Consider the following 144,179-nt stretch of genomic DNA (forward strand, 5'->3'; position numbering starts at 1 on the left):
TCATGTAATTATTGGGCTGAAAAGTCCAAAATCTACGGGCAGGCTGGAGACCCAGGGAAGAGTTAAAGAGCTCAAATCCAAAAGCAGTCTGGAGACAGAATTTACTCTGCCTTGGGATACCTCAGTCTTTTTTTCTGTTAAAGACTTCCACTGATCTTATGAGACCTATCTACATTATGAAAAGTAAGCTGCTTTGCTCAAAGTCTACTGATTTCAAAATTAGTCTCATCTAAAAAATACCTTCACAGTGACATCTAGACTGGTGTTTGACCAAATATTGCCAGTGAAGTTGACACAAAATTAACCTTCACAACCACTTTGAAAAAACAATTTGACAGTTTCTTACAATGCTAAAAATACACCTACCATATATAATCCAGCCATTCCACTCCAGGTATTTATCCAAAATAAATGAAAGCATATGTCCATACAAAGACTAGTATGGAAATGTTCATGGTAGTTTTATTATCATAGTTAAAATCTGGAAATGACCCAAAGGTCCATCCACTGATGAATACATAAATTGGGTATATCCACACAATAAAATTCTACTGAGCAATAAAAAGAACTAAACCACTGAAAACATGGATGAACCACAAAATAATTGTGCTAAGTAAAATGTCAAACAAAAAAACAGTACATATGATTTCATTTATATAAAAAATTCTAGAAAATTCAAATCCATTGTCATCTGTAATTACTTAGGTATAGGGTCTGTTAGGTGGCAAGGAGTAGGAGGGAAGAATTACAGAGGGAATATAAGGAAACATTAAACTGTGATAAATATATTCATTATCTTGATTGTGGTGATGGTTTTAAGAGTTCATATATATTTCAAATATCAAATTGTACATTTGAAATATGTGAAGTTTATTATATGTCAACTAGTCCTAAATAAAGCTGTTTAAAAATTAATCTCCTACTATAAAATAGTTCAGCAATGTTCTTAGTTTTCTATCAACAACAACAAAAAAAATAGCATTTTTCTACACCAGGAATAACCAATTCGAAAATAAAATAGAAAATATGATAGCATTTACAGTATCAGCAAAATCCATACAGCATCAAGGAATTAACTTTATAAAACACATGATAACCTCTGTGGGGGAAATTCTGAATGCTTTTAAGGATGTGCACTTGATAAAATGACAATATTCTAAAAATGACACCTCTCTGGCTTGATGTAGACAGACAAACAGATGTAGAAAGGCTTTGATTTATCAGAAATGCACACAGCTGCAGTAAGAGAAAGCTCAACACCATGTGAACAAGATGAGTTTTGTTAGCAAAGAAGATGTTAGGAAACAACCACAAGTGTCGGTTGTATCAATCAGCAGTGTAGGGAAAGCCTAGGTGATTGAAGAGTCTAGGGTTCGAATACGAACGATCTCCACACAAGAGCACTGGAAGTTTGGGCTCATCTCTTAATATCTTTGCCCTCATCATCATCTATAAAAAAGCAAAGTCTGGACCATTTGATCTCTATAGTACACTTAGCTCCACATTTTACCACTGAAATAACAGGCTGGGGGAAGTTTCAAGTGAGTTGCCCCCTCCCCAGTCTCCTGTTCCTACACTTTCTACTTCTGCACAGCTCTCCAGGGAGTAAGGAGGTGCCTCCAGCCATGAGAACCATTACCCTTTGTCCTTTAGGAAGATATCTATATGGCTGATGTCCATTATTCCACTCAACAACTTCGAAGAACAGCCAGCATTGACTTCTGGGAGGATAGAAGCTTTGCAAACTCCTCAGGGACAACAGACACAACTTGTTAATATTAACAAGGGATGAGCAAAGTCCTGGCACAAGGTAATTGCTTTAATAAATATTTGTTGAATGAGTGAATAAATAAATTGCTTCTTATTCTACAAATGAGAAAATTGTGGTCAGGGAGGTTCACGAGATTGAGTAGCCAGGAATCCATGATATCTGACTACAAATCCTACACACTTTTCCACTGATGGCAGTGCCATTTTCTTGTGCCTATTGAAGAGATTGGGAGCAGAGATGGGAGTGAGAAACAGGGAACACTCCCCAAGAGTCACCGAAGATGATTGGCAGCAATAAACCGTAAACATGGCTGTTTGAGTCTGAATGGTTCAAGGTACAATGTGAGGCAGTCTTGCTGTGCTCACTTGAGTTCCAGAGGGGTCTTCTTTTTTTTTTTTTTTTTTTTTTTTTTTAAGATTTTATTGGGGAAGGGAAACAGAACTTTGTTGGGTAACAGTGTGCACTTCCAGGACTCCTCTCCAAGTCAAGTTGCCGTCCTTTCAATCTTAGTTGTGGAGGGTGCCCTGTTCAGCTTCAAGTTGTCCTTTCAGTCTTAGTTGTGGAGGGCGCAGCTCAGCTCCAGGTCCAGTTGCTGTTGCTAGTTGCAGGGGGCGCTGCCCACCACCCCTTGCGGGACTCGAGGAGTTGAATGGGGAAGCTTGTGGTTGAGAGCCCACTGGCCCATGTGGGAATCGAACCAGCAGCCTTCAGAGTTAGGAGCACGGAGCTCCAACCGCCTGAGCCACCGGGCCGGCCCCAGAGGGGTCTTCTTAAACCAGGGTACAGTGATCTCTGATGGAGATTTGAATGGAGAGGATGGTAGTCAACTTGCAGGGCAACTGGGTGCTTTCCAAAGGGGATGGAGAAGGTAGGAAAAGGAGCACCATGGAGAGGTCCCAGGATGCTCAGGGGGTTCTCCAGCAACTGCATTCAACCTCATCAGTAGAGCCTTCGCCAAGAGTGTCACGGGTCACACTTTACTAATGAAGTACAGAAGTTCATAGATAATTTCCTTGTCCTTTTTCTTTTTCCTCTTATAATATGGATTCCAGGTTATTTCTATGATTATATGACACCTGTCACTTCGTTCTGATATGCATTCCTGAGAGTGAGAGGAAGGGGTGGCATACAATTGAAAATGGCAGGGAGGGGTGTGTCACTTGTATATGGAAGCAGAAGGCAAGATTGAAAACCACTTGCCACCTTCGAGACTCGGTACTGCGCTAAGTGCCAGGCCCCTGCCTGCTCTCCAGCACTGAGAACACCGGCTGAATGAGCTGTTGTGGCTGAGAAGCGACCGTGACTGGGATGGACCTGGGCCTTGAGAGCAAAAGAGCCTGCTCCTCCCCAGACAGCTCCTGCCTCATCTTAGCCTGGGCCTGAAGAGAGCTAATAAGAAAAGCCAGGGGACACTGATGCTGCAGCATGGGGACTACTAAGAGTATCAAAACCTCATTCATTCATTCATTCATTCATTCATTCATTCAATAAATAGCTACTTCACACCTACAATGAAACAGATTTCTCTGGTTACTGGTCTAGTAGCCAAACTTGCTAGTGATGAACTAAAAGAGAAATTTCCAAATTCTGAGTATGTATACTTCATTAAAATATAAAGCGTGTTTTGCATTTAGAATGAAAATGTGAAGGGAGGCATCTCTGGCCTAGTGGAGACATAGGACTGCTCTCAGAATTCCTGTGTTCTCTACTGTTTCCTAACTGTTTGGTCTCCAACAAGATGCTTTCCCTCTCTGAGTCTCAGTTTTCTCTCTGGTGAACTGGGAGTTGTATGTACTGTCTGCCCAACAGGTGGTTGGGAATGAGTAGTCTTGGCAAGCTGTTCTGTGCAAAACAAGGTTTGACATTTTATTCTAGCCTTTGGGAATTTGGAGTCTCTTTGAATCAGTCTCTCCAATGAAAAACATCAACCAAAACCATGGTCAAGAGTTCGTGCCTCGGGCGTACTTGGAAAAGGAGTCAAGTAAATGGTTTAAGACACTTACCTGGTCCCATTTGGGCCCACACACTTTTGTAAATAAAGGTTTGAATCCCACGTATCACGGCTAACCCCACCCTTTCTCAAGCTACCAGGTGTCCCTGGAAAACTTTGCCCTGACCTAGGAAAAAAACTTCCATCAAAGATATTTTTAGCAAAGAAGGCTGACCGACTCCAGTGCCCTGAGTTACAAGGGAGTAATTTAGTCCAATAATGTTTAGTTGAAATTTAACCAAATTATCAAAAGCTTTGGTGAAATGAAAGGAAGAATTTGGGCCAGAGCTTGACATGTAGTTAAAAATGCCTTCTCCTCCCCACCCCCACACACACATGTCAGCAGATGAGGTGATCTGTCTTACTCTTACTCTCAACAGAGAATGTGCATTTTGTGAGCTCCGCCTGCATCATGGAGTCCTGAACTTCCCCAGGCTATTTTCCAAGGGCAGTGGGCTTCAGAGTTTCTACAAAATGCTGATAAGTATATTGCTAAGCAGACGACAGGCCCTTCCTCATAGATCTCTAATTACTCTCTCAGCTTCACTGTGTGGAAGGCACTTACTCCTTTGTATAATCAAAGATCCTGCCAAGACACAAATGCTAGAAGAAGGGTCACTTGCAGGCAGAATTTGTGGCATTTGTTTTTTTCTTACCTGTTCACTCAGCCATTCAACAAGCACGTCTTGCGTGAATGCCTTCTACTCTCAGGAACTTCACTAAGCTCCAAAGACACACATAAAAACACAGTCCCTGCCCTCAAGAAACTTACAAGTAATAAACAAAAGAAAACAGAAATGTCATTACAAACTTAAAACCTCTATGTCTGATTTTATCATTTAATACCCCTGACTTAATATTATGATTATTATTTTCTAAAAGTTGAAACACTCCCAATTCTAGATCAAGAGACTGAATGTAAGCAGTAAAATTTTGCTTTTTGTGTTTGGTGAGAAATGTACTTCTTCATCAAATTTCCACAGTATTTAAAAATTTAGTAATTCAACTAGAGTTTGAAACACAAGGGAAAAGGTAATAATCAAGGAACCCCAAGATTTTTCCTTTTGCCTCAGACCAGTGTAGACTTGGGTTTTTCTTTACCTTGTTGACGATGCCCCAGAATAGCTCAGGGTTACATTTTGGAACCTACCACTCTTTAAGATCTTAGCAGACTCAAAAACTCTACAAAGCATTTGGTGAGGTACCACTTATTGAAACGCAGTCCCAAACGTTTGGATAGTTTACACATTTGTGGGAAATATCATGACAACAACGTGCAGTGGTTTCCTCTAAATGGAGTCACTTCTAAGTCCAGGATTAATAAGGTTTCGACATTAATGGATCCATCTGCCCTGGTTTCTACACAAGTTTTCTATGAATTTGATGAGTGTAGATCCCCGTGGATCATGATGCACCTTGGAAATCTAATAGAGTCTGACTTCTCAACTTGTATTGATGTCATTAATAGAGATTGGTCCAGATTCATTAATGTCACTGGGAGGGATGGCTCCATGGGTTTGAATTTTGGCTCCACTGTTTTCTTACCCAAGAAAACATAAGTTTCTTTACTTCTCTGTGCCTCAGAGTGCTCATCTCTAAAATGGGTTTTAATGTGTTGTGTAAATGGGATCACTCATATAAATGTGTCTAGTAACAGTGATGTTTCAGTTTTAGCGATGTGTAGCGATGTTTAACAGCCAAGGACATACTGGACGGAGGCAGTGGTTCTGCAGCAGAACACTTGTGAGTCTTAGTGAGATGACTGATCATGGTCTAGACCTTGAAGAACACTGGGAAGTAGCTGTTCTCAACGCCACAGGCAGGAGCCAAGACCCATCCTGCTCTAGCAGAGGGAGAGATTGGGCTGAGTATTTCTCACATGGCAATGACTGCCTCATTTTAAAAAACTAATTAATTATTACCTTAATTAATTAAGCACACAAGAAGTACATTGTGAAAAAAGTCAAGTGAAAACAAGTAAAAAGTACCTTTCCACTACTCCTTCTCCTCCCACTGCTCTCTTCAGAGGTAACCATTGTTAACTGTCTGGTATGTATTTTCTCTACGTACCTATGGTGTATGCACATACGAGTGTACAATCATGGTTATTGGGTTTTTAAAATTAAAACGAAATCAGTCTGTATATTTTTCTATAACTATCTTTTATTACTTTAACAGTACATCTTTGGAAATATTTCCTGTCAATACAAACAAAACTCATTCTTGTTAATGGCTACACAGTAATTCAAGTGACAAATGGACCAAATCTATGTAATCAATCCTCTACTGGCAGATATTTTGGTTACCCCCACCACCACCCCTTTCTGAAGGGGCTATGTTAAACAATAATACAAAGAGAATATTAGTATGGAGACTATTCTTTCATGAACCCAAATAAATTCAAACTTCTGAGTTAAGGAAATTAACCAGGCCATAGACCCTTGAAATAAGAAGGTACTACATTTTAAAGCAGAACCAAATTCACTTTCGTTTAATAAGTATTTACTGAGACTACATATATGAGACCAGGGAATCCCATCAGGTGGTGGGGGTGGGGGGGGGGTGCCTGGCACAGGGGTCAAGTGACAGGGCAGCCTGAATGAATTCTGTTAAGCAACTTTCCTCTGGCTTTGGCTGTTACTGTTGAATTGTCAACATAGATTCGGGGTTTTATCCTAGGATTTTAAAGAGACCACAACAATGCACAAATAATCTACTAGGAACTGAAGAGGGGTGGGGGAAGAGAGGAGAGGGGTTAGCATGCAAGTACACAAACAGCCATCACTACATTATTACAGTCATTACTTCTTTTATGAAACATTTATTGAGTCTATCTCTGAGCCAGGGACCATAAAAGTCCAGGAGGGGAGACAAGGATGAACGTTTGTACCTTGCCACTGAGAACCTTGCCATCCAGAGGAAAAAGAAGACATGAAGACCTCTGAGGTTGTAGGATAGAGAGGTACAAACAGTAAGAGGGGCATAGAAGCTAGATCGGGAGGGTTCAGAGAGAGGAGGAAATACTTCCATCCAGGAGAAAGGGGAAAGGGAAAGGGTGAGGCTGATTACATCCTCCCTACATTGCACACCTGTGTGGGTGGCACTAACACCCCCAGGAGAAGCCAAGCTGGGGCTTCCAGGCGCATCTTCAACTTCTCCCACTCCCTCATGCGGCCTATGATGGATCCCAAATGCTCTCAGTTACAATTCCAGAACAGCAAGCACTCTGTTCATACCTTCCTGCCCCCTTCTAAATTCAGATCCTCATCCTCTCTTGTCAGAATCTTTGCAGGTGTCTCCTAACCCATTTCTCCACCTCCAGGTCATCTTTCAGCCTATCTTTCCTGCTGCCTCAAGAGTCATCATCAAAAATTGCAAATCTGGTATCACTCATCTGCTAAGGACTTTGCTGACTTTCCCTCACTTAACATAGCAACATCCAAAATTTTGTCACCAGTGTATCAGCCTCACTATTTTATTTTTGTCATATCTTCATACGTCCGTGGGCTAGTCTTCTGCCTGCTCATTACCCTCACTTCACCACTATGCTCTGTATTTCAGACGCTTGAAGTCTACAAACTACATTTCCCAGACCCTTTTGCCAGCTGCCTTTCTGTAAGGGCCTAAGGTATGCCAATCACCAACCAGCAGGAAATCAGAAGTCAGAGGTAAGAGACAATTCTTCCTTCTGCAGCAGCTGCTGCAAGTTCTAGTGGTTGCTATTGTGGCAGCAGGAGTGCAGTGGTTCTAGATTCCAGCAACCTAAAAGGAGGCAACTTTTCAATAGTTCAAGCCTGATCAAGGTGACACCACTTAATTGGATCCAGAACTGAAGGCACCAGCAACCACCAACACTGTAGAAGTGAGTGTAGACCTCTGGGTTCCATCTCGGGGGTATTAGCGGCTTCAAATCACCGTCTTCCTTTTGCTTGTCCAGCTCATCCTGAACCTTGGTAACCAATCCCCTTCATTCAATTTTCTCACTTGAAATTCCTAGGGTAATACCTATTTTCTAGCACTCTCTTTTTTTTTTTTTTTTTTGTCTTTTTAAAATTTTTTTTGTTTTTTTACTTTTTTAATTAAATTTATTGGGGTGACAGTGTTTAGTAAAATTACATATTTTTCAAGTGTACAATTCATAAACACAGACAATATCTATTTTCTATACTTGGCTCCTGTACTATTTTTCTCCATTACTCCTTTAAAAACATCTTGACCTTATCGTAAGCAATAATATCCATGAAGTTATAGTTGGTGTATGTTTTTCTAATACATATTAGATTAAATGCATAGCAGTTAATATGAAAAGTGTATTATCTCAAATCATCTCTTGTTCTGATATATACCCTATCCCTGGGAAACTGTTCTGGGGAATACAGTCCAGCCTGTCATTCATCAGGAGGCTTGCGGCCTCCTTCTCCAGCTTCCTTCTCCAGTTTTCCCCATACAGACTCTTCCCTTTTCCTCTCTATCTTTCCTCCCTGAACCGCATGTCTTTGTTCAGCAACAGCATGTTTTTTCCATGCCTTTTCATGCTTTGTTCTCTATTCATGAAAATAGCTTGACTCCTTCCCTGACCAGAAAATTTCTTCTTACTCTTAATTCAATCATCACCTACATTTTCAAGTTTTATTCAAGTTTCATCCTATTTAAAAGGCAGCTTCAACTCCCTTCACGCTCCCCACTGGACAGTAAGTTCATTTGTTGAGTCACATGAATTTCGCATAGTAGATCAGAGTGCGCTTGTTGAGTAAATAATTGAGAACTGACTGAATCTCTGATGCCTGTGGCTTCAGGGAGATTGAAGGCTGGGAAATGCAACCCTGGAGGAAGGAACAGAGCGACACACATGATCATTGTGGAGCACACAGTATGTGCTGCCAGCGTGGCCAAAATGGGATGGTCCAGTAAATCCAGCTGAGGAAGAACTGCAGACCCTAGCTTTAAAGGATTAGAATTCAGTAAAATATGCTTTGCACTGCACCTCTACTGGACACAAGGATCCAGCAGCCACCCCAGGATCTTTCATTTCTTTGAAATCTCTCTTCATGTACATGCACTGTCAGGTTATTTGGTCTAGAGCAGGGGTATCAAAACTGCAGCCCACAGGCCAACTGCGGTCCGCAATCCATTGTTAATTGGCCCGCAGCAAATTCCAAAAATATATTTAGTTTACTTAAATAAACCAGGTGAGGCAATACGTACTTCACCTCGAGTGAGTGGCCCGGCTGTTTGTGTGTTTTACCGCATATGGCCCTTGGTGAAAAACGTTGAAAAAAGTTTGGACACCCCTGGTCTAGAGTAATAGGACATTTCTGAACCAGCAGTAACCCAACCATTACTGACTCAAGAGGTTAACAGCACCTGGACTATCGTCCTGCTAACATTTTCCAGACACGTACTCCATAGAAAGTTCAATGCTAAGTTCTGGTTTAGAAGAGATTAACCAAAACACACCTTTAAAAATTATAATATGGGGATAATAAAAGTGAGAAACATAAGGTTCGGAGTTCAATACACTGGGTTCACGCTCCTTTTTGGCAGCTTGCTATTTAAGTAACTGGAAGCTGTTACTAACTTCCCCATTCCTTAGTATTCTCATCTGAAAAATGGGGATTACAATGCTTACCTCATAGTATTGTTTTGAGAATTCAGTGAGATGATATAGGCAAAGCACCTACTTAGTGTTCAATTAATGTAAGTTGTTATTTTATCACTATTAATATAATAGAATTAATGGAATGGAATAGAAATCGCTATTGGGGATATTGACCTAGAGGAGCTGGTATGAAGAGAGACTGTGGAGCTGAGCCTTGCATGGTGTCATTGGAGTGGCATCCCAGCTCTAAAAGGCTGGTGGCTCCCAGCTCTAAAACAAAGAGTATGCAGGATTGCGGATATGGGTGGCAAGCTGGCCAAGGATTGCTTGGAAGAGATTTCACTTTGAAGTGTCAGGCGGACTTTGAAGCCAACTGGACCAGCTCTCAACCCTCAGAGGGCAAAGGGACACGAGAGTACAGAGACACAAGATAAGCAAACATTATTGGTTTTTACAGCCAAAATAGGGGCCTTATGAACCAGCCCTGCAGATAAGTTTTGAGTTCTTCCTTGATTACATCAGCCCTCAAATGACCTCCACTGCCTGCCACGTAACCCACAGGATTTTCCATTCTACTGCATCACAATAAAGGAGATCTCACTGGGGGACCTAGGGGCCTAAACTAAATCATAGAGAAGACTCACTTTACACAATAAGGATACTCCTAAAAGTTATTGTGTAAAGGGCAATTTTGTGGAACACACTTTTCAGTGTAATATGATTTCTCTTACAGTGAAAACTACCACCCACAATTTTTGTTTGGCATATTTGTACTTTTGTCCCCCAGTGGGCTCTTCAAGCATGCAAATTTCTAAAATGCCATGGATTTAAATGGCTTTAAGGCAGATCCCATTCTAGGTACTGGGCAGTTGTTACAGGGGCACTCTTTAAGGAATTTACAATGAGAAGAGACAGAATAGGTATATGAAAAATAAGACTTCAGAATGTCTTTTAAAAGTTTTTCTTGAAGGATGTACATCCTGAAATCCTACCAAAAGGATTTAAAACGACACATAATAAAAACACAACACTTCCAGGATGACACGGCCAATGACACGGCCAACTGGCTGATGCAAACTCTTTACTCAGCACAGCTAGAAGGTGCAGGTTGAACCATCAAAGTTTTTTCAGATATTTAGCTGAGGTCACAAGAAAGAAGGCAATATCCCCAGGTGCCAGGAACACAGAAGGAACTGAAAATCAGAACGTGAAGCAGTGAACTGAGTCTGGGGCACCAAGGCTGGTTGCCTGGAAATAGTCCTGATGACCAGGAGCATGGGTTTTCATGCCCCTCAGGAGCAGGAGATGAGACCTGGGCCTGCAAAAGACACAAAGTGGAACTGAGATGCCTGGTAATACAGCTGCACCATAACAAACCAGGGACCAGAGACACTACCCAATGGCCAGGGAAATGGAAGAAGCTTGTCCTCAAGCCAGGAGATAAACATAAAAAGGGCCCTGGGCCAGTGACACCTGATACCGCTGGGCACATGGGAGAAGCAAATGCAAAGGGCTCTGGCCCCCTCTAATATGAGCTACGTATTCCTGAAGGACCTGACTGTTTACACAGTGCTTTCCCAGGCAGAGAATGTTATAACCATTCAATGGATAAGGAAGTAGAGGCTCCGTAAGGCGGTCATTGTCCAGGATCACACAGCAAGTAGAGAAAAGAGCTGAGCCCAAACGCAAGTCCTTCCCATTTGCAGCCCTGCCTTTAGAGCATGGCCTTTCAGGGCATCTCCTAGGACACCCGAGAAATGAGCAAGCTGCTGCTGCAGACACCCTGAGATCAGATACAAATGCAAAGGTGCCTCACCTAAAATGAATGCCAGTCATATCCTGGCCCCCAAGGGACATGTCACCCCTTCTATGTCTCCATGCTACTCATCTGAGTAGGGAACATGAGGAGAGGGGACGTCTGGTGGGGACTGGAGGAGCGCTGGAGTGTTCTAGGTTAACAAAATCAGAAGCTGTTCCCATGAATTGAGAGTTTGGGTTTTCTTCTTGGAAACAACTTGACCTTTGTCATTCCAATTAAACTTATCTCTTGTGTTTGCTTAGCTGTGGGCGGGAGATGTCATTACCCTCTCCTAATTTTATGGAAAACTACTTACAAGTGTCAAATTCTTAAATGGTCATTAACCTCCTTGACCTCAAAACTCACACACACAAGAAATCTGACTAAAAATTAAAGAAGATACAAATAGATGGAAACACATACCATGCTCATGGATAGGAAGAATTAATATAGTTAAAATGTCCATACTGCCTAAGGCAATGTACAGATTCAACGCAATTCCTATCAAACTACCAAGGACGTTTTTCACAGAAATAGAACATATAATCCTAAAATTTGTATGGAACCACAAAAGACCCTGAATAGTCTTGGCAATCTTGAGAAATAAGAACAAAGTGGGAGGTATAACGATACCTGACATCAAATTATACTACAAGGCTACAGTAATCAAAACAGCATGGTACTGGCATAAAAACATACACATAGATAAATGGAACAGAATAGAGAGCCCAGAAATAAATCCATGCCTATATTGCCATTTAATCTACAACAATGGAAGCAAGAATTTACGGTGGGGTAAAGACAGTCTATTCAATAAATGGTGCTGGGAAACCTGGACAGACACGTGCAAAAAAAATGAAGCTGGACCACCTCCTTACACCATATACAAGAATAAATTCAAAATGGATTAAAGACTTAAATGGAAGATCTGAAACCATAAAATTCCTAGAAGAAAATATAGAAAGAAACTTTTCAGACATTACCCGGAGTAAGATTTTTACTGACATATCCCCTTGGGCAAGGGAAGTAAGAGAAAAAATAAACATGTGAGATTACATCAAACTAAAAAGTTATTTCACATCAAAGGAAACCATCAATAAAACAAAAAGGGATCTTACTGAAAGGGAGAAGATATTTGCCAATGATATATCCGATAAGGCATTAATATCACAAATTTATAAAAAACTCACTCAACTCCAAAAAAACAAACAACCCCATTAAAAAATGGGCAGAGGTCATGCAGAGACATTTTTCTAAAAAGGACATATACAGATGGCAAACGGACATATGAAAAAAATGCTCAATCTCACTAACCATTAGAGAAATGCAAATAAAAACCACAATGAGATACCACCTCACCCCAGTCAAAATGGCTATCATCAATAAATCAACAAACAACAAGTGTTGGCAAGGATGTGCAGAAAAGGGAACTCTTGTGCACTGTTGGTGGGATTGCAGATTGGTGCAGCCACTATGGAAAACAGTATGGAGGTATCTCAAAAATCTGAAAATGGAACTACCTTATGATCCAGCAATTCCATTCCTAGGTATCTATCTGGAGAAATCCAAAACTCTAATTCAAAAAAATTTATGCACCCCTATGTTTGTTGCAGCACTATACATAATAGGCAAGATGTGGAAACAACCGAAATGCCCATTGGTAGACGACTGGATTAAGAAACTGTGGTACATTTGTACAATGGAGTATTACGCAGCCATAAAGAAGAAAGAAATCTTACCATTTACAACAACATGGATGGACCTAGAGAACATTATGTTAAGTAAAATAAGTCAGACAGAGAAAGACAAATACCGCATGATCTCACTTATATGTGGAATCTAAAGAAAAGAATAAATGAATGAACTAATCAGAAACAGTCTCAGAGACATAGAGGAAAAACTGAGGGTTGCTAGATGGGAGAGGTGGTGGGGATAAAGGGGAAGATGAGGGGATTAGAAAGCACAGTCAGTAACAACAAGATTGCCATGGTGTTATAAAAGTCAATTTGGGGAATGTAATCAATAATATTGTAAAGATTTTGTAGGGTATCTGATGGACACTTGTCTCGTTAGAGAGACCACCTCAGGGAGATATAGATGTCTGATCACTGCACTGTACACCTGAAGCTGAAGCTGAACAATAATGAATGTCAACTACAATTACATACATATATGTGTATATATATATATATATATATATATATATATATATATATATAGTTACAAGAAATGCAATACAGCATTAGGAATAGAGACAATGGAAATGTAATGGTTGTGTGCGATGTCAGAGGGATAGTGGATGGGAGGAGGGGAGTTGTCACTGTGTGAGGGATATAAATGATAAATGTCTATTGCATTGTTTTGTGCACCTGAAACTAATAAAAAAAAAGTTATAAAAAAAAAAAAAGAAATCCATTCTGAAGGAATGAGAGCTCCTTGGAAAAATGGCTGATTCTAGGGCTGGGGCAGGGATCATATAGGATGAGCTTAGAGTACCTTGTAGTGCCAGAAATTAAGGAAGTGCTTAAAAATCCAAAATGATAGGGTGACATCAAAGGGACACAAGAACCATCCTGAAAGACCTCCCAATAGCCAAAGCTGAAACAATTTGAGCAACAAAATAAGTAATGTAGTATTGGATGATATGCACAATGCATAAAATAAATATCCAAGAGTCCAGACATATATAAAAAATGATTAAAAAACTCAATGGGAAATGGAACATAACTTCTCACTCCTTAAGTGTGAGCTGCACATCGTGACTTCCTTTCAAATACAGTACAGAGAGAAAGAAAAAAAGATTAACCTTACAGTGGAGAAACCTAACAAATCCTACCTGAGCCAGGTGATCAGAGACAACATCAACAGTAGTGATTCAGGTTGATAGTATGTACCCTGATATGAGACAATAAGAATGTCAGTTTATTTCTGCGGTCTTCCTTCTAGAACCCCAGAAGCCCAGTATAATCATGAGAAAAACATCAGACATATTCCAGTTGATGGATATTCTACAAAATATCTGGTCAAAATCCCTGAAAACTGTCAAGGTCCCCTTTTTTAACGAGTTTATTTTTTAACAAGGAAAACGTAAGAAACTGTTACAGTCAAGAGGAGCCTAAGTGACATACAACTAAATGCAAGAAGGAATCCTGGGTAAGGCTCCAGAACAGAAAAAGGCCATTAAGGATGAACTAAGAAAATCTGAATAAAGTATGATTTTAGTAGTAGATAATAATGTATCGATATTATATCATTAATTGTGGCAAACGTATCATACTCGTGTAAGGTATTAATAATAGGGGAAACTGTGTGAGGTATATAAGAACTCAACTTTGTGTGAATCTAGATCTATTTTAAAATAAAATCTTATTAAAATTGAAAAAAATTAAAAAAGAAGTCTGACTAAAAGGAGGCCATTGGGAGTGGCCTGAAAATTGCCCTATCTAGGATCTGGGAAAGAGAGGAGGCCCTTGCCTCGTGTCTGTCATCTTGGGCTACCTGCCTCTCCTTCTGTCAGGCTGGCCGTCTGCTGTGGGAGCTGTCAGGTCTGCACGGCTGTGTCAGTCCCTTGACCAGCCTCTGAGCGAATCATGCCCAGGCACTGCCTGGACAGGTTAAGCAGAAAAAGCAGGCAGAAGGGTCCAACTGAATCCGCTCACAGGTCCTGCTTTTCCTCAGACACCAGAAAAGGAGTGCCCGATCCAGTCTTCCTAGCAGCCTCTGACATGGGTGCTGACTTGCCCTAAGGAGAAACTTTCATGACCCTCCTTCCCATTCTTCCCCTTCCAGCCCAGAGAGCAGCACTGTGGGGTGTGGCATCTGACAACTGTAGTCAAGGGGAGAGAGTCTGGGTGTGGAATTTATATGCCAGGTGTAAGCCAAAATTAATTTTAGGCTGTAATAAAGAATAATCATTTATTTCAGTAAAAAGAAGCTGCAGCTCGGGAGACACAGATTTAGGTAGCAGCTTAAATTGTGCTCCACCAAGACCAAGGAGAGGCCTCCTTTATAATGAAAGTTCCACCCAGGTTCTCAATTAGATCTAGTTTACGTAAATGACATATCCAAATTTGTGCACTTCCTATTGGTCCAAATCTCACAGTCCTGATTGTTCGACATTACGTGTCCTGGTTAGCCATCATGGAGCAGTGCTGGTTGTCGGGGTAAAGGAGCAGGACATAGTGTGGGAAGCCCAGAGTTCAGTCTGAGATTCTTGCCCATTTACAGAGTATGTGAGAAGCCCCGGTCAGTAAATGGACACTAGGCTCTTATGATTTATAAAATCTGAGCCCTCGGTTGACTATGGAGAGTCCATCTCAGTACATAAATTCCTTCTCAGGGTCCACATCAGAGAATCTTTCTCTTCAGGGTCCACATTTTACTGCAGCCTTTGAGGAGGGAATTAAAGAAAGCTGCATGGGGATTCACTTCGCAGCAAATAAGCAGCTTCAAATTCAATACTAGCCTTCCTGGAAATCCTTCCTGCCTCATGGCCACTGGGGTCTTAGTGACCCATCACTCTGGTCCCTCTCCTTTCTGTCTGCCGTACTTCTCTTGCTTCTCCCCTGACATCCAAGAGGGAAAAAGAAGACACAACCAGGCCTCTTCCAGTCTCCAGCAGAACAGCCCTTCTCCTTCAGCAACTTAGCCCTTGCTGAACATATATCTTGGGTCTCACTCACCCTCTCTCCCAAGCAGCTTATCCAGTCATTTACACGCACACACACACACACACACACACACACGCACATTGCTCCAAGAGGAATTCTGATGCCAGTTCTTAAAATAATGAAGTTTTCATTTCCTTACATATATGAAAATACAAAATGATTGTCCTACTTGGAAGGGATTAGTGTCTAATATGGCCCCCCTCAATACAATGAAACATGTTAAAAGGTACACAATCAAGGTTCAGAACGAAATGAGAGAAGTCCGTGGATGTGCCTGTCATCCTTTGAGACACTTTTCTCATCTGGCTACGAGGGACTTTGTGGAGACTATAAATAGCTGTGAGTTCTCCGCATACAACCTGCTCAACATTCTCCAGTCCCAACAACCTGTGGCCTATGAGGCACTTTGTATCCTGGGCACTGTCAGAGGAGGGCCGAGCAGCGAGGGCAGCACCACTCTGCACTAAAAAGAATGCTTTATTGGTTCCAGAATCCTCATGGCAGCACATTCAACCAGTGCCCTCTGCCCACACTGTTCAGGTAGTGATCTCTTCATGGCAGGATGTATGCTACCTGTCAGGGATGCTGGAGAAGGGCTCTGGTATTGAACACGTGAGCGGACAAGAGGACATCTAAAGTGCTGAATCAACATATCTAAATTCTGAAAGTTTTGAAGAGTATGCGTGAGATGGGTAGAGATAGCAAAGCACACCTTTATTGTGAGCTGACACGCTTGTAGTGTCCTCATGCTTGTCTTCCTGTGGCATCAATGTCCACTTGTATTAGCTCTCATCCACTCACGGATCCCCTGCCTCATGCATAACCAGAACAAGAACCTGGGCTGCCTGGCTTCCAGAGCAGATGCCCTAGCCGCCCAGAGAGTTCCGAGGTACAGAGCAGAGGACGGCCAGTTTGGCAGATGAGCATGTAAGTGTATAGTCATCTTGGTGATTATACTGCAGGTAGGAATGGCAGGGGAGAGAGCTGTCCAGGAAACAGCTCTGTCTAGAACCTGCCACCTACTCAGGCACAGGCTGGAATGGCAGAGCAGGATTATAGAAAAAGGAGAAAGAATGGATAGGGATGAAAGGAGAGTAGCTGGCTCTTGGGCCTGGGGTCACGCACCGCCAGCCTTATTCACATCCTCAAACATGGGACTCTCAGCCAAGACACAACCCTGTTAGATGTGCGTGCACACAAACACACATACCCCAATCTCATTTTTTTCCAGCCTCAACAATTCTGTGATTTGACAGGTTGTGCCAACCTGACTACTCCATTTATATCTCTTATTTTCTAATGAGAAGAGCCATGGCCTCATGACAATTTGACAGCTTTTATTGCTGACCCATCATTAATTGGACACTTACCAAGTATCAGGTATTTGGAATACCAAGGAAGAAGTACCATGAAAAAGAATACACAGAGAAATAATCCCAGTCAGAATTATAGTATAGGTGTTTCCCACGTGCTCCACAAGCCCAGAGGATTTGTAGAGGAGGTGAACAGGTAGAGAAGGGAAAGAAGGGCAGAGGCAGCAGTGTGAAAGCAAACATGGAGGGATGGGCGTCCCTGATGTATGCAGCTGGCCCCACAGCTACCACCTTCTTTCTTTCCCCTCCCTTGTCTCTGCCTAATAAAATGCATCTCAGTCTTCACACAGCTGGTTTAAATGATTTACACTCTCCTTTTGGAATGTATCGTTTCAACACTTCAGAAAGGAGACTGATTTGGACTGTGGAAGAATCTATAACCATCGAGGCGGAATTCCCAGAATACAAAATGGCTCTAGGGACTGATGACAACTTTGTAAAAATTAAATTTGCGGAATGATAATGTTATGTAAATAGGGTGAGATTTTTAGTTTAAAGGGATTCTTTGGTATTTTTCTGTTTGTCTAGCTCTAGATACACACACATGTATGCACACACATACATATCTGTGTATAGACACGTATACATACACATGTACATACACACATTTAATGGGAGAGTAGCACCTTAAAGGCTGCAGGACCAGAGGGCTTTGCACTTAAGTGACAGCCATTAATGTTTGATGAAGTAGAGCAAATCTCCGCTGTGCCCATCCTGCTTTTTTTTATCATTGACCATTGCTCTCAGAAGTTAATATTTGAACATGGCCATAAAGAGTTGACAGATGCTGACCTATGGCCAACATTCAAGGGGAAGAGCCTCCTATAAATCAGCCCACACTAGACAGTCCTGCCAGCAGAGCTACAGATCAACTGTGGAGACAACCTCATTGCCACCATGAACTTCTCCGGCAAGTACCAAGTGCAAAGCCAGGAAAACTTTGAGGCATTCATGAAGGCAATTGGTGAGTGCTGGGCTGGATGCCAAGGCTGGGGGTCAAGGCAGTGAGAGTCTGGCCCTACAGGAGGGGGCTAGTCACCAAAGTGGGCTCGATGTTGGGATGACGGAAGAGGGTCACGCTTTACACAGACCGGGGGCCAGGTTATGCATGTTGGTTTTGCAGTCACTTGCAGTTACCCCATAGGCAAGTGGAAAGAGCACTGAACTGAGTGCTCTTTGGGGTCTGATTTGGATTGAAACCATCTCTGCTGGTACCTCATTGTGTGACCCTGTTCATTCGTTCATTCATTCATTCATTCATTCATTCATTCTTCTAACAAACATTGACTCAAGTCAAACCTCATTCTGAGCGCTGTGCTGCACAGATAGCACAGTTTAGACAGAGAGAAAAAGAGAAGAAATAAATGGAGTAAGGGCTCTCCTACTCCATGTGTACTGTACTGAGTGCTAACTCAGCGCAAGGCACTGTGATAAGCCCTCAAAATGCAATCTCCCGTTGAATCCTCAGTAAAGAACTCTGAGTTAGGTACCATTAATTTTCCCATTCTACAGGAAAAGCAACGGAGGCTTAGAAAAGTCAAGTAATCTTGACCACCAAGGTCACTCATGTAGGAAGTGCCTCAGGATTTGAAACAGGTGCTGGTTCCTAGAGACCCCACTTTAACCCGCTGTGTCCCCCAGAGAATTGTACAGTAGGATGTGGTGCTCATCGGAGGGCATGGAGGGCAGCTTGATGGTGGTGAAGGTGAGCAGACAGATGTCCACGACGGGACTGGAAAAGGGGATTTTGCTCCAGGTCAAGGGAGCCTTGTGAGCAAAGGAGTGAGACAAGGAATAGAGCCAAGAAGGAGAAGGGTGGGGAAGACAGCAAAGGCAGAGAGAGGAGGACCTTCAGGGCCAGCAGAGAGCTTGGATCTTCTCCTGTCGGGCAAGTCATGTCACCTCTCTGTCACCTATCCCTCACCTGTGCAACAGGACCCTCCGCTCCCACTGTCAACAGACATGGTTTTGTGAACCTCAATTCATGTAACACCATAGACATGCTCTGAAATTTGTAAAGCTCCTACCCAAGGCAAGGCAATCCTGATACATCTTCCTCTAGCCTAGACAGAAGAGGTCAAGGTAGGGCTAGATGGACAGACATTTGCCAGGACAGTCCCAGTGTGTGCATGTTTGTCCTGGCATAATTATTAATAGCTCTTCCTGTCACTCCCAAGAGTGACCTGGCTTGGAAGATAAACTGTATTGGTCAACCTGGGTGTAGAGGATGAAATGCTTGTACTCAGAGAGCAAAGCCTCTGGGTGTTAGAGGAGGAGAAGTGAGGAAGGAGAGTGAGCAAGAACCAGGGTCCTCACCAGGGAAGAGGTTCTTCAGGTCAGAGGAGTGTCTTTTATGAACCAATGGGTAAGACAGTGGGCAGGGCAGGGCAGGCCAAGTCAGGCCACTGATCTTTCCTGTCTGAGGTCAAAGCCCACACTGCCCACAGGACTCCAGTACACGCCTGTGGCCTCCAGCGAGATGCTGCATCTCCCTCTCCCCCTCCATACCACCAAGTTTCTCTCGTGACCACTGCCTTGCAACTGCCATGTCTGCCCATCTCTAAACCTCAGATGCTTTCCATCAGGTCTGCCTGACGACCTCATCCAGAAGGGCAAGGACATCAAGGGAGTGTCGGAAATTGTGCAGAACGGGAAGCACTTCAAGCTCACCATCACCACTGGGTCCAAAGTTATCCAAAACGAGTTCACCATCGGGGAGGAATGTGAGCTGGAGATCATGACTGGGGAGAAGGTCAAGGTAGGAAATGCCCCTCCAACCACACTCTGCTTCCGGAACTTTCCCTGGAGCCTGGTCCCAGGGCTTCCTTCCTCAAGGCTCCCACCTCACAATTCCCACCATGGATACCCTATCCCTGAATTCACTCTGGGGTGAGAGGCAGAGAGACAAAGACAGCTCTTAGGGAAGAAGTGCTTAGACAAAACGCTGCCATTTTCCCAGGTCTGTCCAGGGGTGCTCTGGCCCAAGAATCTGAGCTCTCCTAAAATGGAGGATATGGAGGAACCAGGCACAGAGCAGGAGTCTAAGTCTCAGGTTTTCCCAGGCCCAACAGTGGGCAAGTGGGAGTCAGTGAAAAACCCTTACCAGGGTCCTGAGGTCATTCTTGAGGCCAAAGTAAACTGGCTTTTTCTGGGCCTAGAGCTGGTGGTCATGGGAAGTGGCTTCCTGGAGGAGGTGCTGGCAATACCAGAATACCAGGGCCCCCGGCAGACACTCTGCTCCCAGCTGGGTTTCTGTTACCTCTTCTGAATGCATGAAGCTTGAAAAGGATACATCAATAGGAAAGATAAACATACCAGAAGAAATAATGCATACCAAAGCAAAATATGTTTTCTCCCCACTGGTCAGTATTTTAAATTTTGCTCCCTCTGTTAACTTAGAGAATTGAAATTTTACCCAATTTTACTTTAGTGTTTGCATTTGAGCCACTTACATATCTTATACTGATTTCTAAATCACATACCATGTATTAGAAGTCTGACAAAAGAAGTCCTGACATTTTCTTTAGTTCTTAAATGCACCTCACTTCTATTTAGAGCCAGAGAGCTGGGGGTTTGGCCTTATACAAATGAGTGGTTTGATTGTTGTAAGCAGAGACCCATGCAGTGGAGCCATCCTCATTGGCAAGGGTTTTGCTCCCTGCCCAGACCCTTCTTGACTGGCCATCTCTTCTGTCCCCTGCAGGCAGTGGTTCAGATGGAAGGTGACAATAAACTGGTGACAAGTTTCAAAGGCATCAAGTCCATCACCGAACTCAACGGAGACACAATCACCAATGTAAGTTGGTGCTCTGAGCTTGCGGCTCCCAGTGCCTGAGGGGAGAAGAAAGGTGAAGAGGGAGGAGCAGCCTTCCCCACCACCTTTCCTGTTGTCAATCTCTGCTACCACTTACTGAGGACCCATTATGTACCTGACAGTTTACACACATTATCTCTAATCTTCCCAACAACCCTAAGTGTCCTTATGGGGAAACTGAGGCAACAGCCAGGGAATGGCAGAGGTAGGGTTCCTCTGAATGGAGTCTGTTTCATGGGGTTACCATCCACAGTTGTACTCTGCACAACCTTACAGAGAGCCACTCCCGTTATAGACAGTTTAGATTTGTGTACTTATTATAATTTTGCAATGCCTGCCAGTAAGGAGTATTGTTCTAACAAAACCAGGACAGTGCATCAGCGTGCCTTTCCAACAGATAGAAGAACTGTATCTTGAGGAAGGGGCGCCCTTTCCTAATTCACCTAAGACTCCACATGTGCTGGTAGCAGCCCCAGCTGAGGCTTCCCCAGCTCATCTAGGTTCCTTCGGGCTGTCCGTCCCTCCACCACCACTTTCCTCATCAGGGTTGACCACTGCAACCACCCCCATTTCCTTCTCTCCTTATTACCATCCCCTCCCTTCACCAAACCCAAATAGGATGGAGCAGGAAAGGGTCAGGCAGAGCTACCAGCACGGCCTACCTTTCTCAGTCTCTACTGAGACGTAGCCACAAGACACACTCACACCCTAGAGAGCACAAATCCATTTATTCCCTCCCGTGGGCCTCTGATTCATGGAATAACCCTTCCCACTGATGCAGAACCCACATGCAAGGAAGGCATTGTTTGGCCAAAAGGTGGGCTCTTTCATTGCTTTTTCTATTTTATGATGCTACAGTAATTATCAGCCATAAGCCTTCTCTCCTGCCTCAGCACTAACCAAGAAGCCATAAAGACCTCCATATGCCCTGCAAGCCCAGGGCACTCGATAAATGCCTTTGCCCTTTTGGTGTTTATAAGGGGAATCATATGTATGGCCATCGTATGGCAGCTTATAAATCCGGAACACTCCAGCTGTGTGTGCCATAGCATCCTTGGTGCCTGTCTGTCACCCATGTCCTGTCCCTGATTCAGTGCAGTGTTTCTCCATCAGTTATGTTCCCCTGGCTCTTTCTTGCCCCCAGGTTGTGTTTTTGGGAGTAACAGCAGGCAGAATGTTACCCAAGGGGTCTATCATCACCCACTTCCAGTGGAAAAAATCCCTCAACTAGGGAGAGTGTGGAAATCAACCATGACACATGTGGTCCCCAGGCCTGACCCCAGCACATTCGCAGCAGAGCAGGGAGGCACCAGCAGGGGAGCAAGAGATGATCTGTCCTTGTCCTGGCCAAAGTCCTTTAACGTTCTCCATCTTCTCTAATCCTCCTATCTCCTGCAAGGGAGGCAGGATGAGGTATTTAATAGTCAGGTTGACCTGTCCAAGGTCATCCAGCTAATGAGTTGTAGAATCAGAGTTCAAACCTAGATCTTTCCATTCCATTCCATTGCTGCTGAAACTAAGGAACGCCTTTCTAACTCTCATGACATTACCCCACGTCATTTCCACAATCTTGTTCAAGGAAATCAGTGGAAGGGAGGGGCAGGATGAGAAAGGGATATGCCTCAAGAACTCAAACACTGATGAACCTAATAAAGCCAATGTTTTTATATGCTTCACAGCTTTGGGAAGAAAATTATGCTCTACCTACTGTGTTCCAGGCTGAGCGCCTAAGTGTTTCCACATACCTGTGTCTTTGCTATTCAACATGTGTTTGGTGCAATTAGGCACTTAATGGAACTTTGAGAAATGGGATTGGACTAGACTGGCTTGGATGGTCTTCCTCTAACAGCCATTGATGTAGACAGGAACTCAGGAAGAGGCAGGACAACTCTCCACATAAGGAAGTAAACTGACGAAGACTTGGCATGGGATTTTTAGAAAAAATTACCAACTCTTTCTTTGGTCCTATAAAAAACAGAGGAATCTGTGGGTTGTTTCACATGTTAGTATATTTAGGGCTATTTTGATGACTTAATTACCTTTTACAATTCAATATCAGATTAACATTGCACGATTTCTTTTTTTACTTTCAGACCATGACATTGGGTAACATTGTCTTCAAGAGAGTCAGCAAGAGAATTTAGACAAGTCGGCATTGCATATACTTTTACTGTGTAAAATTAATGCAATAAAGTAAACTATGTTTTTCAAAAAACGTCTTTTCTTCTTCATGGGCTTTCACTGAGGGCTCTATTGGTATCAGGAAGCACTGATCACCTATATTTTCATCAACTTTGATAATCTGCATGTTCCATCCTAATTGGGTCAGGTCTGAAGCAGACCCCAGGCCTCCCCCTCAAGTGACCCTACAAGGAATAAGAAATATGGTTGGATCTGTAGAACAGCCTTGGAATGACCTTTCCTAGGAGCGGTTTGCTGGCCCTAAGGGTGGCTCTCCCTTAGGACAGAGAGCAGGACTGCTGGGCAGACAAAGGAGGCCTATGCCCATGAGTGTGGCCACAGTGGCCCCACCCACTAGTGTGCATGAACAAAAAGAGCAGGCACTGACCCACCAAATGAACAATTCTCCATCCTAGGAGACGACTGAGTGAGTTGCTTAGCCAGAAGTATCAGAAGTAGACAGAGGGAGCTTCATGCCATGAGCAGAGGCAGAATGTGAGAGAAGAATGATTTCTCTGAACAGTACTTTGCACCAGGCTCTGGCAGTTCCTACACGTTAAGTTGCATCTCCCCAAAATTCACATGTTGACGTCCTAACCCTCAGTTCCTCAGAATGTGCCCTTATTTCAAAATAGGGCCAATGCAGACGTAACTAGTTAAAATGAGGTCATACGGGAGTAGGGTGGTTCCCTAATCCAAAATGGCTGGTATCCTTATTAAAAGGAGAAATTTGGACACAGAGACGCCCACACGAGGAGTACACCATGTGAAGAATGGAGTTATGCTGCCAAGTATACAAGCCAAGTAACTACCAGAAGCTAGGAGAGGGGCCTGGAACAAATCCTTCCTTTCAGAGGAATCATGGCTCTGCCATCACCTTGCTCTCAGACCTCTACCCTCCAGACTGTAAGCTAATAAATTTCTCTTGCTTCAGCCACCCAGTCTGATATTTTGTTATGGCAGCCCTAGCAAACTAATACAGTGTTCATTCCCCATCTCCAAAGAGCTGCCAAGCTCTGACATTTCTACCTTCATCATACCTTTCAGCTCCCAGAATTGTGCCCAGCTCACAGAAAGCTCTCAACAAAGATGCTCTTTTAGAAAAACTCAGTTTTCCTCCTTTACTTTCATACAGAACAATTACTTCTGACACTTCTGATCATCAAATGTGTGGGGTTATTTCCCCACACCAAGCAATTTTAGGACACTGATAGTGACAGTTTAAGGGCTCGGGCCTGTGAGACTGCCACCCTCCCACATACTTCAGGTTCTGAACACAAGTAGTCGGTCCCCAGGTTCCCCACAACCTCTGTCCAACTTGGCTACAAATTGCAGGTTCCTTTGACTTCCTCCCCTTTGGATCTGACTATTGCTAGAACAGCTTACAGAACTCAGGGAAATGCACATGTTTATCAGTTTATTAAAGAATATAATAAAAGATACAGGTGAACAGCCAGATTAAGAAATATATGGGGTGAGGTCTGGGAGGGTCCCAAGCACAGGGGCTTCTTTCTGTCCCTATGGAGTTGGGGTACATCATCCCCCCAGTACATGAATGTGTTCACCAACCTAGAAGCTCGCTGAACCCTATACTATCGGGATTTTTATGGAGGGTGCCTCATGTAGGTGTGATCAATTATTAACACCATTTCCAGCCCCTTTTTCCTCTCTGAAGAAGTGGGGGGTGTGGCTGAAAAATCCCACCCTTATTTTAAAATAGAGTCATTGCAGATGTAACTAGCTAAAATGACGTCATACTGGAGTAGGGTGGTCCCCTAATCCAATATGGCTGGTTTTTCTTATGGCTTGGTCTTTCTGGTGACCAGCCCCCAACGAGGAACCACCCAAAGTCACCTCATTAGAACAAAAGATGCTCTTAGTGTTCTTATCACTTAGGAATTTACAAGGGTTTTAGGAGCCTTGGGTCAGGGACTAAGGACGAAGACCAAATATATATATTTATTATAAATCACAATATCACAAATGCCCTAATAAATGAATGAATCCATCACATTTCCCCCTCTTCTCTTTCAACTTCTGGAGTTGAAACCCAATTATTTGTTAGTCAGATTGTTTCACAGACCACCTAGGGCATCTCCCTGCCTCTCTCTCTCTCACCTGCACACCTCCACCCTATAAGTCTTCTCCCTTGTAAACAGTGCTGATCATGCTTACGAGTCAAATTCCTAAACCTGCATTCAAGTCTCTATATCATGGGTCAGTCAACGTTTTCTATAAAAAGCTAGACAGTAAATATTTTTAGCTTTGTGGGCCATCCAGTCTCTGTCACAACTCCTCAATTCTGCTGTTGTAGCACAGTTGCAGCCACAGACAATACACAAATAGGCATAGCTATATTCCAATCAAATTTTATTTATGGACACTGAAATTTGAATTTCATATCATTTTTGTGTTATAAAATAATAGTCTTCTTTTGGTTTCTTTAACCATTTACACATGTGAAAACCATTCTTAGCTCGCATATTATACAGAAACAGGTGGCAGCCAGATCTGACCGAAGGACGGTAGCTTGCCGATCCTTCTTTGATCATAGTCTGTTCCACTTTATCTAGCTCCATACCCTTTCCCATAATAAACCATTCGTAAAAATAAATTCCAGATGAACTTAAGAGCTAAATGAATAAATGTGAAATGTTAGAAATAGCTATGATGGTAGATAAATAACTCGAATTATTGAAGATCTTCTTAAACACAGCACAAAACCATGAAGAAAAAGATTAATCCATTTTACTACCTCAATATTTTTAAATTTTGAAATGAAAAAAGACACAATAAACACAGTTTCACATGGGAGAAAATATTTGTGGTTTACATAACAGAGGTTAATAGACAGAATATAGAAGCTTCCCCCAAATTAATAAGAAGACCAACAAATCAATGGAAAGGTGGGTTGAGGACATTAATAAGGAATTCACAGTATGAAATATACTTAGTCTCATAGCAATCAAGAAGGAGTGATGTAAGATGAGATATAATTTTACAAATGAAACTAGTAAAAGATCAATATCATCTAGTGTTTGCAAAAATGGTGGAGATGTAAACTGGTACAGCGCATATGGAGTACCATTTAACAGTATTCATTAATCTTTTCCCTAGCGCCTAGCCATTGCCACTCTTGTATATTTTTCGAAAGAAATGTTTAAACATGTGCACAAAGAAGCATATAAAGGATGCAACAGCCAAAAACTACAAAATTATTTATTCACGTAGATATACATATATGTATGTGACCATGGATGGTTGTAACACCAGGTAATAGCCATTATCGTACAGTGAGAACAGGAATTGGGTGGGAGATCAAGAGAGCTTTTTGCATTATTTGTATTGTTTGAATCTTTCACAAGGCAACAATTCTGTGAAACTATCTTTTTAAATGAACAAAAACTTATTTTAAATTTAAAGTAAATTTGGATTTAAAGTAAAAATATTGGGCTCGCAAATACGGTTCTAGTTAACCAATCCATGATTTTGGACGTCAGTTTTCTCATCTATGAATGGACTATACAATGCCTTCTCTCACGGCTTTTATAAGGAGCCCATGAAATGATGCAAGTGCCGTACAAAGGAAACATCATCACTTGGATTCTTCAGGGAACTGAAGTTGGGTTTGACATTCAGACCATTAGCAGGAGCTCTGTTATGCCCAGAGAAGCATCAGTGAGCAAATGAAGAGGCACAGAGAGAAAAAGGAGTTTGCTGAAGACCACCCCGCTGATAAATGGTGGAACTGAGATACTCTGACTCTCAAGCCACAGGAAGAGGAAAGTAATCGAAACAAGGTCTTCTCTTCAGCAAAGCCTCTAGAGAACTGACAAAATTCCCAAAGTCTCCCCCTAACTGGCTTTAGGAGGGGATTGTTTGTATGTTTTTGCCTGAAAAGGAGAATATATTTTAGATGCTGAATTTGGATTTTGTACAGGTGCCCAAAGAACTCTGGGCCTGAGTACTTTAAATAAATTGAATAAACAGCTGTTGATGGTATCAGCTATTTTTACTTTGACCCCTCTTCCTTCCTAATCCTTCCTCCTTCTCTCTGGCAGTGCTGTGTGCATCCCACCAACAGAGAGTACTCCTTCCCCTGAGATCCAATTGATTTGAAAAGAGCCAGTTTTGATGTCTATATCCACGCAAAAGTAGACATTTCTGTGTTTGTTTCTTTTGTTCTTTTTTTTTTTTTTTTGGAGGGCGCAGCGTACAGTGGCCCGTGCAGGGAATGAACCAGCAACCTTGGTGTTATCAGCACCACGCTCTAACCAACTGAGCTAACCGGCCACCCCCTTTTCTTATTTAACTGATAGCCATTAGGGTAAAGAAAATGATTATTTTTCATTTTTTTGCAGGAAGGGGGCATCTAACTTAGTCGATACTTAATCTTCAGAGCACTTGTTCTATACATATGAGAGGTATGTTGTCCATCCCATGATTTTCTCATATTTCTTACCAGAAAACCAAGGAGAGATGGAATTACATGTATCTTCTTTACAACCTGGCCGTATTCAGCCAAATCAGGGCTGGGCAGCGCTAAGCTCTGAGGAGACAATGATCCCTGGGAGACTTGCTATCTAGCAGGGAGACTAACCATAATCCCTATGGCGACAGTATGACCTGTGCCACGGTGTTGGTGTGGACAAGTTCCAGACCCTGCCTACCTAGAAAAATGTCTCAGAGGAGGGGACATTTCAGCTGACTCACAAAGAACCAAGGGTATTTGTTAGGCAGGGAGGTACAGCATAAATGGGGGGTTGGCAAGAGATGAGGCAGACAAGGAGAGAGTCTCTAACACGAATATCCTTTTACTCTGGTAAGGAGTTTGGACTTGATCCTGGAGACCATGGGGTATCATTGAAGGGTTTTCAGCTACAAGAATAGCATGATACCAAATGCATTGTAGAAAATTTATTCTAGCCGTGGTGTCGAGAATAATGAGAAGGGCCAAAGCTAAATACAGAGAGACCATTAAGAGACAGCGGCAATGGTCCAGGTAAGAGATTTTGAGGGCCTGAACAGAGGCAGGGCCTGGGAGGATGGAGCAAAGCACAAAGGTTCAAGAGCATTTAGGAATTAGACTCAGTGGGCTCTGGTGACTAGATGTGAGAAGTGCATTCGAAAGATACATGTCAAGGTGGCCAGATGGCTCAGTTGGTTAGAGCACAAGCTCTAACCACAAGGTTGCTGGTTTGATTCCCACATGGATGAGTGAGCTCTCCCCTCCACAATTAGACTGAAAAACAACGACTGGACTTGGAGATAAAATCAGGATTCAAGTCCCAAGTCTTCCACTCAGAGGCTTGCAGCTGTGCCTGCAAGACTGGTCTGAGGGCTTGGTAGCAAGACTGCTGGGTAGGCAGAATGATGGCCTCCAAAGATGTGCACGTGCAAACTCCCGGACCTGTGAATGTGTTACCTTACATGGCAAAAGGGATTTTGCAGATGTGATTAAGGTAAGGACCTTGAGAGGGAGAGATTATCCTGGATGATCCAAGCAGGCTCAATATAATCACAAGTGTTCTTCCAAGTGAAAGAAAGGCAAGAGGATCAGAGAAGGATGGATGTAATTGCTGACAGGGGGTCACAAACCAAGGAATGGGGCCTTCTATAATAGAAGCTTTCATAAGCTGAAAAAGGCAAGGAACAGATTCTTCCCTTAAAGCCTCCAGAAGGAACCCAGCTCTGCTGACACCTTGATTTTAGCCTTGTGAGACCCATGTTGCACTTCTGACCTCCAGAACCATAAGATAATACATCTGTATTGTTTAAGCCACTAAGTTTGTGGGAATTTGTTACAGCAGCAAGAGGGAACAAATACAACTCCTAAAGACATCTGGGAAACTGTAGCACTATATCTGGACCAGAATGTTCTCAGACCAAGCCGTGTGAAGTGGGGCGGCCAAGGTCGATAATGAGAACTGAGTTCATGCCAGGGTTACTGAAGCCACAGGTTGGACTGTGGTCGTGCTGCACGGTGCGTTTCTCTGAGACTGATGAGGTATCCTGCACAGTGTGAGATCAGGTAGTTTTTATGCAATGCTGGGACAGGGAGGGGCAAGGGAGCTTCCAGAGTGCTGTTTACCTGCACACACCGGATATCATCATCCACAACTATGCACAATGTGGTCTAGAAGCTTCCACCACTGATGCCCTCAGAAATGTTGCTGTTCTCTCTGCTGTGTGCCCCAATTATATGGATTCCCTTCTGCAGTCTTTAGAGAAGTAAACCCTGAGCGATTCACCAAAGCAGTGGCTCTATCTGGCTTTTAATATGTGTGTCTGTCAATACATTCGTTGTGTAGTGGGCAGGTCACTTAGTCTGAAAGACAGTAATCAGAGGTCTTACACTTGTTTCTTATGGCTCTGGGGGTAGAGATTTCAGAACATAGATCTCACCCCAGTTTAAGTAAAGATTTCTTTAGTGGTCTTTAACTACTCCTTCTGCTACTTCCATGTATCAAACCCCAATTTTAAAGATTGGCAGCACTACAAATTAATGTGTACTTCTAAATTTAAGCTGGTTATCATGGTGTAAATATTCGCACCATGGCCACTGTTAAGCTATCGAAGTGATGTTGATGAATTCAGAGTAGGGAAGAAATGTGCAGTTAGCTCATACAAACTGGTAAGAACTACTTCCAGCATCCCACTGCTTATCTTACCCTTTACCTTCACTTTCTGATTAGGAAAACAGACACCCCAACAGAAGCATGGTTGGAATGCCCATGGAGCGCGTATGATGGCACTGTTCTAAGGACTTTACATTTAAAAAATTTAATTCTCACAGCAACTCTATGTGGTAGGTGAAAATAAGGAAACTGAGTCAGGGGTGAAGTAACCAGTCCCAGCTAATAGCTTGAGATACGAACTTAATTAGTCTCAGTGTCCATAATCTTAAAAACTACACTAAAGTATTCTCTAAAACTACACTAATACACTAGCCACTAGCCACATTGGCTATTTAAATTTAAATTAAATAAAATTAAAAATTCACTCCCTCATTCACACTAGATATATTTCTTTTATTATTTTTTTATTAGTTTCAGGTATACAAAGCAACATAATAGTTAGACATTTACACCCCTCACAAAGTGATAACCCCGCTTCCCCAAAGCTACTATCCCTCTGACATCTTATATACCGGTTACAATACCATTGAGCAAACAAAACAGAAATAGACTCAGCAACATACTAGACATATTTCAACTGCTAGATAGTCATATGCCACTAGTGGCTACTGTATTGGACAATACAGATATACGCATGATACATTTCCATCACCACAGAAAGTTCTATTAGACAGTGCTGCTCTAAATACATTGTCAGAAAGAAAGAAGCCACACATATTTGTATGGAAACAGTGGATTTAATAGCCTTGTTGATTGCTGTAACATAAAAACTCAAAATACACAGTTGCATGTCTCTTCTGCTCTGAGATAAGCAAATTCATTCACTTATTCATTCATTCATTCAACACACATTAACTGAGCACCTACTATGTTTCAGGACCTGTGTTAGTTCCTGGGAATACAAAGATGAATAAGACACAGCTCCTGCTCCCCAGGCACTCACAATCTGATAGAGGAGGAAGATAAGTAAAAAGGCAATTATACTCCATGAGGAGAGAGTTATGATGTGAGGTTCAAGGGTAATATGAGAGACTCAGACAGGCAGCCAGCTGAACCCAAGGCATTCAGGGAGGCTTCACAGATGGAGTGATTTCCAAACTGGATGTTAAAACATGAATAGGAGTTGGCAGGTTTTAGGTATTTTAGATAGAAAATGCAAAGAGAGTCATGGAAGAAGATGGGTCCCTCAGGGACCCAGGAGAGAGAAGGTTTGACTGAAGCCTGGGATGCAACGGAAGTCGAAGTCAGTTGTTCTCAGGTAGTGTGCTGAGGACGGACAACTGTAGGCAGTGGGGGGAGAAAGAGAAAAAATTTCATTTCAGACATGCTGAGTTTAATGTGCCTGCAGAATGTTCAAGAGGGTGGGTGGGGCTGGAGCTCAAGAGCAAGGTTGGGAAATACAGATTTAAGAATATCAAACTCAAGGTGGTGAATGAAAAAAAAGGGCCTGCTGAGCTCATGCAGGGAGTTTGTACAGAGATAAGAATAAACCAAGAGTGACCAGAATGAACAAAACCAACTACAGGAAAGGCCAACATATCAGGGGCATGAGGAGAAACAGGGACAGAGAAGACTGAGAAACAGTCTTGGATCATCACAAGGAAGTGGTGTTCCAGAAACCAAGCGCTGGGAGTATCAACTGATACAGAGATGCCAAATAATGTAAGGACTGAAAAGTACCCACTACAGTTGACCTTGGTGAGAGCTATTTCAGTGGAGTTCAGGAAGCCAGCCTGCAGTGGTTTCAGGAAGAAATGGAAAATGAAGAGAAAATGATACCTATGAAACACAAATCCTTTAAAAAAAAAATACTCAGCTGTGAAGATTATGATTGAAGAGTCCCCAGCATGTTTACTGACTACATTGAAGAAGTCAGTGGACAAAGAAATATCAAGGATCGAGGGTGGAGAAGGAGTAAAGTGAAGCAAGGCCCCGGGGACACAGGAGGGCAAGGGGTACAGAGCCCTAGTGGGGAGTTTAGCTTTGGAAAAGGAGAGGGGCTGTTCCACCTCTTCCTGCATATGCACCATTCGAAAGAGGTTTCACTTCTCTGAGCAGAACCTAAATGGTCCAAACACAGACCCTTTTTCATAACTCCATACTTACCTGACGAAACTGGACATCCCCCATCCTAGTCAGCCAAATCCTGAATATTCCAGACCATGGGTGAGCCCAGCAGCCCCAGAGACACTTGCACAGATGGCTGAGCAGCCATCGAAGACTCTCCAGGCACCTTCCTCCCTCAGCTCAGATGTCATCCCCTCCATGAAACTCCCCACTGCATATACACACACACAGACACACACACACACACACACACTGCATCCTCTACTGCACCCCTTCTCTCCATATAGTTTACCATTGCATTTATTATTACACAGTGCTTTGTTTGTTTATGTTTTGCCTCCCCAGCTACTTTTGGAGCTCTTTATCTCTAGGTTTATTGGGTGTTTATTTACCATCCAATAAACATTTGTAGGATGAGCTGGGCTGTAGGATGAGTTAATTGAACTGAACTGAGTTGAAATGAACCAAAATGACACTAGGGAACACAGAACAGTACATTCCCATAGCAACAAGGTTGAGCGTGCCTCTGACTTCCTCATCAAGGGTCTCCCCAGAAACCCACTACTTCCAGAATATCTCCCCAGTTCCCCAGCCACGGTGCCCTCCATACAAGGCAGGTCCTCATTGCTTCTTATGGAACAGAGCTGGGGCTGGCTCGTTGCTGGGCTCGGCCATGACCTGCATGGGCTGGTTGTTCAGGGCAGCCTCGCGCATCTTGCGGTACATGAACTCGTTCTGGCGGAACAAGCGCAGCTCCATCTCCGTCTGCACCCGCATGGCCTGTGGGACGCAGACACACCATAAGCAGGGATGACAAGCCCCCGGGACATGTTGGTCTCTGACCTACCTTGGCCCTTTTGGAAAGGGCAGCCAATGGGGTAAATGACTCTCAGTCACCAAGATTCAACTGTACCCCTCAGAGGACACACACAAAGTGGGGGCCTAATGTCCTGGCAGTGGAATCCATTTGTCAGGGAAGAGGGAGTCAGACCCCTCAGAGAGCAGCTTGAGGGATTATTCTCAGCAGAGAATGTTTATTCTCAGGAAGTGTCAGGTGGGGACCTGGATTTGAACCCTGGCCCCTGCATTTGGGTCCCACTCAAGATTCTAGGACCTTGTGTAGGTGATTTAATCCCTTCAAGCCCTGTTTCCTCACACATGAAATGGGTAAGATTCCTTCATAGTTTACAATAAGCCAGGAAGATTAGAGTATGTGACACATACAAAAAGCCCTCACTTTCCCAAATGTCCATTCAAGAAATATTTACCAAGAGCCAGGCATCGCTGAGGGGCTCAGGATACAGCAGTGAACAAGTTTGACAGAAACTGCCTTTGACAAGCTTAATACACTAGACATAACATTTGTGTTCTCGTACATTTCATGACACAAAAGTCTGTCATCTTTCCCTACATGACACTGTCTGAGATCAGCTCTTTGAAGTCTGTCATTCTCAAATAAACCAGCCCTTCAAAGCACAAAGAAACCCAGCAGCTATTAAGAGCATGCCATTGGCCAGGCACTGTTTTCAGTGCTTTTCACACATTAACTCATCGAAGCCTCATTACAAACTTACCCTTTTCCTCCATGTTATTGATGAGGAGACCGAGGCCCACACATTCAATATTTGCAGTCACATAGCTAGAAAGTGGTGAAACTGGAACTAAGTCCCAGCAGTCTGATTCCAGAGCCTGTGTTCCGCAAGCCTACTCCATGTAGCACATTTCTAATGTACCTGGCTGCACACACACACACACACACACACACCATTTTTCAGGTTTTCTCAGTCCAAGCTTGGAGCATCTCAGGGTTCAAGTCTCAGCTTTTCCATCCACTAGCTATGTGGCAGTGGACAGATTATTCACCTTCCCTGGGCCTCAGTTTCCTCATATGTAAAACAAGTGGCCTAAAGCATTTCTGAGTTCCTTTCAGGTCTAGCAGGCAATAGAGACTTTCCAAAAGCAGAGTCCAAAACTTAGCTCTCATCCTCAGATATGTCAGGGAAGGCAGGGAGGCCCAGCCCTGAGATGCTACTTGCCTCTAAGTCCTTGGTGATTGGGTGGGTGGGTCCGTGTGTCACCAGGAGAATGGCATAGGCTTTGCAGATCATCCCATGCCCCACCTCTATGTTACCAGCATGCCAGTTGGTCAGCCCCGCCCGCATCACGGCCATGCCCAGTTGGGCATTGTTGGGGTGGTAGAGCTTCCTGTAGGGGCATACGAAACACTCAAACACAGAATCCCAACCTTGCTTTTATCTGCACAGTATTTGACAACTTAGAAAGTACCCTCATTGATTAAGTCCATCTGCTTTCCCACCAGTGTCGTGAAGCATCTGCGGCCCGTTGAGAGGAGACTGAGGTGCAGAGAGGTGGGCGAGTCGCCAAAACCTCCACACAGTGACGCTGTGAGAGCTGACTCTGACCTGGACCACCAAGTCACATCCTCGTGGGGAGGAGGAGTCAGGGCTACACTCTGAACTTTAGTACAGAAAGCTGGGCGCTCCCAGCCCTCAGCCCTCTCCCTGGAAAGCAGTAGGATTCAAGGGAAAAAAGTAACTTTAATGTCCTTCTTGGGACAGAACTGTATTTTCACCTCCTGGCACCTTCCTAACAGAGCTTCCTTTTAACATATTACATCGTTTTCCCACATTTTTTTATGAATAACATCCTCCCCCCAAAATGGACCTCCTTGTGCCAACTTACTCATTTGGCCAGAAATACAAATTCACCGGTCAATGAGGACAGAGGGAACTGGCAGGGGGAAGGCCAGGGTGTTATATTTTATCATTTATAAGCAAAAGTGGCTGACGCTCCTTTTTTTAATAAAATAAAGCTCACAGGATTGCCTGTGCCAATTGTGAGGGGGAAAAACTTTTCCAAGCACTTAAAAATCAAGCTGGACTTAACCTTAAAGAAATCAAAAGCAGAAGATGCCACCAGGCGATAGATGAGCTGGAGGACGTGGGAAATACCAGGGAGGACAAACAGGTTTCCTCTCGGTACCAACTGTGACTATTTGGTCATTATTACTCGGAGCACCATGGTCAAAAGGCTCCATCGTAAAGAGGATCGATTACTGATGCCTGCTGTGGGTGCTGGAGGGAGAGGTAGCACCATGTGTGCCATCTACTTTGCATGCCTGGAATAGACACACTTCCAGGAGACTATCTGAGTCCCAGGATCGTCACCTACATGTAGCCATCCACCATCCTCCTGGCGTAGTATGAAGCCTCCTCGAACGCCTGGAGGTAGGAGAGGACCTCTGAAACAATGCTCAGCATCCGCAGCATGTAGATATTGGTGTCGGCAAACACTGACTCCTGCTTCTGCAGACACTCCCGGCATAATTTCACAACCTAGAAGAGACACAGACCATGTCCATTACCAGTGCACCACGGCACATGCTTAACTTATATCTGGGAGCATCACAACAACACTGGACAGTCATTCTTTGGAGAAAATTAGGAAATTGCTGGCAGAGGTGGGAAAGCACCAGTTTGCGATTTGAATAGCTAAATGGTCCTATGTGGCTAAGATGTAAGGATGGAAAGAGTAACAGTGAAGATACAACTGACATGACAAAATGAGGAATTTTCATATATGTTAGTTGGTAGCAGGGAGTTATGAAAAATATAGCCATCTTTATGTCATTTTATGTACATAAAGATATATGTGTATAAGAGTATATATTTTTACTTTCATAACAATGCAGTGAGATAGGTACTATTAATATTCCCATTTACCAGATCAGAAACTGAAGCACAGAGAAGGTAAGTGCTTTTTCAAAGTCACACACCAAGCAATTGAGCTTTATCTTAACCACCATTCCTATGATCCTCTACCCTAGCTGTGCTCTGAAATCATCTGGAGACCTTTTTAAAAAAAATACGAGGTCAGATAATTAAGTTCACGAACTGATCCTAGAAAAAGAGCTACATACCTCATTGCTGAATATCACTAAGGTCACCTTCAAAATACTCCCCTTGGGAAGCTATGCACCAATCCCAGCACCTAGTCCACCCTTCAAAGCAATTTTGGAACTCTTTTTCTGGAATGGCCATCAGAGCTGTCATCGTATTACCCTTGATTTCCCGAATGTCATCAAAATGTCTTCCTTTCAATATTTCTTTTATCTTCGGGTAAAGAAAGAAGTCATTGGGGGCCAGATCAGGTGAGTAGGGAGGGAGTTATTTGTTTCCTGGCTAAAAACTCCCTCACAGACGTGCCACATGAGCTGGTGCACTGTCGTAATGCAAGAGGCATGAATTGTTGGCGAAAAGTTCAGATCGTCTAACTTTTTCATGTAGCCTTTTCAGCACTTCCAAATAGTAAAACTGGTTAACTGTTTGTCCAGTTGGTATAAATTCGGAATGAATAATCCCTCTGATATCAAAAAAGGTTAGCAACATCGTTGCAACAAGTTTGCAAACTTAATTGTCAGACCTCCTATGTCTGAGCCCTACCTTCAGACCAATTGAAACCAAATATCTGGGGGAGAGACGCTGGCATCTGTAGTTTGTATAAGCCCCGGGGTGGTCCTTATGCACAGTGAGGTTGAACAATCAGATTGGTCCTGCTAGAAATATACAAAATGGAAAGGCAGAGAGAGGGAGGCTCCCAGGAAGCTGGAAGACCCGTCAGGCGGATACCACATTGGTCTTGGTGAGAAATAAGATGGGCCTGACCCCAATCAGCTTGGAGTCAGGCTTTTCTGACTCACTCATGTGTAGACATAGGCTTAGGTTGCACTCTACAAAGTCAGATGGTCCTTAGATGTTAGTTGTTCATTGTCTCTTCTTCTTGCCTTGCCGCTCTCATGGGTGAAATGCAACACAATTCTTTCCATTTATAATGAGTGGAAACTAATTTTGCTCTGAGACTCTCCCAGAGGCCCATGAGGCAACTGAGTGAGGGTATAGCAAAACATGGGCTGACAATCAATCCATCCTAAAGACAGTTCTCTTAAACCTACAGGGCAGTGTCCAGCCCTACACTTGGCTCTCACCATTTTGAACAGAGAATAAATGAAGAGGAGAGAAATGGGAGGAATGGAAAAAGTGGAACTTTCCTGATTGTTCCAGCTCCTATCCCATGCCTCTGACAGAGATTTTCCATATTGTTGGATAACATTTTGTTCAGATGACTATCTCCCTCACCCGACAGAACTCCTGGGAGGAAAGAAGCATGTCTTGTATCGGTCACCCCAGTAAAGGCTCAAAAATGTGCAATGAAGTGAGTAAAGGATGAAAATGAAGGTAAGGGGAAAGCAGGTAGAACTGAACAGAAATCAATCTCCCCCACTGCTATGCCCTGGTGGCATCCAAACCCAGCTACACACCTGCGTTGTTTAAAGAGCTTGGAAAAAAAGATATGAATTCATGTTCCCTGTGTCCTGTTGTAAATTGGATAAATCGCATCTTGGGGAGTGAGACAGAGGAATCTATATTTCCAAAAAGCCATCTGGATGAATTCAATGCAAGTGTTCTGCAGGTCAGTGTTTAGCAGTGGGTCTCCACGTTGGATGCACACTGAAATCACTCGCAAGCTTTAAAAATCCTGATGTCTGGGTCCCACCCCAAGAGATCCTGGTGAAATTGTCCTGGGTCTGGATGGATGTGAGCAGTAAGATTTTTCAGTGATTCTAGTGAACAGCCAGTTGAGAACTCCTGGTGCTTTGAGAGCCAACATCAAATGCTCAGTTTGTAGAGACAGGAAACTATAACCAGGATGTGAATTTAATTACAGGAAAGCAAGCAACCCACGGCTATCTCCATTCCTCCATATCTGATGCCAACCTGAGACATCACAAATCCCCCAGGGACATTTGTCAGGCTGCCTGTGTTCTCCTCAGACACAGTTTCAGTGGGTAAAACAGTCACTGAGAACACACCCCTAAGAGCGCTCAAAGCTTAAGGGCGAGAGGAGTCCTGGTCTCAGCCAAGAGACATCTTCCAGAAAAACAACCTACTTGGTAGCCTCTCCGTCTTCATCACACCCCATTTCCCTCCCTTGCTAGAGACCCTTTCCACCCCCAACCCCTATAAAAATGAATTCGTACCTCGTGGTACAGACCCTCAGAGCGAGCCTTGTCAATTTTCTCCAGTGTATCTTTAGAAAGTTGTATCATCTCCTTGACCACATCTTGAGAGGGCTGGGAAAGGGAGGGACATTGAGTTAGATCTTTGAATAGTTGCCATCTTTGACGTTCAGTACAAAATCAATGGCTTCCTCATCTTGAATGTTTCATTTCTGTAAATGCTGCTCGAGAGCCCTACAGCTTTTCAAGCTGCCTCATCATGCTTCTGATTCATGGTGTATTTTCCACTGACCAAGCCCAGAGCCTTGCTGCCAGCCGATCATCCCCACCCTGTACTCACGCCGGGGCTTTTGGCCCCAGGGCAGAATCTGACATTGATCCCTGTTGTATTTTCTCTGGTATTTTGGGTTCTCATTCTGTTACCCAAAATATTTTCCATTTTTCCTCTGTACTTCAAGTCAACCATATATTCTACAGATATGCCCTTTCTTTCTTTGTCTTTGTCCACATCATTGATGTAAATACGGGCCAGCACAGGGCTGAGGACAGAGGCTGAGGACTTCCCTAAAAGTTTGTACTCTGTTTGCCATTGGAGTTCATTAAAGACAGCCCTTGTGTCAATGGGCACTCAAACCCTTCCAAGCATCTTAACATCCAGTTCATATTTCCCTGCCTTCACCAAAAGTATATTATGAGAGAATTTGTCAGCTGTCTCTGTGAAATCTAGACCCTTAGGCTTACTGCGTTTGCCTGAGCAGTCTAGTGATATTACAAAAAAAAAGGGGGGGGATTTTGATATTTGAGGCAAGGGGGTACCATAATTAAGAAGCCCATAAGGACACTTGATTTTTGAAGAAAAAGTGCCAAATTTTCAAAGTCCAAAGGAAAAGTTTACTTGCTATGCTTGATACCATATCAGAAGATCTTTTCTGATTTTTTTTTTTTTTTTTGCTTAGGCAAATTTGATAAAGCCTTTTTCCAAAATGAAACACTTACTGTTTATTCTGACTATAAAATAGGCATGTGGAAGTTGTAAAAAAAAATTACAACATATGAAAAAGTATGGAGAAAAAAGTAGAAATCCCCAGACACACCCAAAGATGGACACAGCATTTTGAGGAACGTTTTCCAATGCATATCTATAAGAATCATATTTAAAATATTTAACAACGGGTACAGGAAAGGCACTCACCAATCAGAACAGACACTCACCATCAACAGTATCTCTATATGGCCTCATCAGTGTGTACTGGCTGAACTGTAGCCCAGTATGTGTACACATGCATGTGTGTGTATATGCCAGTAGCAGCAAATATTTTTTTCTAACTGGAATGGTACCATATTTCTGTCTATATTCTGTTGTTTTCACTCAGTAGATTATGGATATTTTCCCATACCTATAAAAATATGTCACCACTTTTAATAGCTATAGAGTTTTCCACTGTATTAAGCTAGAATAATTTATTTAACCAGTTCTGTAGTTGTCCAATTTTTCACTATAAGGAATTGGGCTCAACAACTCCATTTATATTTGCTGCTTACATTGTTTTGTGAGGTCACCTTCACAAAACTACCAAAAAGTAATGGGAGGATGGGCATTTGTTCCCATAAAAACACACCCCTCCCCCAGTTAGAGATGGAGATGGGGATTTTCCCTCAGCCTCCCAGCTGTCCTGGGATAGTTCCATCTGGCAGTAGGAGACGCCTCTGGCCAGGACAGCTTGCTTCAGGGTCAGGATCTTTTAAGAAAAAGGGTGTTATATTTATTCCTCTACCCACCTCACCTACTTTGGTCTCTGCAGACTTCTTGACTATCCCTCAATTTTGACTACCCTTGTTTCCATACCTTTCTGTATCTTTGATACAATGCTAAGGTCCACCTGCCTGCCACTTGCAAAAGTTCAAAATTGAAACACATAGTTGGTGGAAAGAAAAGCAGGTTTATTCAGAATGCCGGCATTCTGGGAGGATGGCAGATTCCCATCGTGTCTCTTTCCACCAACTATATCTCTTGATTTTGAACCTTTGTGAGCGGCAGGCCATCGGACCTCAGCACGGTATCATCTGGGCCTCCCTGGAACTCTTCTGCATGTCTACTTGTACTTGTCCCACGGCCTGACTCCAACAATTGATACATCCATCCGTGCGCTGACTTTTGTTTGCAGGTCTCACTCCTGCCTTAACTTTGCTTTGATCATTGATTTGGCTGAGATTTCTGGCTTCCGGCTGCCTTTTATCCCCAGAGAGCTACTTAGGCTTCTGTTAACATGAAACATGTCTGGGTTTCAGACAAGTCATTTCAGCGTGTGTCTGCTTTCCTAAGACCCTTTGAATCAAGCCCTCATAAGTAAGAGAGGGTCCGTGTCTTGCCCGGTTGTGCAGAGCTCTGTGACGCGTGGTCCACCAATCTTTCAAACCTACATTTTTAGTTTCATTCATAGCTTGATGCCCAAGTAGTGGCTCATAACATCATGTCTAATTTATGATCATTAGTCTCTAATCTACTATAAGTTCCATCATCTTTAAAACTCAAAACTCTTAGTGAATCTCCTAGAGTCATCAGTCGCTTGCAGGTAGATTCAGAAAATACCACGTGGTTAGGTGTTAATAGTCACGCTCAATTTGATGTTGTAAGAAAGAGTGTTACTTTAAGCTCTGAAAGTGAATCAATTTTTTTTTTTCCAAGAAGGCAACTGCCAAGGTTTCCAAAACAACCTGGCTGAAAAGTTGTTAATTAACACATGTGATAAAGCTATTCTGAGAAGGGAACTAGGCAGCAACCCTGGCTTTGCTTTCAGAGTAAAGACAGGAAAACCTAATCTACAGAAACTCCACAGAGAGACAATCCTCTCTCCAGGAGCATCACAAAAAATAGAAAACAAAGAGAGGGGAAGAAGCCAGATGGGAGGAGAAGTTTTAGTGACCACGGGTATTTTGTTTATTTAAATACTTCCCTGTTGATGGTTATTTAGGTTTTATTCAATATTTTGTTGTTCCCAACAATGCTACAATATATCTCTTTAAACATATATCTTTGTGCATACGTGCAAATATACGTATAGTGTAAATTCTTAAAAGTAGAACTGCTTAGTCAAAGGGTTAAAAAATATTATATTATTAAGAATAAAAATAAGTTAGTGCCCCCTCCTCAAGAAAAAACAGGTCTATAATAGCTAGAGCACGAAAGAGAGAGGTGAATCAAGTGGGAGAATAGTGTTATCTGAACATTAGCACTGACGCCACTGAGTAATGAAGTGAGAAGAGCCCTACCGCCTGTACCCAAAAGGCAGTTTTGCTTGTAGCCTTTGCTCTAACCGGCGACAAAGTTTTGTCCACACATAGGATGCAGAAGTTAGATTAATTGTGTATATGTATCTTAATTGCACTGGTGGACTATAAGTTATACAAAAGTGCTCACGTGGTTGGCCTCCCCCGAGGAGTCCAGCTCCTGGTTAAAAACCTATGTGTGATTTTTCAGACCTGACCACAGGCAATTACAAAGGCTTTCCCTGGCAGGCCTCATGGGGGAAGCTGCCCTCCGCCCACCAGACTTGGTGCACAGCCCGTTCAGGGCAGTTTCTGAAGGGGGTTGCAGTCAAGCACTGAGGGTCCCCTGGCTGGTCACGCTCTTCGTATATTTGCATTCCTAGTGCAGGTGCCTTTATTCCTAGGTCTCTTCATCTGAGGACTTGAGCTGAGGTCTTCTTTAGGGGCTTCTACCGAAGCCTCCTTCTTGAGGAGGGACTGGGGGCCTTGAAGACACTTTTCCCCACTCTGATTCAGTACCCAGTACTTTTCCACCCCTAGCTCTTCTTCCCCCATGCCCTCCCCGCAACCCTTCACCTCAGGGTCCGTAAAACTGCTGGAGCCTTTTGTTCTGGGCCCCTCAGCAGTGAGACAACCCCCAGATTGGTGCTGATCCATCTGACCCCCCATCAGTGTACCTTTCCATGGGGAAAACTGAATGGGGGAATTAGCTCCTGCTGCAGTTCAGCTTCTTGCTTACACTGCAGGAAAGGACGAAAGGCTTGCTGCTTTAACCGGCTACTCCAGCACCTGGCAGCTCAGCTTTCTCCCAGCTCAGCTGAGCTCCTGACATAGCTTTCAGGAAGTCTCCCTCTCCTCAACGGTCTCACCATCAATTAAACAATAGCTACTCAGGAGTTAAGCATATTAACCACACTAAACATTGCCCGATCTCCACATTACCCTCTTTCATGGGACTAGGAATAGCTTTGTGATAACCAGACAACAAATCTCTTTGCCCATCTGCTCTTGATACATGAAATTCTCAGCATTACTTAAACTACAAAGGGGCGAAGAGGGGAACTAAAATGTACTAAGTGTCTGCTCTATGTGCCACACCCTTTACACATATCATTTTGTTTAATACTCATAACAACCCTTTGTATTGGGTGCCATTATTCCTATTTTACAGATGAGAAAACTGGGTAATGTCCCCAAACTCAAACACCTAGCAGGTGGTGTTGAGAGGACACCAGCTGGGACCTATCCACAGTGCTCTGTCCACCACCCATACGGCCTTCCCCAGGGTTACAGGCTGGTCCTCTGGGAACCAGTGGGCAAGGGTGCGTTGATTGGCTGTGGGATCTACCCTGGCCTGGCTCCTGGAGAAGGTGGCCACAAACACCCTCCTAGCAGAGCTGTGTGTACCTTCGGGTCATCCTTCACCCCGAGGAAGAGGTCATCCTTCAGCCCTTTCTGGCAGTGCTCACACGTGCAGTCAAAGTAGTACTGTTTCTTCAGCTGCTTCTTGCGTTCCTCGCTGACGTTAAGGAAGTCGATATAGGACACTGTCAGCTCTTCTCCTTCTGAGATCTTGCCCAGGGCCCGGAGCTCAATTCTGGAGCAGGGCAGAGGAAAGAGTAAATCAAACCCAGGGCTATCAGAATGGTGTTTGTGCTTTTCAAGATTCAAGGAGTTCAGTTTCAAAGACAATGACATCTACTAGCACTTGAGAAAACTCTCCTTCCCTCTAAAAATAAAAAAAAGATGTGACCTAAAGGACAGTTTTCTGGATAATTCTGCTCTACTCACTATAACAATCAAATCTGCTCCATTCCATGAATTGCTCTGAAATCTGCTCAAATAGATTCCTGGTAGAGGGCCGGGCTTGGTCTTAAAACCATACATAGCTCCCATGCCTGCAATTATCCCTGCACATTCAGCTACTTGTCGTCAAAGGAAGGGAGAAATGATAATAAGGCAAAAACTCAAACAAGAGAAGACTCAATAATCATTTCTGCTTCGTTTGGGGACTGCTCCCTCAGAAACACACACATTTAGTTACCAACAGTCTTAGCCTACTCTGTGACTACCAGTGGTTTAGGCCTGAATTATGTGAGGATACTTATTTAGGAGATCACTGACGGCAAACAAAGACTGGCTCTGTTAGTCCGCGGCATTGTTCACTTTTGTGTTTATTGGGTGACACGGCTTTCTGGCTGAAGATGATTAGCAAAAGCAGATGGCATTTCAATCCCCTTCCAGCTTAGACCTGACCCTCCAATTACCTATAGTACAACCCACCTTACCATGTAATAAGTACAGAATGTGCTGAAGACAAAAGCCCACTGCAGAACTGACATCCAGCTAAGCCAAAGAAGCAGAGATCAGCCCGTGGGCCTCTCAGCCATGCACCCTCCACCACGAGGCCAGATGCTACAGAAAACAAGTGATGAGCCTTGCAAGCTGGATCCTAAGCTGTGCTCTTATATCTCCCCAGGATTCTGGGGCCTCATTACCCAATAGGAAACCATCACCCAGAGACTGAGTGGCAGGACGCAGAGGCTGGGAAGAGCATCTGCAGAGAAGTCCGTGGTCATTTCTTTTACCTCCCAGTAAGGCTGTCAGACACTGTGTCAAAGGCGGGACGAGATTCCAGCACCACAGAAGGGTCCCAGTCACAGGCATCCCCTTCCAAGTGCTCAGAGGTGACAATTGAGCAAACAACTACTGAACGGCAGTGACACACTTGTCCGGGTATCAGAGGTGACCACTTAAGGTTAAAAAAGCTTTCTCCCAGAGTGGAGTACACTGACATGCCAAACAAATGTGATAATACATATTAAAAAAACTCATATGGAAGCTGGTAAAATCTAAGTTCCCATTCACCTTCTGTTCCTTCTTTCCTTTCTTCCCCGCTCCAATTTTTGGCAGCAGCTATTACTAAAGTGATGAAAGGCGAGAGGGAGAGGAGGGCCCAGTGATTCTACTCACAGCTCTGTTTATAATCCTGTGTCCAAGCGCAGGGGATCAACATCCTCATTTCACAAATGAAGACACTGATGCCCAGAGAGGTGAAGTAATTTCCCCAAAGGTCCACAGCACTTTGGCAACAGAGTCAAGATTAGGACAGAAGTGCCATTCAGACTTCACCACATCATATTGGCCTCACCTGACTGTTTTCAGGCTGCCTCTCGAGTCTGCAATGCACGGGAAGTGAAATGCACCAAAGCCCTAGATTTTAGGACTCTCCTGATGTCCTAAATAATTCTGGGCCAATGTTGAGTGTGGATCTCTGGCATTTGATCCTGGTGGGGTACATAAGCAAGTCTACCCACACCAGCCCCTTTTACAAAGGCAGTTCACTATGGTAACGTATCCCCATTCAACAGTGATTCAGTGGCCAATTAAGTTAGGATTTCCAGCAGCTTTACTTCCCATTATATTTAAGCCAATTCATACAAGGTCTTGGAGTGTCTCAAATTATTTCAACAATATTAGAGAATTTTCAAAACCAAATTAATTTAATGTCACTTAAATATGAAAAAAATACATAGACGTGTACCCCTTTTTACCTAACTTGGAATTAGGGAGGACGGGATGAATATTGAATACCACTCCATTCTGGACGCCAGGCCCCTTCCATCTCTAATGTTCTGCAATTTTATAGTTCAGCCGACTGATCTACACGTAGGCAATTAATTTAAGTACTTATTCTAGAGATCGGGCAGGTCCCTAGAGACGCTCCCATTTTGACCTTTGCTCTACAGATGTGGACCCAATTGCCCAGGAGATGATGTGAGTTGTCCAAAGTCAAATGCAATGCAGGCAACAGACTCAGATGCACAGAACACTCCTCCCCGTCAGCCCAAAGCCCAAACTCCCAGGCAGCTTTGTGCCCTGATTCCAAAGAGCATTTCAAGTACTTCAAGCCCCGCTTGAGAAAAAGACCCACCTAGGGCCATCTGGTTGTGAGTAAGAAAGGTCAAAAGTAAAATATAACCTAAACCACTAATTCACAGTTGGCTAGAAGCAATAAATAGAAAACTATGAATAAACACTTATCAAAAATATCACAGTTATGGGTGCAACTTTCACAACCCAATCTGGGTAAGAAGTTTGGGGTTATAAACAAACATAGTCCTTTAGTGGGTCAGTAATATCAGCAGTCCTCATTTCATGGTGAGCAGGGTGTACAGCAGGGGTGTCCAAACTTTTTTCAACGTTTTTCACCAAGGGCCATATGCGGTAAAATACACACACAGCCGGGCCACTCACTCGAGGTGAAGTACGTGTTGCCTCACCTGGTTTATTTAAGTAAACTAAATATATTTTTGGAATTTGCTGTGGGCCAATTAACAATGGATTGCGGGCCGCAGTTGGCCCGCGGGCCGCAGTTTGGACAGCCCTGGTTTAGAGGGACAATGTGGGTTTCTGCTAAGATGATGTGGACCAGAAAGGACTGCCATGCTTTGATGTTGGAGGAGTGAGAGAAATAAGGAGTGAAATAGGGGAAGAAAGAAAGCAAAGTACAGCAAAGGCATGGCAGGTGGTGGGTGGGTGAGGAATAAAATGATTAATTTAAATTAATTTCGATATTAAGAATACAGCATTCAGCAAAGACAAGACTCTGGGGGTGGAAGAACTTTACAAACAGACAGCAGCCACAGAGACGTGGGAAGAGGTGGCCCAGCAAACCAGGCAAGTGAGGGAGATGGGTCAGAGGAGCAGGGATGTTTGCAAGAACTGACCCACCTCATCTGAGTGTGAAACATGGATTTGACTGCCTCATGACTGAAAGACAAAACAGACACCCAAATGGAAATCATTACTATTGGCTGATCCCGCACAGCGAGCAAGGGTGCACAGCATTCCAGGTTATGCAATCAAAGCTTTGGCCATAACAACCACTTCTATACCAGCCCCAGCATCTGGGCCCACATGACAAGATGCAGCCTGATATCGTAGAAAGTACACTGGATTTGGAATGAGAGGTCCTGGGTTCAAAAGTACTCAGCCCTGGACAACTTACTTCCCTTCCCTGGACCTCAGTGTTCTCATCTAGAACCTGGTAATGAGACTCAGGAGACAATGCATTTAAAAGTAGAGTGCTAAAAAAATATATGGAAAGCTATTATTACACCGCTAACAATCATCTTGGACAAATAAGTGTTGCCTCTTTTGATATCTATCTCATGGAGACTTTGAACAACACATGGAGACTATATTAGGTCACACAGGTAGCATATACGTAAAAATTGTTAGGGTTAGAATTAGGCGTCTAACATCATGACCAGTGTTCTTTCCACTATGGCAGGCAGCTAGACAGTGAATGCAAATCACCTTCTCTTGCACAACAACCGAGAAGCCTGGGTAAGACGTGGCTGCTCAAAGTTAGTGGATGCATAGGAGCCACAGCAGACCCTGGCGATGATCTGAAGAAAGGGTTCCCAGGTTCCTGCGGCTGTCACATGCAGTGACAAGAGCCCTGGGGCATCATCGCTTAGGGCAGGGATATGCAGAAAGACCAGCCCCGTATATGGCTGAATCTGATCTTCTCTGCCAACCATGCTAACCGTGGACAACAGTCCCTCTGGAGAGGATTCCATCAAGTCCAGGCCAGTGACCCCAAGAGGCTTAGGAAGGGAAACACAAAACCTGGGAAAAGATTATCATTTGGGTCCAAAATAAACTTCCCTGTCTTGAGTGACTTTCTCAGTTGCTTAAGAGCCTGTTGTCATGTGGGCCCTTGTTTGCAAAAATAGGGAGGAAAAGGGAAATCAGAGTCCTTGCTATATTGGGGCTTAGGCTTGATTCTTGGCTGAGAACCAGGAACCATTGTCTTTAGTTTCCAGGAAATTTTTTTGGGGAAACCTGTTCATTGTTGATGGCTTAGCGTCAACTTGAATCTATCATAAGAGCCTGTCTCTAAGAGCAACAGAAATATTGCTCAAGCCTCATTCCTCCAAGTCCCCCCAGCCTGAGCCATGGACAACTAGTGGTCACCCTGTTTGCTGACTCTTCTCCATTTGTGCCTCACCCCCAAATTCCATTCTTGGCCCTTCGGTCCCCTGATCTGTGCCTTCTTGGGGGCAGGGGGTTAACTGACCTCTGAGGACTTCATCGCTCAGGTTCCTTTGCCCTCTAGCTTCTGGTAGGGGTTTGGCCAAAGGGAGAACATCAGAAGATGGGAAGACAGGCTGGGGTTTTGGTCTCCTGGATCCCTCTGTCTCACCATGGTTCTAGAAGTTTCTCTACAGGCACAGACAAGCTGTCGGAGTTGTGGGGAGAGCATTGCCCATGGTTGCGGCTCTCACCAAACACAGGAACCATGCTTCTTCCACTTGCCCTTCCAGGTCTAGTGATGATAATGGTTTCATGCTGTCACTAGACCCTGGACACCTCACCAGTCTTTGTTATAAGATTGGTGCAAACATAATTGCGGTTTAAAAGGTTAAAAATAATTGCAAAAACCGCAATTACTTTTGCTTCAACCTAATAGTTTCTTAAATTCTACCCACACCCCTGTAAACTATCCTTTTATAAATTCTCTTCAGGTAAACTCTCAGTGTGCCTTCTGATTTCTGTTGGGACCTGGACTAATAATATGCTTCTGCCAAGTGCTTTCTCAGTTGATGATGTTCTGCAATGACCTCTAGAGAAACAATCCCAGGTATCAAGTTTTAAAATAGTCGTTAGAGGTTTACCTAATATGTCTAGGCAACCTGAAGCAACATACAAAGACCAAAAATTACCCATGTAGAATTATTTACTGTCTTCCTCTTTACGTTTCTCCCCGCCACAATTATTCTATAATTAAATTTCTGTTTTCTTTCCATTTGCAAACCATGCTAGTTCAGGTTCAACAGTTTACCTCTGACTTAAGTCAAGTGGAGCAAACACCATAAGGCCTCCCCACTCCCATCTCACCACCCCCAGTGAAAGACATACTCACTTGCCATTGTTAAATATGACGGTGCAGTTGGGCCAACAGTCATGGTTCACCAGGCCCAAGTTGGGGAAGATGCCCACACCCACGGCCTGCAGGCCTCTCTGATCACTGAGCGTGAAACCATTGCAATTAATCTGCGCAGCAGAAAAGATAAAAGAGTCAGCTGACAGATGTAGACTAGAGACAGGTCACCCGCTAACTATTGAAAGTTTAAAAAAAAAAGTAGAAAACCGGGGTCAATCTGGAAATGCTTAGAGTCTGGAAACAAAACAGTCTCCTGTTCTCTGTGTGACTCTGAATGATTCTCAAGATTAGTACCATGGCAGAGTCCCATATTTGCTAAAAAATGCAATACCACCTTAAAAGTTTTGAGTCGCTGTATTCTGCAAAGGCCAAAGATAGAAATGTTCGTTCTGAAAGTCTCCCTTTCCTGTATCTGGGTCTCACAAAAGTCTTCCCCAGTATCTATCTTGTTTCTCTCTCTGTGCCCTACTCTGCGTGTGTGTACTCTGTGTGTGTGTGCGCGCGCGTGTGTGTGTGTGTGTCCTCTGCTTTCCACTTTCTTTGCCTACCCACCCTCAACTCCTATAGCTGCTCATAAGATAAAAGTGACACCTCTTTTTTACTATTTTGTATCTGGTGGATATTTTATACTTCCTGTTTACAATTTTAAACTTTGATGAGTACAACATTTATCTCTAAATACAAGGCAAGGCAAGTTGGTTTTTCCTTATATACTTGTTTTATTTCCTTTTCCTTAAAAATAACTGGGTTTTTTATAGAAACATATTCTAAATATCTGCTCTCAGGGTATGAAAAATGCATAAGAATAAATATAACCATGCATTAACAACTGCACAAAAATTTCTGCTTTATATGTAAATAATATGTAAGTTCATACTATACATAATATAATATACATTTATATATACCGGGAGTGCTAAAAAAACGTATACAAGTGGACACTTTGGTCAACATTGCCCAAGCAGTAGTTCGCCGTAATCAGAAGTGTCTGGACGCTGATGGTAACCACTTTGAGCACCTCTTGTAATTGCAGAAGTACAATGTGACTTGTACTCATCTTTTGTTATCGGTATATATTCAGTATTACAATTTTAATACAGTTTTCGTTTCTTAAAATGTGTATACATTTTTTTGGCACCCTCTGTATATATTGATATATATAGCGCACGGCTATTTGTTATAGATATTGGAGGAGTGCCACTTTCTCCATTCAATCTCATTGATCATTCAGAAGGCACATGAAGTTAAGCCTGTCGGTACCACTACAAAACTGTGTTACCTTGGTCAAATTACTTTTGTTGGTGAGCCCCAGTTTTTCCATCTGTGGGTTGAATAAGTTGGATTAGATGATCTCCCAGGCCTTTCAGCTCTGCACTTTGGTGATCATGCCATCCTGTGGCTGTAGTCCCCAAATCATCTTAAGGATACCCAAGATGGTTCTATGACCCCCTTTCATCCCAAGGCTGTGGAGCATAACTGCTAAGAGTAGCAAGTCTGGCACCAGACAGATGGCTCCTAGCTTTTCCATAGACACCAGCTCACTGTGTGGCCTTTGGAAGTTATGTAACCTCTCTGGGCCTAGGCTTTCTGTTTATAAAGACATTAAAAGCATGGACTTCACTTTGTGTTGTAAAGGTTGCATAAAATAATACACGAGAAACTCTGATGGTTAATTTTATGTGTCAACTTGGCTGGGCTGTGGTACCCACACATTTGGTCAAACATTATTCTGTGTGTTTCTATGAAAGTGGTTTTTAGATGGATTAGCATTTAAATAGGTAGACTTTGAGTAAAGTAAATTAGCCTGCATAATGTAAGTGGCCTCATGCAATCAGTTGAAGGACTTAGTAGAACAAAGACTGACCTCCCCTGAGCAAGAAGGAATTCTGCCAGCAAACAGTCTTTGGAATCAAACCGCAACTCTTCTTTGGGTCTCCTGCCTGCCAGCCTACTGGCAGATTTTGGATTTACCAAGCCTCCACAATCTCAAGAGCTAATTCATTAAAATAAATATCCTTCTCAATAGATATAGTATAGATAGATAGATAGATAGATAGATAGATAGATAGATAGATAGATAGATAGATATAGATAGATAGATATAGTATAGTATATACCATAGATATAGCATAGGTAGATATAGATAGATAGATAGATAGATAGATAGATAGATAGATAGATAGATAGATATGATGTTGGTTCTGTTTTTCTGGAGAACTCTATTACGGAAACAGTGGCATATGGTTAGGACTCAAGAGATGTTGGGTATGATCACACTGTTATTGTTATTAAAATATACCCCTCTTCAGCCCACTCACCAGCACCACAGAAGGGGCTGGGCCTGCCAGACGGAACACATCTACCTCCACAGCCAAAGGCCTGAGCCTGCTGATCCTCGGGGCTCCCATCTCCACCTCCTGGCCTCTCATGGCGTTGAGAAGCCTGGCTTTGTTGCTCTAAGGCAGCACCCTCCAAAACTCCCTTACTCTCCTCTTTCTGGCTCCCACACCCAGTATTCCAGGCTCCCCATTATCCTGCCCATCAGATCTGGGGAAAGGAAGGGTCTTATTTTCAAAGTGACTAATGGGCAAGAAAGGATGGTAATTGGGTCTTTGTTTTCAATATGGAAAGGAGATAATACAGGAAATACAGATAAACAAGAAGGTAAATGCATCTAAATCTACCATTCAGAGATAATGGAAAGTTTGTGTTGGGATGCCAACTTCAGATAGGCCAGGAATGGCCTCACAGTAAGCAAGAACAGGAAGACAGAAAACGGGATGACAGTTGTTAATTTTAGGGCTCTGTCTCCCTCAAGTCCTTCTCTTGAGCCCCCATCCCTAGTCTAGCCTGGAAGTATCTGAATACTCCTTAGTTAGACAATCCCAGCTATCACCTCTCCCCCACCCCCACTTAATGAGAAGTCATACCACGCCGAAGATATTCGAGATGTACTGAATGTTGAACTGCTGGCTCTGGGGTGGCCAGTACTGCAAGAAAACGTCCACGTCCAGCTGCAGCTCCTTCTGCTCCTCCTCCCCGAAGTGTGCCACGTGGTTCTGCAGGTCATCCACGGAGATCAGGCAGCCATCTGTGAGCCCGGTGCCCTCTCTCTCCACTCGCCACATGATGCGCGCAGCAAGCCTACGGAGAGACGCAGGGTTAGGGAGGCCCTACGGCATTCAGTCATTCAACAAACACTTACTGAGTGCTTAATACATGTCAGGCACAGTGTTGAGCCAAAGATACAGTTTTGAACTAAACAGATAGAGTTTCTCCTATCATGAATTTCTTCTTATAGTGGTGGAGACATAAGTTAAAAAGATCATTTAGGTTAACTATAATTACCATGCTGTGAGAGAGCAGGCAAGATAGCAGACTAGATAAATGCTGTGCTTGCCTCCTCCCATGACCACATTAAAATTACAACTAAGTTATAGAACAATCAATCTGGAGAATCATCTGAAAACTAGCTGAACAGAAGTCCTATAACTGAGGCTATAAAGAAGAAGCCATGTCAAGACTGGTAGGAGAGGTGGAGATGTGGAATAGGCTGGCCCCATGGAACAGGCTGGCCCCAAACCTCCCTATGGTGGTTGAGAATCGGGAGGGATATTTCAATTGTGGAGGTCCCCCCTGAAGAGCGAAGGCTCCCCAGCCTGGAGCACCAGTGCTGGGAAGAAAAGCCCCTATAACATCTAACTATGAAAGACAGTGGGGACTCTGTCCATCCAGGTGAGACAAAAGGCTGCTAGAAACCCAGGTGTCCTCGTAAAGGGCCTGAGCACAGAGTCACTCACTCACAGGCACTCCCCCTGGGCTCCAGTGGAGGGATGGTGGCTCAAGAGATGCCAGATACATACAGGGAGAAACTGAGTTGTGTAGCTTCAGAGAGGGCTGGAGAGCCACCATAATCCCTGTGTTGAGCAATCCTCCTGTGCAGCCTACAGGCAGGCTCCATCTTTCCTTTGTTGAGCCCTCCCCCTACATGGTCAAATCTGAATCTGCATTGGCCAGGAAATCCACTCATCCACCCTGGTGACTCCCTGGAACCTTGACCCAGCAAACTCGCACAAGTCGGAGGTTCTTTGGTAATGGGGAGCCAGCCCTGGCATGTCCACCACAGGAGGCTCTTTTAAAGCAAGTAGCCAGGCTTTCGCTTGGGTACCACCAGAGTCCCTTTCTGCAATGGGCAGCCAGCCCCAGCCCAAGCAATACAGGAGCTCTTTCAGCAGCAAGCAGCTGGCCTTGGCTCACATGCCACCTGAGACATGTTCGGCAGTGGGCAGCAAGCCCAGGCATGCACTACAGTCCTTTTTGGACAATTCTCGGGAGTCCCCGGACTCTAGGCAGGCAGTGGCTGGTCTCGTGCTCTGAGCCTTTTGCTGAGTGGACCCAAGCTTGGCACTGCACCAAATCTGAATCTGCATTAACCTGGTGAACACTGCCCAAGGCTCTTTCAGTGATTGAGCTTTGTAGGCACATGGCAGGTGGCAGCAGGCCTGTGGGTACCCTGGGCCTTTTGCTGAGCTGCCTGCCCCAAGCTCAGTACTGGTAGCACCAAGCCTTAGTTCTCAGGGTGCCCAATCCCACAAGTATCCAGTTCCAGCAGAGGCAGCAAACAACCATGGATCACTTTGTAGCTCCTACCAGGGAGCCCCAGCTGGTCACAGGCAGAGGCTGACCTTGGCCTACACCAGAGCACCTTCTAAGAGGCCCCAAATCCACACACCTGGAGGCTGGCTTCAGACCACAACAGAGCACCACCTGATTAGCCCCACAAGCATCAAACCCAAAGGTTGGTCTGGGTAGGTACCAGAGCCTGCTGGAGCAAATCCTACTCCATGGGGTCATCTCCCACAAGCAGCTTATATGCTGTGGTTGTGGTAAATGTTCAGCCAGTCAGCCTGAGGGTCTTTCCCACCCACTGACATGCTAACAACAAGCAAGGCTCTACTACAAGAGGAGAGCACATATAACCCACACTAGAGACACTCTGGAGCACCAGGTTCAAGTGACCAGGGAGACTGTGCCACTGGGCCCTACAGAACACCTACTACAAAAAGCCACCCTGCCAATATTGGGATATGTATCCAGCAGATCTACCTAATACATAGAAACAAACAAAAAGAGGCAGCCAAAATGAGGAGAAAAAGAAACATGTCCCAAATGAAAAATCAGGAGAAAACTCCAGAAAAAGAACTAAATAAAATGGAGGTAAGAAATCTACCAGATACAGAGTACAAAACACTTGTTATAAAGATGCTCAAGGAATGTAGTGAAAAATTCAACAAAGAAATAGTAAGCATAAAAAAGAACACAGAAACAATAAAAAAGAACCAATCAGAAGTGGGGAATACAATAACTGAAATGAAGAATACACTAGAAAGAATCAATAGCAGATTAGATGAAATAGAGAATCAAATCAGCAATTTGAAAGACAAGGTAGCAGAGAACACAAATCAGAATAACAAAAACAAAAAAGAGTTTTAAAAATGAGAATAGTTTAAAGGACCTTTGGGACAACATCAAGTGTAAAAATATTCGGATCGTAGGGTCACCAGAAAGAATCAGTAATTTAAAAACTCCCAACAAACAAAAGTCCTGGACCAGATGGCTTCACAGGTGAATTTTATCCCACATTTAAATAAGAATTAACACCTATCATTGTTAAACCATTCCAAAAAATTTGAGAAGAAGGAAGGCTCCCAAGATCATTCTATGAAGCCAGCATTACCCTGATTCCAAAACCAGACAAAGATATTACAAAAAGAAAAGTATAGGCCAATATCCCTGATGTTCATACATGCAAAAATCAATAAAATATTAACAAATCAAATTCAGCAATACATTTGAAAAAGATCATACATCATGACCAAGTGGAATTTATTCCTAGGATGCAAGATTGGTTCAATAGCCACAAATCAATTAACGTGATGCACCTCACAAAAACATGAAAGATAAAAATCATATCAACAGATGCAGAAAAACCTTTTGAAAAATACAACATCCATTTATGATAAAAACTCTCAGCAAAGTGGAAATAGAGAGAACGCACCTCAACATACTAAAGGCCATATACAATAAACCCACAGCTAACCTCATACTCAACTGGGAAAAGCTAAAAGCATTCTCCTTAAGATCAGGAGCAAGACATGATGTCCACTTTTACCACTTTTATTCAACATAGTATTGGAAGACCTAGCCAAAGCAATCTCATTAAATAAATAAATGACATCCAAATTGGAAAGGAAGAATAAAATGGTCATTATTTGCAGATGACATGATACTATACAGAGAACCCTAAACATTCTATCTAAAAATTATTAGAACTGATAAATGAATTCAGTAAAGTAGCAGGATACAAAATTAAAATTCAAAAGTAGGTTCGTTTGTATACACCAATAATGAACTATCAGAAAGAGAAATTTAAAAATCAATCACATTTAAAGCTACATCAAAAAGAATAAAATACCTAGAAATATATTTAACCAAGGAGGTAAAAGACCTATCCTCAGAAAATTATAAGACATTGAAGAAAGAAATTGAAGAAGATACAAATAAATGGAAGCATATACTCTGCTCATGGATAGGAAGAATTAACATTGTTAAAATGTCCATACTACCCAAAGCAATCTACCGATTCAATGCAATCTCTATCAAAATACCAATGGCATTTTTCACAGAACTAGAGCAAGCAATTCTAAAATTTATATGGAACAACAAAAGACCCCAAACAGCCAAAGCAATCTTAAGAAAGAAGAACAAAGCTTGAGGTATCATACTACTTGACATGAACTATACTACAAGTTTATACTGATCAAAACAGGATGGTACTGGCATAAAAACAGACACATAGATCAATGGAACAGAGTAGAGAGCCCAGAAATAAACTCACATCTATATGATCAATTAACCTATGACAGGAGGCAAGGTTAGCATATTGCCTCCTATTGCTAGGAGGCAAGAATATGCAATGGGGTAAAGACAGTCTGTTCAATAAATGGTGTTGGGGAAACTGGACACATACATGCAAAAAAAATGAAACTTTCTTGCACCATATACAAGAATACACTCAAAATAGATTAAAGACTTAAATGTAAGACCCAAAACCACAAAATCCCTTGAAGAAAACATAAGCAGTAAACTCTCTGACATTGCTCTTAGTAATATTTTTTCTGATATCTCTCCTAGGGCAAGGGAAACAAAAGGAAAAATAAACAAATGGGAGTATATCGAACTAAAAAGGTTTTGCACAGAGAAGGAAACCATCAAGAAAATGAAAAGACAACCTGCTGAATGGGAGAAGATATTCACCATGATACATCCAATAAGGGGTTAATATACAAAATTTATAAACAACTCATACAACTCAACACCAAAAAACAAACAATCTAATTAAAAGATGGGCAGAGGATCTGAATAGATATTTGTCTAAAGAGGACATACAGATGGCCAATAGTCATATAAAAAACTGCTCATTGTCACCAATCATCAGAGAAATGCAAATTAAAACCACAATGAGATATCACCTCAAACCTGTCCGAATGGCTATCATCAATAAATCAAGAAACAACAAGTGTTGTCGAGGATGTGCAGAAAAAGGAACCCACCTGCACTGTTGCAGGCTTTCAAATTGGTGTAGCCTCTATAGAAAACATTTTGGAGTTTCCTCAAAAAATTAAAAATAGAACTACCTTATGACCCAGCAATTCTACTTCTTGGTATTTATCCGAAGAAATCCAAAACACTAATTCAGAAAGATATATGCACCCCTATGTTCATTGCAGCACTATTTACAATACCCAAGATATGGCAGCAACCTAAGTGCTCGTCAATAGACGATCAGATAAAGAAGATGTGGTACATATATACAATGGAATATTGCTAGGCCATAAGTAAAGAACGAAATCTTACCATTGCAACAACATGAATAGACCAAGAGGGTATTATATGCTAAATGAAATTAGTCAACCAGAGAAAGACAAATACCATCTAATCTCACTTACATGTGAAATCCTAAGAACAAAATAAACGAACGAACAAAATAGAAACAGACTCATAGGTACAGAGAACAAACTGATGGTTGCCAAATGAGACGGGTCTAGGTGAAAAAAGTGAAGGGATTTTTAAGAAGTACAAATTGGTAGTTACAAAATAGTCAAGGGGATGTGAAGTAAAGCACAGGGAATATAGTCAATAATGTTGCAACATTAGGAGTAGAGACAGTGGAAATGTAATGGCTGTGTGTGATGTCAGAGGGATAGTGGATGCGGGGAGCGGGGTTGACACAGTGTGAGGGATATAAATGATAAATGTCTAACTATTACTTTGTTTTGTGCACCTGAAACTAATAAAAAAAAATGGAAAAAAAATAACATTGCAACAACTCTGTATGGTGTCATGTGGGTACTAGACTAATCAGGGGGATCACTTCGTAAATTATATAAATGTCTAATCACTATGCTGTACACCTGAAACTAATATAAAATAGCATTCAATGTCAACTATAATTGAAAAAAAAGATCAATTTTGAAAAAACTAATTTTGCGCAGTGGCAGTATCGTACCCAATGAGGTTTATCCGAGGTGCGATTATTGCTAATTTAAAAAAAAATGAGTTTTAAATGCTATGCAGGGAAAAGAATAGGGTAACATCATAGCCAGAGACAAGGGATGGAGGAAGAGCCAAGGGTATCAGGAGAGATGGCACGCTGGAGGCGCACGCAAGCTGAAAGTGGAATGAACAGAGGAGCCAGCTGTGCAGATGGGGAGAGAGCGGCGAGTACAAAGTCTCTGAAGAAGGAATGAGCTTGGCATGATGGAGAAACAGCAAGAAGGCTAAAGCGGCTGGAGCACAGGAAAGCAAATAAAGGTGGAGAGGTGGGCAGAAGCCCGGTCATGAGGGGACTAGCAGACCACGAAAGGGATCTGGGGACACCATGAGGTATAGCAGCCGGGTCTCTCCTGGAGAAGGAGTCTAACGACCTGGCTTCAGATTTGTGTCCACTTCTTACTGTGTGACCTTAGGCAAGTCACTGGACCTTCCTGAACCTATCCGGTGGCCAGTGAGGTGAGGATAATATATAATCTCTGCCATACCAACCTCCAGAGGTATTTGAAAGACAAAGGGAGGTAATGGATGTCCACATCGTGTAGGAACTCATTCACATTTTAATGATTAGATAGAGAAGGTGAAGAAGGCATGTGGGTGGGAAACAGTGTAAGCAAAGGCCTGGACACAGCCCCGGGCCTGGTCTGGCTGGAGCCGCAGGCTCTGGAGGTGGGGGGGAAGCAATGGGGACAAGAGGGGGCTCAGGAGAGCACCGGGCTTTGAGTATGAGAGGAGGGGTGTACTAACCCCGACAGCAGAGAGGGTTCCTTTGTTCACTATTAGGCAGCCCATACCCACAAGACGAAGCCTGGAACCAAGGTACACCTTGGTAACTCACTGCCATTCACTGAGTGCGGGCTGGCCAGGCACCTGGGAGGGCTGGTGGCCTAGGGCATACCCTGTCTCTGAAGAGGGACCCCATTGGCAAAGAACAGGCCCTTTTCTTCTCTCATCTGGGTCACAGAGTTATTTCTGCAGAGATGCCTTGTTGGGGACCCCAGGTGCCTGAGAACCAAGATGGGGGCATGTGGGGGCACGTCAAGTCCGGGACAGAAGTGAAGAAAATAAAACTCAAGCTGGGGTGTCTGCCTATCACCAAATTTTAGGGAGATGGTCACAAAGCTCAGGGAGTAGAAACTAATGGGTGACAGATTTCAACTGAGTACCAGAAGAAACTACCAACTGGGACTACGCAGGTGGGGGGAGTGAGTACAATCACCCGGAACAGTGGGGCTTTGGGTACCTGAAAACTCAATATTTCGTAAAGGGGACAGATGCTACAGAGCTCTAGCTCATTTTGCCAACTCTTCAGATTTCATTTTTTTTCAAGAGAGGCCAGAAAACATAATTTTTTTTTAATGTGAAATTTCCCAATTTTTTAACATTGGCAGATCAATTTTTTTTTTTTTATTTAGACATTAGGGAGCCACGCAGAATGAGTCTGCAGCCAACCCCAGCCAGTGTCTGCGGTTTGGAACAGCTGCCACAGACACCCCGTTCTCCCTCTTAGATGGGCTCCTAGACCTAAAGGGAGTTCATGGAAGTGACTATATTCAGTCTCTCTGAGGCTCTGTCCTGATTTGCACCCATCCTGGCTTCCCTGGGCCCGGGAATGCTGTCACAGCTACCTCCCCCCAACTGACATTTGGGAATCCCAAACTTTACCCCATGGCCCAGCTCTAACCTGATGTTCTCATTGGGTGCCTTCCCGTATCTCTTGATGGCCATACACTCGTTCTTGTGGTTCAGCCAAGCATCCTTCTGGCAGGTGCGGTCACAGTAATGGGCAAACCTGCACTGCCCGCAGCGATGGAGCTTCTCCTGCCTCTTGAAGCAGGTGTGACACACAAAGTTCACGAGGCTGGAAACAGAGGGAGAACACATGTGATTGAGGTGGGCGAGCACCGTGGAACGGGGCCACACTGGCCTTTGGGAGGCGAGGGCTCGGGTACTGGCTCAGTGGGCCATCCTTGTTTTTCTAAGCCTCAAACTTCCACTTTTCAAAATGAGGGGCTTGGGCTTCCAAAGTCCCTTTTAGCTGTAACAATTCTTTTAGCAGATATTGTAAAGTAAACCAAATGTGGGGAACACTAGTGAGCTCTGCATATAAGCCTTTCAATTTAATTCGGCAAGTGTAGGTCTATGACCTACAGGCACTGGGACGACCGCAAGTTGCCAGAGGAACAGCTGAACTTGCAAGGCCGTGTGGTGTGAGGAGCGCTGTGAGAGCGGAGGCACAACGTGTTCCTGGAACACACTGCAGAAGACACTTGAGGAACATGGGAAGGCTCTCCTGGTCCCCTTGCCAAAAGACACAGGTCACTGGCACCAGGGCATGGGAGGGGTATTCTGTAGGACATGTGTTTCTCATTGTTGAAAAATACTTGCCCGTTTCCCAAAGAGTAAAAAATCGTAACTACCCACGACATGATCTGTTTTATACAAAAATGTTTCATAGTTCTGTGTGTTTTGCAACAGTAAGAATTACAAGGTTACTGATGTCATTGATGTTATCTAATGTAGTCTCCTGGCTCAGAGAGAGTGGAAGTGACGTGGAAGGACAATGCATGCCCATTCAGTGGGCGAGGGAGAGAGATGTAGGAAGATGAGATCCCTTCCCCATTTCCGGCCTCCCAGCATCCCCATCAAAAAGTAACGTGTCTCCCCATGTTAAAGGTACAGTCCAAACAGACAAGGTCATAGGCTAGCATGAAGGAAACATATTTTTGAGACATAACCTAACACCCAGAGTGAGTTTAATCTGGTATGATGCACAGTATCTCTAGGCCCCAACTGCAGGCTCCTGCCATGTGAGAAAGAGACATCCTAGCCAATGAAGCAGAAAAAAAGATGAAAGACGTTCAGTGACATTCAGGGAAGCGCTGAGCTACCTGGGAGAAAGTGGATATGCAAACTCAGGTTGGAGCTGACAGTCAAACAGGGATCTCAAAAGTATAAGAAAACAGGGGCTTTTAGAAATGTAGACTTCTAGAGCCTGAAGGAAGAACCTTCAACATAATACACAAGTACAGATATCCCTTGTATCTATCTCTGACCATACATTTTCTAATGCACATAGTCAAAAAGAGTTTGCTGCTTCCAATAAGTTAGTCCATTGTTGGCCAGTCCTAATTACTGTGGACTTCTTCCTTGTGTTAAGCCTGAGTTTGCCTTCTGTAAAAACATACCCCTAGAACCTAATTTTGCCATTTGGATCCTTGTCTAATGAAACAAGCTAGGTCAAGTCAGTCCTTCAAGAATTTGAAGACCACTTCCATGCTTCCCCTTCATTTCCCTTCTCCAAGTTAAACACCCCCAGCTCCTTCAACAGTTCCTTATACAAGTTTCTGGAAATCTCACACTGCTCTGGTGGTCTCCGATATGCCTACGGCATGTTCCTGCAGCCAAAGGAAAGTGGGCATAGCAGGGCAATCAAGCAAGATCCAGCAGCCAACGCTAGGGCACTGGGCTCTAGGACCAGCCCAAGGCTATGTCCAGTGGCCACAATATAACATCAAGAGATGGACAGACAGGGACAGAGCCAAGCTAAGGGCAAGGCATAGGCTACTGCTCTAAGCTAGATCCTGGGCTTCCTGGAGTCCAGGCAGTTTTCAGCCTCTAGATAGCCAACTCACCACACACTGCTATGTCCCCATCTGCTGTGAAGTGCATGGCTAGCAATTTGTAATAATCACAAAGTACTCAAGGGCATGAAAGGTTAGTTCTTATTTATAAGTTAGAGCAGACTGAAGGTTATTCCCATAACGTTATCTTCCTCACTACCTTGCGTTCCCTTAAGATTTCCTAACGAGAGAGGAAGAGTGGAACTACATCGGCATACTTAGTGAATTGCACAGAATCCATACCCCATCATAACTTTGTCACAGAGCGGGGATCCTACTTGGGAAGGTCACGAGTGTCCAGCAGAGTAGAATACAGGGGACTCATACAGGACCCTGACCATTTAGTGGGATCTCCAAACCCTGAAGAAGGGGAGCTATGCATTTCTTCCATCTGTTTCCAGTCCGGATTGCATTCTCTGTGAAGTTCATTAACAGGGACTGGGTTGCTGAAGAACCTGAGTAATTTGGATCCCAAGGAGACTTCCATGTGCACGCATAGCACCAGAGATCTTGTTAAAATTCAGGTTCTAATTCAGTAGGTCTGGGGAGGGCTTAAGAGTCTGCATTTCTAATAAGCTCCCGGGTGATGCTGATGCTACTCCAACTTTGAGTAGCAAAAATATAGAGATGAGAGAAAACCTAAACCCTACTCCTTTTGGTGGGGTATATGGGAGAGTGCCAGGTAGGCAGGAATAGGAAGTTTAAAAAAAAAAAAAGTTTTCTCTGGTCTCCATCTCCTTACGTTGGCAGCAGGATGGGTATTGTGGAAGGTCAGACCTGAAGTCAGTCAGAGCTGGGTTCAACTCCTGATTCCAGTATCTACTGGCTGTGTGACCTCAAGCAAGTCTCTAACCTCTCTGAGCCCTCATTTGCTTATGTGAAAATGGGAATAGCAACACCTAGATCTTGATAGCTCTCAGACTAATGACTATTACTTTTTAATGAAGCGTACTTACTATTCTTAAAAATTCAAGCAAAAAGAAAATTACAAAGGAGCTCCAAAACCCCACCAATCTCAAAATGATTTTGAGGGTTAAATGAAATAACGAGTAAAATAACCAGCTCAGAGCCCAGTACAGGATGAGTGTTCAGCAGATGCCAGCTGGTCCTCCCATCCATCTGTCATACAGGGAGGTTAGGCCAGGTGATCTCTGAGCTCCTGCTCTCCTCTAGCATCCACTATTTCTCAGGCAGCCACCAGACAGGAAGACCTCTCAGGTAGAAGAGAATCCCTATAAGGGGGTAAGTGTACTTCCTTGACAGAAAAACCTCCCGTTTTATTTCCTTTGTGAGAGAGAGAATCCAAAAGACATTAAGCCCTAAAACTACTTTTTAAATTCCAGGAGAAAGAGTGTTTCATCCAGACAGCTTACCTGGATGTTTCATTTCTCCTCCTAGTCTCATTTTGTCCAATCCAAAGAGTCCCATTTACACAACATTTTGCAAAGACAGGTTTTTAGCAATTCTCTAACAAGCTTTAAAGTAGTGGTGATCAATATCCTCACAGGGGTGTTATTTGCATAGGGGTCTCTCATGCCTGACACTGCTCTGCAAAGGGCAAAGGAAGCCCCAAGCCTACCTGTTTGCCTGCAGCCCTGAGTGTGCCCTGACCCAGCCAGGAGGTCCCCACTTACTCTTTGTTCTGCAGCCCTGGGTTATGTCATCTGTCAGAGTCAAGAGGGATGGAAGGGCAGCTATTGCTCAGTTCCTTGTATGGACATAACCAGTTAACGGACAGATAAACACAAAGAGAAGGCCCCTGCAAGTTGAACGAGCCCTGCAAAAACATAGCCAGAGAGAACTGGACCAACAGCTCTGGCTTTCTAGGCTGCTTAAAAACTCTCAGCCAGCCAGGAGGTCTCCCCCTAAAAATCAAGGGGGAGGAGGCGTGTCTTAAAGAACATCCCATCCAAGTACCCAGAGAACTATACAGGTAGCGTGATACCTCCAACTTTGTTCCTCTTTCTCAAGACTGCTTTGGCTGTTTGGGGTCTTTTGTAGTTGCATATAAATTTTAGGATTATTTGTTCTAGTTCTGTGAAAAACGCCATTGGTATTTTGATAGGTATTGCATTGAATCTGTAGATTGCTTTGTATAGTGCAAACATTTTAACAATGTTAATTCTTTCTATCCATGAGCAGAGTATATGCTTCAATTTATTTGAGTCTTCTCCAATCTTTTTCAACAATGTCTTCTAGTTTTCCAAGCACAGGTCTTTTACCTCCTTGGTTGAATTAATTCCTTGGTGTTTTATTCTTTTCAATGCAGTTGTAAATGGGATTGTGTTTTTAAGTTCTCTTTCTGACATTTATTATTGATGTATAAACATGCAACTGATTTCTGCATCTTAATTTTATATCCTGCTACTTTACTGAATTCATTTATCAGTTCTGATAGTTTTTACATGGAATCTTTAGAGTTCTCAATATACAGTATCATGTCATCTGCAAAAAATGACGGTTTTCCTTTTTCCTTTCCAATTTGGATGGCTTTATTTCTTCATCTTGTCTGATTGCTGTGGCTAGAACTTCCAATATTATGTTGAATAAAGCAGTGAAAGTGGGCATCTGTGTCTTGTTCCTAATCTTAAGGAACACACTTTTAGCTTTTCACCATTGATTATAATGTTAGATGTGTTTTGTCATATATGGCTTTTATTATGTTGAGGTATGTTCCCTCTATTCCCTCAGCAAACGTTCTTTGCTGAGAACGTTTACATAAATGGGTGTTCGGTTTTGTCAAATGCTTTTGCTGCATCTAACGATATAATCATATGATTTTTATCCTTCATTTCGTTTGTGATATATTACATTGATTGATTTGCAGATGTTGAACCAACCTTGCATCCCAGGAATAAATGCCACTTGATCATGGTGTATGATCTTTTTAATATGTTGCGGAATTCGGTTTGCTAATATTTTGTTGAGGCATTTTGCATCTATGTCCAGCAGAAATACTGGCCTATAACTTTCTCTTTTTGTAATGTCTTTGTCTGGTTTTGGAATCAGGATAATGCTGGCCTCATAAAATGAGCTTGGTAGCCTTCCCTTCTATTCAATTTTTTGGAATAGCTTGAGAAGGATAAGTTTTAATTCTTCCATGAATGTTTGATAAAATTCACCTGTGAAGCCATCGGTTGTTTTTTGGGATTTTTTTTTTCCTGATTTAAATACATTAGTAGTTACTGGTATATTCATATTTTTTTGTTTCTTCTTAATTCAATCTTGGAAGATTGCATGTTTCTAGGAATTTATCAATTTCTTCCAGATTGTCCAATTTGTGGGCATATAATTTTTTGTAGTATTTCCTAATAGTCCTTTGTATTTCTATGATGTTGTTTGTCACTTCTTTCATTTCTGATTTTATTTGTTTGGGACCTCACTTTTTTCTTGGTGAGTCTGGCTAAAGGTTTATCATTCTTTTAAATTATCTTTTCAAAAAAGCAGCTCTTGGTTTCATTGATCTTTTCTATTGGTTATTTAAGCTCTATCTTATTTTTCACTCTGATTTTTACAATTTCCTTTCTTTATGTATTCTTCTTTTTCTAGTTCCTTCAGGCATAAGGTTATATAGTTGTTTTGAGACTTTTCTTGTTTCTTGAGGTCTGCTTGTATTGCTATGAGTTTCCCTTTCAGAACTACTTTGGCTGTATCCCATAGATTTGGGGTCATTGTGTTTTTATTTCCATTTATCTAAAAGTATCTTTTGATTTCTTCCTTGATATCATTGTTAACACATTCATTGTTTAATAGCAGGTTATTTAGCCTCTTTTTGTTTTGTTTTTTTTTTTCAGTTTTCTTCTTGTAATTGATTTCTAGTTTCATACTATTGTGATCAGAGAAGATGCTTGATATGATATCAAACTTCTTAAAATTATTGTAACTTGATTTGTGGCCTAACATGTGGTCTACCCTGGAAAATGTTCCATGTGCACTTGAAAAGACTGTACATTCTTCTGCATGTGGAAGAATCAAATAAAAATAATCAATATCAAATAAGTCCATCTGGTCTAATATTTCATTTAATGCCTCAGTTTTCTTGTTGATTTTCTGTCTGGAAGATCTATCCATTAATGTCAAAGAGGTGTTAAATTCCCTTACTATGATGGTATTACTGCTGATCTCTCCTTTTACGTCAGTCAATATTTTCTTTATATATTTAGATGTGCCTACATTGGGTGTGTAAATGTTTAAAGGGTTTATCCTCTTGTTGGATTTATCCCTTCATCATTATGAAATGTCCTTCTTTGTCTCTTGTTAAACCCTTTGGTTTAAAGCCTAATTTGTCTAAGTATTGCTACCCCAGATTTTTAAAAATTTCCTTTTGTATAAAATATCTTTTCCCATCCCTTTACTTTCAGTCTCTGTGTGTGTTTTGATCTGAACTGGGTCTCTTGTAGGTAGCATATGTATTGGTCTTGTTTTCTTATCCTTTCAGCCACTCCATGTCTTTTGATTGGGACATTTAATCCATTTACGTTTAAAGTAATTATTGATAGATAGTTATCACTCTTTATTCTAAATGATAATTTGCAGAGTAGGGTAATCTTGGTTGTAGGTCCTTGCTTTTCATCACTTTGAATATTTCACGACAACCCCTTCTGACCTGCAAAGTTTCTATTGAGAAATCAGTTGACAGTTTTATGGGAACTTCTTTTTACATACCTAACTGCTTTTCTCTTGCTGCTGTTAAGATTCCATTTTGGTCTTTACCTTTTTGTGTTTTAATTATGATGTGTCTTGGTGTGGACCTATTTTGGTTCATCTTGTTTGGGACTCTGCACTTCCTGGACTTGTATGTCTATTTCCTTTGCCAGGATAGGGAAGTCTTTAGTCAGTATTTCTTCAAATAGGTTTTCAATCCTTTGCTCTCTCTCTTCTCCTTCTGGTACCCCTATGATATGAATGTTGTTATGTTTTATGTTGTCCCAGAGGTTCCTTAAAATATCCTCATTTTTGTTTTATTCTTTTTTTCCCCTGTTCAGATTGGATATTTTCTGCTACCTTGTCTTCCAAATTGCGGATGTGAACCTCTGCTTCATCTAATCAGCTGTTAATTGCATCTAATGTATCCATCTTAGTTACTGTAGTCTTCATTTCTGACTGGTTCTTTTTTATGATTTTTATCTCTTTGTGTAAGTTCTCACTGAGTTAATCTATTTTTTCCTTAAGTTCATTAAGCATTCTGATAATCAGTGTTTTGAATTCTGCATCTGGTAGAGTGCTTGTCCGCATTTTTTTAAAGTTCTTTTTCTGAAGTTTTTTTTCTGTTCCTTCATTTCAGACATATTTGTTTGTCTCCTCATTTTGGCTGCCTCCCTATGTTTTTTTCTATGTATTAGGCAGGTCTGCTACAATTCCCAATCTTTGTAGTGTGGCCTTATGTAATAGGTGCCCTGTTGGGCCCCATGGCACAGTCTTCCTGGTCACCTGTGCCATGTGTTCCAGGGTTGCCCCTTGTGTGGGTTATGTGTGCCCTCCTGTTTTAGTTGAGACTTGATTGCTGTTGGTGCATCAGTGGGTGTGATTGACCCTCAGGCTGATTGGCTGTGAGGATTGTCCATGACTACAGCTAATGAGCTATTGTTCCAGGGGGTGAGGAGTGGCTGGGGAACTGACCCCACAGAGGTGAATTAGCTTTAGCAGGGCTGTGGTGCCTGCTTAATCCATCCTTTGGTTGTGTCATTTGTTAAGCTAATCAGGTGGTCTTCTGGTGTGATCTAAAGTCAGCCACTTGGGTGTATTGATTTTGTGGCCTCTTGGGAGGAACTCTGATGCAAGCCCAGGTGAGCTACTGCCTGTGCCATGTCCAGGGCCACCTGGTAGGAGTTACAAAATGATCTGTGTTTGGTAGCTGCCTGTGCTAGGCTTGCAGACTCCTGGGAGAGGCTATGCTGAAAACTGAGGCCAGCTTCCATTACTGCCAAGCTTAAGGCCACTTAGCAAGAGGTTTGGGGAATGCTGAGGCCAGCTGTTGCTTATTGGGGGTTTGTGGGCCTTTGAGAGATTTTAGGAAATTCTGCATCAAGGGCCTAGGCAGACTGCTTGTATGAAGCGGCACTGAAAGAGGTTTGGGCTGGATATGTGAATTAGGTGGGGCGGGGTCTCAGGAAATCACCAATGTGGGCCAAACGGTGTTAGCCAAGCTAATGAAAACTCAGATTTGGTGCCCACCTGTGCCTGCCAAATGTGTGGGGAGAGGACTCAACAAAGGAACAATGGCACCTGCCAGAACTTCAGTCCTAGAGAAAGCTTCCGCTCCAGCCCTCACCCTTAAGCCAGACAATTCAATTCCTCCTCCTATATCCCTGGTGCTTTTCAAGCTGCTGTCCCTTCACTGGAGCTTAGGGCAAGTGTTTGTGAGTAAGCAAGTTTGTGCTAGGACCCTTTAAGAGGATACCTGGGTCTACAGCAGCCCTAAATCTCAGCCGGATGGAGTTCTCACTGATTTTCACAGCTAGATATTGTGGAAATTCCTCTTTTCAGCACTGGCAACCCAGGCTGGCAAGCCTAGTGTGGGGCTGGGACCCCTCACTCCTCATAGGTGACCTCCACAGCCAAGATATCCCTCCCAATTCTTAACCACCACACTTGGGTGTGGGACTAGCCCATTTTATGTCTCTGCTCCTCCTATTAGTCTTGACATGGCTACCTCTTTCTATCCTTAGTTATAGGAGTTCTGTTCAGCTAGTCTTCAGGTGGTTGTAAGTTTGATGTGGTTGTGGGAGGTGAGCACAGCACTTACCCTCTCCACCTTCTTGAACAGAAGGGTCTAAAATGTTTTATTAAAGTATAGTTGGCATAAAATATTATATTTGTTTCAGGTGTACAACATAGTGATTTGATATTTATGTATCTTATAATGTGATCACCATACTCAGCCCAGGAACCATCTGTCACTGTGCAACTCATTACAATATTATTGACTATATTCCCTGTGATATACACTACATTTCTGTGGTTTATTTATTTTATGAATGGAAGTATATACTTCTTATTCCTCTTCACCTTTTTCACCCCTAGTAACCATTCCCCTCCCCTAGTAACCCTCAGTTAGTTTTCTGTATCTATAAATCTGCTTGTTTTATTTGTTTGTTTTATTTATTTATTTTTTTAGATTCCACAAATGAATGAAATCACACAGTATTTGTCTTTCTCTGTCTGACTTATTTCACTTAGCATAATACCCTCTAGGTCCATCCATATTGTCACAAATAAGCTTTCATTCTTTTTATGTCTGAGTAATATTCCATCGTGTATATGTACCACATCTTCTTTATCCATTCATCTTTCAATGAATACCTAGGTTGCTTCTATATCTAAGCTATTGTAAATAATTCTTCAGTGAACATGGGGGTGCATACATCTTTTCAAATTAGTGTTTTCATTTTCTTCAGATAAATACCCAGAAGTGAAACTGCTGGGTTGTAAGGTAGTTCTATTTTTAACTTTTTGAGGAATCTCCATACTGTTTTTCATAGTGGCTGCACCAATTTACAATCTCAGCAAAAGTGCATAAGGGTTCCCTTTTCTCCACATCCTTGTCAACACTTATTTGTTGACTTTTTGATAATAGCCATTCTGACTGGTGTGAAGTAGTATCTCATTGTGGTTTGCTTTGCATTTCCCTGATGATTAGTGATGTTGAGCACCTTTTCATGTGTCTGTTGGTCATCTATGTAACTTTTTTGGAGAAATGTCTATTCATGTCCTCTGCCTATTTTTTAATCAGATCATTTCTTTTTTTATATTGAGTTGTAAGAGTTCCTTATATTTTTTCAATATTAACCCCTTGTTAGATATATCATTTGTGAATATCTTCTCCCATTCAGTAGGTTGTCTTTTCATTTTGTTGATGGTTTCCTTCACTATGTAGAAGCTTTTTAATGTGATGTAATCCCATTTATTTTTGCTTTTATTTTCTTTGCCCAAGGAGACATATTAAAATTTATATTGCTGGGCCAGTCCAGTGGCTCAGGTGGTTGGAGTGCCGGGCTCCTAACACTGAGGTCGCCAGTTCAATTCCCACATGGGCCAGTAAGTTGGGCCCTCTATAGCTAAGATTGTGAACAGTAGCTCTCCCTGGAACTGGGCTGCTGTGAGCAGCTGGAGGTCAGTGTGAGCTGCCGTGGGCTGCTGTGTGCTGCCAGGAGCAGCCAGTGGCCAGTGTGAATGTCCAGAAGCCAGCGTGAGTGACCAGCAGCCATTGTGAGCAGCCGTCAGCCAGCGAGAGCTGCTGTGAGCGGCTGACCGATGACTGGCAACCAAATGCCTCAGCCGGGGCGGACACGGAGCACAAGGCTCATAATAACAGCATGGGTCAGGGAGCTGTGTCCCACACAACTAGACTGAGAAACAATGGCTTGCACCTGAGTGTGGGAGGAGGCAGAAGATATATATATATCTGAAAATAAGACCTAGCCAGACAATCAACTCTGTGTCTTTTGGAGCAAAAATTTATGTAAGACCCAATCTTATTTTACTATAAGACTGGGTCTTATATAATATAGTATAGTATAATATAATATAATATAATATGATATAATATAATATAATATAATATAATAATACTGCTTCTTATATTAATTTTTGCTCCAAAAGATGCATTAGAGCTGATGTCTGGCTAGGTCTTATTTTTGGGGAAACACAGTACATATACATATATATGACATATATATATATGACATATATATGTCATATATATGTCATATATATGACATATATATATGCATATGTACATATCTGAAACCAAAGTCAAAAAGTTTACTACCTACATTTTTTTCTAGGAGTTTTATGGTTTCAGGTTTTACATTTAAGTCTTTAATCCATTTTAAGTTTATTTTTGCATATGGTGTAAGATAGAGATCCAGTTTCATTTTCTGCATGCATATGTCCAGTTTTCCCAATTTATTGAAGACACTGTCGTTTCTCCATTGTATATTCTTGGCTCCTTTGTTTTAGATTAATTGGTGACAGAAGTGATAGAAGTGAGGGTTTATTTCTCTATTATGTTCCATTGATCTATGTGTCTGTTTTTGTACCAATACAATACAGTTTTGATTATTATAACCTTGTAGTATAATTTGAAATCTAGGAGCGTGATATTTCCATCTTTGTTCTTCTTTCTCAAGATGGCTCTAGTTATTCAGGATCTTTTGTGGTTCTATATAAATTTTTGGATTGTTTGTTCTAGTTCTGAGAAGTTTTTAACATCTCTTTTCTTAAAATAGCAAGTCTTAAGATTTTTCTCTGCCACAACTCACATAATGAGGTTCGCACGCCACATTCAAACCTGTGTGCATTTCCCACACTCTAGCTGCAAACAAACTCCAGTTCTCATGCTCAAAACACATCTTCCAATGCAATTGAGTGAAGATGACTACATTATGGGGTCAACCTGGCATTTGATCTAATCTGTGTTTAAAGGACAATTATTCCTAAACTTCTGCATTTAAGGATTATTTTAGTAAAATTCAGCAACAGCTTATAATAGATCATGTGACATAGCAACACGTTTTACCTTCACAGCTACAAGTGCCAAATTAAGGGCATATTTTCAAATCTACCATGGTTATCCTCATAATCAAGTACAAACATTTAATGCTATAACTTGAATACTTTAACAGTTACTCACTCATTTCTGAACTAACTTCAGAAATTTCTCTAATCCTTTTATTAAATTATTTCCATTTATAGCATCATTTGTCCCCCAGCACCCACCCAACAGCTGTTACCAGCTTAAAGGCCACACGAGTCTTTGTGCATATGCCACGGCTAATCCTGGTGTTCCCACAGGCCCAACATAGAATTACACTGGCTAAAAGCCCAGCTGTCTTCACTGGCCCTGAAGAAACTCATAAATGCTTTGATTTTCAAAAAGAGCTGCCGACAATACTTTCTTTTAAAGTACTCCACTTTTTTTCACATTCTAATCTTTGTTTTTCCCTATACACATACATTTACATAATCTCATGAGCACTTTAACTCCTTAAACAGGATCATTTAGTAGCTGGTCAAGTTTTTACCTAAAGAACTTTAACATTTTTGTGATCAATTGGATTAACAGGAAATTCATATTATTGGCTGTGGTAGGCTAAATAGCCCCCCAAAATGTAAATATCCTAATCCCCAGAAACTGCAAATATGTTACCTTACATGGTAAAAGGGACTTTGAAGATGTTATTAAGATTAAGGCTGTTAAGATGGGGAAATTATCTTGAATCATTGGGGTGGGCCTCATGTAATCACAAGGGTCCTTATAAGAAGGAGGCAGGAGGTCAGAAGGGGAGAAGATGCTACACTGCTGGCTTTGAAGATAGAACCAAGGAATGCAGGTCCAATTCTGCACCCAATTCCAATGTGTGTGGGGGTGGTTTCTTAAACCACCAAACAATTCTCCGACACCAGGTGGGCATCTTAAAATCCAATTCAGTTCTAACACTATCTACCTGGAGATAGCATCAGATCTCAAAGGTTAAGGGCTCAGTCCCACAAATCCGTCCCCCAAACCCGACCCCCTCAACTTCATGTGATGCATGACTGCACTTTTTTTTTTAATATAAATCACAATATTATAGCATGCAGACTGTAGAAGATAGAAAAGCCAAGGAAACCTAGTCCTAAGGACTCATTTGAGATCTCTGATCTCCAGAAGTTGAAAGATAATTAGTTTGTGTTGTTCAAGCCACTAAAATTTGTGGTAATTTGTTACAGGAACAGCAGGAAACTAGTATATTGTATTGCTATTACAAGCACTTTTTTTTAATTATGTAATCACATGTATATTCCTGTGTTTTACGTAGGAGTTTCTGGATCTAACCATTCTCAGGTCCCAGAACAAGACTTTGATTCTTCTAAAATTGATGGATGGGTATGCTTTCTTTTATTAAGATTAAATATTGTTAATTGGACTGACAAGAACAAAAGAAAATTAAGTAGGCAATTCTAGAATGACGTGTGGGGTGGGTAGTGAGAGATGATGACTGGAGAAAATCCCAGAAGACTGTCCTGCCCCAGAAGAGTAACCCCTGTGTGACCGGGAAAGGCCCTTCACTTCACGAAGCCTCAGTTTCCCAATCTGTAAGAGAGGATTGAATAAATTCAACAGGTTTCAATCTTCTTCTGGGTTGAAAGTGATTTTGAAAGTGATGAAAGCCATGGACTTTCTCCCCAGAAATAAAAAGCATGCATGCGTATCCATATAAACTACGATCCTCCAATTATAGGTATTTCCTTAGTTAAGGATCCATGGACCCAAGTTAGGAATCTATAGGCTAGATACACTCTAACTCAAGATGTCTGGGACTGTTAAAAGGAATAGCCTAATAGTATCTTTGGCTCCTAGGACTGCCCACAAGCACCATTCCTGTGACATTTCTTGTATTTGACGCTAAAATAAAATAATAATCAGAACAAGCTCCATTCCTATACTAGCCTTGCACTCTTCTCTTGCTGCACTGGAATCTTTTTCACATAGAATATATCATGCAACTAGAATCTCAGGCTGCAAGAGATCTTTAGTCATCTGACTTAATTCTTCTCTATTGTTTGACTCTGTGCATACATCATCTCTGCCAGGTTGTCACAAGGAAATACACAATCTTGGAGGTCTCCCTTTCCATCTCCAGACAGCACTGACAGGCCTGTTCTACTCATCAGGCTGTTCTACTCATAGAGGCTCGGTGTCAAGGGACTAAAAGCTTGTAGGTGGCCCAGGAAAAGCTTTGGGACTGATACATTTTAATGGTTCCCAAAATTTTTAAAAACAAAAATGCAAAATGGAAATAACAATTTCAAAAGCAAAGTTATAAAAATCTATTCAGAAATGATAAGCAAAAACTACATTTTGACATATTGTGAGGTGGTGCCTCTAAAGGTAAGGGTGTCCAAGGCCTACTTAATTCTTAAATGGCCTGAGCTCTGACTAGCATTTCCCCACACCTCCTCATCCCCATTGTCACTTGAAATATGACTCTGTAATTTCTGCTTAAGATGCCTGGTTCTCACCCTTCTGTCAATTAAAAAATAGTTCAGAATTCTCTTTCTTACAAATGACAGTCATTATTTGTAGACGGCTATTAGGAGCAGTTCTCTGATATTACTGTAATACATGCTTCAAATTCCTTCACCTGGTCAATTTTGAATCTATTCCAATTTGGCCATGTATCTATTGCCTATGAGTATTGTTTGAAGATAATGACAATTATGATGAGGATAATGGTGCAATTTTATTCGTATTGTGAAAAATTGTGCCCCTGGATCTCAGTCTGTGGTTCAACTGGGTTAACCAACTAATTGACTTTTTGGAAAAGATGGAGGTTCTACTTCAGAAGGCTGGAAGAGTCCTTTCAAGACCGAGCAGACAAAAGGTAAGGATCTGATCTACTTGCTGAAGTCCTTGCACTCTTAAGACTAAAGCCATTTATCTTCTCATCCCATTTGAACTAAATGAATTAAGTAAGCCTGGCTTGCAATATCATGTGTAAAAAATAAACTGAGCTGGAGTTGGACCTGCCATCCCATAGGAACTGCCTTGCTCATCTTAGTCCTCAAATCTTTGGAATATTAAAACAGGGCAAAATAACCTTTGGACTAGACCTAAAGAAACATTATATCCCAAAGAACTGTTTGCAAAGATAATAAGAAAGCAGATATTATGACTACTGAACTGTAAATTAAAAACATTCTTTAGAATTAGCATCACTGTTAGCTTATCTGCACCAATAGAAATGCCTTCCTTCTAGTGATGTAATTGTTTCCCTTCCCTTTCTTATAATACCCCGTCTTTGTCTCCTAATTGGAACACTATTTGGGTTTCTGCCTGAATCAGTGTGTCCCAAATGGTTATTTTTTATTTTTTATTTTTTCCATCTCAAATAAATGCTAGTTGTCTCTCTTTGGCCTTTTGTTTTTAGGTTAACACATGGATTGGAACATGTCTCTTTTATTTTATAGAATGACTTTTGTGAATGACCCTGTCCTACCTCCTCAGTCAGGTTTCTCATCTACAGTGGCACAGTCTCATCAGGAGCCTAAAATGAGAGTGAGGTCAGAAGGACAAAGTTTTCCTTTGACACCTGTCCAGGCTGTCTCAGGCATACCCAAAGAAAGAGTACACCCTCACTTTTGCAGTGACAAGTTTGGGCAAATCACCTTTAAAAATTATCTCTTAGATTTTTTTTTAATCACTTAAAGATCATTTACCCCAATCATCCTAATTCTTATCACTATTGTAATAATAATAATATTTTATGTAGCAGTTTATCTGCAAAGTACAATAAGGTTGTTTTTGTTGTTAGTACTTCAAATGAATGATGCATTCTTTATAGTAACAAAAACATGTAAATAACTTAAATGTGCAGTCATAAATGAGTGGTAGGATAGCAGGCAGCCATTAAACACTATGTTTATGAAGAATGTATAGCAATACAAAAGACAATTAAATTATTAAATGAAAAAAACATAAGTTTATATAAGATTACAGCTGTGTTATACAAACAAATGAAACTTCTGTTTTAAATAAGCTGGGAGGAAACAGCCCACAATGTTAAAGAGTGGTTATCGTCATGTAAACATACATTTTTTTCTTCCTAAGTTTTACTTTCATAATGGAAGGAAAACTCACTCAACTCAAAATATTCTTGAAAAGGAAACCGATTGGCTGTATTGCCTTTGGGGAATTGGAGGCACCAACGGAGGTGTCCTAGACAAGGCAAGATGGCAGCGCCAAGATCCTTATTCAGAGTTCTTGTGTTTCTAGCTTTTTATGTCTTAATTCCGAGTCCAACTGACTCCTTAACTACACTTACCTCTATCCCCAACACACACACACACACACACACACACACACACACACACACACGTGAATTAATAAAGCAGAACGAGCTCCCTCTGAAGATCTACTTGTGTCACCTAAGCCCCCTTATATTCTTCAGGTGGTAGTCAGCTGTATGCCCCATTCACTGTCTTTGCCCTGAAGGTCTGGGTCAGCAGGAAGAAAGGAGAATTTCTTCATAATCAACTATTATCAAATTATCTCTGAAGAGCAGTGCCCATCAGTACAGTGAGCCAGCCACAAAGCCTAGATTATCAGAGGCCATCATGATTCAGATCACATAAAACTTAGGAAGGTCACCAAATTTGGGCTCTGAGAATATTGTTATGATTTAATCACCGTGTAGGCTTTTTAAAATAAAGATTTAGCACTACTTTAAAAATGTTGCAGTTAAATATGGACAGAGTTGTGGGGAAATGGGAATGTAAATTTAATAGCTTCACTTTGGAGAGTCTATTAAAACTGAAAACAGCAAACCCAATGGCACAGCAATTCCTCTTCTAGCCATATATCATAGAGAATAATCAGACATGTGTACAAGTGGACATAATCAAGGATTTTAATTGCAGAAATGTTTGTTTTTATCAAAAACTGGAAACCACAAATGTATTTTAATAGGTGAGTGGATAAATAAAATGTCACATATTTATAGGGTGGAATATTTACAACAGTTAAAATTGGTGGTTCAAAAGAAAAAAATTGGTGATTCATATAGCATATGAATCAACATAGATATATCTACATGTGGGTAAGATAAATAGATATTTGATATTTAAAAGAAGTATCTATAGACTTATAACTCCCATAAGAATAAATAACAAAAGCATGTTCAGTGAAAACAGCAAGTTCTAGAATGACATCTGAAGAATGATAGTATTTCTGTAAAAAAAAAAAAAAAAAACAGACAAACCAGACAGCTGTACCTTTTGATAAGTGCAGATATACGTATGTAATAGTCAAGAACATTCTAGAAGGAAACACATTAAAATCATAACCGGGATTACCTCTAGGGAAAGACAGAGGTGACTGAGATTAGGGAGGTGAAAGGTAAAAATGGATTCCACCTTCGTTAGTAATATTCTGATTTTTCAAATTTAAGTGCATTCCAGTGTTGCTTGTGTATTTTCAATTCCTTTTTTTAAGTCTCATCAATTATTTAATCCTCTACATTTCTTATATCCAAGAAACTAAAAACATGGAGCCTTCTGTAAGAAAGTGTTTTACAGCACCACACCCACTTTTCCACTCCTTTCCCTCCGCCCTTCCCACACCCAGTACATCCACTAACCCAAGTTCACTGGTGTTGTGAGCAAGTGCCCCAAAGCCTTTGCTTACTTTTACAACCCTCGTAGGGACCACAGCAAATCACATTGGCAATGTCTCTTTGCAGAAAAAGACATGTCAGAAAACAGCTGATGGAAATGCCATTTTGTTAAAAATAATCACATGGATTTTATCCCTTTTCTGATGATTTTGAGAGCAAAGAATTTTTTTGAGTCTGGCACCAGCCAAACCAACAGGAAAAAGGAAGGCAACTCCGCACACTTCATACCTGTCAAAAACAACTGCAGAATAAGCTCGCTCAGCAAATATAACGTCCGCAGCCCAGAACTCCTTCGTGGCCTTCAGACTCCTGCCTTTGCCTTCAGAAGTGAAGACCTCCACATTCTCCATTCTCCCTATTGTCATCTCACAGTCTTTCAGGCAGCACTGCAGATACTTAGCACGGAGCCAAGTCTCTTGTCATTGCTGCTATTTCAGCACCTTCAGTATCCCAAAGAGCAAGACTATAAATGGACAAGCCACCTCCCCTTCCCTACCCCCTCTCACCCCTGTGCCCTCAGCTCGCCCTCCGCCACTTTTCCTGGAGGCAGGGATGGGCAAGCAAGAAGACAGTAATGTGGGTGGGGTGTCATTCATCACCCAGCAAAACTGACAGAGCAGAAAATGACCATGGACTGGTGTGGCTCTGGGATTGGGCCTGAAAACTTGAAAAGTTCCTTGCAAGAAGCTCAGTCTCGGATGGCAGTTGTGCTCAGCTTTAGTTAGAATAGGGAGCACTTGGTCACTAGGGTATTTTTAGCAGCCAGATGCCTCTGTCAATCCAAAGTAGACAGCTGAAAAGGTCCAAGAGGAGAAGTGACGCCTGCTGCTCTGGGGCCCTATGTCAGTCAGGCTTACACTTTCTTGAGTGAGATGGCCCCTGTCCCCCTACTTCTTCCCCCAGACTGGACTGTTTTCAGAAAGCTAAAAGTGGATGGCAGATACTAAACTACCCCTTTGGCATATACATAACAGTATATTTAGCTCCAAGGGCTATCCCTCTTCTCCAGTATTACCTGGGGTTCCCACAGCACACCACCAGGGCATGGAGGTCTGGGAGTTCCCTGATAATGCATGTGTGTTGGGTGCAGGCTGTATAATGAGAGGAGGCAGGCCTTGAAAATAAAAACCCTCATTTCTATCTTTCTATCAAATCTCCCTTTTAACATGTGTTTACTGCCAGGAAAATACCAATGAACTATGTTCTTACCCAGGAGTGAAGACATTGGAGGGACAATTCTAACATCTCCAGTGAACTAAATACCAACTCTCACACAGGTTGAAAAGAAAGACACTTGCAGATCTCGGGCTATAGCTTATCTTCCATGTAATATTTTTAGTTTTGGGCATGCATCTATTTAGGGAACTCTGTGTTCTGGATCTCTGTGACTGTAGTGATTCTCAAGCACTAGCTTCTGAGTCAGATAGATCTGCATTTGAATTCTGAGCCTACCACTATGACTTTAAGATAGAACCCGTAAAACAGGGTGATAGTTTCTACCTCTCTGGATTGTCGTGAGTGTTAAATGAGATAATATGTATATAGGATATAGCACAACGCTTGATACTTCATAAAGAACTCATTGCAATAACTATGTATAGGGCCAGCTGGGTACTAGACTAATCGGGGGATCACTGCATAAATTATATAAATGTCTAACCACTATGCTGTACACCTGAAACTAATATACAATAATATTGAATGTCAACTGCAACTGAAAAAAAGATAGGTATTTTACTTTATTTTATTTTATTTTATTTTATTTTATTTTATTTTTTCTGTCACATTATCTTCCCAAAACTATCAAGATGTGCTAGAAATTCTCATGTGTTTTCGACCAAATTGCATCTCCTAAAACTCCTTTGAATCTTGGAACCATATATCCCGATTTATAGGTCAGAACACATAGCCCCTGGAGCTAGAGAATACCTCAGTGACTATCCAGAAAACAACTGAAGACATTTAAAGTTGGGTGCCCAAAAAAGTAAACATCACGTGCTTCCAAGGGGGAAAAAAAAGATTAAAAAGTAATTCTTCAATCCAGGTTAGCTTCATATAAATGCTTAGACACACATTGCCTGGCAACTCAGGGCTTTGCAACAACCAGAACCTTCCCTCAGCCTAGCAAGGATTAGGTGGTTCTCTAGTCACTGTGCCCCTGGAACAGGTTCACCCTAAGCCAAGGTCAAGGACAAAATCTACCTGCCCTCAGAACAGAAAGAGAAGGAGCATTAAGCCCAGTGCTTTAGTTCTGTCTGTGAGTTTCAACCTTATCAGAACAAGTATTCTATTATTAAAGTATTATAGACAGGATAATGCCCCCCCCCAAAGATGTCCACGTCCATATCCCCAGATCTGTGAATACATTACCTTACATGGCAAAAGGGACTTTGCAAATGTGACTAAATTAAGGATCTTGAGAGAGGAAGATTATCCTGGGTTATCTCAGTGGGCCCAATGGAATCACAAGAATCCATGTAAGATGAAGATAGGGTGTCACCGTCAGAGAAGAAGATGTGACAATGAAAGCACAGGGTCAGAGTCAGAGAGACATTTAGAGATACTATATTGCTGGCTTTGAAGATGGAGGAAGGGGCCAAACTGCAAGATAATAAATTTGTGTTATTTTAAGCCACTAAGTTTGCGCCAATGTGTTACAGCAGCAACAGGAAACTAACACGTTAAGTATTATACTTAACTCTCATTATAGTAAATATTATAGAACATCTCTTTTGCCACTCCAAAATGAAATTCATACATAATTTACTAACTCACACCTAAAAAATCATAAATTACTAATTCCAATGGTCTGAATATTTGTGTCTCCCCCCAAATTCTTATGTTGAAATCCTCACCCCCAAAGATGATATTAGTAGGTGGGGCCTTTGGACGGTGCTTAAATTATAAGGATGGGAGTAGTGCCTAATAAAAGAGGCTTCAAAGAGATCCCCAGGTCCTTCTCTTCCACCATGTGAGGACACAGCGAGAAGTCTGCAACCCAGAAAAGGCCTTCACCAGACCATGCTGGCACCTGATCTAGGACTTCCACCTTCCAGAACTGTGAGAAATAAATTTCTGTTGTTTATAAGCTACCCAGTCTGTGGTATTTTGTTATTACCACCCAAATGAACTAAAACACTAACCTAACCTAATAAGGGAGAAATAGAGTGAAGTTATCTTATAATAAAATAATATGTATTCACAGAAAATTAAATATATCACGATGTGCTCACTGTGTATATGCTTGGGTACAACGACACTAGAAAACATGATAAAGTTAGATGTTTGCTCCTAAGTAGAATTACTGTGATAGTGAGAGCTAAAAATGTAGGTTGATTTTGGGGACACAAATACCACATAGGGCATTGTTTGTAACACGATTTTCTGAAATGCTGAATGACTTTTAGTCAAGTCCCAAACGAAAGAAAGTATAATCTTCCTTTAGTTAACAAGAAGTTGTGTTCCTGGAAAATTTAGTGTATTTTAAAACTTAACAAAAACTACTCTATAATTAAATATAAAACAGAGTCCTAGACTCAGATAATTATAAACAGGGCTTTCACCTACCTGAAATGAGCACCTGGATATTTGTGGTTGTGCAGGATGGGCAAAGATTCTTCACTGCGTCAGGGTGTCCCTTGCTTCCCAAGAAATACCGTGTCTCTGTCCAAGATCTAGAAGATAAGCCATTTTCAACGGAGGCAAGTTCCACCACTTCGGGGGCATCTTAGAAGTGTGGGGGTAACTTTTGTTTGTCACAATGATTGTGAGGTGCAGCTGGCGTATTGTGGGGAGAGCCAGGACCATTTAGAAAGGTTTGGATTCCTGTGGGAGAAAAAAAAAAAAAAAACTGGAGATGGGAGACAACAAGGACAGATGAGCAAAAAAAAATTTTACATAAGATTTGTGTTGATATGCAATATAGCAGGAATGTCCCTTTCCCCATTACCAGCCAACAGCCTGATAACTAATACCAACATCCCTTGTCTTGTGAGGCAACTTTTGCAGGATATGCTAAGGAAGGGTAATGCCAGGTCCCCAGTCGTGCACCTCAAGAGTAGAAGAAGGTGACATGAAGAGTCCAAGAGTAGGGGCTGTTTGGGAGCGTTATCACAAGACTAGACATGGGCTTCAAGTATCCTCTCACAATTAGCTCCACTTGTTTACCGGAATCTTGGATAGAATATATTCCCAAATTCCACACTGCAGCCCCAAATCTTTGACCACAGCCTGTACATATTCATAGTATTGTTTTGAGTCTTTTGAGCAAATAATCTCAGAGGCCTTGAAAGACAGATTGCATTCCTTTCAGTTAGATATGTTGCAATTCGGGGAATATGTACAAATTAAGTGGGAGGTAGAAACGTAAATGAAACCCAGAGTAATGGTTTGTGATAAGTTTTGAACCACAGTTTGTGTGCCTGTATTAATACCACAGCAGCTCACCTACCTACCATACCCTGCAAAAACTCAATCCCCTCTATTAAAAGACCCACTGGCTGATCCCCATACCTGCAGAGACCACCATCTAGTGGCAAATCAAGAAAGCTGCAAGATTTTAAATCTTTTTTAAGGTCTGATTTAGTAAGAGAACAACAGCCTTTTATCATTCGTTGTGACTTCCTTTGTACATGGAGCTAACGTTCATTTAGGCCAGGGTTCAACAACTTCTTTAATGGCTGGGGGTGGGGGTGGGGAATCAAAAGAAGAATGTTTTGTGACACTTGAAAATTATATGAAATTCAAATTCCAGTGACCATAAATAAAATCTTATTAGAAAACAGTCACACTCACTTGTTTACATATTTTCTATGGCTTTCTTCACACTACAACAGCAGAGTTGAATATTTGCAACAAAGATCATATGGCCCACAAAGATAAAAATATTTTCTACATGGCCCTTTACAGAAAACATTTGCCAACCCCTGCTTCATTATAATAGCTTCATGCCTCACAATGTTAAATATGCCAGGAGGAGCTCACTGCTTCCACATGCATTCACTGGCTGATTCACCCATTCATTTCAAAATCACTTCCAGCCAAGATCTAAGAAAAAGTTCTTATGCATATCTAGCACTCACATTCCAGGATGACAGTAGTGTGTTCCCTATTTAATAGTCCATTATATCTGTATAATTACATCATTGACAAAACTTCACACTCTCTCTGGTCTCTGTGTTCTTACTAAAATAGCATGCTTATTTCCGGCTTTCTAACTTTGGCTCCAAGAAATTCTTAGCTGCCAATTGCTTTCCTCCCAAAATTCCTAAATTCACTCATTCCCCATGAATTTATCAGCACATGTATCAGGCACTATGCTCAGTGAGTGTCCTGATACAAGATGAATAAAATATAGGCCCTGTCTTCAAGACATTGACCATTTAGAGAGGATGAGGGAAGAGCATATGAAGATGCTGAAAGAGACAGAGGAGTCAAAAGGGAAAGTGTATCCAGGGAAGGCTTCAGAGACGTGGCCAGAGAAGATAAGTAGGGAGGAGGAGAAGCAGAACTGGAGGAGATCATTTCAGGCCCAAGGACCACAGCAGCATGAGCAGAGATGTGAAGGTAAAGAACCAGCATGACATGTGCAGACAACTACAATCTGTTGTGTATGGAGGGAACTATAGAAACCCAGGTAGTATACTGATGTTTATCGTTCTGGGACCAAACTATTGCCTTTTATGTCCTAGTATTTCATATACATTTCAATGCTATTCTAACAGCAACAATAACCGTTCGAATGCTTGAAATTGTCCTTTACTTACAATACTGCGTATGCTTTCACAACACCCTTTGAGGTGGGTATTATCAAGGCCTCCTAGTTGAAAAGTAGCAGCATCTCCTAAGTATAAATCTCAGAGAAACTCTCACATACATGCACAAGAAGACGACACAAGAATGTTAGAGCAATACCGTCCATAAAAGCAAAAATGGGGAACAAGCTCAGTGTCTATCGATAGGAGAGCAGACAGCTCATAGTATATTCATACAGTGGTATGTTATAGAACCATAAAACTGAACGAGTTAAAACCTCACATTTCAGCATACATTAATATAAAAAAAAATGGTGACAAAAGCAAATTGCAAAGGAATAAACAGTATATACCTGGGGTGCCAAAAAATGTATACAAGTGGACACTTTGGTCAATGTTGCTCAAGCAGTAGTTCACCATAATCAGAAGTGTCTGGACGCTGATGGTGACCACTTTGAGCACCTCTTGTAATTGCAGGAGTCAAACGTGACTTGTATTCATCTTTTGTTATCCATATATATTATTACAATTTTAATAGTTTTTTCCTTCCTTAAAATGTGTATACATTTTTTTGGAATCCTATGTATAATAACATTCATGTAAAGTTTTAAATTATGCAAAGCGATACTTCATTTTACCTAGGGATACATACGTAAGTAGTAAAAGTATAAAGAAATGCATGGGAATGAGAAATACTGAATTCAGGATCGTATTTACTTCTGAGGGAAGGAGTTCATTAGGAAGTAGGGAGAGGGCACTCCAGGAAGAGGGAGCAGCATATACAATAAGTTGAGTTATGCAATAGCTTGGTATTTACAGGAATCAGTAAAGGTTTAGCATTGCTGGATCATAAAGTGAAAGCAGGGTGGGGACGTGAGAGCAATAGGTAGGAAATGAGATCAGGGAGGGACACAGAAGTCCAGTGGTACTCACGTTTGACTTCTCCCATCAGACAATGCGGAGCCAGTAACAACTTCTAGATAGAACCCTTTGGCAGTAATTTGAATAGTAGTTTGGAGTGGTGAAGTCAGAGGAAGGATATCAGTTAGGTAGATATTGTCATGGTTCTCACAAAAGATGAGGAGAACCTAAAATTAGGCAATGGCGCTGTGACAGACAAGGATACCCAAGAGTAACTTACACAGTGTACCAGGAGGCATGCCCATCAGTAGGGTAGAATATTATACAGTAATGAAATGAATAGATAAGTTTTATATTCCACAGCTTGGAGGAACCTCAAAATGTTGAGTGAAACAAGTCCCATTGTACTGCATAACGATATAAACCTTAAGAAATTCAAAGACAATCTAAACTTTTTTTTAGCTTCACCTATATGTGATAAAGATATATATGTAAGGAAATGATGACTACAAACCAGGGTAGTGATGTTTTTGGGAGGTGGGGAATAAGATGATGAGATTCGCGTTTGTGTATTTATGTGTGTGTGTGTGTGTGTATATATCCATATATGGATATATTAACAGAGGTGTCATTTATGGACCATTGATGACAGCATATCATAACCAAGGATTTTGCTTAATCTACTCTGTACTAAAGGCCTTAGCAAAGGAAAGCAAAATAAAGCAGGAGATGATGTATTTTTCAGATGCTCTGGCGGTAAAATCCAGATTCCAGCCTTTTGTTTGTTTTTCTTAGTTGGTTTTAGATTCACTCTCAGAAAGGTGAGAGGCCCCAGGTAAGACCATTGTCTTACCCTCCGATGGTTCGGCGTACGGGCTTCTAGGAACGAGGGGCAAAGGCCGGGGTGCCGCGGGGCCCCGGAGCAGGATGGCGCAGGGGGCGGAGCAAACAGGAAGGCGGGGCTAAAGGGGCTCGCCGCCATGGCGTCGGCGCCGTCCAGTCAGCCGCGGGTGGTGGCGGCGACTTCCCCTCCGGAGCCCGGGTCTCCGCCTCCTCCTTCCACCTCGCCTGCTCGGCGGCGGAGGCGGCGTTGGCGGCAGCGGGTGTCCCTGCCTCTCCGCCACCTCCACCTCGGCCTTACCCCAGGCCGGCGGCGTTGGCGGGGAGGGGGACAGTAGTTGTAGACGCCCGCCCCTGCCTCAAAGAAGGTGAGTTCCCGCCCCGGCGGCGGGGGCGGCCCGGGCTTCAGCCCTTCAACTCGGCGGCCCAGTAAACCCCTGCGCGCCAAGCCCGCTGGGCCCGTCCCGAGTACGAAATGGCCGACAGCGTCGGGGCCGGAGGCCCCTCACCACCCGCCGCCCGCGGAGAGGGGCGCCAGGGCCCCCAAGTGGAGCGTGGAGGGCAAAGGGGCGCCTCCGCCTTCAGGAGGCCGAGGTGTGAGTGGGAAAGAGGTGGCCAGGTAGAAAAGGCTGTGGTTCTCGAGTGTCTGCGAAAAGGAAGGGGCATTGATGAGGAAACCCCAAGACTGAGGGGACAGAGATGGGATGAAAGGCCCGAGACGTGGAAGGAAGCAAACCTCCGTTGGGTGACATTCGACCTCCTGGCAGGTACATAGGACAATTAGACGTGGGGTTAGGAATCTGGGTAGAGTAGGAAGTAGCGTGGGAGCTTCAAGTTGGGCAGGCCCCGGGGGAAGGAAAGAGGGCTTTGAGGGATCACTTTGGAGAGTTTTCCTTGGCTTTTTGAAGATCACACCCTGTAAAACAAGCTTCTGAGATTTACAGGCCTATCTGGATAGTCTGCGTTTTACTATGTTAGGTACCAGTGTCAAAGATCACAAAGCCGGGCCTTAGAGCGGTGACAGCAGACTTTATTTGGTTTACCCAGCGGTGACTGGGCGTTTTACAGGGAAAATGAAGGAATCGGAGAGAAGTGGGGTTCAAGTAGATTCAAGGGAGTGAAACATTGCAAAGGGTGAGTCAGTGTGAATGCAGTTAGCTCTGTCTGCTTGGTGGCATTAAGGAAAGGAGGGTTCTGCCCTCCCACCGTGACTGGGAGGCCCGCCTGCCTCCCTGATGATTGCATTTCAAAGGAATGACTTTCAGGTCCTTGGGAGAGAGGCCACCGAGTTGTAGGAGATCCACATCTTCAAGGGTGGGAGGAAGGATTCACAGCCGAAAGCTCTTTAGTAAGTACTCTTAACAGAGAGAGATCAGGAACCTCCCCTACCATCCGGTGTTGGCTGGGACAAACCGTACATCTCTCTTTGACAGCCCCGAGCTTTTCCTGTAAGACCCTCAGGGGCTGCGTCCTCCCAGGTATTCTGCCGTAGGCTTCGGGAGGCCACGGTGAAAATTTGTTCAAGTCTCTGTGTGCAGGGGTTTGGAAGGAGTGGTCCTGCCAAAAGTTTTTAAAGTTCTCACCAACACATTTCCCCTAACACCAAAAACTATTTCCTGATCGTCTCAATCTAAGAGAGATTTAAGACTATAGCGGCGAACAGCCTATGAGATAAGGCTGTATGTAAGGCAGTTTGGGAAATGATTTTAGCTGAAGCGTAAATCCACTGCAGAGTGCTTCAGTAAAACACTTAGCCCTCTTTAATTTAATAATTAACTTTTAGCATTTGCTGTATTGCCTTACGTTGCTTTTCTTGTCTCCGGAGTGAAAGATGGTGAAACACGCCAAAGCCTTGTCGAATAATTTAATTACTTTCTCCTGGAGGGACACCTATAAATATAAAAACCTCATAAAAATAATTTCATTTTTACCTTCTTGCATAATACTATTTTTGCGTGCTATTCCATAATCTTTTAAACTTTTCACTTTGGAGGAAAAGCAAAGTAGTAAAATGTAAATTTCTTAAAACATTATTGTGTACACTTTATATAAATTTCATTCACTAAAAATGGAAATTAGAAATTCATTGCAACCAAGTGATATTCCATTAAGTATCTTAGGACAATTTGGAAGACTAGATTTAGTTTCTTCAATCAGCCTGGGTTAGTGTCATTGTTGATATAAAAAACAAGATCTCCTAGATTTTTGTTCATACCAAACATCCTGCCTCTCACCAACAAGTAAGCCTGAGCAGTTTATAAGTGTCAAGTCTACAGTACAATTTGGTTCCCATAGCCAGATCATAGGAAGATTTGGCAATAGTTTCTCATGAAAAAACAGCTTTTTGCCTGACTTGGCATTTTCTGTTTGTTTTTTGTGATGCCTGAATATGTGCAGAATTACTGAAGACTTGATGTCAGTTCACACAGGGCTACCAATAACCTTCCTATACCACTTCTGGGTAGTATAATAATACTGGAACAGGAGTCTTGTAATAGGTTCTAGTTCTAGTTTCTCCACTAGCTGTATGACCTTGAGTAAATCCCAAGCTTTTCTTTCAACCTTTCAAAGTCCAAAACTTCTTTGAGTTTTGTCATCTGTGGAAAGGGGGATTGGATTAGCCCAGTTGAGTGGTTTTCAACCAAGGATAAATTTGCCCCACCCCCTCACCCTCACCCCCACCCCGAGTACATTTGGCAATGTCTGGAGACATTTTTGGTTTTCACCACTGGGCAAGGAAGGAAGGGCAAGGTGGGAGTAGGTGCTACTGGCATCTGTTTGGTATAGGCCAGAGATGCTACAAACATCCTAAAATGCACAGGGCAGTCCCCGCCAGACACACACACACAAAACAAAGGATTCTCCTACCAAAATGTCAGTAGTGTTGAGGTTAAACTCTGAGGTCCTTGACAGCTTTAAAATTGTGAACTCGTTTACAGTTCCATGTTGATAATCATTCCACAGCTTCGCTGTGTACTAGAATGGCAATTCATAAAACATGAAACTTTGACCTATAATGGCCATCAGATGACATTCAGAAAGCAATGAAATCTCTGTTGAGTTAGGATTGAGATTATTCAGTAGGATTTGAAAAACAAAATATAATTTAGTACCTAAAAAGTTACCTCATCACTTTATTTCAGGTAAATATCCTTCATCAACTGTTCAGTTAACTGCTACTTAACAAATGGTAAATATTTGATATACTATTTAAAACACTTGTAAGACTCTATTTATTTAGTTTAGATATTTATAAGAGCCTTAAATAATGGCCAATTAAGAATACATAAATAAGAAGAAAAAAAAAATGTTGCTTGTTACTTCTCTTATTTTTCTTAAAAAATAAAAATCTCTTTAGGAGATTCCTCCAAAAGGTATCAAAGAATTGTTGTGCTTCCAGTTATTAAAATTCCACTCTCACTTTCAAAATCCTGATGGGACCATTAAGACTGATTTGAAAACCATCTGTTTGTTCATCTTCACCTATAGCTGTAATACTCTTCAGGAGGAGCTCATCTGTATCGGGCTTGATAATGAAGAGATGTCAGTAAGGATTAAAAATTGGCAAGCAGGGAATATATAGAAGGTATAAGATTACAAATAGGACATTGAGAAATAAACTCAATTACAAAAAACAAAAGAAATACCCCATCACCAGACTTATATGGCAAAGTAAGATTTTCCAGGATACTTTATAATTCATTCAGTGAGGTTTCTCAAATATTTTTGACAGTTAAAAATGTTTTCACTCAGTAACTATTCCTGAGAAATCTGTAAAAACAAAACCGCAACAAACAATTGTTGCTTATCTGCCTTTTTTTAAGGAATAAAAAAATTAAATGGACTCAGTTCCAGAATGGACATTTCTGACTTACAGAATCATTGACTCATTTACACAGCAATCACCTAAAAATGTTTTCCCTTTATTTTTATGATATTAAGCAGAGATTCGAGTCAAGTGACAGAAAATCTAGCTAATAGCCCTTCTTACATTTATTCAGAAAACATGTATTGAGCTCCACCTATGTACCAGGTATTATGCTCAGTACGAAGGACATACACAGATGAATTAGGTACAGCCCTTTTAAGGAGCTAAGCAGTAATGTTTGTTAGTGAAATTAGGGGGGAACAAAGAGTAACTGGAGAAAATGCAGTTTTAAATATGGATTAGCCAGACTCCTGAGAGACATCAGGAGTAGTACATTGTTTTGTATAAATCTTATCTCTGCCCAGGACATACCTGCTACGGACATACCAGAGTACATTATCATGCAAGTCTAATGTTGGCAGCTGGATAGAATGATTGGGGGGCAGGAGGTCTGGAAAGACATTAATGATTGTCAGCATCAGATCTGCCTTTAGTAGGTGTCAATATGAAAAATATTGACTAAGCATGTTAAAATGACTAACTTAGGATTTCCCCTCTGTATTCATCACACATATGTTAGGACTTGAGCACTGATTTTTTTCCCCTTCTTACAGACCTATTCACATTTATTAATCCTTTGGAAGGAATGGCGTACATTTGATGGCATTCTGATGTAGGATGGCTGCCTTGGATCCAAGTAAAATTAATTTCACAAGCATGATCCTTGAGCTAGCTAGCCACAGCATATTTATAAGTATTCAAAGACTTAGTTAAAAACAAATTTTATATTAAAGGTGTAACTAGTACTCCCAATTAATGATTTTTGTTAATTCCTTGGTATTTAGTCATTAAAAATATGCTATAGTAAGCTCTTAGTTATTTTTATGATTGTTGTATTAGTATGAAATGGCAAGAGCTTGGGAAACTCATAAATCAGATACTAATCTCAGTTCCTGAAAAATCAAGGTTAATAACTAATATAGCTAAGAGTATTCATGATGCTGACAGGTACTGGGCTGCATTTCTAGCACAATTAAGATCTCTAAAAACTCCTTAAATGGTATTTGATCTTCAGGGGTTAAAAGGAATTAAAAACATGCTTTGGCAAATATAGCAGGATCACTTACCAAGTGTCGTAAAACTTACTGCACTGCTCTGCTTAGTCTTACCTAAGATTACAATGGTATTATAAGATTGCAAAACTCAGAAGAACAAGGGAAGGTGCCCATTCTCACCAATTCTGTTCGGTATTGTACTGGAGGTCCTAGCCATACAATCAGGCAAGAAGAAGAAATCAAAGGTATACAGACTAGAGAGGAAGAAATTGCACTGTCTTTATTTGCAGATGATAAGATCATCTGTATATAAAACGTCAAAGCATCTAGGAAAAGGCTACTCGAATAATAAGTGAGTTTAGCAAGAGCACAAAATACAAGGTTAATATTACAAAATTTCTAAATGTTAGCAACACAGAATTAGAAATTGAGATTTTTAAAAAATACTATTTATATGCATCAAAAACCATAAAATACTTTTTTGCAGAGACTGTTACATAACATTGCTGAGAGAAAGAAGATGCATATAATGGAAAGATGTAAAATGTCTTCTAATGCTTCTTAGTGAATTAGATTTAAAAGTATAGGACCATGTCATTTATTTGGTATCTTTATTAAAGGTGAAGAATTGAGCTTACTTACACCTAATACTAACCAAATTAGCATCCTAATTTCCGCAAAATTTTCTTGCTTCAAAGATTAATGATTTTTAATAAACATTAAAAAAAAAAAAAACCTTTGTGCTGTATTATGTTTAAATGCCATGTCACAACACAAATAATGTGCTGTGGGGTATGAAAATTTTTATTAAATTTTTCACTCAAATTCAGTTGATTTATTCATGAAACCTGATACTAAAAACATTTCATACAATGCAAAAATTCAGGTTTTGCAATTTCTAAATGGGTTGTTGGATTGGAACAAATTCTCTCTGATAGGTCTTGAATTAGGAAAAGCAGAGTAGTTCTTAGTATTTTATTAAGGTATATTTTTAGGTAGTTTTGAATTATGAGTAATTCATATTACTCATTTGTTTCATATTTAACACAGCAGTTTATGTGCAGTGTTTTTATTACTTTAACTTTCACAATGGCTTTATGTATCTTTACTGAAATAAAAAAGACCAAGCTTTGCATAGCTGTTGAATAACAACCTACATAGTTTCATTTCTCCAAAATAAAAGATTCCATGTTCTTTGTCTTTCTACTATGATATTTTTTGTGGAAGTAAGTGGCACTGTGGGTGTTCATCTATAACTAGGTTCGTGGTGTAGATGCAGTGCAAATAGGAACATCAAGTTTTCAGAATTTTGCTAGATTTTTTTCCCCAAAATTTTAGAAGGTACATCTAAAAAATACTACAGATGAGTTTAATCAACAATAACTATTTCTTGCTTGGGACCTAATTAATACTAGGCTGTAAATAGTTAATAAAATAGCTAGAATCCCTACTTGTTTCTGCTTGATATTCCATACTCTCTTGGGTTTTAAAGTATATAAAACACACGTTATCACAGGACATAAACTGAAATCTTCAAAGAGTTGGTTCAAAATCAGAAAAGACAATAAGGATAAAGTCTAACTTTAAGCTTTTGTTTTAAAAAGTCCCTCTAAAACAGGAGTTAGCTCAGAATACAAAGAATTAAATAATCCTTACTGGCACACCTGCCCTGTTTACCCCTCCTTTATTTGACTTTTTGTAGTTAACTGGAATAATTGGTTAGGAGAACATTTCACTATGACAGTTAAATACAGTGGTACCTCAGTTTTCTAACGTAATCCGTTCTAGAAGACCATTCGAGTTCTGAAAGTTCGAAAACAGCCGAGAGCTAGGCCTCAGGATTTTGCACCCAGCAGAAGCAGCGTGACTTGTTCGACTTCCAAGACATGTTCACAAACTGAAGCATTTACTTGTGGATTTATGGCGTTCATAAACTGAAATGTTTGTCAACAGAGACATTCAAAAACCGAGGTACTACTGTAGATGAAATCCTAAGTAATAAAAGTAGCTCACTCATAAAGCTCTTACTATGTGCCATCCAGTCTTTTAAGCACTTTATATACATGAATTTCTTTAAGGCTCACAACAGCTCTGAGGTATTTATTATATTCCGATTTTAGAGATGAGGAACCTAATGCACAGACAGGTTGAAACATTGACCAAGCTTACACAGCTAATAAATGCCAGGACTAACTCTAGAGTTCCTGCATCTGGCTCCCAGGAGCAATGAGGTAAGGAACGTCCTATGACAGGCAGTGGCTCTGCATAGGTGACTTGGCCTTCCTTAGATGGATGACCGATGTGAAAACAAAGCCAACATTTAAAAATCCAGTATAACACGTTAAGCTGGAATTATTTCTTTTTCGAAAACAGCCACTATAGATCTTTAAGTTCTCTAATGCACTTTACTGAGGTATACTGACAATAAACTACATATTTAAAGTATACAAGTCAGTGAGTTTTTGACATGCCATGAAACCACCATCGTAAACAAAATGCCAAATATTTCCATCAACTCCAGGAGTTTTCTCATGCTCCTTTACAATCCATTCCTCCCTCCAGCCCTGTCCCCAGCAACAACTAACTTGCTTTCTATCACCTTAGTTTGCATTTCTAAAACTATTTATAAATAGAATCATACAGTAGGTACTCTTGTGTTTTTCATTCAGCATGATGGTTTTTGAAATTTATGTGTGCATTGCTATTTTATTCCTATTTATTGCTGAATAATTCTATTATATGGATATACCACATTTTGTTTATCCATTCATCTCTTGACAGACATTAGGGTTGTTTCAGTTTGGGGCTATTACAAAGTTGTCATGAACATTCATGTACAGGTGTTTGCATAGACATATGTTTTCATTTTTCTTGGGCAAATACGAGTGAAATGACTGGGTCATATTGTAGATGTTTAACTTTTAAAGAAATTGTCAAACTGCTTTGCAGAGTTGTACCATTTTAAGTCCTAATTAGCAATGTGTGGGCTTTTCTGTTGTCTGATGTCCTTACCAACACATGATATTTTCAGTCTTTTTAGTTTTAGTCATTCTAGTGATGGTGCAGTGGTATCTCACCTTGGCTGTAAATATGGATTCTTTTCTGAAGTGTCTGTTCAAATCTTTTGCCCATTTTAAATTGAATTTGTTTTAGTGAATCATAAGAGTTCTTTATGTAATTTAGATATAAGTCCTTTGACATATGAAATGGGAAGAAATGTTTTCTCCCATTATGGCTTGCTTTTCTATTCTTTAAATGCAGAAATGTGTAAAGCCTGGAGATCAGAAAATGTTTTCGTTTTCAAAAGGGAGAAGTAGATTTCAGAATGTGAACTGAGAAGTTTTAAATTAGTTAGAAAGGCAGCCGAGCAAAACGGTAACAGATTCTGGAGCCAGACAGCCTTTGTCATTTACTAACTTAACTTTCCTATGCCTCAGTTTCTTCTATAAACTATGGATAATAATAGCACTTAGCCCACAGAGTTCTTCAGAGGATAAAATTAGTTGCTATTTATAAGTGCTTAAACAGTACCTGCTACATACAACCTGAAAAATACAACCTTTGTAATGAATAAATAGTATTCATTATGCAAAATAATATAAAATTAAAAAATAGAAGTAGCATCAAATTTTCCCAAGGAAGATTTCTATAACGCCTAGAATTTACTACCACGCCTTCTTTCTTTTCTCTAATGGTTCCTGTTGCCCACTATGTTCACTGAAGTTTGAACATATACAATTAGTTCAAATGCCCAACTATGTTAATTTGTAATCTTAATTTGTAAGGAATTTCAAGGTACATAGAACACCTGCAAGTTATTTAAACCCAGTTCCACATAGAGGAATTGAATATACTATAGAGCAAGGGTGTCCAAACTGTGGCCCATGATCCATTGTTAATTGGCCCGCAGCAAATTCCAAAAATACATTTAGTTTACTTAAATAAAACCACGTGAGGCAATACGTACTTCACCTCCAGTGAGTGGCCCGGCTGTTTGTGTATTTTACCGCATATGGCCCTTGGGGAAAACCGTTGAAAAAAGTTTGGACACCCCTGCTATAGAGGAATGGGACATAGAGGGAAAGAAAGGAAAAATGTGAAAGATTATTGATGGAATCTGAGTTTATTTTAAAATCAAATTCATCTTTTTGAATACTATGTATGCTTTTCCACTCCACTCCTCACTTCCCTCCTTCTGGGGAATAATAACAACAGCAATAGCAATAACTCTTCTTCCTCTTCATTCTGACAAATATAACATTATGTAGGATCAAAGCTTTAGGATTATTCCTGCTTCCCCACTCTTGTATCTGCTCTCTCCCCAGCTATCAAATTCCTTTGATTCCACCTGTAGAATGTCTCTTCAATTCTTCCCTTCTTTTCTGTCCTCACTACCATGTTCCTGGTTCAGTCCAGTAATCTCTTGCCTGCAACACCCTCCTTACCAATATCCCCATTTTGACTGTTTTCTTCCTCTGTTGACTGCAGAATTAATCTCAAATGCCCAAATAGGCCTATTAGGATCTGGCCGCACTCTTACAGCACTGTCTTTTACGGCCCTTAATGCATATCTTGTTTTCGTAATGCAGATACAGCTTTTATAATGTTTTTCCATCCTCCAGAATACCCTTTCTTTTCTTTTCTTTTTTTTAATTTTATTTATATAAGTGTTTTTTTCAAGGACCTATCAGCTCCAAGTCAAGTAGTTGTTTCAATCTAGCTGTGGGGGGCGCACCTCACACTGGCCCATGTGGGGATCAAACTGGCAACGTTGTTAAGAGCACCACACTCTAATCAACTGAGCTAACCGGCTGCCCCCAGAAATTTCATTTTTATTTTCTTTAAATTTTACCCATCTCCTAAGGATCTATCCAAATTCATTCTTTACAAAGCCTTTCCCAAATCCCTTAGCAAAAAGACGTACCTTCCTTTGTCTTAGAGCACTTAACACGATTTTTGTCCTGCATTATAGTTCTTTGCCTATCATTTTTATAAAATTACAAATTCATTGATCTTAGGAATTATCTTGTTCCCTTATTTATAATTCCCAATGTGTGGAACAGCTATGTGTATATATAATGGAAAAAGTCAAAATAAATCAAGGTTTAAGATCCAGCTCAATCAATTAACACATGGCAATTTATTTTAATTTCTTTGAATCCTGAAGTCTTAATCTTCAAAATGTGGGAAATTCCCGTTGTCTTGCAGAGGTAAAAGTCTGAAAGAATAATCTATTATCTTGTTTGGCATACAGTAGTCAATAAATATTCATCTCTTTTTTCCCTGTACAGTCCCACAGTACGTATCCACCATAGTACCTTGAAGACAAAACTCAGAGTGATAAAGTTTAATAAAGCCCAAAGGCATGGAGAACTTAAACTAAGTAGTGTTAATGGGAATTGAAAAATGAAGGGATAAATTTGGAAAAAAAAAATTATAAAGCTAGACTTGACATGAGTCCAGACTTGATAGGGAGAAATATGGCTGAGATTTTGAACTTGGGAATATGATACTATTTAATGGAGATTTTAAAAATAAAGAGCTTGGTGGATAAAGGACTTCAAGGTGACTCCAAGTTTTTTACCTTAGTGTAAGTTGTCAACGTAAGAAACATCCAAACCTGTAGAGAATTTTTATGAGTGTATTTGAGCCAAACTGACAGCATATGCCGGGGAGCAAGATCTCAAATGCTCCAGACAGTAACAATTTTGCAGCTTCTTTTATGCACTTGAGATTAAGGAGGTAACATAAGGAAGATAACATGGAGATGGGGGACAGCAAGGCAGGGATTGGATTGCAGGATAGTTAATAATATTATGTGCTCTCTTGAGGGTGGTTACCACTTATTTCCAAGGTGTGTTAACCTAGATGCACAGAAACGATGGACAGGCTTAGCTTAAAGCAAAGTTAAACCTTTAATAAAGATGTTATATTCCTGGGGCGTGACTATCCACCAAGACCTGCCCAGTTAGGAATTTATGATCAGATCACTCTGTGAGGTTACTTTCCATACAACCCTCCACCCCCCTTTTTTTTTTCATTTATGCAGCTTAGAACATTAACTTTTAGAAATGAGAAATCTAGTATTATGGGTTGAATAGAGAGGGAAATCATTGTTCTGTTTTAGAGTATCTTGAACTTCTAAATGACTAGTCTTCAGTAAACTTTCCATCTATACTAAGTTTTGGTTGTCACCAAAAGACAATATTTACCAGTTCTTATCAAATATTTTTAATAGAAAAAACAATGTCACATCATCATGGTCAGGCTGTACATAGTGACTCTGAAGCAAGGGAAGTTCTGAAAGTCCTTTTAGTTAACCTTTTTAACTTGCTGACTTTAAAGTCAAATGTAATTAAATTATATACTTTAACACAACTAAAAAATAATTTAGAGAGATACTACATGTAATTGAGAAATATTTTTTAAATATTTCTAAAATGTTTATTTACAGTTCTTGAACATAATATTTTTAAGCAAACCTTTTAATCTGTACACTGGTACTAAAAATTAAGCTTAATTTGAAGATATCCCATAGAACCTTTAAATTAAAAATTTTTGGAGTATTTAATTACAAAGTAATATATGGTCTTTGCAAAAATTAAAACAATACAGACTTGTGCAGAGAGCAAAATGTTAAATGTTCTTACCTACTCCTTTCCTAACCCCATTTCCCAGACCCCATTAAGTTTAGTGTATATCTTTTCAGATTATTTTCTATGGGTACTGAACTAACACACTAGATCAGACTATCAAATCAGACCCACAAGAATCGGTAATATTACCTGCTATCAAGGTTTACTAATTACTTCAAGGGTACAAGCAATCAAGAGGCTCTAATGAAGCAGAGATGTCTGTAGTACGTGGAAGGTGGCTCCTCAAACCAGGTTTTCCCACATTGATCGTTCATCTCTGGTCCAGAATAATAGATGAGGTTTCTAAGTGAAGGTCGCCTCACACAGTGGGAGTGTGTAAATTATACATCACCTGCATTTTATATCCCAGAGAACTGTAGAACGGGGATTATGCCTCAGAGATCCTGGATTTACCTATTGTAGGTAATCCTTAGCCAGGGACATCTTGCTAAAGGCATTTCAGAAACAAGTTCCCTTCCTCCTAGCAAATATTGTTAGGCTCTTTACTCCGAGGTTCAGAGGTCACCTGCCTTCTTCCCTCTTCCCCTCCCCAGGAAAGGGAGTGAATGGGTTATAGCCAGCTCTGTTAACTCCTTCCTTACAGTAAATACATAAGTATTTATTTAATTTTTCGTTCTGTATGTTGAGTGTTTTTATATTAAAATTGGGTTTTAAATCAATAGATCATTAGGTAGGTAGGTAGATACAGTTCTATATATTGTTTTTCCCCCTCAATATAATATATGGACATTTCTCTATGACAGTATATGTGGTTCCAACTCATTCATTTAAATGGCTGCATAGAAAATGTTTTGATGTTCCATGATTGACATTGTATTTATGAACTTGTAAACTTCTATAAAATAAAATTTCATCTGTTAGGACCTTTAGGAAGTTGTATAGACCTCAAGTGTAAATGTAGTAATTTTGACATAGATTATTTATTGTGGTGAGAAACACTTTTAGCAGAAGTTCTAGAAGTTAATATGTGAGTATAACTATAGCTTTGAGTGGCTTGTCTGAGCTTTGTTTAGTGATCCTTGCCTGTGGTTGTGTTTGTACCAACACTGGAGGTTTGTGTTCCCCCATGGGATTCTCAGACGGCATTAGTGGTATAATTAGAATCAGTGACTATCTTAAAATGGTCTACATTTCTTGATATTGTCTTCTATAAAAAACAAAATTCCAAGGCTGGATTTCTCAATCCAGCCTTTCAATAATGGTTTCTCAGATAATTTCCATAAAGTGCAGACTCCTACGGCTATCCCAGTAACTTCTCCTCCTTCAGAATGGTATTTTCTGGACTAAGTGAAAATATATGACCATATTTAATATTAGAGGCTTACTAAATGTTTTCATACTAAAATTCTAATGAGCAAAAAGCTAGTACTATAGTCTTCTAAGCCCTCAGGAAATTAAGATGTGAGGTGGTATATGAAATGAAGATTAAAAATACTACCTCAAATGTTTAATATGATCTTCTATCTTCCCTCCCTTTATTTTATTCATCAATACCACATTGAATAAACAAAGACTGAATTTTTACAGATACCTGTTGTAAAAGGCATATGTGGAATAATAATATAGTTTAGAATCACAAAGGATTTCACATTATGAAGTAGGTTGAAAATAAAGGGCTTCTAAATCAGGATTATTTCTACTGAAGCTGATACTTGATTTGAAAGCAAGCAAAACTATTCTTAAACTCTGAGTTCAGATTAACTATATTAAAAATTATTATCTTCAAATTTAGAGGTGTACATTTGGGGTACATTCCTGTAAAATAAACAAAATATTAATTTTCTGGGTAAAATACATACTCGAAAAGTGAGCTTTACTTTCACAGTTACAGAAAGCAAAATGATAAGAAATTGAAGATGGATTTCGTGAATTTTCGGATGATTGAACGGTGTTGATGATATACTTCTAAACTTCAAATTATTTCATCTTTGTAACAAGATTGTGGTTGGTTTCAGGTGACTGGAAGTGGAATAGTGGACAAAAATAAATACTGTGATCTCTGTATCATGTTTTTTAGCTCCCCAGTTGTTGCCCAGTCTCACTATTTGGGTAAAGTCTGTGCTAAGAAACTGAAGCAATTAACGGGTGAATATGATCAGATTTCTTCACCAAGTTCTCAGCCTGATAAGGGTAAGTTTCCATTTACTTCTTTATTGATCCCTGCACCATCTGTGGTCTTGTGGGACTGGCTTCTTTCACTAGCATGTCTTCAAGGTTCATCCGTGTTGTTGAGTGTATCAATAGTTTATTCTTTGTTATCACTGATAGTATTCCATTGTATAGTTACACCACCATTTATTTAATTTATCCATTCACCTGTTGATCAACATTTGGGTGTTTTCTTTTCTGGAGCTATTACAAATAAACCTGCTATGATTATTTATGTAGAAGTCTTTGTATGGACATACATTTCCTTTTGGGTAAATATCTAGAAGTAGAATAATAACCACATCATATGGTAGGTGTATGTTTAACTTCCTCAGAAATTGCCAAACTGTTTTTCAAGTGGTTGTACTGTTTCACTTCTCCACCAACAATGAGAATTTCAGTTTTTCTGCATCCTCACCAACACTCAGTCTTTCATATCAGTCATTCTAGTGAGTACATGGTGGAATCTCATTATGGTTTTAATTGATATTCACTTGATGACTAATGATATCTTTTCATGTATTTATTGGCCATTTGTATATATTGTTTTCTGAAGTGTCTGTTCAAATCTTTTGCTTATATTTAATCAAATATTTGTTACAATATTTTCAGAATTTTTATACTATTTAATTTGAATAGTAGCTAAATTTTCTGACTCATCAAATTAGACTTCATGTAGACTTTCTTTGTAATCTCAAATTTTCAGAAAAGATAGCTGATCATCAGTGAGTCTAGAATGCTATGTCTGGCTTATTTTTCTTTTAAATGGAAGAAATGTTCAGTTCTGCATGGGTTATGCTGCATCCTAATTTTTGGAGAAGAAATGTATCACCAAAAGGATATAGGGCATTAACATCTCATAATAAGTACATTTTCTGCTGTATTTGTACTTATGCAGGATTTTAGGTAGGGTAAAGGAAGAGAATCAGGAATAGTGCTGGCCCCTCCCCCCCCGAAAAAGAATCACAAGCAAACAAAAACTAGTATATCTACTCTGAATTTCTTCTGAAACTTTTCTCTTCTTCAATACAAGTGCCCTCCTAGCTTTCACCTCCATTTCCTCCCTTAACCCTCCCACCAGTAGTTTAATAGAGAACAAACCAGAAGGCATTCTAGAATGCTTTTTTCACCAATCAGAAGTAGCGGAATGGAATCCAAGCCCTATTACAGAGGAGATGACGGAACTCTTCTCTCACCTTCCCTCATGCCCTATACCTAAGAGTTTATCCCAGAGCTGAATTGCTAATTTCTGGCATTCCCAAACCATTTTATAAACGTCCTTTTAGTATTACGTTCTACAATACTCTAATCAGGTGAGTATGTAGGTTTATTTAGTTTTGTTTGCGTTAACTGAAGATTTTAAGGATCAAATTACTTCTTCATGGTTCTACTACTTCTCTTAGAAAACAATATACAAGAAACTGATTAATCAGAACTTTAGAAAATCTGTGAACATTTAGATCAGGCCACCCACCATGGATGTGTAGTCCTTATCCACACATCTCCACGTGCCTTACATTTTCAGCTCTACAACAGAATCCTGTATATCAGCTCCTTTCTGCCATCTTATCCCACTTCTGAGAAGGATAAAGTTCCTTGTGAGTGGCCTGGAAGATATTTGACTATCCTGATGTTCCTTTTTGGCATATAATGTCATGATATTTAACTTTTATGCTGAATTAGGTTTTAATTTGTTTGGGCTTTATTTTCTTCTAAGCTCTCTTCAAGAACAAAGGTTATTCTCAGAATACAATAATCTAGTAAGAATTTTCTCCTATCTACTCTACAGAGAATCCCTTGTTGTCAGCCTAATGAAGCATTCAAAGACATACGACTCTTTTCAAGATGAACTTGAAGATTATATCAAAGTGCAAAAAGCCAGAGGCTTAGAACCAAAGACTTGTTTCAGACAAATGAGAGAGGACTATTTGGAAACCTGGAGGTACAAAGAAGAATTTGATTCCAGACCCAGGTATAGAATGTTTGATCAAAGATTCCCAACTGAAACCATCCAGACCTACTCAAGAACATGCAATATTTCACAAGCAGTGGAAAACCAGTTCCCTCAGTGGCTACCAGCTCATTACAATAGGCAAAGACAAGACTCCCTGAGCTACTGTCAATTCACCAGGGATCGTTTCTCAGAAAAACCAGTACCCCTGAACCTTAGTCAGCAAGAGTATAATTATAGCTCATACAGTGTAGAGCCTGGAGTTTATAAGCACCTCTCCTCAGAAAACACCACCAGTGCCCATCCAGCCGCTCATAAACAGATACATCAGAAGAGAAAAAGGCACGTAGAAGAAGGCAGAGAAAAAACAGAGGAGAAGAGGCCCAAGCATAAGAGGAAAAAAGGTTGTGATAAAACAGATTTAGACAAGAGCCTCCAAGGAAACAAAACAGAGGTAGAAACAGTCAGGATCAGTACAAAAAAGCTTAAGAATCAAAAGGAGAAAAAAAGCCGAGATGTCACCTCTAAGAAAGAGGAACGTAAGTGTAGAAAAGAAAAAAAGGAGCAAGGCAAAGAAAGGACAGAGGAGGAAATGCTTTGGGACCAGTCTATCCTTGGATTTTGAAGCTCTTGAGTTGATTCTCCTGAGGATAAATTGAAAAAATAGTTGAGGAGAAGCTTGGTTTTATGATGTTCATGTTCATACCACTTTTCTCGTGTAAACAGGCACTTTAGCGTGTAGCGAAGGCCAAGGGAACAGAAAGTATTTATTTAGTATGCTTGATCTCCAACATGGAAATTACTTTGCCTCATTTTCTAAAAGTATTATTGCATTTTTTATATAAAATGTAATTTCCTTTAATGAGAGTGGCTTTGCTTTTATTCATCAAATTGCTATGATGATGGAAGTATTTTTCCCTTGTGAAGTCATTTATTTTAAACTGGAGGATTAACAGGCTTTGTAGAATCTATTTCTTGATTGGGTTTGGGGTATTCTTACTCATATATTCATTAGTTTTCTCTATACAACAATTTAGAATTGATTTGTTTTTCCTATATTACATCTGTGTTTTGTTTTTTCGAAATTCTTTGTATTTTCTAGATTAGAAAGTGGAAAACAAAATACATTATAATAAAAATAAGCTTAGGTTACATATAGTTTTAAAAGTTTCAAAGAGTCTTTATATAAAATCAGTTTATTTTCTGGAAATGTTTATAATAAAGTATACTGATTTCTACATTTGTTGTTCTGTATCAATGATTTTCCCCGTTCCATGATGACTTTCTTCTGGAAGAGCAATAACTGCGCAGTTTGTACTTAGAGGCAAGATGTTGTTGGCGGGGCACACTTTACACTTACAAAATTCCTCATCTGCTGTGCCCTGCCTATTCATATTTAAACCCACTTCCCCCACCCCTCTCCCTCAGTCCTCTGCAGGTAACCAGTCTCCCGACCTGTGCTGCGCTGCTGCCTTGCTCATCCCTGACCCCTCTCTCCGTCACCCCCTTGCCTGGCCTCCTACCTCACTGGGCCCCAATAGTGAAGGAAGAAAGGAAGGATGGAAAGGACGGAGGGAAGGAAGGAGGAAGGGAGAGGGGGTAGGGGCCATTTTGTTTTAAACTGTGGCCCTAGTAAGTTTCCCACTCTCAGAAATGTCTTTTATAGTCTTCCCTCTCTCCTGAAACCTTCTCCTCCCTACTGCCTCCCATATAGGCCCCTTTCTCTCAGCTGATGACCTCACCTCACACTCCAGTGAGAAAATAGAAGCCTGCAAAGGGGACTTACTCATTGTCCTACACCAGATCTATAAACTTCCCTCTAGTCTTCTGTTCTCTGTTACCAATCAAGTTGGCCCTGCTCTTATTAAAGACAAACCCCCCCATCCCCACCCACTGTACACTGGATCCTACACCCTTTCATTCTCAAGGACTTTGCACCATGAATATTTCTTCCTTTACTGGATCATTCCATCCGTATGCGAACATGCTTCTGTTTCCCCTCTTCAAAAAACAAAATAACAAAAACGCCCCTGACCCCCACACCATCTGTCAGCTATCTCCTTTCTATTTCACATCAAAACATGCCGACTTCAGCTGTCTACACTGTCTCACCTCTCATTCTCTCCTCTATCTATTATGATCTGGTTTCTGTCCCTACCACACTTCTGAGGCGGATCTTGTCAAGGTCTCCAGGGATGACCTTATTGTCAAATCCAATGGGTATTTTTCTTTTGTACTCAATTCAGCCTCTCAGTAGCTTCCATCTGGGGTTGGTCAGTCCCCCTTTCTGAAATGCTCCTCTCTCAGCTTCTGTAACACCACTTCTGATTTTTCCTACCTCCATAGCTCCTCCTTCTCATGGTCGTCTTTACTGGTTCCTCCTCCACCCACCTATAAATGCACCATGAAGTCCTAAACCATTGCTCTTTCTAATTGCACATCGTAAGTGATTTCAGTATATTGATGTTGTGGACTGAACGTTCCCTCGCTCCCACATTCATACATTGAGATCTAATCCCCAATGTAATGGTATATGGAGGTTGGGCCTTTGGGATATAATTAGTCATAAGGCTAAAGCCCTCATGACTGGGGTTAGTTCCCTTACAAGGGGCCAGGCTGCTAGCTCAGCCATCCAATCTGTGGTAATTTGTTATAGCAGCCCAAACTGAGTAAGACAGTTGATGACCTCTATAAATTTCTATTTCTGGACTAGACCTTCCCCAAGTTCTAGACTCATATCTAACTGCATTCGTTGATATTTCCATTTAGAACCCAAAGAGCACTTACTTCCCTTATCACCAGTGATTCTTCCCCCAGTTTTCCCCATTCGTGCGAATAACACCAACTCAATTGTTCATGCCAAAAAAAATCACTAAAATCACACTTGACCCTTACTCTCTTACAGCAGACCCACCAGTACTTTCTCCTGGTTATATCATCAAATTATCTTTCCTATTGCCCAGTTCTCTTCATCTTCGTTGCCACCACCCCTTCCAGACCCACCATTTACCCCTGGGCCAAACAGGACAAATAGGTCTGAGAAGAAGCGCAAAACTGGAAGAAGTCATCACAGGTTCTGAGTTGGTGAGTGCAAAACCTGCAACACGAACACGAAGAGATCGAACAGTGTTATGATCATCTAAACCCGGAGGATTTCAGAAATATCCAGTAAATATGTCCTTCCAGAAGGACAAAGCCTTGCCTGAAAAGTGTTAGGTTGAGAAACCAAATTGATCAGGGAAGTAACACTGGGGGTAAGGGAAAGAGAAGGTTCAAGTAGTAGGGAGCAGGGAAAGGTCCAAGATGAAGCAGAATTCTGATAGTACTGTAACAGCAAAATACAACATCTGAGGTAAGAATACTACCGTGGTAGGCAAGACCTGTAGACTTGCAGAAATAGAGCAGAAAAACGTCTGAACCAGGAGTAGTTCTGAGAGGCAGAGAAGTAGTCATAGTGTGAGCCCTTCACAACAAGGAGGGAACCCTCAAGCCGTGAAGCTGGGAAAGGTATGCTCAGCCATTTCCCTTTCCACGGAAATGTCCCCCCAGTAGTCCAGGTTAATACATTTCATTTAAACTTTGGAAAAGAGAGTTGGGGTGGGGAATATGATCTAGCCACACATAAAGTGTCATAAGAGAAAAAGGAACTGTAAAATATTTTGGCAAGACACCAGTAAAATGTGAACACAAAGTACATGAAAACTAACCTAACGCCAAACAAGGCTGAATGAGAATAAGAGAACAGTTAAAGCTTTGAAAGAAGCACATACTTGTAAAGCAGAAAAAGAACTCTGAAATAAAATGACTAGAAAACTACGCAGCTGAAAAAGGACAATTATTAATTCCAGGGAAAATAAAATGTGCAGTAAAGAAAAAGGAATTATATTTACCAGTCAAAAATATTCATTGAGCCAGACACAGTTACTCAACAATGACCCTGACAAACACAGGAGAAAATTAGTAAAAGAAAAAAATCATCTCAGAAATAAAAGTAAAATTAACAGGAATAAAAGAGATTATAGACGCCATAAAAAGAATAATGATAATCCAATAAAAGTAAAAATAATACGACTTTTGTGAGAAGGTGATAAAAGCAAAGGAGATCCAGATATACTTGGAGTCTCCAAAGAAAACAACCAATGAAGCAGAACAAACATTTAAAACTGTCCTTTTTGTTTATTAACAGTTGCAGGTGTGTGTTACAAAAGGTTGACTTGGTTCGGTAATGCATGATTATCAGACCTTGGGCAATAACTCTATAAGATAGTTTTGAGCTTTCAAACCTGACAACTTGGTTTTGAATTCCAGTTGTACACTTACAAGTTATATATGATAATTTCGTTGTAGGGGGAGATGGCAGCAATAATTCTCCCTCCCTGCATCCGCCCCTTGGGTCGTCCCTTCCTATACTGCGGGGCTTGGCCTTAGGAACTGCTTTGGCCAATGGAAGGATAGCAAATATGATGTGAGCTAGATTTGGAAAGTGCCTGTGCTTGCCCTCATGCTACTTTTCAAAGTTAGCCTCCTTGTACGAGCCCAGTTGAATAATGAGAGATTCGTGGCCATATCCACGTTACCTAGCTGACATTGAACTCCTCCTTCCACCACCACCCCCAAAATACAAGGCTCCTTTGCCATCCAGCCCCCAGTGAGCCAGCCCAGCAAACTCACAAAATTGCGAGAAATAAATGTTTGCTGTTTTAAATCATAAGTTGTTGGGCGATTTATGATGTAGCAAACACTAACTTATACACTACAGGATTTTAGGCGAGTTTTTCAATCTTTCTGAGTCTCAGTTTTCTCATCTATAATATGGAGATAAAACAGTTGCCCTTGGAGGGTTATTTTGAGGATGAAATGAGAGAATATATGTGAAGTGCTTGGCAGAGCATAAATACTCAGCATAATAAAAACAAACAACCTCTGCAGGCTGGAATGGGGTCAGCCCTCAGGCTGGGGCACATTGCTTTTGTACTTTGCAAGCAATCTAGAACGCCAGAGAAAAGCATGTGGCAGAACTGGAAGGATGGGGCAGCAGAGGCCCAGACAGGAAGTTGCGTGCCCAAGGTCACAGCACTGATCACTTTGGGGGAAGTACTCTAGGCTCTTCCCTGCTGCCCCATGCTAACTATCGGCCCAGAAAACAGGGGAGGCAGGGCCACTCAATTCAGTTGGCTCCTCCAGGAGCAGAAAGTATGGCACTCTGCGGATAAGAACCAAACCAAAGAAAAGGCCAACGCTCACAGGCAGGATGGATATCCAGATGTATCTCGGACTGCCTGGAGACCAGAGTCCCTATAACAGTGGATGCTGATTAGGCCCTGGCTGACATGGATCATCACTGCACATCTCCTCCCCACAACCACTATAAAGGGAACTGCCATTGCTCCAGCCATTTTACGTGGAGCAAAGAAAGCAGAGGCTCAGAGAGATTAAGTAATCTGTCCAGGGTTACCCTGGAGACCAGCCCAGTCTCTTTCCAGGTCTGAGGTTTGAACTCCACCTCTTTGGGGAGCTGAGGTAGAATCCAGGAGGATGTGTGGTGAGTAAAGGCACCTGGCACACAGGTGCTGGCTTGACTCCAGGGGACCTGGGGGCTTCCTGGAGGGACCAAGGGTAAGGAAATGGGTTTCCCATAGGCCCGGAAGGGAAAAAGGGAGTCACCGGCCTCAGAGTAAATGAGAGAATATTCAGAGAACGGTGGGCATAGAGCTGGGGGGTGGGGGGCAGGCTTCCAAAGTGAGGTTATGGCCTTGGTCTGATAGGAAAGGGGGTGATGGTCAGTGGTTTTCAGGCAGAAAAAGAAGGTGTTGGACTGGTTGGCCTTGAAGGTGTGAAACTGGCAGTCAGCAATAAGCATGTTTGGGCATTAGGTCACAGAATCTAAAGATAAAGGCACAGGCTTTCATGAATGTTTTCAGTTGGTTTGGTTGTCATGTGGTTTATAGTCAAAGATTAAAAAAAGATGTTCGCCACTTATAATCAAAGATTATAAAGTATGTTAGTTATGTCCTAGAGGCGAGCCTGTAAGCAAATTCCAGGAAAAAACTGTTTAAAAGTACACTTTGCTTGAGATAATAAAAAAAATGTAGCTAGTTAAGCACAAAACAATGATAGCTTAAACAATAACATAGGTCACAGGATGTTTACTTTCTGCTTTTTACTTTAAAGATAACATCACTGATGCACAATCATGAGATATTTTTCAGAATCTTGGTTCCTCAACCTTGTTAGACCACAGAGAGAACCACACAGAGACAAGAGGACAATCAGGAACTAAATTAATCTAAGTAAAACCACTGAAGCTTGCATACGAACTAACCAATCAGCTTCACCCTCGACCCTTATCCCCTAATCCTCCACCGCTGCCTTTAAAAACCCTTCACCAAAAGCCATAGGGGAGTTCAGATTATCTCACCAGTCTCCTGACTCGGCGCCCTGCCAATAAACTGCTTCAATTTCTGCAAAATTGGTGCTCAGTGTTTGGTTTCAGTGTTTGGCTCTATTGTGCCCCCACTGTTGGGTAAAATGTCCCCCTCCAGGCGGTCCCCCTCAGTGCTGACCTGTAGCCCATGTTTCCACCAGTCTGCTCTGTCTTCCCTCTCAGACTGAGGACACTGTGAGACCACCTTGTTCTCCATCATTAATTCTTGTTAGCGACACCTCCACAAAACACTTTCTTCAGGTGAATGCTGACCGCTCTGCTCGAAACAGCCCCGCTCCCCACTCTGCCCGCCACCCAACCCCTAATCCCCTACAGTTCTGGGCAAAACTTATGTTTTACACCACATTTGGGTCAACTCCAGAGCTTTCCAAACGAGCCTCGCCTAAGAGGGCTGCATTCTTGCCCGGGACCCACAGTGGCCACGCCCCCGGGGCGAGGAGTGGGCGGGGAGAGCAAACTAACTGACGCTTCAGCCTTTGCGACTCGCGCACAGAAAAGGATGCGAAAAGTCACTAATAAACCAAGACGCAAACAAAAATGTCTGCAAAAGAGGCTAATGTTTTCAATATAATATTCACATAAGAAAGAAGGTGAGATTTAGACTGAGGGTGAGGTTTCTCACTGTGAATTAAGATAAGTGAAAGAAGGAAGGACCTGGAGAGGGCCGGGCTTTTAGGGATAAGATGCGGTATCTGTTTTGATCAGCTTAATATTTTAATGTGTTTTTTGCTTGAGAGCATCATACTGAGTAGAATCCTGAAGTTAAGTGATGGAGTGAGAGCTGCTTGCCTAGTGAATTGTGGAAGCTCCTTTTGAGGTCATGGGTCACTTATTTGTGGATTTTTTTTTTTCAATGAATACCTGTAGTACTTTTGATTTGCAGTTGAGATTCAGTGAATGTAGAGGCCCTGCTGTATGCGTTGATCTACACCATTTTATATAGGGGACTTGAACATCCATAGATTTTGGTACTGGGGGATCCTGGGGGACAACCCCCTGGGGGACAATGGGGGACAACTTAAGCTTTGGGGGAGTCAAAAGTTATATGGGGATTTTCCAGTGTGTGAGGATCGGTGCCCCTAATCCTCCACTCCCCCTTGTTCAAGGGTCAACTGTACTACTTTTGGTTTTGGGTAGAACCTATGAATCAGTTTCTGGATTAAAAGATATTCCCCATAGAACCTATTGATCTTTCTACAGGTAAAAGAAAATTCCCTTTGCAAAAGCTCATTCACACTTAAGGATTCAAGTACAAAGACATTGCTAAAGGTGCAGTGCTTTTGCATCTTTTATTGTTTATGGAGATGGGTTTATATCATCCTTGGGTACTTTATGACAAGATTGAAGGAAGATGGGGAAAACCTTGAGTTGCCCATCAAGAAAAGAACAGTTATAGAAATCTGTGTGGTTCTTTTTCATAAGAGAGGCTGTGCAGCAGCCTTACCTCACCTGTTGTAAACAAGGACAAGTACGTCCTATACACCAGGTACCCCAGTACTCTCAAAAGAGAAGTCCAAATGGGGAGTGTGCAGTATTTATTTCCCTTTGAGGATGAAATGAGCTAAGCAAGAATTTTCTTTGGTTATTTGAACTTTCAGCATCCAGGGTGGTAGGTAAAGCACAGGGGTAGCTGAAGGGACAAGAAAGAGTCATGGAAATAATACATAAAGTAAGTGAGAATGGTATATCTTGGGGTTATAAATGTTCCATGCCTAGGTTTATTTCAGGGCTGGAAGGGCCTTCAGGGGTTGGGATGGAGCAGGACTTGGTCCATAACAGCAACGGGAATATCCCTTCTGATAGACTTCAGTATCTACACCTAGGCAACACCAGCAAGAAGTAATTCCTGAGCCTTCCCCTGCTTTCATTTCAGCTGATCTGGAACAAGTAGCACCAGTCTTCTGTTTATTAGATATCTTCCCAGTGCCCAGAGATTACAAAACAGCAGGAGGGAAACCTTACCCAGCATAGGGTGGTAGAATGGAGTGAGGGCAGGCATTGGCCTCAGAATCAGAAGACACGGATGAACACGTTCAGATTACTGTAGGTAGCTGAGGGCAGGGTACTTAACCTCTTTAAACTGTTGTAGAATCCAAGACTGGAAAGAATGCAAGCGGCACTCAGAGAGTTAGGAGACTCAGCTTTGCAAACCAGCAGGTTCAGCAGGATCCTTCCCAAAAGACTGAGCCCCTAGCAAGGTTTTGAACAGGATTTTATGGGTTGGGGACTTCCTTGAGTTGGGGAAGGGGTAGGTGTCATCTGGTGATTGGCTCAGGGTGTGGCTTGGAGGGGGATTATGCGGAAGTGGGCTGGGGCGTAGGCTGGGGACTTCTTTCTCCGCTCGGGCCACCATTTTAAGTCAGTTCCAGGTGGCAGAGAACTATCTTAGGTCACTTTCTCCATCAAAACCTTCATTTTCTTCATCTTTTCTTTTTGTTGTTGTTGTTTTTTTATTGGGGAAGGGGAACAGGACTTTATTGGGGAACAGTGTGTACTTCCAGGACTTTTTTTTTTCCCCAAGTCAAGTTGTTGTCCTTTCAGTCTTAGTTGTGGAGGGCACAGCTCAGCTCCAGGTCCAGTTGCCATTGCTAGTTGCAGGGGACGCAGCCCACCATCTCTTGCCGGAGTCGAACCTGCAACCTTGTGGTTGAGAGCCCACTGGCCCATGTGGGAATCGAACCAGCAGCCTTCGGAGTTAGGAGCATAAAGCTCCAACCGCTTGAGCCACAGGGCCGGCCTGGCCCCCATTTTCTTCATCTTTAAAGTGAGAATTTAAAAGAAAAATCTCACCTCGGGAGGTTATTTGAAGATGAAATGTGCCAGTGCCATAGTGTACATGTTAACTGAATCAGAATATCAAATACTTAGAGCCCAACATTAGGGAGCCAAAATAACGTGAAATTTCATGGTGCTGAGCCTAAGAGTCAGAAGTGCCCAAAGGTGAAAGCGGCGCCCACGACGTGCTGAACGCGCGCGATGACCCTGGGAAAGCTGTGCGGGGCGGGTGCCTTGATCCTCCACCTCAGGTCATTTCTCCCACTGTGATATTGTGATTTGCAATAAGATCATAAGAAATGTATTTGGTCTTTAATCTATGCCAGGCACAGAAGTCCTAAAACTCTTGGAATTCCCTAAGTGCTGAGATCAATAAAGGTCTTTTCTATGCTAATGAGGTAGCTTTTGGAAAACCTCTAGGTCAACTAAGGATGGAGGCTGGAGCCAAACGTGTGATTAGAGGGTTGTCACTTTGAGTCCCACTGTTAGGCACGGCAGGAGGAATGAGTCGCAGGAGACCAAAACTGGTCTATTAGAATTTATTTGGTGTGTTTGAGCTGCGGGAGGTCAGGCTAGAAAAGACTCCCCAAGCAAAAAGGGGTGTGGAGTTTTATAGGAGGGGGTTAAACGAGGCTGTTCCCCCTTCAATGCTTCAGGGGGTTTTCGTTACATTGTCTCTAGCAACAAAGGGTTTCGGGCATCACCAAAGCCCTCCGGCTCCACACCCTGGCCCCCAGGCCTCCGTCTGGGCCACCAAAGCTGGCCCAGGGGCCTGCTGATCACAAGCCCCTAGGAGACAAACAAATAAGATGGTTTCTACATTCCAGGCGGCTTCTCCAGGCCTAAGGCAAACACAAGCTGGCAGGTACAACGTACAAAGCAAGACAAGATGGCTTTTAAGATAAGAAGGTTCCTGTTCCTGGCCTAAATATGGGCGAATACCCGCCCTTACCCCTACCTCCCCGACCTCTGTGGGAAAGAGAAGGGCTTGAGGTTGAGTTTAATGGCCAATGATTTAATCAATCATGACTTACATAATGAAGCCTCCATAAAATTCCAAAAGAATGGGGTTCAGAGAGCTTCCAGGCTGGCGAACATGTGTTGATTAGGGAGAGTGGTATGCATGGAGAGACCATGGAAGCTCTTCACCCTTTCCCCACACCTTTCCCTATGCATCTTTTCCATCTGGCTGTTCCTGAGTTAATATCTTTTTTATAATAAACTGGTAATCTAGTAAGTAAAATGAGTTCTGGGAGCCGCTCTAGCAAATTAATGTAACTTAAGAAGAGAGTTGGAGTCTCTGATCTATAGCCAATTGGTCAGAAGCACGGATGACAACTTGGACTAGTGATTGACATCTGAAGGGGGGACAGGGAGGAATCTTGTAACACTGAGCCCTTAACCTGTGGGATATGACGCCATCTCCCAGTGGATAGTGTCAGAATTGAGTTACTGTATTTTGCCATGTATAATGGGCACATTTTTGCCCAAATTTGTGAGGGAAAAATAAGGATGCACATTATACATGGGTAGGGCTAATTCCGTATCTATATAAATGTTTTTAATTCCTTTATTTATGCTTATGAGTTAAAAGCGTAACTCTAGAAATCAATAACGATATCCATATGCAAAATAATACTCTGGAATACGATAATCGGTTTTGTTGAACTTACGATGAACTTGAAACGGGAAGGGTTTTTGGCCTTCTATGGTGTGTAAATATCGTAACTTTGTTATGGGTACATAGAATCTCTTATACCTTGTATCTGTTCTGTTTTGTAATTATTTATTACATAAAATTTCTTGTACCATAATATGTTTAAAAAATAAATGCTAAAATTCCTTTATAATACAAAAAACAAGTACCTAAATGTAAACAAATAAAAATTTGAATTAAAAAATAAAAATGAAAGATCGTTTTCCCTGAAAGTTTGGGCATGGATTTGCATTATACACAGGCAGCACATTACACACAGCAAAATACAGTAATTTTATGGCGGTATGGGACAAATAACATACATCAGACTTGGTGTCAAAATGGGACCCACCTTATCTTCCTTTCTCTCCTTTCTTCACATTGTAAACATTCTTTTAATAAAGTCATTATATTTGTAAACTGCCGCAAAGCTATGCCAAGGAAAAAAATTTCAAACCTAAAGAAAGTTTTAAAGAATTTATTTGAGCCAAGGTTTTGGAGCCAGTACTGAAAGCAAAATCTCAAAGGATTGAGATACTGCTCTGAGGAATAGCAGTTTTGCAGTTTATTTCATACATTAGAATCAAAAGATAAGACATGAGGAAGGATACCTGAAATCCACTGGTGACAGATTAAGGAGATGGGAGAAAGCAAAGAAGGGAAATCTCTAGGAATGGATAAAAAGTAAAACGGAGAGTTACCTGCTTCTTTTACACTGGTAGGTGCAGGATAGTTAATATTTAACATACGTAGTTTACAGAAGTATATGGGTAAAAGATAATAATGAGGAATGTTGGGGTTGTCTCGCCCTATACAGCAGTGTTTTTCTTTGGAGTTCTGGAGAAGAGATCATTCTGACATTTTAAGTATTGTCAAGGTAAGAAATGCCCAAAACTGTAGAGAGTTTATGAGTTTATTTGAGCCAAACTGAGAACATATGCTTGGGAGCAAGATCTCAAATGCTCCACAGAGAAAACAGTTTTGCAGCTTTTTTAATGCGTTTGAAATTAAAGAGGGAACATCAGGAAGATTACATGAAGGTGGGAGAGAGCAAAGTGGGGATTGGATTACAGGATAGTTAACAGGATTATGTGCTCTCTTGAGTGTGGTTACTGTTTATTTCAAAGATGTGTTAACCCAGATGCACAGAAACAATGGACAGGGCTTGCTTAAGGCAAAGACAGATCTTTTACTAAAGAAATTATATGCCTGCGGTGTGACTACACACCATGACCTGCCCAGTTAGGAATTTATGATCAGATCACCCTGTGAGTTTACTTTCCATAGAATCCCTTTTTTTGTCCATAGTATATTTCCTAGATGCACAAAAATAATGGATCGGGCTTGCTCAAAGTAGAGATTAATCTATCATATATGCCTTAGGGCATGATTTCCCATTATAACCCATTCAGTTAGGAATTTTTTGTGATCAAAACATCCCATGTGGTTACTTTCAGTTACTGAGTTTGTCAGGTTTGCCACGGTAGCCCCCTTTTTGTTCAGAGCTACTAGAAACAAAGGCTGACATAAATAAGTATGCAAACCCACAAATTTCAGAAGAATCGCATGTGGCATTGGGCCTAGGGCTTAAAAGTTCCGGCCTTTCATAATCCTGTGACTAGGAGAGGTTTACTGGATAAACTCTGTCCTCAGGGAACACAAAATGATACAGAATCCCCAAATAAATGGAGACATAAACCATGTTCACATATTGAAAGACGTAATAATATCTGTAAGATGTCAGTTCTCCTCAAACTGATCTACAGATTCAGTAGATTTTCAATCCCACGCAAAATCACAAGTGAAGTGTTTTTTGAAAATTGACAAGCCAAATTTTAAATTTATGTGGAAAACAAAATACCAAGAATAATAAGACACTGTTGAATAAGGAAAAGATAGGGAGAGAACTTGGCTTAGTAGCTATAAAGAAGTTATAAAACCATAGTAATTAAGACTGAGTGGTCTTGGTACAAAGACGCAACAGAATTCCGAACCATGAACGAATGGACATTTGATTACTAACAAAGGCAGCACTTCAGAGCAGTAAGGAAGACAAATAAATAGTGAGTATCTATATGGGAAAACAAATGAAGTAGGATGCCTATGTGGGGGAGGAAAACTTTTCCTTCTACCCTTCTAGGTTCTTTGGCTGATGTAACAATCAAATTAACATAAGATACATTAGCAGGAGAAAAACAAATTTTCACACAGATATTTTCTGCTAATCTAAATTTAGAAAAAGTAAAGGATTTTCACAATTCTCGCTTCCACCAACCCCGCAGGCGGAGACCCAGGAGACTGACTTGGTAAGAATTCTTTCTGCTGGTGCTTATCAGAGGTCCCAGGCTCTGCCTGCTGCAGCAACCCTGGAGCAAGCAGTGTCCAGCCAGTGACATCTCCTGGTCAGCTTGTAAAAACCGTTGGGGAGAAAATCTTTTCCCTTCTTCTCTTTTGGTGTTCTTTGGCTGGCCTAATAATGAAATTGACATGAGACAGTAACAGGAGCAAAGTAAATTTAACTTTGTATGTACGGGAGCCCCACAAAAAATATGAGAGGGCTCCCCAGCGGTCAGGTTACTGAGGTTTATATTCCATCCTGAGCTAAAGAGAAGGCGAGAGGGGCCTGGGACTTCAAAGGGGAGGAAAAAACTCACAGGGAGATGGGAATAACAAATGTTTAGTACACATCTGTTTGCTATGTGGAGAAGTTTTTCTTATGTTAAAAAAAAAAAAGTATTTTTGGTAATGCCTCTTTTCCGAGTACAGGCTCCCTATCCAAATTTCTTTAGGCAGCTAAGGAGGAGGTAAAAGCTTTTCTTGATTATGTTGTGTCTTGATTGTCTTTAGCTCAAAATAATCTGTATGCCAAAGTAGCACATTTTGGGGCAACCTGCCCTGGACCCCATCACCTACCTCACCACTTGCACAAAAATCAATTCCAGTTGAATCATATACCACCTACGAAGCTTTTACAAGATATCATATAACAATATATCTTTATGATCTATGGCAGTGGTTGTCAACCAGGGACAATATTGCCCCCCGGGGGACACATTTGGTAATGTCTGGAGACATTTTGGTTATCACAACTGGGGGAAGTGGGTTGCTACTGGCATCTGGTGGGTAGAGACGAGGGATGCTGCTAAGCATCCTACAGTGCCCAGGACAACCTTTACAGCAAAGAATTCTCTAACCCAAAATGTCAATAGTGCTGAGGTGGAGGAGAAGCGCTGGTCTAAGGTTAGGAAAATACGTCATAAATATGACACAAAGGAATCACTAGCTCTATAAATTTAATTGCTAAGTTTGACAACATTAAAATTAAGAAAGTCTGTCCATAAAATGTACCACAAAGAGAGTGAAAACACAAGGCAAAGAGCAGGCTATTTCATGCACACAGAGCCAGTAAAAGGCTCGTTTGCAGAATAAAGATAAGGAAAAATGCAAACAGCACAACAGAAAAATGTTCAAGAGACCTGGGACAGAACTTCACAAAAGGGAAAATACCAGTGGCCAATAGATATTAGAAAAGGTATCCATACTCATTGTAAACAGGGAAATGCCTATTCATTTTGTATTAGTTATTCTGAATTTGATTTTAATTATTACAATTAGATACAAAAATGTAAGGTCTGACAAGTCTGAGTGTTAGAATGTGAAACCCTCAAACACTTCCAGGGGAGGATTTAAATTGGTAGAACCTCTTTCAAAAAAACATTTGAGGTTTACTGTGTCTAATTAAGCTGAATATACAATGCCGTGTAACACTGAAATTCCACCCGTAGGCAGAGTCTACAGTAATGCAGGCTTATGTATATCAGGAGATATGAACATTCATGACATATGAATATTCATGACAGTATGGTTTAAAACAGCTCTGGACTAGAAACACTCACAATACCCATGTATAGATAAATGATCTGTGATTGTGTGTATATTTATGTATTTTTTCATAGAATAAAATACCATACAGCCATGAAAGTGAACACATTGTGATGAAATCCAGACACATGTTGAACAAAAGAAGTGCAGGCTGTTTGATTTCATTTACATAAAGTTCAAAAAGAAACAGGCAAAACTAAGCCATCATATTCTGAGATTTATGCTTAAGGGATAAGCTATACGGAAAAGCAAAGATGAGATTACCATAAAAGTCAAGCTAAGTTAAGATTAGGAGGGAAAGGAGCCAGGCTTCTGGAGTGTGGGCAGTGTTCTATTTACTGACCTAAATGGTGATTTGGTGGACATTTCCTTTGTGCTATAGATTTTTGTTTCGTTCATGTTTCTGCATGTGTGCTATATTTTATATTATAAGAATAGTGTATTTTATTTAAATTTTTTTCAAAATAAATTCTTCAAACAGGATAGAATAATATTGATTAGGTTATAAATTGATTGTGTTGCAAGGTGATGAGCTTAACTGTTCCTAAGTCACCTTGAAAACTGTGATTGGATTTGATTCTCCCTAGAGCCTGAAGCTGTGGGATGATGAGGTCTAAAGCCCAAAACCAGAGACAAAGGGAGGGATGTGTCTTCTTGCTTCCCTGCTCCCAGGAGCCCGGTAGAGAAGTCTGAGCATCAAGGAAGGTGGGATTCTTCTGCTGAGGAAAACTTCCAGCCTGCATTAGGGCGCCTTACTTCCTTTTGAGGTTCTACCAGTAACATCTGCTCTCTGTGGGCCTACAGGACTTCTACTTAACACGACCGACCCCAGAGATTTGTAGGCTTGAGGAGGTGAGAGTTCCATCTGTTTCTGGAAATTTCTTTCATAAACTAGTGCATGGTGGTGATTCCAGGTAAGGGGGACCCAAACTTTTGCTCTAAGGTTTGGTATTATTTGGAGTGCTAGTTGGGAGGGAAGATGGCTGAGGTGCAAACAGGAGGAGGCTGGGTGGGAAGCATGGCTGAGGCAGGTACAGCTCCTTGGATCAGAGCTCCTGGATCAGAAGTTCCTAGAACATACAGAGGTCAGGTCATGGCCCTTCTTCCCTCATTTATTCATTTAGCATCTACTTGATGTCAAGCAAACTTTGATGTGATGAGGAGACAGCAGTGAATAAGGAATCTCTGCTTGGTGAGGATCTTATATTCAAGTGTGGCAAGATAGAAAACAGACCAAATTTTTAAATTAAATTTATCTTAGATCTTTGCTAGTCATATCACTTGGGAGTTTGGTAGAAACGCAGGAGTTTGGTAAAAATGCAGAATCTCAGGCCTGCCCCAGACCCATTGAATCAGAATCAGCATTTTAACAATATCTCAAAGCACTGTGATCGTAAGCGTCATGGAGAAAAAAACAGCAGGAAAGGGGCACAGGGTGACCCAGGGGCTAGGGGAGGTTAAAACATCTCCTGAGATGGAGAAGGTGACATTCCATCTAAGACGTAGGGAGCTAATGACTAGTCTTCCAGTGGGAATAAATAGGTAAAGAGCTTTGAAGGCTTAGCGATGGAGAAGCGCAGAGGCCTGAGGTCAGGAAGTGCCCGCATGCTCCCATCCAGCTGGGAGAACTGTGAGGCTGGAAGGGAGGAGCAAGGGGAAGTTATCAGAAAGAAACTAGAGGCCTTAGGACAGTGGGACAACCAATAGTGTCTGGGCCTTGGAGGTACTTTGGAGGTTTGGGTTTCCTTCTGAGTGAGGGAGGAAACCTGATGGCTTTCGAGCAGAGGAGTGACGGTAGCCAGGATTATATAACATGAAAAGGATGATTTTGGTTGCTGGTTTGGAAGTAGACTCAGTAAGCAGGAACTGGGAGAGCAGTTAAGAGGTGATGGCCCTGATTCAGCGGAGATGGGAATCTGGCCCGTGCAGGAGCAGTTTGGGTGGAGAGAGGTGATCTGATTCTGGATGCATTTAGATGTCATGCAGGCAGGACCTGCTGACGGCACTGTCTGTGAGATGGGACAGCGGCTATCACCTGTGGTTCTGATCTGAGCCATGAAAGGAAGGATGGGTGTCAATGGAGGTGGAGAGCCTGCAGGAAGAGCAAGCTCCCAAAACTTCCCATAAGTTCCCTTGGAGAAGGGTGGACTGGCATCTCCTGGCTTGTGGGAAGAGAGCCCTAAGCAGAAGGAAATGCCTTAGAGAATGTAATTTCAACTGAATGTGGTTTTTGTTTTTTTGTTGTTTTGCAAACTTTGCTTTCTACTCTATAGTGTGGCCATGTTCTTGTTAAAACAGAGCATCCCAAGTAAGAAAACAAACCTGAGAGGGCCATGAGACAGGACTGAGGGAATAGGCAGGGAGGTGACAACCTAGCAGACACAAGAAGAAAAGGTAGAAGTCAACAAGCTAAGGGATTGCAGGTCGAGCAGAGTTTTCAGGGCTGGAGGGGGCATGGATTTAATAGCCTGGGGGAGGGGTGACCATTGTGGCTGGTCCTTGGAGACTGAGGAATTGGATAGAGGCCACATTGCGGGGAGGGTGAGACTTAATAAAAACTATCCTAGAGCAATAGGAAATCTGAGGGGTGTGGCTGGAGGAGACATAATGTGATTGATTTTAAAAAGATTCATCTGGCTGCTTCCTGGAGCAAGGCTCAAAGGGCGGGTGGGTCAAAGTGGATGAAGGCTGATTTGTAGCACAGGTGAGCCCCATTCCATGGGGCTTGGAATGGGATGGTGGCAGAGAAGATGGAGGACAGTGGGTAAATTCTAGGGTATTTAGTAGCTAAAATAGACCAGACTTGATGGTACATAGATTTTCTGCCTCTCTGAGCCCTATTTAAGCAGGGAATAGAGGGTGGGGAGGTGGCCTACTGCTCCACCCTACCCAATGTCCCTTCGCTTTGCCCCTCCCTTCCCCACCTCCTCCCTGTGAAACAGCCTGAACCTCTCCTCTCTTTACCAGCACTTGTCAGGGGTTTTACATATTGGGGGGTGGGGATTTTTATTGTATTGCCATCACACTAGACTGTAAGCTTCCCCAGAGCAGAGAATACCTCTGTTTAGTTCACATACGTGCCCAGTGCCAAGCATAGCATCTGGTACAGTGTATGTGCTCACTGAACATGTGACACGGGTGGGCAGAGAACATGCCGTATCACACCACAGGGTACACCACACAGGAGGAAACAGACCCTGGAATAATAAGACAGTTATGCAAGTCAACACATGAGTAAGCTACTCATCGGGTTATAATTCCACATCTGCCCAGTTGTGACCTGCCCAAAGGCACTGAGACCGGAAATGGGGGCACTGAAACCCAGCCCCAACCTGTGCCTGTGGGGGAGTCCTCCAGGGGACAAGCATCCTGTCTTCTCATTCAGGCACCTTCCTCTCTTTGGCCAGGCACCCTGGGCTCTTAATCACACCATTCAGCACTAATAAATCCTTCCTTGTCTGCTTTTTCACTCTTTCTCATCCTTCCATATTAAGGAAGTGACCTGAGGCCTCTCTAAAATTCCATTTCACCTCACCAGAACCCAGAATCAACTACAAACACTCTACATAAAATTAAAGCCCTCTCCTGGCAAATTCAGTCTCACTTCAAGTTCTATTTAGGGAAGGAGATGTCCCTCCTGACAAAGCTTTAGAATCAGACAGGCCAGACCTTGGCCCTGTAGCCCCACCTCTGGGCTGGCACCCTACAGCCACACAGACCTAGGGCACTCAGTGTATGCAAAACACTGCTGCTTTGTTGACCAGAGCTAAAAAATAGGAGCAACCTAAATTTGCAGGGGTTTGATTTTTTTTTTTTTTAAATCATGGTCCACATCTGCTCTAGCACTTCAAGCAACCCTTTTAAAATGAGATAGAGCCTTTATGCACTGAAATAGAAAATGGGACTAAATATATTGCTTGGGGAAAAAAACTGACTTGCAAACCAGAATGTACAATCCGTCCTCACACCTGTTGGCTATTGGATCAAAGTTCAGATCAAAGTCTGCAGGAATACAGTAAAATGTATACCCAGAGTTAGCTCTGGGATTAGCACAAACAGGTATTTGTTTTGATTAAATGGAAAGACTAATAAAAACAATAAATTAAAATGGAGACAATTTCTCAGAATAGGCCACCGGTAACACATTAAATGCTGCTGGCCCTCGTTCCAGCATCCTAATGAGAATGTTAATAGCTAACAGTCACCGCCCAGTTGCTCGGTACCCAGCACTGTTCCAAGTCCTGCATTTGTCGTCACTCGTTTAGCCCTTACAGCACCTGTAAGGGTGAAGGTTGGTGCCAATAGTGGAAAGGTTAATCAAGGCTCCAAACCCCCCTCTGCCTGGGTTCAAATCTTGGCTCTTCCACTTGCTGGTTGTGGACCTTAAGTAAGTTATTTAAACTCTCTGGAACTCAGTTTCCTCATCTGTAAAACAGGAATAACAATAGGTCCAGATTTTAACACAGTAAATGGCATCTTCCTCTGTCTTTCACCCATTATGAGATTAAAAATATATATATATGTATATATTTTATACACCTCTATAAATTTTATACACATGTTATATATATTATATGTGTAAGTGAAAGAATGTTGATGACCCCCATTATTTCTTTCTTGGCACATAAGCACAGGAACCAGTTGTGTTTTTATAGAATTTATGAGTGATTTTAGTTTAATTTAATTGTTTGATATTCTATTTTTCTTTTCTTAAAAATGACCTGATTTTCTTATTGTCATTACACAAGTACCTGTATTTATGGCAAAAAAAAAAAATCTCAAAGTATAATTAAGAAAGACCACTTATAAATTTTATACACTTATTATATATTTCTAGATCCTAAGTTTACAGTGTTTTAAGACTCATTTTCTTAGTCCATTATATTTTATGATTCTCAGCCTATGTCAAAAATACACAGTTTCATCATCAATGGCTACGTGGTATTTACATATATGAATATAGCATAAGCTCCACTACAAATTTGAGAACCTGATCTTTTAAAGACAAAGAATATTATGTCAAAAATACACAGTTTCATCATCAATGGCTACATGGTATTTACATATATGAATATAGCATAAGCTCCACTACAAATTTGAGAACCTGATCTTTTAAAGACAAAGAATATATGAATAGCAAAATAATACATTTAACATAAAGTTTTTCCTTTATCTTCCCCAGCAGAGAGTCATCCATAGTTAATATAATGGAAAACTCTGAGACTTACGACTCTTTTCAACATGAACTTGAAGATTATATTAGAAGGCAGAAAGCCAGAGGGTTACAACCAGAGATTTGCTTTAGAAAGGTGACAGACGGCTCTGTGTACGGAGAAAGGGAACACACTGCATCCAAACCTCTAATGCTGGAGCAGAGACTCTTCTTCAGAAGCTCTCACAAGTTCCCCTCTTCCTACAAAAGGCTAAGAACAGTGGAAAGCCAGTTACCTTCATGGTCTACAATTCATCAGTCCAGACAAAGACTAGAATCTCTAAACCACTGTCAGGAAAATCACGACTATTTCTTCAAAAACCCGTGGCTTCCAAACCCACTTGTGCAAGCAGAGACCGAGGGCTTCCATGCAGCACAACGCAGCGAAGATGCCAGATGCTTCAAAAAGAGTCGTCCCAGTGTCCATTCAGCAGGAGATCAAGATGGAAGCCAGAAGAGAAGGTCCAGGGAGGAGGGAGGAAGAGGACATGGCAAAAAAGAAAGGGCAGAGTGGAAGAGGCAGCATCCTACAGATAGAGAGGCCTACAAAGAGAAAAGGACAAAGGCAGAGGTGGAGCCCCGGCGCGCAGAAAAGCACGAACATAGGAAGAAGACCAATGGAAATCAGGACACCACCAAGGAGAGAAGAAGGTCCGGCAAAGAAAAGCAGCCACTTGGCAAAAAAGGCACACAGGAGAGGGATCTGTGGGATGAAGCTATCCTCGGCAGTTGTTACTGATATTAACAATAATGATTTAATATTGTTAATATTGCTCTGATAAATGATTTGGATCTATTGGAAAGACTGGATTAAATGACTGAAGCAATTCAGTGGGCATCAAGAAAATACATTTAGATGCCCACTCAGACTCTGTTCAAATATAAAATCCAGATGGTTTAAAGACATAAATGTAAAAAATTAAAATATAAAACTATTAGAGGAAAATATAGGAAAATGGTTTTTAATCTTGGAGTATGAATGGGCTTCCTGAGCAATACACATTAGCCAGGGAGCATTAAAAGGAGAAAAACAATAAATGTAATTGCAGAAACATTTAAAATCTGTGCATAACAGAAATTTTTGTGGTAGTTTAATGTTCAATGTTCTCAACATTGTACATATGCATAGAACAGCTCCAGAAAGATACACAAAACACTGATAAGTCTGAGCTCTCGGGATAAGAATTGAGGCAGGGGGGTGGGGGGTACAGAGGTGACAAGTAGACTAACTTTTCAAGGTGTACAATTCTATTTTAAATTTTGTACTATATGAGACTATAACCTTTTCAATAAGTAAATATTTTTAAAGGCAAGGGAAAATAGGTGCAACACTCTGTAGTAGTATCTTTTGTGCCAGTGATCAAATTTTGCCTCTTACCTCTACGCCTCTTGGTGAAACCACCCTGAAGATGTGACTCCTTTGCCAGGTGGTTTGATGTTAGTCTCTGCCAGTAGAGGGTGCTGGAAGGACATCATAAACTGGGAGCAGGAGGAAGGGACTTTTGTTTTTCCAGAGTTGCCAGTTTTCTGAGGCATTAAGTCTGTGCCTCGGTGTGTGTGTAATCTAGCTGCAGCCCATGCCCTCTGACAAATATCTGTGTCACTGGTAGGCTATGTTTACCTGTGGCATTCACATTCTTTCTGCAGAGGTCCAAATTTCAGTTATGTGGGGAGCTCCTAGTGCAGGTTTCTCAGTCCCTTCCATGTTCACCCTCCATCAAAGGTCAAGGGTAAGCAAACTGCAGCCTGCAGGCCAAATCCAGCCTTCTGCCTGTTTTTGTTGATGTATAAAATGGAATTTGTTTTGGGGCAGGTCACTTACTTGGATGTAGGTCTGGAAGGACTTTGAAAGTCTTGCAGGTTGTGGGAGATCGTTGGTTGCTAAGTAGATGGCTAAGGATGCCAGATGCTCTACACCATCCCACAGGTGTAGAACATCTGGCATCCTTAGCCATCTACTAAAAGCCAGTAGCTCCCTCTCCCTATCTCAATGTTAAGACAATCAACATAGGCCCCCATAAGTTGACAAAATGTGCCCCCTCCCAGAGGTTCCTCCTCCCTCTGAGAATGCCTTAACCTCTGAGAATTCAGTTGAACATATATTTTAAAATCACGTTCCTGGTTTCCTTTGTCCTTGAAGAGAACCCAGTGAGACAGGCAAGACTGGTATCTTATCCCCATTTATCAAATGAGGAAATCAAGACCCTAGGGGCATTACATTTAATAATTCAACTAAGATCCTCAGACCTGAGCCACTGCTCTTCCCAACCACCTTTGTACAAGATCAACACACAAAAATCAGTTGTTTCTATATACTGGAAGCAAACACTCAAAAAAGGAAATTAAGAAAAAAATTCCATTCACAATAGCATCCAAAATAATGAGATACCAAAGATTAAATTTAACCAAGAAGGTGAAAGACTTGTACGCTAAAAAACATTGCTGAAGGAAATTTAAATAGACCTGAAGAAATGGAAAGATATCCTGTGCTCATGGATTGAAAAATTTAATGTTGTTAAGATGGTAATACTACCCAAAACAATCTACAAATTCAGTGCAATCCCTGTCAAAATTCCAGCAACCCTTTTTGCAGAAATGGAAAAGCTGATTCTCAAATCCATATGGAAATATAAGAGATCCCACATAGTTAAAACAATATTTTAAAAAGAACAAAGTTGGGCAACTCACACTTTCCAATTTTAGAACTTACTACAAAGCTACTTGTAATAGTGTTCTCCAGAGAAAGAGAACTGATAGGAGACACATAAAAGAGATTTATTATAAGGCATTGGCTCATGCAGTTATGGAGGCTGAGAAGTCCAATGAACTGCTGTCTACAAGCTGGAGACTAAGGAAAGCTGGCGGCATCGGAAGGCTTTAGAGCCAGAGGGCCAGTGATAATAGGTTTCAGCATAAGTCCAGAGGCCTGAGAACCAGGAGCGTGGAGGGCAAGAGAAGGCTGATGTCTACATCAGGCACACAGGTAGAAGAAGGGCAAAGCCAACTTTCCTCTGGCGTTTTGTTCTATTTCAGCCTTCAGAGGATTGGATGATACCGCACTGGGGAGGGCCATCTGCTTTACTCAGTATACTAATTCAAATGATAGACTGTTCCAGAAACAATCTCACAGATACACCCAGAAATAATGTTTAATCAGATATTCGGGCATCCGTGGCCCAGTCAAGTTGACATAAAATTGACCATCACTCTACAGTAATCAAAGCAATGTGCTGCTGGCGTAAAAATAGACATACAGATCAATGGAATAGAGTTGTGAGTCTAGAAATAATCCCACACATCTATGGTCAATTGATTTTCAACAAGAGTGCCAAGATGATTCAATGGGAGAAGAATAGTCTTTTCAATAAATGATGCCAGGACAACTTGATATCCATATGCAAAAGAATGAAACTGGACCCCTACCTCATACCATTTATAAAAATGAACTCAAAGTGGATGAACAACGGAAATATAAGAACTAAAACTATAATTTCTAAGAAGAAAACATCAGGGTAAATCTTTATAACATTGGATTTAGCAATGGATTCTGAGATATGACACCAAAAGCATAAGCAACAAAAGAAAAATAAATTGGACTTCACCAAAATTAAAAAGTTTTGTGCATTAAAGGACATTATCAACAAAATAAAAAGACAACAACCAACATTACAAGAAAAAATATTTGTAAATCATGTATCTGAGAAGGGTCTAGTATCCAGAATACATAAAGAGCTCTTATAACTCAACAATAAAAAGACAGCCCAATTTTTTAAATGGGTAAAAAACTTGAATAGACCTACAAAGAAGAAATACAAATGGCCAACAAGTATGTAAAAAGATGTTTAACATCATTAATCATTAGGAAAATGCAAATCAAAACAACAACGAAATATTACTTTATGGCTATATATATAAAACAAGTGTTGAGGATGTGGGATAATTGGAAACCTCATACATTGTTGGTGAAAATGTATAATGGTACAGCTGCTAAGAAAAACAATTGGGCATTTCCTCAAAAAGTTAAACAAAAAATAAAAACGGGCGGCCCATTGGCTCAGTTGGTTAGAGCGCAGTGCACATAACACCAATGTCACCGGTTTGATTCCCACATGGGCCAGTGAGCTATGCCCTCCACAAAAAGAGTGAAAATAACGACTTGACTTGGAACTGATGGGTCCTGGAAAAACACACTCTTCCCCAATATTGCCCAATAAAAATTTTTAAAAAATGTAAAAACAACACAATAGATGAATGGATAAACAATATGTTGTATATACATACAACAGAATATTATTACTCAGCTATAAAAAAGGAATGAAGTACTGAGACATACTACAACATGGATGAACCTCAAAAACGTTATGCTAAGTGAAAGAAGCCAGTCACAAATGGTCACATACTATATGATTCCATTTATATGAAATATCCAGAATAGGTAAATCCATGGAAACAAAATGAAGATTAGCGATGACCAGGATTTGAGGAGAGAATCAGGGGTCAATAGAGGGTGACTGCTTCATGGGTACAGGAATTTCTCTGGGGGCGATGAAAACGTTTTGGAACTAGATAAAGATGGTGATTACACTACGTTGTGAATGTACTAAATTTCACTGGATTGGACACTTTACAATGGTTGATTTTGTGTTATGTGAATATCATTTCAATTAAAAAGAAAAAAGTTCACACTAATGTGTGGTTTCCCCAGGGCTTTCTGCTCTGTGTACACTCAGGCCTCAGCTCCTGAGAACAAGGAAAATGTGAAGGGAGACCCTGGCCTCTGACCCCGCTGGGAAAGCGGCCCACCCTCAGCACTCGCTCCTTCCCCTTTAGTGACTTTGAACTCTCTGCACTTAGCTCAGCAGTGCCTGTCACCTCAGTGGGCAAAGGAGCCAGGCAGGATGGCATGGACCCTGCAGCTGACAGTGCTGCTGCCCCCCTACCTTCTTTAGACCTCCTGTGACTCCATCCCCTCTTAGATAAACTGCAAGCTGTTCGCGGGACCCACAGGGCCTGCGTGTCTAGTTCCTTGTTGATATGGCCTCCTCCCACAGCCCTCCCCAGGCCCCCTCTTCCCTGCAGGCCCTCACGTCCCCTGTTCTCCTCCTTGGAATGCCCTCCCCCAACTCCCCAACCCCCTTCCTCTGTAACCCCTTTTGAACAGGAAGACTATCCTGACAGGTCTCCCTGACCAGGGCTGGATCACACAATAACACACCGGGCAGACAGAGCTGCGGGGCATGCAGAGAGCAGGAAAGCAGGGCACACACACGCACATTCATACAGCTTCAAAGTAGTCATCTTTGTTAGTCTTTTGCTAATTTCTCATTTTAGTGTTATTTTAACAGGAATTGCACCTGTGGGGAGAGGGGGTAGGGGAGCCCCATGATCTTCTCAGCTCTTCCGGATCCTGACAGGCTAGGCTCTGCTGGGCTTCCAGCCACCCCCAGGCAGGGTTAAGGACCCTTCTCTGGGGCCTGGCTCACCTCCTCGGGCATCATGCTGTCTGGCACGGTCAGTTAACTTTCCTTTGGACTTCACAGGTGTGTGCCCTTGAGGGCAGGGTCAGGTCTTGGTTGCTGCAGGCCCCACTGAGCCCAGGGCACCCAGGAGGCTCACAATAACTACTCAAAAAGAAAAGAAGTGACCCGAGTTAGGATCCAGCTCCACTACACATTCCTGCAGGATGTTAACCATCCTGACCTCTTTGAGCCTCAGTTGCCTCAATTGTCACATGGAGTCATGACCCTGTTCTGACCACCTCCCAGGGCAGAAGGCGATCACAAGTGCTTGGCGCAGGACAGCAGTGTCACCTCCTTACCTGAAAGCAGGGATTCCTAGTGGCCTCTTAGGAAACACTGCGAAGACCTTTGAAATGCAGGGAGGGTAAGGGCGGAGCCGTTACCAAGCTCACACCAGACTCCCACCCGGTCCCTCCCCCTCCTTGTTACTTCCCCTGCCACTGCCACCCCGCCCGGTCCCGCTCCCCACCCCTCCCATCCCCCAGGTTGGACTATGTCAGCGGAGCCTGGCAGGGACCAGGTGTCCAGGCCAAGATGCTGCTTCGTGGTCTCTGGCTCTTCCTCGCTGCACAGCTGGCGGGTAAGCTGGGGAAACTGGAGGTGCACGGGGCTGAGGCGGGTGGTCTGTGCTGCACCAGCGAAGAGCCTGAGCGGTGGAGTTTAGAAAAGGCTGTCCCGGTAGATGCAGATCCCAGAGCTCAGGGCTGCGGGGCACCTGGAGATGGAGCGGCAGCCACAGATCTTGAGGGTGGAAAGGAAAATCCTCCAGGGAGCTCATTACCCCAGAGATCAGGGAAGCCCCAGGACTGAGGCCACCTGTGCCCAAAGCTTGGAGCTAGGAAAAGGGGAGGCAGGGAGAAGAGGGAAGGAAGGAGGACAGTAGGGAGGGAGGTAAGGAGGTAAGGAGATAGAAAGAAGAAAAGAGAAAGAGGGAGGAGGTCCAGAGAGGAAGGAAAAATGCCCTTTTCCAGGGTCCCTGCAAGGATGTGCTCCCAGGAAGGTGCCAGAGGACCACTTCTGGCTTTGATGTCCCTCACCAGGCGCAGGGTTCTGTAGACACATTTTCATTACTTTCAGGCAAGTTTTTGAAGTACAATCAGCCAAATACCGGGTTGTTGCCAGTTCTCAGATAGGTATGGCCGGGTATTCCTTCAGGGTCCTCTGTTTCCCCGATATTCCCTGGGGCGTTGGGCGTATAGTGTGACTCTAGTAACAAGCAGTGTTGGAGTTGAAATGTTGCAAGTGGAATGGAAGGGGGAGTCAAGACTGTCCCTCTGACTAAGGCCAGTCAGACTACCTTTTAGAAGAAGCCCCACCACACCCCAAACTGCCCACTAACCTGTGGTTGATTCGCTATCTTGCACAAAAGCCCAAAGCTGGTCATCCCGCTAGGGGTGACAAGGCCTGCCAGCACGGCCTCTGACCCCGCAAGCTCCACATCTGATGTAGAAGCTAGATCAGGCCATTCAAAGCTACTAAAGTTATTGCTGATCATTTTAGAAGCAGCAGGTCCCTCTGAGAATGGAGTCACTGGGTTACTGATCAAATGGATCAAATTAGACCATACATGCGACAAGGCCTGGCTCTGTGTCCGGCACATAGATGGGGCTTGGCCACTGCTGGATGTTCAGTCTCCAGGGGCTGAACAGCAAGTGGTCACAAGAGAGAGACCAGGGTGTGTGTCAGCCAGGAAGCCTTCATGTTAGGACGCAGGAGAGGGAACGTACACAAACAGCCTGGTGCCCGTTCTGACCCCTTTACCCCTTGAGGAGTCCCTTCTGGGCTTTTTTGGAAGGTCTTCGGGAGTCTGTTTATTTGTGGTCCCACTATGTGCACACAAGCACATGTCCACGATCCAGGAACTACAGGTTTCCTCAATTCAGGGAGTGGCTCAAAGCTCAGGTTCTGGGGCTACAGACCTGGGTTTCGATCTGAATCGACCATATACAGGCTATGTGACCTTGAGCATGTTCTTAACCTTCCTGAGATCTCCGTTTCCTCAGATGTAAAATGGGTGTAAAACAGGATTTGGTGAAAATTAAATGAGATAATGCATGTACCGCATTCAATAAATACTGGCATTTTCTATTCTTATTGTCTCCCCTAAGAGGTCAGTGACCCAAAACAATGAAGAACCTCTATTCTGCTGAAAAGGCAGTGTGATACGTGGGGAGAAAAGAGAAGGCCCAGCAGTCACTTGGGCCCGGGGTACCATCTTGATGCAAGCGGAAGCTCAGAGTGGTCTGTGAATGGAGTCAATGAAAATTTTAAGTTCATTTTATCGGTATTAGAGAAGTCCGCTATGAGGCAATGGAACCTGAGGGCAAGTATAAGTAGGAACATGGGCCACTACATTAGTAAGCCAGCTCCTCTTGGACACACACACACACACACACACACACACACACACATACACACATCCTCTGGCCTCTTTGGCCTACCCAGGTCTGTGCCTTGCTGCTCCTGGGTCTCTACCCTGGCCTGCAGGCTCTCCCTCTGCCCCACAGCTAAAAAGAAAGGCTCACTAAGTCAAGTTCAGTTTGCTGGACTTGGCTGTGAAGGACCCCTTCTAATCCTCCTTATGATTTCATTTGCCGCCAGTAGCCACCCCTGATATGTAAAGCACAGGGATAATGCTTTGCCCGTATACAGTGCTCGCTTTACAGTTTGCTTTCTTGGACATTCTAACCGTCGGAGGCAGGCAGGACAATGGCCCCAAGCTGCCTTCCTTTTAGAGAGAAGAGACAGGCTCCATGATTTGCCTGAGTTTCCACAGCTGGTGCCGGGCGGAGGCTGCGTTCAAGGCCAGGTCTGTGAGCTCTGTTCTAGTTTTCCATGAACAATCCCCTGCTTGAAGTGCTTCCTGTCTGAGACTAAAATGAACTCCCAGCCCTGCTTCTGGGGTGTCTGTCTTTCCACTCAGGAAGCGGATCCAGTGACCTACCAATGGCTGCGATGGGCATTAATTGTGCCTATCAGCGGACAGTGATTTCCTCTTGCTGGTTGTCATTGCTGTCCAGAAACTGTGGTTGGCCCTCTTTTAGGTTGGCCAGCCCAGCCCTGTGCTCTGCCTGTGATTCTGAGTTCGTCTCCCAGCTTGTTCTCGGTCTCCTTCAGCAGCTTGGAGCCTATTGGAGGTGTATACATTGTTAGCAGGGCAAGGTGAAAGGCTTTGACTTCAGACTTTGAATCTTTGAGTTTGAATTCCAGGTCACTTATTAGCTGTAAGTGGGATTTTGAACAAGTAACTTCATGACTCAATTTCCTCATCTGTGTAATGGGGATAGAAATCCCAAAGTAAGTTTGAGGCTTGACTGAGATAATTATGCATAGAGCCAGGCTTATAAGCATGCAATCACCAAATGGCCGCTCTCTCCCCTCTAGCTTTTGTAGCTGGACAGAGGAAACACCCGCCTTGCAGATAATCTCCTGGGAGGCGGGCTGCTTAAGCTCTTGAGTCCTGGAGCCACCAGCTGCATTTACAACAGCCCCTATACCCTGCCACTGGGCAGCTTCTTCCATGGCTTTTCCTTTGATACTAGACATGGGGTGACTGTCAGACTCCACCACTGTGGTCAGGAAAACGTGCTGATAGCCTTTGCTCTTTCTGTTTCTCATAGCTCTCCATGGCAGCTCTGTACTCCATCAGAGTCCTACGTACAAGCAGGTTCAGACCAACCGAATGGTGAATCTGTCCTGTGAAGCCAAATCTTCCTTATCTAACCCACGCATCTTCTGGCTGAGACAGCGCCAGGACCCAGTCATTCACTACGAGTTCTTGGGCGTCTTGGATTCCTCCAAAAGGCTTGTGTATGGCGAGGGTGTGGAGCAGGAGAAGCTAACTGTGTCCCAGGAGGGGACCCGATCCGATCTCAGTCTCATCAATGTGAAGCCTTCGGACAGTGGAATGTACTTCTGCATGACCATAGGGAACCCCGAGCTGACCTTTGGGAAAGGAACTCAGCTGAGTGTCGGTAAGACTCTGGCTCAATACTATTGATGAGCATTGAGCACCTACGTGTGCCAGGCACAAGCCAGGAATGGGTGCTGCCTCCACTCTCAGCAAGCCTAACTCTGCGGGAGGTGATGACGGCGTGAGCAGTAGCACTACAGCTAATAGTAACAGAAAATATATCTTGAGACTTACCTAGGGCCAAGCACATGCAAGTGTTTTGTGTTGTTTCACTTCATGCTGCCAACCATGCTGGGAGGTAGGTCCTACAATGATTCCCACTGTAAATGGGATGCTTAGAACCATCACTGCTTCTTATGGAGACAGGAAGCATTGTCCTTCAGCCACATCAGGCCCACCTGAGGCTGTGGCTGGATTGGACTGAGTCCCCAGGCCTGATGAAATCCCCTCTGAGTGCGCACATAGGGCCAGTGGAGGGGCAGGTGCCATCACAGTCTGCATGAGGGTCTATGGCGTGAACCCACACCCAGAGTTGGCGGGAACGAGGAGACAGGACCCCAAGCCCATTTGCAAATTCTGCTGCAAATTCACAGTGTGCCTTTGGCAGGTCACTCCCCTCCCTGGGCCTCAGTTTTCTTATCTGTATCATGGAGCTGCTGATGGCCTCCATGACCTCTCCAGCCCTTAGAAGCTGCAGAGCCTCATAAGTTACAGCAGCACATCCAGTAAAAATATACTGTGAGCCACAGAGGTAATTTAAAATTTTCTGATAGCCACGCTGAAAAAAGTAAAAAGAAACACGTGAAATTGATTTACATCATGTATTTTATTTAACTCAATTTATCAAAAATATCATTTCGAAATGTAATCAAAATGAAGTTATTACTAAAATATTTTGTATTCCCTTTTCCTACTAAGCTTTCCATTTGTGTTTTACATATAGAGCACATCTCAGGTCAGACTGGCAAATGTGGCAAGTGGCTGCCATATTGGACAGGGAGGATTAAGCAAAGGAATCGCGGCAGAAATTCTCAAAGGCCACGTTTGGCTTTAGCCCCCTCCCCAAGTTAGTCCATGGCCGGGGCCGATCCCCTGCAGGCCTCTCACTGTCCTGCTTCCTGCTCACCTGGATTCTTCTCACACTGGGGGCACTGACAGTGACAAGGGGGACCCCCCAGGAATTTGACCACTCAGCATGGGAGGTACAGGAAGAGCTGGGGACAGCAGCACAATAAGGAAGACAAAAAACAGAGTGATGCCTTGTCACATCTCACCATCTATGGGTCTTAAATCAGGAGGTGGGAGGGGGGAACGTAACCTCTCTGGGCAAGAAGCCATGCCATCCCTTGGGGGTTGTCAACTGATTCCTGTATTAGAAATTGGGTTTTTGGGGATTTGGGGTTTGGGTTTGGTTTATTGTTTTTGTTTCTGTAAGTCTCAAATCTTCCCATTAATGAGATTTCAGGGCCCAAGAAAGGTGGATTGTGAAATAAGCACAACTGGTTTTCAGAAGCTCCCAATCTCTGCCACCACCCAGTCACTCCTAGTTTTGCTATTCCCAAACCCCTCTACTGCCCAGTTCTGGGGAATGGCAATCCCTCCCCAAAGCATGCACTTGCGACCGTATCACCTCCACAGGGGCAGGGGATCCAGACTCAGAGTCCACCTCCTGCCAGAGGCCAGTGTATTTTGAAAAAGGAGCCAGGTGGTAGAGAAAGTATCTGGGGAACGAAGGCCTTTTTCATGCCCCTTAAGCCTGAAAATGGGTTCAAAAGGCCTGTCCTTTCCAAAGAGAAGAGAGGGGACAGATTTGAACTGCGGGGAGGGAGTGTCAGGAAGCATCCAAGGGACCTAGCTCTGGGCAAGAAGAAATGAAAATGCCACAAGCTTGTCCACAAACTCCCATCAGACCCAGGCTACTGTGCCCAGCCAAGACCCTGAGGTCCTACAGAGCTGGCTCCCTTGCCAGACTCACCACTGACCCACTGAGAGACCTCTGTGCCCTCTGGGGTGTAAAGTAAGGGGAATGAACACATCTAGCTAGGGTCTGGAGGATTGAAGGCGATAACAGAATGCCACGACACCCCCTCACCGACACCCCCTCACCGAGGGCCGGGCCCTAGCACACCCTCAGAGCATTATAGCTCGTGTTGTTTTACCTTTTATACTAGTTTCTGCCAGCACTCTGATGACCAGGGCCTTGGGTCAACCTGATGTGCATGACTTTTTGTGAAAAAAGGCATTTGCTCCCGAGGCAGTGTGGCCCAAGGAGAGCCTAGAATCAGAGTCTTTTGACTCAGATCCTGGCTCTGCTATTTACTGCCTCTCAAACTTTGGGCAAGTTTTTTCAGTCTGGCTTCCTCGGGGATAAAATGGGGATAATAGTGTCTGTCCCCAAAACTGTTACGTTTAACAAACTTAAGCTGAAGTGCTTGGCACTGCCACCAGCATGTGGTCGCTTAGTAAGTGCGCGTTCTATTTAGCTGGCTCTTCTCAAAACCTCATGACACAGGCAGAGCAGAGCGTGTTTTCTCTAATTTCCACAGGAGGTTCAGGGCGGTGAGGGTCTGAAGCGTTCACTTTTTATATGGAAGAGGCCATCCCCAAAGTGACCAATTTTTGGCTGCCCCTTCCTGTCTCCTTGACTCTAGAGTTTAAGTTCATGGTGTCACCTTACTCCCTCTCCTATCATTTTGTAGACAATCATTTCAGTGAAATGTCTTTCCTCAACCCACAGGCGAAGGTTGGATTCAGTGGCACCCGGTACTCACACCATTTGTCAGCACCTCTGTGCCTCAGCGTCCCCCTGTGCTCTGTGTACTTGTCCCACTGCTATATCCCAACACTTCAGCATGTGACACTGAATTAGAACAAAATAGAGGAATGACCCACCCAGGTGTCAGGAGAGGGGTTTGGGGTCCCTTTCCACTGTAGACCTGGGGGTCAGCTTCTCCCCTTAATTTTGCTGGTGTTCACCTTTGAAATTAAAGGTTGAGACTAGACTAAAGATCCCTCTGGCTTTGATAGTATATGATGTTCAAAGACACCTGAGAAGGAAAGAAAACCCCAATATATACAACCTGCTTGGTATTGTACATGCAGAAAAAGGCACCCACCCCATTTCCGTGAGCTTCCTCTACTCGCTTAGGGCTTGACAGGTCATACCAAGGGCTTGGGGACTCTGGCTTCAGCCCATGTGGATCCATGTCTTCAGCCAGGTGGAGTCATGTCTCCTTCACACTTTGCTGGGCACACTGTCCCCTTTGATTCTCATAATAACCCCAAGAAGTAGGGGGGGACCCTCTTTATTTCAGCAGAGATGGGAAAACTGAGACAGAGAAAAGTAATAGGACTTGCCCCAAGTCACACAGTGGTTAATCAGGGCTGGGGCTCTGTTCAGATCTGTGTAGCTCCAGAACCCCTCTCTCTCCAGGATACTAAGCTAACCCCCACCACTAGGCCCACAGATAGATCTGAGAGTTGGGGAAGCAGATAAAACATTTTATTGTTCTGTGACCTTCAAGTCCTGTAGCAGCCTAGGGAATAGTTATAAGGACTTCAGTGTCTGGAGGTAAGACGTGCAGTTTTAAATTTTGTTTCTAAGTCCACTTGCTGTTTACCTGGCTAAGATATGTATTTTGCTTGCTTTCTGTAGTTGATGTCCTTCCCACCACTGCCCAGCCCACAAAAAAGACCACCCCCAAGAGAACAACGTGCCGGAACATGAGCCGGGTGACCCGGAAAGGTGAGTTCTTCTGTCCCCCTGGACTCTCAGAAGAACAGGAGACAATCTCACTCACTGTCTTCCTTTTTTCCCTCCCTCCCTCCCTCCCTCCCTCCCTTCCTTCCTTCCTTCCTTCTTTCCTTCCTTCAGCAAGCCCTTCCCAAGTGCAGATATTTGAGTCTGTTTCTCTGATCCTGAGCTGGGGTCAGAAGGTAAGCTGCGTATGACAGCAATGCTGTTCTCCACCAGCTCACAGTCTAGTGGGGGACATACTCACCAATTGTCACAGGACAAAACAATGAAGGGTACGTCCACCCAAAATTTGCACACAGATTTTCCTATCAGCATTATTCATAATAGCCCAAAAGTAGAAACAATTCAAATGCCCACCAACCGATGAATGGATTAACAAAATATGGAATATCCATACAATGAAATATTATTTGGTCATAATGAATAATTAAGTATGAGGTCTGACAATTATGTTTGCGAACTTGTCACAACGATGTTGCTAACCTTTTTTGATATCAGAGGGATTATTCATTATGAATTTATACTAACTGGACAAACAGTTAACCAAGTTTACTATTTGGAAGTGCTGAAAAAGGCCGCGTGAAAAAGTTAGACAACCTGAACTTTTCGCCAACAATTCATGGCTCTTGCTTCACAACAATGCACCAGCTTACACAGCACTGTCTGTGAGGGAGTTTTTAGCCAGTAAACAAATAACTGTATTGGAACACCCTCCCTACTCACCTGATCTGGCCCCCAGTGACTTCTTTCTTTACCCGAAGATAAAGGAAATATTGAAAGGAAGACATCTTGATGACATTCAGGACATCAAGGGTAATACGACGACAGCTCTGATGGTCATTCCAGAACAAGAGTTCCAAAATTGCTTTGAAGTGTGGACTAGGTGCTGGTGTCAGTGCAGAGCTTCCCAAGGGGAGTATTTTAAATGTGACCATAGCGATATTCAGCAATGAGGTATGTAGCACTTTTTCTAGGATGAGTTCACGAACTTAATTGTCAGACCTCGTACTATTCATGCTACAACATGGATGAATCTTGAAAATATTATGCAGTGGAAGAAGCTAGTTGCAAAAAAGCTCTGTGTTATACGATCCCATTGATATGAAATGTCCAGAATATGACATTCCATAAAGACAGAAAGTAGATTTGCAGTTGCCTAAGGCTGGGGAGTTGGGGAAGGAATAGGGAGTGCTTGCTAATAGGTACAAGATTTCTTTTGGGGGGCCCAAATGTTCTAAAATTAGATTGTGGTGACGGTTGCACATTTCTGTGAATTTACCAAAAAAAAAACAACATTAAATTATACCATTTAAACAGGTGAAATTTGTAATATGTAAATTATATCTCAATAAAGCTGTTAACTAACAAACTAACAAAAAACCCAACCCAAAGGACCAGAGCTTTAAACTTTCCCAGTTTTGATGCCTAGCAGAGGATCTAATACACGGTATGTGTTTAATATATGTTTGTGAGTGAGTGAACCAGCTTGATGCTCTGTGCTATACACACCAGACACTGCAGCTGTAGTACACGGACATACACACACACACGCACACACACACACACACACACACACTTTCCTTGAATTCATCAGCCACATATGTTTCTGGAAAAATGTTGAGCTCTGTCCCCCAAAAGTTACTGGTGACAAACAGAAAATGCCATCTGCTCCAACCCATAGATAAAAACCACAAGCAAACACACCAGGCTGCTTCATGCTGCTGAGGTTGCTTTGTCTTAAATATATATAAAGTACCAGAAAGAGTCTGGGAGAAACATCTAACAAGGTCGAGGAGATGGGAGTGACAAGCTGCCACGTGAGATCACAGAATAAAGAACATCAGAATCCATGTGCAGAGGGCAGAGACTTGGGGAACATCAACGTGGAGGCAGAGGGACCGCGTTTTACAAAGTTTATGCCCCCCACAGTTTTGCCTAAAGGATTCCAAGCAGGGTACAACAAAAAAGGGCACCAAGAGCAAATACAACAGGGCCCTGAAGATGCAGACACAAACAAATTCAGCAACACTTTTATAAATGATAGAACAGAGGTCTTCAGATTTCTTGCGTCATTTCTTATATCAACCCTTAGTGAAATCTTGGAGCAAAATGGAGATAATACATTAGCAGTTTGTTTAGAATAACCAGGATGTGCGGAGATGGTCAAGTGGAGTGGGAGGGGGGGTTAGATGGATGTTGCATGTAGGGTGGGGGCCACGGGGCAGTGTTGCACAGTGATAAGTCAGCCAGGCCTCGGTTGGAATCCCAGTCTACCGCTACCCTATACCGTGTGAACTTAAGCAAGTGAGTCGTCTTTCTGAGCCTCAGTTTCCTCATTTGTAAAATGGGGACGTTTACCTGGCTAAAGGGAAGGCAGGATTAAATGGGATCCTATACACAAGGAATTCAGCTTGGCAGGGCACCCAGACAGCGCTCAAAGCTTATTATCATGAATGAAACACACATGGCCACCATGGGGAGGACGTAGGGCTGTCCTTTGAGAAATACTGGGAGGTCTTGAGGGACAATTTCTAAACCACTGTTGCAAAAGAAATGTGGTACGATCCAGACCTAAGGAGAGCCTGAGACCCAAGTGAGGTGACAAAGCTAGGCCACGTGTCACTGATGTGGCTCTGGCTACCAGCTTCCCCCACCCAAGCAGGCTTTTCACTGCCTTCATCAGAAGCAACAGCTTTTCCTGGAGTCACATTTTGGGTAGGTGATCAGGCTACACTGTGGACCTGTAGCTGCACTGCTAACCTCCAATTCAGTTATGACCACCCTTCAGGAAGCCTCCCCTGACCCAGTCTCCCTCAGAAGGAGAGGACCTCTGTGCCCTGCACCACCCTGCAGCCTTCACCCACCGCTATTACTAAAAAAACAAAAACAACCCCCCCCCAAAAAAAACTTCATCGAGGTATAATTTGCATGTCATAAAATTCACACATTTTAAGCATAAAACGCAATGATTTTTAGTAAATTTACCAAGTTATGCAACCATCACCACAATCTAGTTTTAGAACATTTCCATCGCCCCAAGAAGATTCTTTATACTTGTTTACAGCTAGTCTCTGTTCCCACCCAAGCCCATGGCAACCACTAATCTACTTTCTGTCTTTGTAGATGTGCCTTTTCTGGACATTTCACATAAATGGACTCATACAATACGTGGTCTTTCATGCCTGGCTTCTTTCACTTAGCATCATGTTTTTTAGATTCATCCAGGTTGGGAAAACGTGGAGGAGGTGAGAGGGAAGCAGATGGATACCCTTGTATCGCAGAGGTGGGAAGGACTTCCAAGGGCCCTTCACCCAACCTTCCACCCAGTGCAGGAATCTCCCCTCCACATGGCACCCTCCAGCCTTGGCGATATAGGCTCCCTCCCAGTGAGTGGCCCAGTCCATTTCCTCACTATCTCTCATGCCCTCAAGCTGTCGTGGTGGGGCCCACAGGGCTTTAGAACTTGGGGAATCCAGGTTCATACCCTGGTCTTGCCTTTTAGTAGCTGGGAACCTTGGGCATGTAATTTAATCTCTTTGACTTGATTTTTCTGAACTTTAAAATGAGAGATAAAAATGATAACAACACCCTCCTTCCTCACAAGATGGAAGTTTGTAGTTAGTATTATATTTGGCACATAATAGGTATTCAGTAAAAATTCTCTCCCTTCCCTAATATCCAAAACTCTTTCTAATTTTTTTCACCTTGATCCCAAATCTTCAGCCTCGCCCTTTTCACCCATGAGTCCTGGTTCTGTCCCTCCACTACTAACAGAGACCAACCACAGGGCATGAAGGGTATCAGAGAGGCGTCTGGGGCATTTATAATATAAACTCTGCTGTTTCAATGGCATATGAAATGGGCAAAGGAATAAACAGGCAACTCTTAGAAGAAACAGAAGTAGCCAATATATGAAAATAGGCTGAAGCTGACAAGTAATTAGGGAATTGAAGTAAAATATCACTTTTCACCCACTAGACTGGCGAAAATTAAAACCTTTGATAATCAGCAGGGTGCACAATTGATGGTTGGGAATGGAAAGCAGGGCAGCCTGTTTGGAAGGCATTTGACATTATCTGTTACAATTTAAAATGGACATAGTCTATAGTTTATTAGTTCCTGTTTTCAGTATCTGCGTCAGGCAGTCTCCTCCATAAGAAGAAACATACCAGGATGTTCTCTGCAGAGTTGTTTGTAAAAGTAAAACACAGGTAACAAAATGCCACTGATGGCAAAATAATCCACAGTACGTCCATCCTTCAAATGTTACGCTGCTAGAAAAAACAATGGGCAGACATGTTTTAAGTGAAGGAAAAAAAAATGATTGCAGAACAATTTGTACAGTAAAATCCACTCTATTTTTTAAAAGACTATATGTGTCTATGTAAATTATGTATGTGAAAATGTCAAGAGAAAGGTACCAAATTAACAATGACATTTACTGCTGTGAGGGACTAAGGATGTCAGGGGGCATACACTTGAATCTTTTACAGTGAAAATATATTCAGCTACTTCTTATGAAATTAAAATAAAAGTTTTAAAAATAAGCAGCAAAAATCCCATTATCAGTCACGAAAATTGTCTATTTCCTTTGAACATAATTTTTTTTTTTTAAGATTTTATTGGGGAAGGGGAACAGGACTTTATTGGGGAACAGTGCGTACTTCCAGGTCTTTTTCCAGGTCAAGCTGTTGTCCCTTCAATCTTAGCTGTGGAGGGCGCAGCTCAGCTCTAGGTCCAGTCGCCTTTGTTGGTTGCAGGGGGCACAGCCCACCATCCCCTGCAGGAGTGGAGGAATTGAACTGGCAACCTTGTGGTTGAGAGCCCACTGGCCCATGTGGGAATTGAACCGGCAGACTTTGGCATTAGGAGCATGGAGCTCCAACCGCCTGAGCCATCGTGCCGGACCCTGAACATAAATATTTTTAAATTTGGATGTGGGACATGAAATTTTACATATAAAATTATCTCAATGTGTTTAAAGTGCCTAGAAAAGAGACTAAGAGGAACTACTCAAACACTGGTATTTTCTGGGAAGTGGGCTTCTAGTTGATTGTTCCCTCTTCATATTTGTTATGTGTCTCAAATGTTCAATATGTGCGTCTTCCAGGCCTGCCCTGTGTCCCCCTTATCCTCGGTCTGCTACTGGCCGGTGTCCTGATTCTGCTGGTGTCCTTGGGTGTGGCCATCCACCTATTCTGTAAGTTGTCCCCTGTTGGTCCATTATGGTGACCCATTTTTGCTGTTGGAGGTATCCTTGGGGGCTCTTCCTTCTCTAGGGGAGGAAGGCAGATGTGAGCCTAATGGAAGTTTGCACCCTGAGAACCGGAGGTAGTTCCAGAGGTGATTCTTGGCATGAGGCCGTACTGCAGGGGTCGGGGACCACCCTGTCTCTGAAGTCAGACAGACCTAGGTTTGAATCCAACGCTGCTACTTCCTGACTTAGTGACCTTGGGTGCATGCCCTGGCCTCTCTGAGCCTGAGCTGTCCCACCCAGGGGCAATATTGTCTACCTTCCAGGGTTGCTGTTTGTAAAGCCCTGCCCGAAGTGCCCAGCTGGGGTATGGCTCAGTAAGTGGGAACTCCTGTGAGCAGTTGGGATGGAAGCAGTACATAGAAGAGATTGAACTGGGGTTTGGGTTATGTTCCCAGAAACTCAAAATCCTCCTTCTCTGTGAGGCTGTAGGGAAACTCAGAGATGGCTGCTGCTCTCAACCGTCTTCTTCTATGGGTCCCCCAGCTGCAGGGGAGGCCCACACAGCTGCCTGACAGCCCAGCACCCCAGGCTCACCTGTGCCACCTCAAGCAAGTCTCTTACCCTTTGGGGGCTTCTGTAAAATGGGAAGGAGTGGCCTGCAGGGGCATTGACTAGATCAATGGCTCTTCTAGAGGTCACAGACTCCTTTGAACATGCGATGACAATTATGGACCCTCTCCCAGAGAAATGTGTCATGGGCACATTTTTGCATACAATTGCCACCCACAAAGGGATCCATTTATCCCGTTCTAAGAACTCCATGAAAGTTCAAACATTTAAATTAAAAGGACCTTTTTAGTAAAAAATTTAAAAATACTAAACAGTAACCTCAATTAGCTATATTTATTTATTTAATACATTATGTATGTTATTAAATCAAAAATAAAAAGCAATAAAGGATGAGATAAACTTGGAAATAGCCATGCTCATATGTCCTTTCTTCATCCCAATGGGAAACCTTGCACATTTTCCGAATACATATGCTGTAGTTTCAGACCACCTGTCTGTACAACCTTTCGTTCCTGACCTGCTACGAAGAAGGGCAAGACAGCATGTTTAAGGATAAATAGACTGGAGTGGGTTGCCTGAGTGTGAATTCTGGCTTTACCACATACTAGCTGTGTGCCTCTGGGCAAGTTAGTAACACACTTGCTCCCTGACTGAGTTTCCTCGCATACAAAATGGAGATAAATAAGACTCATATCCAATTCATAGGTTTGCTGTGAGCATGAAGGGAGTTAAAACCCATGAAGGTGAAGCACAGCCTGGCACCAGGGAAGTGGTCTGAAGTGTTAGCTGTCCCTCTTATCACCCTCCTTACTCTCGGGGGCTTGGTGTCAGCGGCCCAGCCCAGGCCAACTGATGATCTTGGCTTGTTCTTTTAGGCCGTCAGAGGAGAGCCCGGCTTCGCTTCATGAAACAGTAAGTGCTTGGGGCCTTGAAGGAGTGGGGTCCTGACTTCCTCAGTCCCTGCTGCTGCCCACAGCCTCCAACTGCAAGGAGCTCGAGCCAGACGCCACCTTCAAAAACGTCCTAGACTGTATAAATCGATGGGGGGGATAGAGTTCAGGAAAAGAGATAAGCAAAACCAACAAAAACACTGATTAGGAGTTGGAGTGGATTACAAGTGCGGTAAACTTCAGCTCTTCACCCTCCTGATGATAGCGAGCAGCTCTTTGCATGGAACACAGCCGAAGATCCCAAACTCTTTCCCTGCCCATTATATTATTTCGTTCGATTTGGTCCTGCATGACCTAGGAGGGTTATTTTTCCAGACCAGTTGAAAAAGTTGCTCAGGGCGTTTGGGATAATAAAGAGCAGAATTGGGTTTGAAAGCAAGTGGGTTCACCCCAAGGCCGGCGCCCTCCACCACTGTCACTGCCTTCCCTCCTGGTGTTGGGTGTTGCCCTGCTTCAGTCCCACTTCCGCCCTCGTCCCCACCTGGGTCTCTGGAGTTAGCAAACCCGACCGGCTGACCCCCATAGACACAGCGGCTAAAAACCCTCGTCTTTTCGTCCCACTGAGCTGTGTAAGCACAGGAGAGGCCAGAAGTTAACGGCTGCTCCCAGCCTCAAGGACTTCCAGATCCCCGTTGGGCCATGGATAGTGTTCTTGGATTGCTTTTTCTTCCTCCAGCAGGAGGCAGATCTGGATTTGAACCCTGTCTGCCACTCACCAACCATGTGACTGCAGACGAGTCACTTCACCTCTCTGAGCCTCTGATACCTCATCTGCAAAATGGGATAAGAGTACCAACCTCACGGCTACTGTGAGGACTTACTGGGATCAGCACCCATAACGTGTTCAGTCCCTAGTGCCATGGAGTCCAGGCACAAGCTCATGTCACTTAGGCAAAGGCAATTCTACGAGGCCAACAACCAAGAAACAAAGCCTGTTTTTAAATACTCTAAAATTATAATTTCCATATAAATGATCTGTGGTATATGTTCTACATTATTATATACATCATTTTTGTGTATATCGTTGCTTAAACACACCCACTATATTTTATGGGCAATTTTCAATGATAATTTTGATTGTGTGCAATTTTCAACTAATGTGCAGGGTTTAGAAACTAGCCCCTACGTAAGAGACGGTAACTTGAGTGTATTTGCTTAAGCCTAAACCTCCAGAATGTTCTTTTATGGAGAATGAGGCCCCCTAGGAGGACTGCCTGGGATTCTGCCCCTCACTCACCCCTTCATTTTAACTTCTTCCCTAGTCATTTGACACAAGTTTGTGGGACCGCATGCTTTGGCAAACCCAAGGTTTCCGAGCTTCAGCAGAGGCAGGGAAGGGGTTGAGGGTGGTCATGGGTAAGGCCCTGAGCAGCCCTCACCCTCGGCTCACAGCTTTGCTCTCATCTGTTGCCTACAGTTACATTTACCTGTAGACATCATTTGAACAAAAGGGTTTGTGGCTAAAAAAAAAGTTTGAAAACCACCTCTGGTTTTGCTATCGTGATCCAGGTGTGGACAAAATAGTCCATGGGCCTCACAGATAAGCTGTTCCAAACTCAAGCTGCAGTTTGGGGAAGATGTTCCCCAGCCTCTAACTGGCCTTAGAAAATCATCCTGTCAGCAGGCCACCTTCTTCTGGGCCCTTGGTGTACATTTGTGAATAGCTTATCTTAGAAAGAAAGTACTGCAGGAAGTAACACTATTCAAAGCTAGAGTCCTTTGGGTTGCTTTCTTTTTCTTTTTATTTCTTTCTTTCTTTTTTTTTTTTTTTTTTTTTTTTTTTTGCTTTAAAATGTTTTTAATGATGAAGGTGGGCCCTAAAAACATACTAACAGAAAACTCCCAGCCTCAGGCTACTAACTTGGAGAGGAGGCTGGCATCCTCATTTGCCTTTTGTCGCTGTTATAGGAAATTCAATAACATTTGCCTGAAAATAAGTGGTTTCACATCTTGCTGTTGTTTTCAGGTTTTATAAATGAGCAGAGAATATGCTTTTGGTGTCCTGCTATCAAAATACGTTGGTCAGTAATGAGTGAGATCCGGAAACATGAGAGAGAAAGGACACTCTGAATGGAAATTTCACTGACCTGCTGAAGCTGCCTGCTTTTAACTACTGCACATTCTTTCTGTGGGCCTTGTGCATGGGAGCAACTTGTTAGTTGGTCATCGGAAGTCTTAGAGAGAAGGCTTCAGAGCCCCAGGTCACTTCCTGCAACTCAAGGGCCCACTGGAGGATTGAGTAAGAAATGCCGCCTATGATACCACTTCCGGCTCCTGCATTCACCCTGGGCTGGGCCAGGGCCTTTGTGTTGGCTGTCCACCCAGGTTCTTGCAAGTTGCTTTGCCCTAATAGGGCAGTGACATTGAGTCCTGAATCATGGAATAGTGCTGGAATGGCTCTCCCTTGTTCTTCCCAGGCTGGGGTGACTGTCCCCACAGAGAGCATGAGAGACAAGAACACAACGTGAAAATGAAGCTTCCAGGAGGGGCTGACCTGGCTCTCACAGTCATTTCAGTCTCTGAAGACCTTCTCTGGGGCTGGGAACTTGTGGGAACTTCCATAAGGAAGTTCCTCGGCTTTCACTTCTGCCTTCCCATTTTGTGGGGAGCGGTTGCTTCCTATTGGGCCTTTCTTGTCACACTTCTTTTTATGAAAATATCTTGGTTGTAAAAATAAAGTCCTGAGTAAAAGATGCAAATGGAGCATGTGATGTCAAAGCACAAAAGCCCATCTATACGGCAAAGGTGTTGATGCTCAGTTAGAAAGAAATAAAGATAAAACGCGTACATCCTCATTTTGCATCCTCATTTACCCCTACATCATGCAGTAGTCTATGTTGCAGGTGTAGAGGAGGCCTGAGAGGTTGGTAAGCACCAGGGCTTACCAACCTGGCACCTGGCACCTGGAGCCAAGGTCTGCTGTTCTACTCCCAAGCTGCCTTCACTAGCACCTGTTCATTTCTATTGAGGGCGGAACCCCAGGGACTTCTGGCCTCAAGGCCAGTAACCTTGCACCAAAGAAAAGATGAGAGACATCAAGATCTCTGTGACATGTCTATTAATTTTTATACTGTCTCAGCTTCAATGATCAGAGAAGGAAAATGCAAGGAGACAATACTGAACTGGGGAGGGCAGTCAAGATGAAGATCTCGTGCCTTTTGAAAAAGTCCAGGGATCTAGCTCCCTACCTGGGCTTTAACAGCATAAGAGCTATTGAGCCAAAAAAAAAAAAAAAAAGAATGCAACTTTGGGCTGCACTACCAGAAGCACCATGCCCACGTCAAAGAAGAAGAGAGTCCCATCTGCTATTCCAGCCCAGCTCTGGACTGGGAAGTGCTATTTAAGAGGGCATTGGCAAACCAGGCCTCTTCAGAGGCCTCTCTGGCAGCCACAGAATGTGAAGAAGGGGCAGTGTGACCATCCCCTGGCATCTGAGATGGTATCTGTGGGATTGGAGAGCACAAGAGAATTGGGTGTGTTGGTGGAAGTTAGAAGGGTGTACTCAAGAGAAGCAAAAGTTTCCTGCTTATGAGCTTTGAGGGCAACAGGACAGGCTGCCTCCCAAGGCTGAGGGGTGGGGAAAAGGGGCAGGGTTGCTGGGACCAGACTCTTCCAGGGTTCACTTTTAAGGTGGGCTGCTTGCTTGGAGACGACCCGTGTGAATGATAAGAGAGTAAAGCCCAGACAGCTGGCCTGCCGTCCTTGAGGGCTCACACCCAGTCCACCGTAGAAGTAAGTTATAACAGGCCTCAAGGCCCTCGACTCGCTACAGGTTCTACTATTTAACAGTGTCTCTCTGCTACTGTCTTTGTGATTGTGTTTAGTTCTTCACAAGTTCATGGGGGGACAAAGTTGTGGGGTAGAGGGTGGGGGTGGTGTGCTCCTGGGTCTGTTTTCTGTGCAACAGGCACCTGCCAGGCAGCAGGCTCGGCTTGGCCTGCCCAGCGAGCAGGCTCGGCTGCCCGCAGCAGGGCCTGCGGTAAGGACGTCTGCACCAAGCACCTGACTTTTGTTTTGAAGAAGAAACTGAGCTGTTACTTCTTTCTGGAGGGCCACTATGACAAAATATCAAAAATAAAATTTTTGTTTAGCTATCTTTTGACTACCAATGCCACTTGTAGGCATTTATCTTAAAAACAAAAACAAAAACACACACACACACACACACACACACACACACAAATATATGCACAAAGAAGTACACATCAAATTGTTTCTTGTAGTGCTGCTTGTTTGCCAACAATTGGAAACAATGCAAATGTCCACCAAAAGGAGCCAGTTAGATTGTGATACAGCCTTATAAGAGGGTCCATGCAGCTAGTAAGGAATGAGCTAGATCCATAAATGCTGGCATCAAAATGATGGCCACTCTATCTGCATATATTTTAACAACATCTGTATTGATTATTCTCATTTTAAACCCAATAAGCACATTTAAATCCAGTAAGCACATAATGTAAATCCAGTAAGCACATTTAACAGTGTGCTTACTGTTAAAATTCAAGCACAGATAAAACAAATGTGCATTAGAAGTCAGGATATGGTTGCTCTTGGTTCAGGGTGACCAATACAAGGGAACACAAGGTTTGGGTGTTGGCACGTCCTGCTTATCCACCTGGGGACCGGTCATAGGGTGTGTTCAGTTTATGAAAAGTCATTGTGCTGTATACACTCATGACATGTCGACTTTCAAATATAGATATGAACATAGATATAGATTATACTTCAATAGAGAAATACGTTTTAAATTCAAGTACAGAACATTACAGAAATGTGTAAAATCAGTATTTGAGTTTCTTGCTCTTCCAGATTTTTTCTGCATGTACTTTTTTAAAGAGAAAATTGCAACCTTATAACTATAATATATAATGCATGAGATATAGAATTTAAAAAGTGGAATCTCATAATATATTCCTGCAAACTTAATTTTTTTCTCTAATAATATATCAAGGCCTATGGACACATTTGTTTGTTTAAGCGTAGAAAAAGGTCTAAAAGATATATTCTAAACTGTTAATGGCAGTTACTCTGGGGCATTTCCATTTCCCAGTTGTATTTCAGTGTTGTATGAATTTTTACAACCATCATATATTACTTTCGTAATTGGGATAAAACAAACGTCTGGAGAAAAAGAAAAGAAAGAAACAGCCTCTTTTAAAAGAAGTACTGCTCACTGTACTATTCAAAAATTGGAATCAGCTTAAATATCCATCAATGAGAGATTTGTTCATAAATTATGATTTTTAAAACTCTGTACCGTGGAAGTCAAGGTGATGCATGCTGAGGTGGCTGGACAACCGAGCCTAACTCTGTTAGCTGTGCAGTCTTGGGCAAGCAATAATAGGTAACCCAAGTGAGCCTAGGTTCTCTCCTTTGAAATGCGAGCACCAGTAACATCTCCCTCTCGGCCTTGCTATGGTCCTTGAACAACTATAGGTAGGAAGGTCTGGGAGCAGGGCTGGTTTCCTCCACTCCCTCTCAGCAGGGGTGAAGAATTCTGGGCAGTAGCCTGCAGCTGTGGTGCCCAGCAGAGCCACAGTCAAAGGAAGAAGGGGGCTCCTACACCACCTCCTTTCT

General features: G+C 42.2%; 5 protein-coding genes and 1 pseudogene across 8 annotated transcripts; 5 read left to right on the forward strand and 1 right to left on the reverse strand.

The window, feature by feature from the left end:
* The first annotated feature begins 18,009 nt into the window (after window positions 1-18,009).
* FABP1 (fatty acid binding protein 1) lies at window positions 18,010-23,230 on the forward strand. The gene is made up of 4 exons (XM_033124213.1): window positions 18,010-18,165; window positions 19,787-19,959; window positions 20,905-20,997; window positions 23,109-23,230. Exons 1-4 carry the CDS (start codon window positions 18,099-18,101, stop codon window positions 23,157-23,159), a joined length of 384 nt encoding a protein of 127 aa, XP_032980104.1. The 5' UTR covers window positions 18,010-18,098; the 3' UTR covers window positions 23,160-23,230.
* A 7,061-nt stretch (window positions 23,231-30,291) lies between these two features.
* Window positions 30,292-82,374, reverse strand: SMYD1 (SET and MYND domain containing 1). 4 transcript variants are annotated; one of them, XM_033125652.1, is made up of 12 exons: window positions 82,241-82,374; window positions 79,122-79,379; window positions 75,783-75,994; window positions 58,458-58,634; window positions 51,091-51,304; window positions 48,140-48,270; window positions 45,940-45,978; window positions 42,613-42,802; window positions 37,960-38,052; window positions 35,094-35,257; window positions 33,938-34,106; window positions 30,292-32,681 (listed from the first exon to the last, which is right to left on the reverse strand). In XM_033125652.1, the coding sequence occupies exons 3-12, from the start codon at window positions 75,917-75,919 to the stop codon at window positions 32,523-32,525; spliced, it is 1,473 nt and encodes a 490-aa protein (XP_032981543.1). In that variant the 5' UTR covers window positions 75,920-75,994; window positions 79,122-79,379; window positions 82,241-82,374; the 3' UTR covers window positions 30,292-32,522. The 4 variants fall into 4 exon arrangements, with proteins under 4 accessions (XP_032981543.1, XP_032981542.1, XP_032981545.1 ...); XM_033125654.1 differs by lacking the exon at window positions 75,783-75,994 and having other exon boundaries at window positions 32,297-32,681; XM_033125653.1 differs by lacking the exon at window positions 45,940-45,978 and having other exon boundaries at window positions 32,297-32,681.
* Window positions 56,704-56,792, forward strand: LOC117033483 (uncharacterized; annotated as a pseudogene).
* Window positions 82,375-83,150: 776 nt separating the features above from the next.
* On the forward strand, window positions 83,151-99,811 carry KRCC1 (lysine rich coiled-coil 1). The gene is made up of 3 exons (XM_033125625.1): window positions 83,151-83,376; window positions 96,605-96,717; window positions 98,525-99,811. Exon 3 carries the CDS (start codon window positions 98,547-98,549, stop codon window positions 99,309-99,311), a length of 765 nt encoding a protein of 254 aa, XP_032981516.1. The 5' UTR covers window positions 83,151-83,376; window positions 96,605-96,717; window positions 98,525-98,546; the 3' UTR covers window positions 99,312-99,811.
* An 18,880-nt stretch (window positions 99,812-118,691) lies between these two features.
* LOC117033322 (zinc finger matrin-type protein 1-like) lies at window positions 118,692-119,435 on the forward strand. The gene has a single exon (XM_033125411.1). The coding sequence runs from the start codon at window positions 118,692-118,694 to the stop codon at window positions 119,433-119,435; it is 744 nt and encodes a 247-aa protein (XP_032981302.1).
* A 5,268-nt stretch (window positions 119,436-124,703) lies between these two features.
* Window positions 124,704-141,135, forward strand: CD8B (CD8 subunit beta). Its single transcript, XM_033125070.1, has 6 exons — window positions 124,704-124,795; window positions 127,836-128,189; window positions 131,784-131,873; window positions 136,996-137,085; window positions 138,528-138,564; window positions 140,569-141,135. The coding sequence occupies exons 1-6, from the start codon at window positions 124,750-124,752 to the stop codon at window positions 140,579-140,581; spliced, it is 630 nt and encodes a 209-aa protein (XP_032980961.1). The 5' UTR covers window positions 124,704-124,749; the 3' UTR covers window positions 140,582-141,135.
* The last annotated feature ends 3,044 nt before the right edge of the window (window positions 141,136-144,179 follow it).

Source organism: Rhinolophus ferrumequinum, chromosome 13 (assembly GCF_004115265.2).
Source record: "Rhinolophus ferrumequinum isolate MPI-CBG mRhiFer1 chromosome 13, mRhiFer1_v1.p, whole genome shotgun sequence".
Classification (NCBI taxonomy): Eukaryota; Metazoa; Chordata; class Mammalia; order Chiroptera; family Rhinolophidae; genus Rhinolophus; species Rhinolophus ferrumequinum.

Excerpts from the sequence above, each read along its gene's own strand:
- LOC117033322 (XM_033125411.1), top strand. The coding sequence starts at position 118,692 with ATGGAAAACTCTGAGACTTACGACTCTTTTCAACATGAACTTGAAGAT.
- SMYD1 (XM_033125652.1), bottom strand. The coding sequence starts at position 75,919 with ATGACAATAGGGAGAATGGAGAATGTGGAGGTCTTCACTTCTGAAGGC. Across the intron at positions 45,979-48,139 it reads GTCATATTTAACAATGGCAA|TCATGAGGCAGTCAAATCCA; the intron begins GTGAGTATGTCT and ends TTTGTCTTTCAG. Across the intron at positions 42,803-45,939 it reads ATGTTTCACACTCAGATGAG|AATTGAGCTCCGGGCCCTGG; the intron begins GTGGGTCAGTTC and ends GCCCTGCTCCAG.
- FABP1 (XM_033124213.1), top strand. The coding sequence starts at position 18,099 with ATGAACTTCTCCGGCAAGTACCAAGTGCAAAGCCAGGAAAACTTTGAG. Across the intron at positions 18,166-19,786 it reads GGCATTCATGAAGGCAATTG|GTCTGCCTGACGACCTCATC; the intron begins GTGAGTGCTGGG and ends GCTTTCCATCAG. Across the intron at positions 20,998-23,108 it reads ACGGAGACACAATCACCAAT|ACCATGACATTGGGTAACAT; the intron begins GTAAGTTGGTGC and ends TTTTACTTTCAG.
- CD8B (XM_033125070.1), top strand. The coding sequence starts at position 124,750 with ATGCTGCTTCGTGGTCTCTGGCTCTTCCTCGCTGCACAGCTGGCGG. Across the intron at positions 128,190-131,783 it reads AGGAACTCAGCTGAGTGTCG|TTGATGTCCTTCCCACCACT; the intron begins GTAAGACTCTGG and ends TGCTTTCTGTAG. Across the intron at positions 137,086-138,527 it reads TGTGGCCATCCACCTATTCT|GCCGTCAGAGGAGAGCCCGG; the intron begins GTAAGTTGTCCC and ends TTGTTCTTTTAG.
- KRCC1 (XM_033125625.1), top strand. The coding sequence starts at position 98,547 with ATGAAGCATTCAAAGACATACGACTCTTTTCAAGATGAACTTGAAGAT.